This window comes from Erithacus rubecula (assembly GCF_903797595.1).
Source record: "Erithacus rubecula genome assembly, chromosome: 6".
In the NCBI taxonomy this organism is placed as follows: Eukaryota; Metazoa; Chordata; class Aves; order Passeriformes; family Muscicapidae; genus Erithacus; species Erithacus rubecula.
Genome location: NC_136688.1, coordinates 55,829,777 through 55,973,955, shown reverse-complemented (window position 1 = coordinate 55,973,955; position 144,179 = coordinate 55,829,777). Strand labels below are relative to the sequence as shown.

The window sequence follows — 144,179 nt, the reverse complement described above, 5'->3', positions numbered from 1 at the left end:
CTTCACTCACCTATTCCTGATGAGCACTTAAATATAATCACGAGTAGATCTGGCCAAAAAAAAGTCTAATTTGATGTATGTGAACTCTCAGCATAGCAGAATCTCATCTTGGTTAAGACCAAAGAAACACAAGTCACAAGTGAAATGACTTTTCAGTGGAAAAATACATCCCTTCTGTTTTGCTGCAGTAGGGAAAAGCACAGAAAGGGGGGAAAGGAACAGTCTAGGCAGGCTGGGAGATTGGAGAACAGAGAGACAATACCCAGGAAATAAAGCCAGACAAAGGGATGAAACTGGGCCCAGGATGTGAACACAGGACTCTGAACTCACTTCTGTGCAGGATTTCAATGTCAAGTGCTGCACTGCCTGTTTTTGTTCCCACTGAGACTCTGAAGTTGGGTAAATCTGTCGTATCCACTCCTGTGATCAAAGACAAAAAACATCAGATAAACTCAAAGTATAGATGTTTGGATATTCTCACAAGCTTTAATTTTATTTTTTTTATAAAGGACTTAACAGAAAAATCAGTATAAAAAAATGAAAAAAAACCCCTGAAATATGGAGAACAGAGGAAATGGCTCCCTTGGTAGAAACAGGTATGTGAGTAAGGCAGAGAAAGGTGATCTGAGTCTCATTTCTGTGAACTTCTTTGATATTTTGCATCACAGTGATGCTCCAAACAGAGAAGAATGAGCTTGATCTGACATGGTTCCTACAAAGGAATTTATTCCCCTCACACACATCACCTCCCTAACACAGCATGCAGACAGGCATTTTGCAAATTAAAATAGTGAAGGGCAAGTGCAAGAAATACTGAAAGCCCTGAAAGAAAAATGGAGGAGAAAAGGAAACAACTTCAGTTGTTTCATCAAAATAGGATGAAATAAAGCAAAATAAGAAAAGGTAAAAACGAAGGGAGTGTTACCAGTGTGTCACTGAGTGAAAATAAACATTTACAATTGCTTTTTATACCTAGTTCTGTTCAGGGAACAAAAGCAAGCAAAGTCCTCTGCTAACAATCTCGTCAGCACTATACTAGAAAAGGGGGAAGCTCTTTTAGAATGGATCATATTAAGGAAAAGACAGAGTAGGAAAATATCAAGGTATATTTGGCCACTCTTTTGTATGCTCTGCTTAGCTCAGCTGCCAGGAAGAGCATGAGAACAAACCCAGTACAGTGGTTTATCCTGCAGTGACAGCCTCAGCCCTGATTTTTGGGGAGGCTTGAGGAGTTACATGGCTCTCCTTTGTGATGTGGGAGCACAACCTCTCCTCCAGCAGAATGAGAACATCCCTCAAGGCCAGCTGTAAATCCATTTCTAAGGTCAGCCATGCAAAGAGGATATTTCCTGCACTCCTGGCATCTGATTTATCCTGTCTCAGATCAGCTGCTGACCAAGAATCAGACAATTTCCCTGGGGACAGAGCATCTGCTGTGGACCAAAGGAGCTCTTGGGATCTTTGAAAGCTGCACAGTTCATATTCAGCATTTCAGTGTCCTACTTTCTTTGGGAAAGAAGCTCCTCATTGTTCTAAGGAACAGTGACAGTCTAGCCTTGGGGGATGTCTTGACCACCATCACTCACTCCAACAGATTTACTACAATAATTCAGAGAAAACTTCAACCAGTGCCTAAAATGGGGAAGTGTTGACAGTGAAGGATGGGATGGCAGGCATGAAATATCATGGGGGCAGGAAGGAGTCTGGGTCTGGGCTAATGGAGGCAAGTGCAGGAAAATTAAAACAGAAAATAGGAATGTGGGTGATTGGGGTCATGACTGTGAATGTTGTAGAAGAGCAGGTGGAGTGGCCATGGGATGGGGAGAGTGGGGCAGAACTGGCATGGCCAGAGCCAGCATGGCAGAGTTTCAATGGCCCAGCCTCTTGTTTGATGTGTGGAGGAGAGGTTATGGACTGTCCTGGGTGGCAATATAGGATGTGACCAGCAATGTATGTTCTGTCCCCATCTGTTAAACCAGCTGGGGCAGTGCCCCTGATCTTCTGCCACATATTCTCTGCTAATGGGCCATCTTTAAACCAGCTGGGCAATCATCTTTATCTTCCCACAGCCCATCCTCCCTCCAGGAGATATCTCCTGTTCATGGCCAGTGAGTACCAGTGCATGGCTGATAAAATTCCATCATCCCACTGGGAGATTCTCCAGCCAGGGCAGGAGCTAAGCCTTTCCTACCCAGAGAAAAACTGAGATTTTGGACACCAAGGCACCTTCTTTCCACTGGATTCCAGAGGAAAGCCAGACCCTTCCACATCATCCCTGGAGCTTCAGAGGAAAACTGCCCCTTCTCCAGGAGCACTGCTCCAGCTGAGCCACATCTGCCCCTGCAGGAGGATGCAGCACCATGGAATGGGACTGTGCCACCACCCTGACTGACTGACTGTGCCAGTTTGGATTCTGACTCTGGCAGGGTTGGGATTGTTCTTTGTAATACTGTATTTCTATTTTAATGTTCCTAGTAAAGAACTATTATTCCTAATTCCCCTATCTGCCTGAGAGCCCCTTAATTTCAAAATTCTAATAATTTGGAGGGAGAGGGTTTACATTCTCCATTTCAAAGACAAGCTCCTGCCTTTCTTGGCAGACACCTGTCCTCCAAACCAGAACATGGACACAGCCAGCAGAGCCCCTGTAGACAGATGTGTGTAGAGCCCCCACTAGATTTAGATTTTCCCTCCACACAGTGAAAGTCAATACTAACATACAAAAAGCACAGAGCAAATCAGCCAGGATGACTCTGAGAACTGCACCCTCAGCTTTCCAGACCAGGAACCTGACCTCATCCTTGCTGACAAATCTCCCCACAATCCTCCCACATCCATCTGTCTGCCCCATGCTCTAGCTGCACTTTTAGTCCCTCCCAAATCAGCATCCTAACATCATCACCTTCCCTTCCATCCCAGCACACAAAACCTCTCCTTCAAGCTCATCAGAACCCTCAATGCCTCTCAAGTCTTTCAACATTAGCCCATGGCCTCAGTAGTAAATACTTTGAGACAGGATAAATGTAACTCTCTTATCTTTTCAGGTTCTTTATTTAAATCTTTCTTTTCCTGAGCAATTTTTGATTGCAAAAGCAGAAACTCAGAATCAAGCTGAATCTTAATAAACAAAACCAATGCAGATGTATTTAGGAGGTTGTAAAAAAAAAAAAAAACCACCAAAAACTAATGCATTCCAAATTTCAGGTGTCTCATGTGAATATAAGGTATGTCTACATGCTTTTGGGGTCTATTCCATTCCATCTTTATTCATTAATTCCCTCTGATATATTTGATGAGAATGAAACTGGCAAAGAAGGCAAGGACATACAGAAACAGTAGGATTTCTTAAATTCCAAGTCCAGGCAGGCTTGTGGGGAGAGGCAATATTTTCCATAGAAAAAGAGAAAACAGAAGCTTTCAGGTAGGTAAGTCCAACCTTGTGGTGTACAGGATAAAAGTCTGAGCACAGATTTTTATTTCTCTCTTGGGTGAATATTGTGCATTTATGTGTTTTACAGGATGCACTCAGAACAGGGGATAGTTGCTTCCTTTTTTAATTTCCTATACAAAACAGGAGTTGTGAAAGAAGCACGAGCCTACCCAAAGAAGTGTTTGAGGAAAGAAATCTGATACAGAGGAGGAGAGAATAAACCAAAGGGAAAAAAACAAGGAATAAGAAACCCCAGCACCCTTGCAAGTCTTATATCAAATAAATACAGAACTAGAAATCCATCTTGACTAGGCTTGGGGAGCATGTGGCAAAAAATGTGAAAGAAAAAATACATTGATGAAGTATTTTCTTTAGCTCAGCTCAACTGAGCAGCTGTAAAAATGCAGCACAAAGAAAAAAACAAATAAGAAAAAGAGAAAAAAACCCAACCAAACAAAAAAAGCAACAGAGAGACAATGCTTCTGTGAAATTCCTGCAGCTCTCTGGTCATAAAAAAAACTGCCTGGACCCTCAAAAGAACTTGGTCAACTTCCCCAGAAAAAATATTCCTACTGAAGTTAATACTCAGAAGAGTAAAGATGAGACATTTATATCTGCCTGCAAGATCAGGGGCCACGGTTGGATGCTGGCTGCAGCTCATTTTTTACAGTAATTACATTGTTAATTAATGGCAACATTCATTTCATGAGGACATTAATGAAATAGTTCTGCCACCAAGAAAAATAGCAGATTTCTGAGCAATGGTTTTACACAAGTTTCCAGGAACTCTTATTTTCTTCTCTGTAGGGGATTCTTAGCTCAGATTGTACAGGGAAGGGGGTTCAAAAGCAGGGCTGGGTTCACCAGGAACAGTCTCAGCTTTTCCCCCTTTACTTTTGTCCTACAAGCCTTCAAAAGGCAGATTAGGAGAGAAGCAATTAAAAAAAAAAAAAATTATTCTAGTGCTAAATTGAGGATCTGCACATTGAGCTCCACAGAAAACTCCACAGAATATTTTGATTATTCTGCCTTTTCACACCTTTTTTAATGCCTTGCAATTCAAGTGATATTCAGAAGAAGAAACCTCTCTGCCACAGATTCTCTTTTCTGAATGTCAAAATGTCTGTCTCTTTAAATTCCATTTTTCTGAGTTGCTTGGGCTTTTTTTTTTTTTTTTTATTTTTTCAGATTTGCTATGAGAATTAAATATAGCCTATAAAAATAAAACAGAATATGTCAAAACAAATGAAATTTCCCAAACAGCAGATAATGAATCCCTTTACTGCCACTGGTGGGGTTTTTTTAAAGTTTTCATAATATCTGCATGAGGATCTACTATTTTCTAGCCCCTCTGAGACTTCACAGTTAGAAATTTCAATAGTCTGCAAAGAAAGTCTACAAAAGGAGCAATGATTAAGGCTGTATTTTTTGCATTTAATTGTATTTAAAAAAACCCAAACAACAAACATAAAACAAAACCAATGCAGCTTTGTAAACTTTAAAATGTTTACCTGGGAAATCTACTATTGAGGGACCCTCATTGCAGGATTAACTCAGGTTTAAATTTTGAGGAGTACAGACTCTTTCATACTGTCTGAACAGTCTTCTTTTCTAAATTTCTTCCTATTTCACATCCTAGTTTGCACCCACTAAATATATGTTGATTTTAATTTCTCCTTTTCAGCTGGTCCTCCAAGCAGCTCCAGCAGGGGCATGGGAGGGACTGGGGTCCAAATCAGCCTCTCACTGACTCTTTTTAATATTCCTTATAAAAATATCCTATAAATTGACCAAAAGAATAACAAACTGCTCCATGAATCTGCTAAAAACAGATTTTTTTTGTGTTTTAGAAAGTGACTTTACAACCAAGTAATTAACAGTTGATAAGGTCAGACATCAAAAAACTCATTTTGTTCTTCAAAGATGGGGACAGCATTTCTCTATAAATGCCCCTCACTTTGGCCAATTATGAAATTGAATTTTGACCTTTGCAGTAATGAACCCAAAGAATTTTGTGTATAAGGTACCATTGAATTCAGATTTATCAAATGTTATAAGTCCAAAAATGTTATGCTTGGGTTTTCAAATTCAACCTTTTCCTTGGAAGATTTTCTTGGAAGATGAGCATTAATTTTATTTATTTATTTATTTATTTCTTCCATATTAAACATAATGCAATTAACTGAGCAATGTACTGTGCAATATTTAGCACTTTAAATTAAAACATCTGAAACCTTCCGAAATTAAACAAGCATAAAACTTAGACTGGAAGAAAATAATTTTATGCAAAAACCACAGCTATGTACCAGACCACAAAATTTTGTAAGATAAAGAAACTATGACTAATTAATATATCATGCAAATTAGGACCTGATCAAATTTCGTGTGATTTTATTCCAGTGTAGGAACCTGATTATACCAGATTTAGTAAAAAATCTAAATAATTTTTAATCTGGTAATCTGTCTTTATGTTATCATTCAGAAAGTATATCAAATATACACAATAGAAAATAGGACAGAACATAAAATTCAGTGAACCCTTGCTGGGAAATGCAGGTACCTTTATTTTAAGCAGTTTGCCTGGAGGGAGTGAATTCCAAGTATGTGTTTGTTTGTCTCACAGCCTGTAAAAAGCATCAGTACAGATGTGACATTTTGAGAGGTTCTGATACAGAAAAAAATTCACATTCTCTGTGTGTGAGTGCATATATTTATATATACCACACACACACAATCAAACCTGCCCATGTGCACCCAAGGGAGTCACTTTTCTGCCTGTGCCACTGTGGGAACAAGCCAGCTCCACATGAGAAGGCAAAATCCAACATCTGGAATAATTTCTAAGGTAATTTCATTTCTGGCACTATATAACTATCTGCAGAACTGGGAGTGGGTTTAAAGCCTTTACCTTTTTAGCACACTCACAGAAGCACAGAATGGTTTGGGTTGGAAGGGGTTTCCAAGATGATCTCATTCCAGGTTTCCCTGCCCATGGCAGGGACAAAATGAAGTGATTTCCAACCCAAAACATTCTGTGATTCCAAAATTCTGTGTTTGTTGAAATGAATCCCTGCTTTTTCATACATGAACAAAATTAATATACATACAAGAATACATTGCATGATCAATAGGTGTGGTAAGGCCATATAAAACTTTGTGTTCCAATGAAACAGATTCCAGTTACTTGTATCTTAATTTCTAGGAAATTTATGCTTTTTCTGATGCAGTTGTTTCCCACCAGTTTAATTTAAAATGGAAGGGCTGCTTGCAAGCACTGGAAGAACAAAGAAAACAGGGAGAGGCTTCCCCAAAGAAGGAGAATTGTGATTTATTTTTGAACAGCTCTAGCAGGGTGGCAGAAGGTGGCAGTGGCATGAAATCTGGCAAGGAGAAAACAAATATCTCCCAAGTCTCTGTTGGAGCATCTCTTGAAGAAGAAGATGGATCTCTGACACAGTTACTGATTCAAAATTATTCTTATCTGCTTTTTTTTTTTGTTGTTGAAAACTGTGATTTTTAATGAGGGAGCAGCCTGAAGTCGTGCCAGGGAAGGCTTAGAATGGATTTTGGGAAAAATGTTGTCACTGAAAGGGTGACCAGGGAAGTGCTGCAGTCACCATCCCTGGAGGGATTTAAAATATGTGTGCAAGTGGCATTTAGGGCTAGGTTTTAATGAAGGGCTTTAGCAGTGCTGAACTAATGGCTGGACTTGATCTTAGAGGGCTTTTCCATCCTTAATGATTCTGTTCTATGATTTTTGTCTGCAGTAGTTCTTGAACATTAATTGTTAAAAGCCCAGTTTTCCCTCAGCGAGCTCACCAGGGCAGGCAGCAGCAGGCAGGCTCTGCTGTTCCAGAAAAAGAGATCTTAAAAACCTCTTGCTGCTGCAGCAGAGAGTAGCTTAGGAACTCCCAGCAGTGAGCTGCAGGGTGAGGGCCAAGCACTGCTCACCCTGGTTTGAAAATATTTCTGTTCTCAATAATCCCACCAGTGCAATTTTCCACACGTGCCACGGTGCAGCATCCTCTCCTTCCAAAGGGTTTCTTTGCCTCTCACACAGGAATTTAATTCCATAAGCACAGCAAGCTGCAGCTGATGTGTCTGAGCAGCAACAAGGGCTAAAAAATAAATGCAAAACATGCAGAAGCCTCTTAGGTATAAAAAGCTATTTAGATATATAAGATAATGCATTAAGGGATAGATTTACAATCTTCAGTTCTCTACCATTGAAGCTGCCAGCTGGTAAAGGATAGCTGTGATTCTGACATCCAGAAATCACATATTTATTCCAGTAGTTTAGTCTTACCACATTTTCCCTGAGTCATCTGCATTTATCAACAAGAAGCCTGCTGTGTTCTCACAGTACAACTGCTCCTTTTTCATGCTGTTTATCTAAGAAACTCATAGACATACAGTGGACTGATAAAAATTACTCCTTTCCTCCCCAAAAAATCTTCTGCACAATGAGCTCTGGCAGCCAAGGATAAGGAGTAGGACCACCTGGTTGAAATTCAGTATTTTTCTCCCAGAAGAGCCACTGCTGTGTGAAAGGGAAGAGATGGAGCTCAAGGGATGAAGTTCCTCTGTGCAGGGGTGCTGTACTGCAGCATCTCTTCAGGTTTAGAGATAAGAGACACACCAAAAAAAAAAAAAAATCATTTAGGGAGTGCAGGATGGGAGCAAAAAGTACAAAGAACCTTCTGGCTGCAAAGCAGACACAGGCTGTGGGCAGAGAGAGGTGAGGCAAGGAACAAGCTATAAAAGGAAGTAAACAACACATCAAACAAAGCTGTGGGGGAGAAAAAAGAAAAAGAGAATAAAAGGAAAGGTCTGGTTGTTGTTTGATGAATTTAAAGCTGATCTAACTCAGTAGTAGTCAAAAAAAGCCAGTCCTGCTCTCCCTGGTCACTCTGTCACATTCCCATCCCTCCTCCTTTGCCACCAGAGCAGTCATGCAGCCTCATGGTTAGCTGGATAAAGAACTGCAAGCCCTTGCTTCTCCCAAGAAAAGGAAACCCTGATTTTCATCTCTATCAGCTCCCTGAACAATTTGTTTTGTGACCACAGCAAAGAGAAGGGCGGTAGCAGAATATGCCTTGGTCATCCTACAAGTCAAGCCATACCTTGGGAAAAAAAGAGAAATAGAGCTCAAACTTTATTTCATGTAAAATAAATGCAAATTGGAGCTGAGGCTTTACCCTCCTCTCAGAGCCAATGGAGAGAATGAGAAACTTCCAGCTCATGATGAGCTCCAGCTCCAGCCTGGAGAAAAGGAGCCTCAGAGGGAAAATTGTCACCTGCACCTCCCAGACAGGAGGGAGCAGCCAGGTGGGGTCAGGCTCTGCTGCCAGGGAACAATGGACAGGACAAGAGGAAATGGCCTCAAGTTGTGCCAGGGGAGGCTTAGGTTGGGTATTAGGGAAAATCTATTCACTGAAAGGGTTGCCAAGCTCTGGCACTGCCCAGGACAGTGCTGGAGCCACCACCCTTGGAGAGATTTGAGAAATGTGTGTGTGACACTTGGGGACAGGGGTCAGTGGTGACCTTGGCAGTGCTGGGGGAATGGTTGGGCTTGATGATCTTAGACGTGTTTTTCAACCCAAATGATTCTGTGATTCTCCTGAGTTGCTTTAAACATCTATTCCAGCATGCAGGATGTCTGAAAATGCCTCTTACTCTTGGCTGCCTGAAAGGGACAGGTGACAAGTGTTTGGACAGGTGAACCCCACCCAGAAACAGTGTCACATCTGGTTAAATATCATTATCCCTGCCTCACACAGAGGGGAGCTGCAGCACAGAGCTGGGACCAGAAGGAAATGCTGCAGTTCTCCAATCCTTCCTCTACTGCTTGTACAGGATTTTCAGTAAAAATGCTTCTCATTCAGACTCTTGTGTGAGATTAACCCTCACAGTATCACACATCAGCAAACACCCCTCTTCTTCCATTGACAACTTATTAATATTAATTAATTTTTAGAAGTAATATTTCTTTTATAGAACACTTCAAATTGTTTAAATGCATATAAAATTCAATTCTCTTGCTGGAGTTTTTTTTGGGGTGTTTTTTCAGGACTACCTGTCATTTCTGCAATAATCTCTCCTGGAAAATTCTGCATTCTGAAGCAAAGCTTGCTGCCATTTATAGTCTCTTCTAGACATTCAAGCAAATGCCTTCAAATTTCTTTCTGACAACTAAAAAAAATCCACAAGTGACAATGAAGTGATACAGCTGATAAAAAAGAACTTTTTCCTTACAACTTTTTTTTTTTAAAAATTTTTGATACTGGATATTTTTCATGTCTAGGTAAATCATTCTGCTTGCTCACCTTGTTCAACAGGTTTCCCAGAGAAACTGTGGCTGCCTCATCCCTGGCAGTGTCCAAGGCCAGGTTGGATGGGGCTTGGATCACCCTGGGATAGTGGAAGGTGTCCCTGCCCATGGCAGGGTAGTTGGAATTGGATGGATTTTAAGGCATCACAACTTATGCATAAATCCAATTCAATCTTCCTCCCTGAGTTTTTCTGGAAGTTACTGCTGAGGCACTATGGAAAGGAATTATATTGTTGAACTCAGCTGTCTGCAGAATCAGCTCTGCATACATAAATTACTCTCCTTTCCTTGGCAAGGTGAAATATTTGGAGGCGTAAAATAAATGTGTAAAAGGTTTTAATTTTCCTGTGAGTTACATCCTCAATTAGCTGAAGTGGTGAAAAAGAAAACAGCTTTATGATTTCAGCACCTTGCATAAAACACTCATCTGATAGACTAATGCAGAGCTGGCCTGAAGCAGATGATTTAGAGACCCACTGAAGGAGAAAGGGAAGTTTTGGAGGTTGTAAATACATTATGGAGATGATTTTAAAACACCTTCTGCTGAAGCCATTCTGGCTTTATTGGCCATACTTCACTGACCATAAGACCCTTGCTCTTCTTACTTTGAGAGAAGTGTAGGCACACACCTTTCAAAGGGTTAACTGCACCACTCAGTTAGTGGCTTGTCTTCATTTTCTTCTGTCTTCACTCAGATTCAGGGTTCAAAACATGAAGGAGATGAATTCTCTTGTGTTCAGGCTTGGTTGTTTATTAATCTCATCTAAAGTACAGGGAGTTCAGCAGCACTTCCAGCCACCAGCTAAAAGTGAGCAAAATGGAGGTAAATCAGTTAGTTACAAGGTTTTTTAAGCAATCCAATAGAGAATTTACACCCTTATTATTTATAATTTTGACCCAATAACCAAACTCCTGTGACCCTCAGTGCAGCACTGACTGTCCAACCAGAAACACTGCCTGAAACCATGAAGAAGAAGGAAGATGACAGAAAGAGGTAACACCCAAAATCCTCCATCTTGTCCCATACCTATTACTAGATTCCAAAACCTTCAAATTTAAAACCTTTCACCATGTGAAATTACACACTTCCATTTTAACTCTGTACATTTAACAGTGATTCCAACTCCATCACTCAAATTTGGAACTTTCTCCAAGGCCTCAGTCAAAAGCAGTGTTCTCCAGGGGGTCAGTGCCAGAAAGCACAGAAAGATCAAAACTCCCAGGTTCCTGGGATCCAACAAGATCAAGTTTCCCCAGCCCCTATAATGTATAAATGACACCTTTTACTCCCCATTAAAGCCCCTCCAGGCTTGGATCAGCTGTGTTTTATCAAATTGTTTTTTTCCTGTGACAGCCAAACCTCTGCAGGCAGCAAAGAGCAGGAAAGCTCCTCCCCATCACCCCAAAATGCCTCTCTGTTTCTCTCAATTCACACCAGAGAACACTTCTAATAGTACAACTGTGAAAGATTAATTCCATGGTTACCAACTAATTTATTCCCATAGGTTTGAGACTAAATATTAAATTTTCCTTACCAATTTCTTAATAGCAGCAATTGTACCTTCAAGACACTGCACAATTTCCCTGCTGAATGCCGAGCTTTCATTTTCCAAGCGTTTTCCTAAATGAAAAACACAATGAAATTAGAATGTATGGTTTCTAAGTGTCAAATATTGCTCTATTGTTCTGCAAGAATTACTCTGAAAGAGAAGGGTTTTTTTTTAAAATTATTTGCTGAAGCTGTTTTTCCTTGTTCTAAAGTAGGTCAGCATCTTTCACACTCCTCCTCCTCCTGGTGCACAGAAGAGGCAGATGCACAAGCAGCGTTTGAATTCCACAGGACCTGGTAAAATTTTCAGTGGAAAAAATGCTTCCAACTTCAATTCTCCAGAGTTAATATTTTAAAACAGTCATCCAGAGAAGTTTACAGAGGTTATTAAACTGAATTAAGAGCGGTGGATCAAAATAATTTCCCCTTAAGCAGGGTATAGCTAATCTTCAGAAATTTTGCAGGCCTTCATTACATCTTTTTCCAACCAAAAATATTAATCCAGATTTGTCAAAGCCTGAAGTGAGATTTACATTAGCCCAGAAACTACTCTTTGTGTTGTAAATTTTAATTTAGCTTGAGCTGTAATAATAACTGCAGGGATTTGAATTCATCCAAAATATTATTGTACCTGTTACGGTGGCATGAAATTTTTTGAATACCCTGATTTTGTAACAGAACCCAAATCCTCCTAGGAGTGGGAGTAAGAGAATTTGTAATCTGTGAATTTGTAGTGAAGATGAGGCACTTGGCCAGCTGAGAGCTGTGGTTTTAATTTGATCAACTAACTTTGGAAAAAGAGCAGCTGCCCCATGGCTGTGGGTTCTTCATCCAGAATGGGGGAACAGAGATCAGGAGAAGCTCCTGCCTCAGCCTTTCCTGCCCATCTTCATCTCATGGTGACCAGCTGCTGGCATGGCATTTCCTGTGAAATACCAGCAGGAGAAATGTTGGAAAACAAATCCATGCATGCAGCAAAAAGCAGAGTTGCAGTTCTGGAAGGGAAGGATTTACCCCAGCTTCACCAATTTGCAGCAATTCCAGGCAATTCTTTCTAACAGCAGTCTGAAATCATGAATTTTTTTGCCACCTTCAGGTCAATAGAGCTGTGAGTTATTTTCCCCAGAAACATCAGAAAATTTAAGGCATATTGTGAATAAATGAAGACACATGATGAAATCTAATTTAAGTGCTGCCCTCTGCCCACTGTCCCTGTGCTGTCCCTCCAGGCCCTGGTACACAACCCGTCTGCAGCCTCTTCCAGGGATTGAAAGGCACTCAAAGGTCTTGTTCACTTGATTTCTCAAAATATCTGTTTCCTAGATTAAACACCTCATCCAGGAAAAAAAAAAAAAAAAAAAAAAAAAAAAAAGATAAAGCATTTAGATATTTTCAATTTCCTTCCATGCCTATTTCTAAACCAAAAAAATAAATGCCAGCCATAAACTCACATTAAGGAAGTAAAGCTTTCTCATATATAGAGAGGTTTTATTAAGGAAGAAGATTCCTCTGGAAAGTCTTGCCAATTTTTCCTACGTGCTCCTCCAAAATCCAGCCTGCCTTTTATCCTCCCAGCCTCTTCACTGCTGAAGTTTTTCTCCTAATCAAACCTTTAAGCTTAAAAATTAGGGTAATATGTAAAAAAAAGTCAGCTGATCCTTTTCCATTCCTCCTGGACTCACTCATTGCCACAGGCACAAAATCCTGGCTACAGAGCAGCACCAGCTCATCTTCCCTGCACACCACATTCCCAAAAACCGTGGAATTATTTAGGTTAGAAAAGACCTTTAAGATCATCAAGCCCAGCAGTTCCCCCAGCACTGCCAAGGCCACCACTAAACCATGTCCCTGCCACATCCACGTGTCTTTCACACCCCTGCAGGGATTTTGGCTCCATCACTTCCCTGTTTTTTGGCAGAGCTGCTGGTCTGTCCCACTTGACATCCCTCCTCACCCCCCTGGCTCCTTTGGGCATGGGATGGGCAGGAGGGCAGAGACCATGGGCAGTCACTGCTAAAGTGTTCCCAGACCATCCCACAGCTCAGGAACCACCCCATGTCACCATTTGTCTGGTCTTGGAATGCCTTTTCCTGGTTAAAAGCTCTTTGAGGGACATTACAAATATGCAGCATTTGGAACCAAGCTGCCCTGAAACTCATCCCAAAGGCAACAGGGCAGCTCAGGCCCCCATCCCATTTATATTCTGACAGCTGAATATTCAAAATATTCCAGAAGTGAATATTTTGTGCTGTACATGTTATAAGAACAAGCTGTGCCAAATCCTCACTATTTATAATAAACCAGTTTTGTTGGACAGGAATAACTTTTCATTGCAGTTAAACAGATTTGACAACAAAGGGAAGTTTTGGACATTCTGAAATTGGATAATTTGGAGTGATAACCAGGGGCAGTGTGGAATCCATCCCTGGGGATTGCTCAGCCACATCTGCTCTTACATCTCAGAGGGGCACTTTAGAGAGAGATAAAACTTCTTTGAAATGTGTCTCCTGGTGCTTAGTTTATTTGGTGTTTTGTTTTTTTTTTTTTTTTTTTCTCTGGGCAACTTTATTACTCATAGTGCAATTTCCTTGCTTGCACTTGAAGTGATCCCTCTCCTGCATGATGATTAATCTTGCCTTCTGAAACAAATTTATTCTGTTTTTAGCCATTACTTCATCTCTTTCAGGAAGGCCTTCACACCGAGGTGCTGATTGCTGAATTGTTCCAGTTTTGCATCCCTGTAATCCATCCAGGTACCCTGACAGCAGGCTGTATTTCTCACAGCAGTCATCATGATAAATGGCATTCAATAGGTCACATTTATCTTCCAAGGAAGCCCAACAGCTCCATAACCAGGTCCTTGTCTGATACGGCACAGGGGGAAAAAAATTAACATTCAAGACAGTTCAAGAGCTTCTAACCTCTCAAGACCTGAAAAGAATGAATTTGTGCTCTGAGCATGTTTTAAATTTCCTTCTGCCTTCAGATCCCAGGCCACATGGCCACTTCAGAGGCTGAGGGGACAAGGAGCATCTGTCTCTCACCACCTGCCACTGAACCACCCTGCAAGGTGCAGTCACCTCCTTCATGCACCAGCAGGCTTGTCAGTGAAGGAGGATTTTCCCAGCACTGCCCTACAACATCAACACTGCTGACAGGGAGGTTTGTGTGACAGGTAGAGACTGCAGCTCTCTTTTTAAAATTTATTTAATTTTTTTTTTTTTTTTTTTTTGAGCAGGGTTTCCAGAAATAAGATGTAGTAGTAAAGGTTATAGAGGAAAAACCCTAGACATCTTCATGTACCTGCTTGCCAAAAAGTCTTGGGAGTCCCACAGAGGAACCAGATGGCCCCATATGTGAGAGTAAAACCAAAAAGACAAGGAGGAAATGCATTAACAACCATGGCAGCCATCTCATCATAAAACACATGGCCTTCATATGGCCCTTCCCACCAAACACTTGCTGTGACTCTCCCCTTTGGATTTTATGTGCTTTACATTACCCCAGAAAACTGGAAAAGACAACTCATGGTCAGTACAGCCACTGGGATAACTGTGTTTTCTTAGGCAGATCTTTAAATTAAAAAAAACCAAAACAAAAACAATTAAAAACAGTAATTTAAAATAAGACCCATTTTTCCTATTAATCCTTGGCTCCAAATATCCCCACATGAGAAATCATGTACAATACAAGGAGATGGTCATTCACAAAACACAGTGGATACAATATTTCCAGCAAAGAAATAATTTCTGGCCTTGGAGACTATGCTGGCATCCCAAACATTCAAAACATGTAAGTATAAAAAATATTAGTAATAAATATTACCTTACACTCTTTATTTTCTCTTCCAAGCCTGCACATTGCAGTTGAGTTGCATTTTGGGGCTTTCCCATGGATGTGTTTAAATGCAGCCATCTGTGTTTTACAGTTATCACAGGGGGGTCTAAGTACAAATATCTTCAACTCAAAACTGAACACAGTGATTATATGAGGGAATATCAGGTAGCACTGCTGATCATTCCTGTGAGAAACAGGCTTGGAGAAACAGCAGGATAGCCTCACCTCTTTTCAATTATCTAAAAAAGTCTGATAAAAAGTGCTGCAGCTTTCCTGAGACAATCAGCTTGATAGGAGATGGCTCCTTTCTCTCCATCATATTTACAGCTGCTGCCACTCTGCCAGGCTGCTCCTGGAGACCTTCCCCAGTCCAGGTCACCTCGATTTATGGCTCAGCAAGGGACCATCAGCAAGGCTGGGGCCATCCCTCACCCTCAGCACTCTGAGAAATTGCCTTGGAAATTGAGCTGTGCCAAGAACAGCCAGGTGTTAAATGATCTGTGTGTTGAGCACCTGCACTGGACCTGACCCCAAGAGAGGTGAGACTCTTCCCATTCCTCCTCCTGATGTTTGCAAGGGATGGAGGAATCAGTGCACCCTGCCTTGTGGGGTGGAACAATGCTCTTCTGTGGTCTGCATGTGCAAAGTGTCCCCAAAATAGATGGATCCATGTCTCCATTGTCCTGCAGGCAAAATACCATAGGCTGGATGAACACAGTTATCCCTGGAATAGCAGGAGACCTATTTTACCTGGCTTTATGGGGGAGGGGGGAAGTCACCAGTTCATTGCACGACAGCCAAAATAATAATTAACAATTAACTTTGCTAGGAAGAAAAGTAGGCCCTCTTTTTCTGAATATGTTTTCAAGTCTTAAACAGGACTCAGGACTGTCTAGGTTTGAAGGACAGGTGTCTGCCAAGAAAGGCAGAAACTTCTCTTTGAAATGGAGAATCCCTCCAAATTATTAGGATTTTGAAATTAAGTGGGTCTCAGGCAAAGATATGGGAATAGGAATAACGGTTCTTTACTAGGAACATTAAAATAGAAATACAGTATTACAAAGAACAATCCCAACCCTGCCAGAGTCAGAATCCAAGCTGGCACAGTCAGTCAGTCAGGGTGGTGGCACAGTCCCATTCCATGGTGCTGCATCCTCCTGCAGGGGCAGATGTGGTTCAGCTGGAGCAGTGCTCCTGGAGAAGGGGCAGTTTCCTCTGAAGCTCCAGGGATGATGTGGAAGGGTCTGGTTTTCCTCTGGGATCCAGTGGGAAAGGCTGCTCTCGTGTTCCAAATCTCAGTTTTTCTCTGGGTAGGAAAGGCTTGGCTCCTGCCCTGGCTGGAGCATCTCCCAGTGGGATGATGGAATTTTATCAGCCATGCCCTGGGACTCACTGGCCATGGACAGGAGATATCTCCTGGAGGGAGGATGGGCTGTGGGAAGATAAAGATGATTGCCCAGCTGGTTTAAAGATGGCCCATTAGCAGAGAATATGTGCCAGGAGATCAGGGGCACTGCCCACCCAGTTCAACAGATGGGGATAGAACAGACATTTTTGGTTACATCCTGCATTGCAACCCAAGACAAGGCCTCAGTGAACTTGCTAATTGCACTTTTGTACCTGACTGAGCCAAGTAAACAAATGCATTTAGAATCACAGAATTGCTGAGGGTGGAAAAGACCTCTAAGATCATCAAGTCCAATCATTAACCCAGCACTATAATACCAAAGTAGTCTGTTCTCCTGGTGAGTTTAGACTCTCAACTAGAAATTATTCTTAAAGATGAATTATAGGTTGGTTCCTTTTCAAGCAATAAAACGTTTCTAGGTAGAATATTTACCTATTCTTCACTTTTTTTTTTTTTGTTGGTATATTATGGTCCCACAGTTGTGGTATCACAGTTTTGTACAAATACATCAGTGGAATTACAGATTTTAATGGAAAAATAATAGTAATGTTCCTTTTTCTTTATGAACTGTATGACCTCTTTTTTTTTTTTTTTTTTTTTTTTTTTTTTTTTTCCTGTAAAACAACCTCAAAATCAGAACTTCTGATATGAAATAGTAACTTATTTTTTCCCAGCAGATATTTCAAGCCAGGGCTTCAATTCAAACAGCTCTGCAGAGAGCACAGGAATTTCAGTCCTTTAACACTTAAAATAAGATGTCTGGTGTCTCCTACACAGAAGGTCCTCTACAGGGTTTTCTCCTCTTCCAGAGAAATGCCTTTTCCATTGTCATCATGCTGCTTCTGCATGTCCAATAAAACCTTATCTGCAGGTCTTGCTTTCAATCTCCTGTCAAAGATGAGGGTGTTAAATAAGGTACAGACACATAAAGTGCAAAAGCAAAGGATAAGTCATGAACTGGGATGGTTTTACTGCTGCTGCAGGGCATTTAAGCTAAGAAATACTCTGATTTCTAGCCCCAGACTTCTAAGGATTTCTTGCTGCCCTGTATCTGAAATAAACCCAGCAGCTACTGCAATGATCATCAAATGGGGCAGAGAAATCCCTGCCCAGCCTGAAGGTGAGAGTAGCTGGGAAATGCAGCACCAGCCCAGGGTGCTGGGCCTGAGCTAGCAGAGGAGATTTTGTGTAGGAGGATCTGCTCCCTCCTTCCTTCACCCAGTCTGAGCAAATGTGTGTTCTCTCTGAATGGAAATTTCCACCTCTCATACATCACCTGCATCCTGACAAGTTTATTAAAAACTGAGAAGGGAATTCGAGTAGATTTTTTTCCCACTTCTATTTACTTATGCCAAACAGAAAAGCCCTGTGGGTTTGTTTGCACTCATTTCTATTAACCCATCCATCACAACTCAAATCTAATCCAAGGGTTACCCTTTCCCCCACCTCCAAAATTACACAGCAAGCCAGATTCACAGAGGAAGACAAGGACCAGTCTGCCTTTATAGCATCTTTCAGGAAACAAGAGGAGTCATGAAGCACCATCTGCATTTGGAAGGATTGACAAGACTCTACAATTTTGTCACAAGCCTAGTGATGGGTGCCTGGGAGAGTTCCTGCCTCTCTGAGGACCTCAGCTGAGCCTGGAACATCCTTCTTGGCATCACAGACATGGCCAGTTAATAATAAATGATAAGAGCAATCTTTTCTGGAGAACAGACCAAATTTTGAGTTCATGTGATCTCTGACTTCAGCAGATCTGACTGTTCATATCCACATCCATGTAATTTTCTTTTCCTGATAAATAAGAACAGGCATACTCTGATGGCTAAATGCACTGGTGCAGTAACTGCTGGGGGGAAAATGTGTGTGATTCTCTTCAGTCTTCTCTTGTAAACTCACTTTTTTTGGTAAATTCTCCTTTCACAATGGAGAGCTACATGGGGAATTGCCACCTGTGCATGTTATCAACAAGACACTGAATTTTACATAACCTATTTCCCACCTTGAATGACTCAGAGATTCACAGTGCTTATTCCTAACTCCTATTTGGGAGCCAGTGTTAATTTCCCTGAGCAATAATAAATTTGAAGGTACAGAAAAAAAACATGGAATGCAATTTTTTCCCCCCATGCCATCATTTAGCACCTTTATTAAGCACCAGCTTAGACAGATTTAAGTCTTCTGTGTTTATACACAATGTACATGTAAAGAGCAATTCTATTCTCCCTTCCCAGCCTCTGGTTTGCTATAAGTAACAAAGCTGAACTCTTCTGGACTCCAGTCCTGTAGTGGCCCCACATTCCCTGGTATAACCCTAACAGCATTTCTCTGCCCCACTGAGCATTTTCACACAGTGTTTAACCAGAATTTTTCATCAGTATTTCTTTCTACCCAGCAGCCCTCTAGCCACCAAGGTAATTTTGTGTTATCAATCCAGGACAGAGCTCTGAAATGCAAAATTCAATCAGATTTTTACTGCTCATGGGTGTCAAGATTACTCCCTCTCCTTCCCTGTGACATCCCCTTCTGATGGGGACTTCACCACTTCATATCTTCAGCAAAGCTCAGTAGCTTTTTTATTTTCATTTTGTGTTACCAATTCTCATCTGCTCCTGGAGATCTCCTTTAAAATCTTGCATTAATCAAGGTTTTTCCTGCTTCACTCATAATTTCTCTTTCCAAACATCAGCACCATACCCCTGACACCTTGATTGCAGGTACTCCAAGGGCTTCTCTGGCTGATTTTTTATTTGGAAAATATAGTTATGAACCTCAGTTCATCCACAGCAGAGACATTTCTCTGCAGAGGGCCAACTTACTCAAGTCTCTTGTGACTGGGGAGCTGTGGGAGTACCTCTGGCTGAATGGCAATAGGAAAAATGTTTTGTTTTAATTTGCACTCTTGGTGTAGTTTGTGAGTAATAGACGTGTGACTGCAGTGGGGAAAGTGGGCGGGAGAAAACACTTGAGATGAAGAAAGATGCTTGATTAAATGATGATGTCAGAATTAAAATTTAAACTGATTTCCTGAAAGTCTGGTGCTCAAAAGAGGCAGTAGTACTATCAGAATTTTACACTCCTTCAGGGTTTTTTTAAAACTGGCACATGAAAACTCAGAGTATAATTTTGGAGAGCTTTTCTCTCCACAGTTCATATTTCTATATTTCATCTGGAAAAAGTTGTAAATTGTATAGCTTTTGAGGGGAGAGAGGTGTGTAGAAGGTTTCCAGACCTTCAATATGTCCAGCTAGAAGGAATACAAGAGGTGCTTCCCCAGGCAGGTTCTTCTAAGAACCACCTCTTCCTAACTAAGCACCTCAACTTTGCTGAATGCTGAGAAATCAATGTTCTGCTCATCTGTTCAGTAATTATGTTTAACCTGTGACAAAAGTGATACTTTTTCACTCCCTCTGACAATTGTGTGGATGCTGGTTTCTCCAAGCAAGCATCTGTGGAATTAGGAGAAATTAAATTAAACTTCATGTCTAACTTGGTAAATGAAGAATATTTTATGTAGAGACATCTGCTATTGAAGCCACTCCACTGTCTGGATGTCACATACATTTTGCTGTTTTATCTATAAAATGCTGTAAGGGTTTTTGATGATACTGTAGATCACAGAGCTGTTGAGGTGAGTCCAGATGAGGTCACAAAGATGCTTTGAGCATTTCTGCTGTGAGGAAAGGCTGTTCAGCTTGGAGAAGGCTCCACACAGACCTTAGAGCCCCTTCCAGAATCTAAAAGGGCTGCAAGGGAGATGGAAAGGGACTTTGGGCAAGCACCTGGAGTGACAGGACAAGAGGGAATGGCTTCACACTGCCAGAGGGCAGGGTTAGGTGGGATATTGGGAAAGAATTCCTGGCTCTGAGGGTGGTGAGGACCCAGCACAGGGTGCCCAGAGAAGCTGTGTCTGCCCCTAGATCCCTGGAAGTGTCCAAGGCCAGGGTGGATGTGGCTTGGAGCAACCTGGATAGTGGAAGTTGTCCCTGCCCATGGCAGGGTGTTGAAATTAGATAAGCTTTAATGTTCCTTCCAACCCAAATCATTTGGAGATTCTATAATCCTGTGATTTTTAGACTGGTCTGGGGTACTTTTTATCACTGCACCTAAATTAGAAGGTTGTGTAAAAGAAGTAAAAACGTAACTAAATTCTCTTTACAGCTCCCCCATAATGTGAAATGGGTGCAGAGGGACTTCAGTGTAAATGACAATTAGCTACACTGGACTGAATTATTTTTTCAGCTAAAACAAAAAGACTCATGAGGAGGCATAAATTACAACCTTGAGGCTGAACCTCTTCAATATCCAATGAAGGAGGGAAACGAGTCTGACTTGGGGGCAGACAGGAGGGAAAGGAATTAAATCCTGCCAGCACAGGCAGCCTTGGTCTTTTGGTTTTCTTAGACAAACTCCTTCTGCAGCTCTGCCCATCCCCTCATGCTGACCAAGTGCTTTGGCTGGGGCAGAAGGAGTGAAGGGAGAGGAGAATGGGGCAGTGCAGAGATGAGCATGTCCCAGTTGTAGAGGGATTGCAGAATGCTGAACAGAGCAGTAACTGCACAGGTAACTTCCCTCTGCCTTCACACACCTGGTGGTGTGTGAAGATTATACCAGATTATAAATCTGGCATACTCATAGATTCAGAACACTTTCTGGGGGAACTGCAGAAGAGGCAGCCAACTTGGATCAGATGGTGACCAGAGGAGAGCTTGTAGCTCACAGTGATCTGAGCCTTCCCTTGTGAGCAGACACCAAAGACAAGAAAATTAGCAGCTCAGATAAATGAGAGAAGCAGACCAAACCCATTTACCTGCTTAGAATCCAGTCCCATTTCCCTGTGGAAAAGGGTCCCCCACTCTCAATGTCTTTCCCAGGTTATGTCAGAGAGCAGGGCTCTGCCACTCTCTCCTGGACAGGTGCTGAGCACCCAGGAAACCTGGCAGAAAGGAGCAGAGCCCACTCCTCCTCCTGCTTCAGGCACTGCAGCTTTTGACTCCTGTCAGTGGACACATCTCACCCTGACCCAAATACCACCTGTCCTGCAGTGCTGCCTGCACCAGCCAGGCTCAGTCATCCTGAAATCCCAGGAAACCCACACACAGGCTCCCTGATGGAGCATCTGCTAACCCTGTGCCTAAAAAATGAATATATTAAGAGGAGTCAGGAAGAAATGCATCACACCTGGTCTTCTGAAAGCTGCACTGGGCAAACACACAGGCTTGTCATATATTTCCCTGGGCCCATATGGAGAAGGAAAGGCTGGTAAGCTCACAGCTACTGACCTGTAACCCACCAGGACAGGGATGGGAGCCAGCTGCCATCTGAAAGCAAACAGAGAGAGAGCAAAAGCCATGGGGGAGCAGCCAGATTCTCTTTCAATGGATTAGCTGCTCACAGAATATTATAATATTCTTATTTCCTCCCAGTTGCAAGGCTTTCCTGACACTCATGTGCTTTATGATCCTGCTCTCAGTAGATAAATACTAAAGAGCAGAAGGAGAATAAAAGAGATCAGTAACAGAGGCAAATATAATAGAGGAGTAGAATGCTGCTGAAGCACCAAGAATCAGGGAATCAAAACCACTGACCTTGGAGAATATTCACATTTTGCATGAAATACCAATGCAGTAATCATTTCAAGGTGCAGGAACAGACATTTAAGTGACACAAAGCTCTGACAGAACTTTAAAGTAACCATTGAGCCTCTACTTAACAGGTAGCAGTTTAGGAGTAGGGTTATAAAGTTTCTGCAAGGTACAAGTGAAACCATGGAGAGAAGTTTTAAAGTCATAGAGGATGAGAAAAGACTCATGTGGATGTTCTGACAAAGTTTTCTCACCTGTCAGCATGGCACTCCTGATTTCATATCCCCAAGTCAGAGCTAAATTACTTTCAGTTCAAATTAGCACAGCCATTTGGGCTGGCTTTCAAAGCTCAGCTCAGCAGGTGGAGTTGTTACCTTCCTTGAAAAGCAGCACCATGTTGAGCAGATCAAAAGCTGCATTTACATTTCCCAGCCATGGAAAGGCCTGGTCTGTACCTGCCCCTGCATCTACACCAGCCTGTGCCATTGACCCTGGAGATCTCTCAGCTTCCTCTCCAGAAAGGGAACATCAGCACCACAAACTACCCAGAGGTGAGGAGGGAGGCACAGCCCAGGTGTTTGGCACACACCTGCCTCCAACCACCTGAACAACCTGCCCTGGTGAGGTGAGTCCCCAAAACACTCACCACTGGCTCCTCTCATTAAAGCAGCCTTTGCAGCAGGTGGAAAAGCTGGCCCCTGGATCACTGGGGATTCCATGTCCAGATTCCTCACCCAAGGGACATTTTGGAATGGTTTGAATGGTTTAACACCTTCCCCTGCATTTCACCCAGGCAGAGTGAGCTACCTCTCAGGTTTCACCTGCCTAGAAACACCCACAAATTTGCTGCTTTTACCAGTCAAGCTTTCCTACTGCTGCTTTTTACTTTGCAAATGAATATCAGAAACCAAAGGGCTTCACAGCCTGTGTATCTCAGAGCACAGCTCATGAATCTGTTATTCTGCCACCTTCAGCCCCCTACTGCAATCCCACTAAAATATTTTAACAAGTAGAGCTTGGTGTTGGTTATTTCCCCCCACATTTGTTTGAAACAGAATAAATGGATGTCCAGGGACACCAAGGGTGCCACAAACCTTCATTCCCCATATGCACAGGGACTCTCTTATTGCAAGGTGTGCAGCAGGACAAGGAATTAACAGAGATTGGCTTTCTCCAGGCTTCCATGGTCAAAGGTATCACAGAAGGTGCTGCTGTGTAAGGGGCTGGTGGCCATGAGCAGCATCAAATTCAACTCAAACCCTGCCAGAAACACTCTGCTTCTCCCACACCCCAGCCTGGTCTTCCCTGGTCCCACCACCAGGTTAAGCCACCCCAGCTGCTCAGCAGCACTTGCAGGGTGTTACAGCCAAATAAATGCAAAGCCAGAGAAGCTCTGAGGAAGTTGGGAAGTTTTCTTGGCAAGGTGGGATGTGAGGAAAGGATGTGGGTTTGAGAGGTGTGTGTGCAGGGGTACAGTCAGCATGGTTGAGGACTGGGATGGGGCTTGAGAGAGGATGATGCTGGAGGAAACAAATATGGGAATCTTGGTCTCTATTGATTTAGGCTCTTGAGGATAGTTGTACTCTTCCAAAAGGTTTATTTTGCTTTATTTCCAAATATGCAGGAGATGTAGCTTTTAAATTGTGCTTAGGGTTCAGCATTGCAAAAGGCCAATCTTGGATATTACTGCACTGGGGGTGTGAGGGAAGAACACATTTATGGGACCAGGGGGATGAGACACTAAATGGGCTCATTTGCAAAATTAACATGTTGAACTCACACACTCATCATGTAAATAAAAAGAGTTCTGGGGGTCAATCTTTATCCTCAAGGATGCTTTGTATGATCAGCACTCCCTTCCTCAGAGTCACAGGGCAGTTAAAGCTGGGGGTTCATGCTGAATTTTAACTCCTGGCTGCAAACTGCACATGCTAAAGCAGACAGACTTGGTTTGATCAAAACCAACACGTATTCTTTTAACACATTCAGCTTCTCATTCAGGAAAAATGTTCCCATCTAGCTGCAGGTGACATTTAAAAACCAAGCTACTATTTTGAACATTTTAAAAAAAAAAAAAACCTTAAATGAAAATAAGGGTATTTGAGACTTGTCACAAGAATTAACTAGGCCACAGCCACACCAATGTTTCTACTAACTCCTTATGTGCATTTGAGTTTCACATTTAGATACAAACAGAACTGCAGCCAGGCCTTGGACAGGTGTGACTGTGGCCATGTAGAACTGAGACAAAGGTGAATTAAGGCATGAGTCTAAGGAAAGACTTCAACTTTAAAAAGGTGAGATAAGTATTTAAAAATCTAGCTCTTCATATAAAAAATAAATTCTTCATAAAACCTTTGTGATTGAAAAAGAGAACACCAGCAATTTGGCTGAAAATATTTTGATGTTCACATTTGTACACAAAAAAAAAAAAAATCACAGGTGTGTTCCACAAATGAGCAAATCAAGCACTTAACCAAGTGTTTGTTTTGAAGCAGTTTGGGTAATGTTCAAGAGCTATTTCTCTCCTCTGCTGATTCTCAAACACCAAATTCCAATTTTTAAAAACCTTCACCTTTGAACCAGAGGAAATTTTTGTTTCAGCTCCCAATGCCTGGATTTGATATTGGTCCTGTTTAAAGCAGATTTCAGAGAACAGCTTTGGGTAAGAGAGCAATTGGTGATAAGGAAACTGAAAATCTCTTTGTACTGTGCTGACACCTCCACACTCTGCTCGTGGTTTGCACAGTGAGCAGACAGAGAAAGAGACACTTGCTCATGTACCTGATACTAAACTAACTGTGTGCAGAGATCTTCCTTTCATTCCAAGAGAGATCATCAACATGTAAAAATATTAGATTAGCTACTCTTAGTTAGGTACTACTCATTGGACTGCACCATGATGTAAGGGCAAAGTGTGTGCAGATGTCCAGAGGAGACAGAAAGAGGGAAAATGCTCCTTTTTGCACAGTATGTGTCCAGTTCCCAAATGTCAAGGTAATCCCAGTGATGAAAAGAAAGAGAACTTTTTACATTTAGTAACATTTATTTCTGCATTCGGTATCAAGTACATAAGTGCAAATATTCAGAGTCCATAATTAAGTCCATTAGGAACTACAGAGAATGTAATACAAATTGTAATAAATTGAACATGCTGGAACTTTCCAGTTACCATACATGTAAATCAGCCTGTCAATCCTTTACGACAAAAGTACTGGGTTTTGTGTTCTTTTTTTTTTTTTTTTTGAGTTATACAAAACTGATTACCATAAGTACCGATTACTGTTTTATTTTATTTGTGCTGGAAAACACTAAAACATCAGTCTACAATTCTATATAGTTAATAAAGATGAATCCAACCAGCAACCCAGTGACGTAGAAGCAATTTTAACTATTGCATCAAGTGCGCTAAGCAGGAAAGCCCCTAGCCACATGTAACATTAAAAGTTATAGAAGCAATGCCAATAGAAGAAGGAAAAACACTAAAAAAAAAAAAAAATTAAATAAAGAGGTCAATATTATTCAGGCTCTCACCATCATGCACTTTATAAGCAACACAAAAAACCACATCTAGTACACTTTTCTCTTTACTATACTTTAGTGCTTGACACAAGTGATTGCAAATATTCTAAGTGCAGAAGCAGCAGGGGAAAAGCACTGCTTCTCAGTTTTATGTTTCTAAGATTATGGTGTTGAGAAAAAAAAATGATAAATTTGCAGTAAAGTGTAAGAACAGAGCTGTTTTCACTCCAGATTTCCCCGTTATGCACTACTGTAGTCAATGAATTCTTGATGTCTGCTTTACTCTGCCTTTCTCTTAGCACCTGGGATTTTAGCTTGAATCCTAAAAAATAAAGAAGAAAAAGGATTATAGGGTGAGGCAGTTATTCCATTGCAGTGGGTTCCCACCTGGATTTTTATCCAGGGATAACTCCTAGTTCATGTGAAGTGTGTTGTCTCAATAGGGGAATTAAAGTGCCATAAGAAACAGGAGTGATGCCCATCTAGGTGTTCTTACAGGTTTTTTGGTGGTTCAGTGATATTCTCTCCTGACATTATTTCTCCATGGTCTATTGTCTATAGAAAGCAAGGAATGGAGTCTAAAACCAGAATTTTCAGGACAACATTTCAAAATTTCACCCAGGTCTTCTGCCTGGTCCATGGGGATTGGAAACACTAAAGATCATGGTGCTCTCAGGTATTTGTGTGACAGGGTGCTGTGCTAATTCCCACTTTGGTCATTAATGTTATCAACTCCCTGAATGCCAAAAAAACAGGCTTGGAGTGGTCAGTGGGGAAGAGAATTAACTCATTTCTTCCTGTTTGTCCTGGCCAGGTACCAATGTGGACACCAGTCCATGACTGGGCTGCTCTGTCCACAATTCCCCCAAATTATGGAAGGGGACAGAAGGACAGAGTGTCTCAGTCTGCATCAGCTGGGAGGGTCTGCATTTATCTAGGGATCTGCTCTCCCTCAACCTCTCCCATTCCAGGGTCTGGGGAGGACACCAGTGACAGGACAGTGTCCCCAGGACCACCCAGCTCCCAGCCACCCCCCAGGGCACCACTGAGCACACACTGAACTCACTTTGCCACGACCGTGTTTATGTGGGTCCGCACCAGCCCCAAGTATTGATCAATCTGTGCCTGCAGAGAGCAAGAGGAGACCCAGGCAATGAGACAACAGCCCAGCAGAGCCCCCCAGCCACCCCAAATGCACTCTGCAGAGAGACCTACCTGGTACTTGTCATATACAACAGGGAGAGTAAACATAGACACCACAGCTGAGGAGGAAAAGAGCACAGTGTTATGTTCCTGCAGATCAGATTCCTCCAGAGGAGAGACCTACTTTGGTGACAAGCACATCATCGTGCCACTTGGTCAGCTGATCCATCAGGGAGCCTTGTATTAAAAATGCACTTTGCTCAGACCTCCCAAATATGGAATCCCCCATTGCTCTGGGACTGGCAGCTGCAAAAGCATAAACTGCAAAGTAGCTCTAGCAGGAGGGACAGCTTAATAGTACAATGAATATTTACTGGGAAGGGAAATAAATGTTGGTAGTTTTACTGAGGAGAAGACATGCCAGGGATAGGCTGTTTTTTCTACACTGAAATCCAGAGGGAGTTCAAGTTAAAAGTATATTTTAAAAAGAAATGTTGGTTTTTACCCATTATCAGAAGAGTCAGGCCATTGAAGAGGGCTCCCACGTAAGTCAGCAGCCACATTAGTACTGCAAACTAAATTAAAGATGGATCATTACATCACCTCTACTGCCAGCATAAGAAGAAAGTAGTTTGCTTAACTAGCTAATATAACAGCACATTAGTCTTTTTTAATGTGGAACGGAGTGGTTATGGCACATTAGGAACTAGGTAGTTTTTTTACCTGTAAAAACCCCATTCTCTGTTCTGCTTCTCACCCTCTTAGCTCAGCTTTCATGTCTATTTAGGGCTTAAATTGCATCCATGTAGGACTCTGCATTGAGAATAGCATGGGCAGATATCTGCATCTCATTTTTATGATGGCAGGGGTCATCCCAAACAGGTTAAACAGAGCCATGAAGTGATAATCCCAAGGACTGATGGGTATATTTTCCTTAAATTCTTTTCAAATTTAGGAGCCTAACCTATGTCTGTTCTCTTAATGATTTTCCCTTTGCTCTAAAGGACACCTGCTTGAGTGTAAGGCTAAAAATCAATAGTTATTTCAGCAGAGAGTGAAAGAAGATTTTCTTTCATAGCAGAAAATGCCACCAGAAGAAATCCAGATTTAAAAAGGGGAACATTATTTAATAGCAAAGCAGTAGAAAGCATAATGCTGGGACACTTGTAGAACTGAGGAGGAGCTAAGCTGGTTCTGCAAATTTATACATTCTGTATTACCTATCAATACATTCAAATGCCAAACCTCTAAAGTGCTGGAAACAGTTTTTAATTCAAAAAGCAGAGCAACTTTCATATTTGGAGCTACACAAAACTAGGTTTCATTACAACTCTGTCAACATGGGAAGAAGCTCTTTGAAATGTAGATTGATCCTCCAGAGAGGGGTTAAAAATACTTAAAGAAATCTTACTTTTAAAGAATCCACAAGGTCCTGAACGAGAAAGAGTCTCCTCAGCTCTTTGACTGTGCTGTTGACATATAGCTGGAGACAATCTGTGTATTTCTGGATCTGGTCCTGTGAAAGATTCATCTCCATCTCCAAGTAGGCTCTGCCAGAAAACAGGTCCTGTTACAAACTGGGAAGTCTCCCCTGCTGTTCGTGCTCATACCCTCCCATCTCATCATTCCCTCCTTTCCAGACCTTTCCTTGTGCTGGAGCAACATGTTCCCCTCCCTGCAGGCACAGGGCCACCAGCACATCTTCACCCTGCAGGACCATCTCTGGGTGACCCAGCCTCGCCCTCTTCCCACACTGAGCCTGGTCTGGATGGGATTTCCCTCTTTTCCTCACCCAAAGGGGGATACAAATCTAATCTGGGAGTTTTTCCCACAATTTCCTGTGCTGTTCTCTGAGCTGTGTCCCCCATCCTGAGTCACTGACCCAAGAGAAGCAGAAGGAGCAGCACCCCAAAAAGATTCTTTTGTAGGATGTATGTGCTTTCAAGCCACACCAGTTCTACAACCTGGATTACCAACTGGTTGGCTCAGCAGAGGAGAAAGGATCACTGTTCTTGTGGAGCAGAAAACCCCCTGTGGAGAGTGGGGACTGGCACCATCACTTAGATATTGGGTTGCTGGAGAAAAGACTGATATTTTCCTTCTATGCCCAATAGACTGTGCTCAGAAACAATGCTCTCTTCTCTTTCAGGTATGCTGCATTATCACCAGCTCTAAAGAAACTCCTTTTCTCTGCTTGCTTAAAACTTCCTGTACCTTTCTTGATAAAAAACCCCATGTCTTAGAAGATGACAATTTTTGTGGCGTGTTGCTTTTCATTCTCTCTGCAGCATCTAAGCCAACAGTACCTTACAATTTTTGAGACACTGTGAAAACACTATCATTATGAGCAAGAAGATAATTTCATCCAGCACCAAAGCAGTTCTTGTCATCACTATGAAGCCACTCACTTGAAGGGGTGGCCCTCATCCGTCTTCTGCACAGCCTGTAGGACTGATTTGTAGATTCTGAAGCTGATGGTGGCTGAGAGACCAGCCAGGGCCAGGTAAGCCACCACACTGACCACACTGAACTGGGTCAGGGAGAAGAGCAGCAGCAGCAGGCTGCCAAACACGATCCCTGTCTGCTTGATGTCACGCCAGTACAACAGGTCGATAGCTGGGGGGAGAAAAGCAAATTGTTAAAGGCAGGAACTGGGATGGCATTGGTGACATTGCAGCTGGTCTGTGAGACAGAGAGTGTTAACTGATAGGGTTTACTTCTGAAAGGAATTTTACCAAGGCTGTTGGTATGGAGACCGAGAAGAGAAGAGAAGAAGGAGAAGATAAGCAAGAAGAAATCTCCAGCTGGGAAAAGTATTTTTAGAAAAGTTTTGTGAAAAGCAGTGGTGGAGACTGTTTTCCACCATTGAACGTTATGTTGATCTATTGCAACCAATAAATAAAATGTAAACTTTGCAGAGTGTATAAGAGAGTCTGAAAATTCCAATTTTTATTTATTTTTTTATTTTATTTCTTTTTACAAGTTCAAATGCCAAATGCTTGATCAAAGCGTTTTCCAGTTTGGGTTGACGATAAATGAATGAGGAAGTTTGGGGCTAGCCACAACAAACCACATTCCCATTCAAAGTTTTGACAATTTGATTTTGTTGTTTCTTAAGTTTTGAGAAAGGAAAAGGCTCCTGGTTTTACCACTGCTTAATAGTTCCATGAGTAGGAAACAATTTTTCAGATAAGGCATTCAACTACAGAAGAATGCTTGCTACTCAATCCAACCATCTCAGAAATACTAAAAAAAAATAAAAAAGCTTTCTGCTTGTTATATAACTTCCCTTGTCCATGGGAGGTGCTTGTTAGATCAAAACAAGTGCATCAGTCCATTTTCAACTACTGCATTTTTACATTTGTAAACCAGTTAACTCTTGCACTGTTTTCCACCCACTTGGTATATTTTATTTGAACCTCTTCAGCAAAAGAAATTTAGCATCAGAGACAGCCACTAAAATAGCAAAATTTTATTAAAGGATTGTGGAATATCCAGTCCACAGAGGTGAATTTAATCTGTTTATACCCACAACCTGTTTTTCAGAGGACATGGGATGGAGATCTAGCCAGAGAATGTGCTCATGACAACTTAAACAAAACAGCTTCAATTTCACACACTACACAAGTCCTCAAGAACAGCTTGAACACACTACCAGCCAAACAGATTTGAGAGATGCCACTTGTCAAATCATCCTGAACAAAGAGTAAATTCAGGAAAACTGCAATCTGTCAAGGAAAAAAAAAAAAAGTCACTGATACTAAAAGAGACAAAATTAATCCAGCCTCTTAGTCCTTATCCTCTAATCTCCAAAAATTGTGAGTCATCACAGTGTGTTTGCCTTGAGTCAATGAGTTATATTACTCATTACTATTACACATATTAGCCTTGCTTCACAGTGATGGCTTGAATGCAAAAATTGCTCTTGTATTACTGAGCTCTCCTCTTTTCATGCATCATTCACATCCAATTATATTCTCCATCATTGTACACTATATAATAATTTAAGGATTCATCCCTGGACCTGTGATCATGAGCACACATGACTGGATCCTGTGGGCTGCATGGAAGCCATGGGACCCTGGTGCCTGTTTTGGGATCCTGGCTGCTGACTCCCCAAAACTGGGACCAGTCTTTTACAGATATAAGCCCCACGCCTGCTTCCTGCAGGAACCCTGGGGCAGGGAGGATGGAACACTCCAAAATGCAGTTCCAGCACTGTCAGAGCACCTGGATGAGGAGGTTTAGCAGCAGACACAGCTGGATTGCAGGACACAGCTGGAGCTCCACAGTAATGAGGTGCTGGAGCATGCAACTCCATCCTCACAAACCATCCACACAAAATGGCATCTAGAACACAAACGTGCAGGTTTGGCCATTTTTCATATTCTTTTTCAGTAAAGGGACCTCAAAATCCTGCAGCACAACAGCTGAGTGAGCATTTGGACAGAAGTATTATATTTTCTGTGAGGGTGGTGAGGGCCTGGCACAGGGTGCCCACAGAAGCTGTGGCTGCCCCATCCCTGGAAGTGTTCAAGACCAGGCTGGATGAGGCTTGGAACAAGTGGAAGGTGTCTCTGCCATGGCAAGAGATGATTTGTAAGGTTTCTTCCAACTCAACCCATTCTAAAATTCTGTGATTATTCACAACCTGATATTTTTTATGTTCAAAAGTGACTCTCTCAGAGGAGAGTACTGGAAATTTATGAAAACCTGACTTTGAGATACTTAAGGTTTCCATCACACAAAACCTCAACATTAAATTAAATAAGCACAGGTGAACTGATGTATGTGGTACATCATCTGCTGATGGCAGAAAAAGGACACATGCCAGGAGAAACCACTCCCTGGGACATAAGCAGTAAAGAGGCAAACAAATGAGAACTGAGCCAAAAAATACAAACTGAACTCCAGTAGAGCTCCTTGAGTTAATCCCAATTAATTATAAGATCCAGAATGACCAACTAAGCCTTTTTATTCCAATGATCTTCCAACTCATACTCCTGCAGACTGGCAGTGGGCTGGATTCTCATGCAGAGAGATGCCAAACTGCATTTTCTCATTCCCTTCAAAAGAGAAGATGCTGAGTTACTCAAGACAGGCTTGACCAGGTATATATATATATCCTGAAAGTCACCTGTTCCTGCCATGGAAGGACTGGGATATTTCCTCAGCTGTCTCAGGTAAGGAAAGGATCAGAGATGGACAGAGGCCAAGTGACACAGTTCTGGGAACAAGTGCATGTGCTAGGGAGGAGATGAAAAAGCATCTGGCCTCTTTCTGCAGCCAAAGGAGACCTGGGAGAGAGGGATCCTGTGTCTTTTAGACCTGAGGCAAATATTCCCATGTGCATGGGGAAAAAAAAGTGCCAAACCCTAGCAGGAAAATCTCAGCACAGAAAAGGGAGATACGAGTTCAGTGATTTTTACATGGCTCTCCCAGTGCCCAGGTCCAGCCTGGGAGCACATTCCCCTCACCCACAGCCTGCCAGGTCTGTCAGGATTCTCAAGGGCAGGAAGAACATCTGCCTTCTCCTCATATCTCTTGAAGGGACAGGGAGCTGCAGCACTGCTGCCCTGTCCAGCTGTTTGGGTGGGATTTGATGCTCCTGTAGCCATTCCTCCTCCTCCTCTCCCTTGAGGAGAAAGGGCTGAGCCAAACCTCCTTGCAGAAGGTGATACAGGAAGGAGATGAACCTCACAGCTCCTTGGGCAGGGAAGGGGAAGAAGGAGGATCCAGAGCCAGAAATCCATGGAGACTTTGGCTGACAGGCCTCAGGGATTTGAGCTATATCAGCTCCCCCGGAATTTAGATGCTGCTAAAAACACCTGAGCTACACCTGTCAGAGCCATGTTTTCTTTTTCAGTTGCATCTTCTGTCACTTCAAAGGCTTTTTACTTTAATGGAATGGAATGGAATGGAATGGAATGGAATGGAATGGAATGGAATGGAATGGAATGGAATGGAATGGAATGGAATGGAATGGAATGGAATGGAATAGAATAGAATAGAATAGAATAGAATAGAATAGAATAGAATAGAATAGAATAGAACTGACTATTTCAGCTGGGAGGCACCTACAACCATCACCTACTCTGACAGCCTGACCAATTCAGGGCTGACCAAAAGCTAAAATATGTTTTTGAGGGCATTTTCCAAATACCTCTAAAATACTGTCACTTTTGGGACATGGACCCTCTCTGTAGAAGCCAGTTCCAGTTTGACCAGCCTCTTGGTAAAGAAATGCTTCCTTGCTGAGACAGCAGTCAAACACATTTTTCTCCTACATTTCCTTACCTAAGCAAATCTCCCTTAAAAATTGGGAGAGGTGCTGTGGGTACAGAATGCCCCAGCTGGGATCCTTTGCCTGGCTCCATCAGAGTCCCATTTTCTCCTGTAACCACTTACACCAGAGCCAAAGTACCTGTGACATCAGTGTCTGGTGCTGTTAATAGAGACCAACGGGCAAAGGAATGAGAAATTTTCTTATTGACCATCAGGTGAACTTAGATTTACATCAACCCTCCTCACACCCTTTCTTTTTTATTCTACACATGAATTAAAATTAAAGATGAAGTTGTCCACCACATTTATATGGTCAGGTCACTAAGCATAGCCAGTGTCTGAGCCTCTGCTGAGGGGCAGCTGCCTGTGCCCCTTCCTTGGCACACTGAAGAGACAGCCAGGCAGGCTCAGAGCAGCCTGCCCAGCACCTGGGGATGCAGAGGGGATGGGATGACAGGGCCAGGAGCTGAACTGGAGCTGCAGCTCTCACACACACACACTCTGGGCAGAGCCAGTTGCCAGCACATGCTGGCCCCAGGCTCAGCCAGGCTGGGACAGCTTCCAGCCCAGAAACAAGGGGGGCACAGCATTCCCCAGACACACTAAAGCACAGAGGATACCCCACAGCACCAATTAACCACACCATGAGTGCTTTGGGCAACCAGAAGGGGAAGGATAAAAGGTCCTAGTGTGGTGCAGGGTCTGGGAAGGGGTGTGTGTGTGTTGCACTGCCCAGACCCCACCACAATGGCACAATTCTGAGCGATGCACACTGAATATTCATGAGGCAGGAGGCTGGTGCCACGTGAGGCTGTGATGTGTGATGTGCATGCAGTTGGACAGGGGCTCAGCCTGTTTGGCTGAGCAAGATCCACTTCCAAGAGCCAAAACACCAACTTCAAACCACAGCAGGGATCTGCAAAAGGGGTTTGGGCATCCAAATCAGCCTTGGCTTCACTTGAGGGTTGGGCTCCTTCTGTTTTGCAGATCTCTACTGTAAAATCCTGGCCATGCCCATTAACATGCAGAGGCTGCTCTGCTGTAGCTTTCCATGATCTCCCTCCTGGAAGGAGGGAAGTAACATCACTCACTTTGCACTCTTAACAATACAACTCACCAGAGGTCTGAGTCATTTGTGGAGGTATAAAAGGACTCTGGGTTTTGCCAGAACTGCCTCAGACTCAATACTATTTGCATTTATTAAGGAAGACTTACCAGACATCCTTAAGAGATGCAGGTCACTGCCACTGCCTTTGAAGAATTTTTCTGGAGAAGTGTGTCTGATGAGCTGTTTATCTGCAAATATCACCTGCTTGTGCTCTTCAACTCACAGCAAAACTTGCAAAATGTTACTCAAGTAGCTTCCAGTTGCAGTATTTTTCAAGGGTGCCAAAACAGTGCTGTAAAGCCATACTTTATGGCAGAACCTTACCTGACTAAACTAACAGGATCCTGACTCGGGGCCAAGCCACAGACTAGCAGAGGGGAACTCTATGGTAAAAGAAACCACCTGTTAATAGGAACAGCTGGTAAATACCCATGTTTGTGGGGCAAGCTAAAATTAACCTCACAAATACAAGGAACAGCAGCAGCAGGCAGTGCTTTTGGCAGCAAGCAATGCCTAAAAGCTCTCACAGCTCTTAGCATGGCTTGGAGCAGAAAATGTTCCTGCTCCTCAGTACTTGGTACCAAAAAAGACAGAAGACAGATGTGGTTATGTTTTCCAAAAATACTTCTGTAGGAAAAATGGGGATCTTCCCATTCCATGTCTCAAAGAAAGCATTTTAGGATGAAAATTGATGATCAGCCAAGCAGAGATTGGACAATTCAAATCTTTCACAGCTTCTCCTCTGAAAATCTGCTCTCTCCTTCTGATTTTGCAAGTTCTTCCTCTACTGCAATGACTGTGTGAAAAATGATCATGCAAAAAGCAGCATTTCCATGGAATCTAGTACAAAAAGTGTGAGCAAACCCCTGGTACCCAGCCTTCAAATGAAGCCCATGGCCTTGATGATTATATAAAAGGTTGTATGCTCTGAAGTACACAACAACACCTTTGGAAGTGATCAGGCTGCCCTTCCCACCATGGAGGTACCACCAGTCCTGCTTAGGAGGTGAAATCAATGGGTTGTAGTGAGAAAACCCTCTCTGAACACAGCATTTACTTCTGCACACAGTGCAGCATTACAATTCATAAATATAAATGACTTCATAAGGCATTATCAGACCTTCTGGGAGTGAAGAAACCAAGAAACACAATTTATGAGAAATAATCTTGTTTGCAGCGCTGTCACAGAAGTATTTGACAACAAATAAGACAATGCTGTAGGTTTTGAGTAGAAATAAATACTGCTGACACTCAAAGCAAGCCAAATTTGCAGGTGTAACCACAGGCTGCAGCCTCTCCTCTCCAATGAAGGATCCAGTGTGGACACTGCTCCCTTCCCCACAGCAGATTTGATTCTAACATAATACAGATGGATACACAGTGTAATGAGCAGTCTGCTGCCTTCAGGAGACTGCTGTGATGAGCAGCAGAGCCAGGAGAGAATGTCTGTGCTCTTTCATCAGCCATATCTCCTGATCCTTCACCTCCAGCCTGGAGGAAACTCTCCATACCTCTACCTCTTGTTCACACTCCGACCATTGACTTCCTGTCCTCAGTTCAGCTTTATAACTTTATCATCCACCTGTTTCAAGGTTTAACTTGAAAGTTCAGACTTTCTTAGTCCCTAGAGTCTCATGAGAGGAGAGCTGGAACAAGAATAAGGAAAAAGGAAAGCCTTGGTACAGGATGCCCTCCATGTTATCTCCTACAACATCTTCAAGATGTAGATACGAGCACAAAAAATATTGAGGATTGCCTCATGTGAGGCACCAGACTAGGCTTGGGTAGACAAGAGAGGACTGGCAATAAAAGAGGATTGTCAGTAAAAAAAATCAACCCTACAACCACACCACACCCAGCCTATTGCAGCATTTTTGATTATTAATTATTATGTGATTGGTGCTTCTATTAACAATTACATTTGTTATTTTCAGGTTCATGTGAGAGCTGCTTTAAGACCAGGATTGGGCACAGCAGCAGGAGAAACACACAACTCCTGCTCATCAAACTCTATCACTGCTGCCTTGGCCAGTTTCTGTGGAGGAGGTTATGGATTTCACCTTAAGTGGGATAAACCAGAGACTAAGCAGAGTTCCTGAACGCAGGCTCTGAGTGCAATAATGTTATGGAAATATTAAAATTTTCCTGAGATTCTCCTGGACCAAAGGAATAGACCTAAACTCTTAGACTCTATCCAAGCATTTGAAAATCTGCAGATTTTCAAAATGAGTGGTTCAGACCTATGTTATTTAGAATTAAATATGATGTGGAGAAAGTATCCCCTTCTGATATTATAAAAGCCTCACCAGAACTCACTTCCCAGGGACCTAATGATAACAAAAAAAAGATGTCTTAAAAGATGTCTCTGAGCAATGTGGTCTGGTGGAATTGTCCCTGGCCATGGAAGGGAGGTTGGAACTGGATGGTCTTTAAGGTCACTTCCATCCCAAACCATTCTGTGATTCTGTGCTGGCAGCACATTTTCTCACTGATCTTTTTTTACCACCAACAGGAACATGCTGGAAGAAGAACTGATACAATTTCTGCATCAGTAACCAAAAAAAAAAAAAAAAAAAAAAAAAAAAAAAAGAAAGCAAGCAAATCTAAAAGTGGTAAATAATCTTGACATATTTCCTTCAAACTTCACAGGAAATCATCTGTGAAATTAGGAAATAAACTCCCCATAAATTGGTGTAGTTTTATGGAACTATGAGCTAAATTTTTTACAGCAGGAATTGAGTTGGTACCAAGGTTTTAGCCCTACCAAGATCCAACATAAGAACCAAACTGAGGCAGATCTTTATCAAGTGGATCCCAGCTGAGAGATCAGCCCACAATATTTTCAATCAAACACTGAAAGCACCAACTGGCTGAAGTTTTATTCTTATTATAAAGCTGTAATTAGTCAGACTTCACAAATGTCAATAAGATTACAGATTAACAGCATGCAACTGTATTGTTGCCATTGAAATTCTTTATCAGTCTTAAAGTGAGGAACATCACCATGAACAGTTGCTGCAGCTTCCCATCACACTTTGGAAACCATTGGATACATCAATCAGGTAAGGAAGCTGGCTCTCTGAAAGCAGCTGCCAAGAAAATGATAATCAATAACTGCAGTCCCAGCACACTGATGTCAACTAGATGGATTTGATGAAATCTGCAGTCCTTTTCCACGTTAAGTTATAATTATAATGTGGGTAATATTTGGGATAATTTCTATGAACACTTCACAGGCCTATATCTCTGGATCTTTTAATTTTTCTTTTTTAATAACTCTTGCTGAAGGTTGAAGTTGCAGGGGCAAGCCTGATGCTTGTGACCAGCCAAGAGCTGGCACGTAGAAGGAGGAGTGGAAAAGGGAATATTCATGAGCACCATTGTGCTGACACCAACCAACTCCAAGCTGGGGTGCAAACTTGGGCACTGATCTCCTGATCTCCTCTCTGTGGTACCTGAGGGAAGGGCTGGAGATGTGTCAGGGGAGGTTTAGGTTGGATATCAGGAAAAGGTTCTTCACTCAGAGGGTGTTTGGGCACTGAACAGTCTCCCCAGGGCAGTGCTCACAGCACCAAACCTACAGAGCCCAAGGAGGGTTTGGACAATGCTCTCAGGCACAGGGTGGGATTGTTGGGGTGTCCTGTCCAGAAACTGGACTTTGGACTCTGAGTCCCTCCCAGCTCAGGATGCTCTGTGGTTTTATGTCCTTCCTAACCCAGAGCACCTCTCTGGCAGGGTGTGAAGCCGTGTCCTGAGCTGAGCTCAGTCCCTGGGGAGGGCAGGGCTCCTTCCCTGGCTGTGCTGTGTCACTCCCGTGTCACACCCGGCTGGCACAGCTGCAGGCTGCTCCTCCAAGGCCCGCAGCCACCAGCACAGCCAGCAGGGACATTCCTCTGACACTCATGCATTATGCATGGCTCCATCCCAGCCTGCTGCCAATGCATCACCTTCCAGCGCAGGATGGCTTGGGCGTGGAAGCGGCGGCGATTCCTGGCAATGTTTTGGATGAAGCAGACGCCCAGCAGGGGCGAATTACTGTCCTGCTAAAGGGCTGGATCGTGACCCACCTTTGCTGTAATCATGCTGTACCTGCAGGATGGGCAGGTAAAAACCAGCATTTCCAAACGTGTGCAGCAGCAGCAGTTAATTCACTGCAAGGGAAATATCAGTACCTCGACTGAGTGGGGCAAAGTCAAAGCATCACCAAGAGTCTTTGGTGCTTCTCACAATCCCCACCCGATTTTATACCAATTATAAATACTATATCAATTCAGTGATACAGCTAGTTGCAGGCTTGGTTGTTGAGTAATCAAAACTTTTGTTAACCCTGTTGTTGAATCTCCATAATTTCCATAAAAATATGCTCTGTATTTACTGAGGTTTCTCTCTGCATCTGTTACACTCACAGACACATTCCAGACTTTTCAGGGAGGAACCATAATTCCATTGACAATCAAGCTGGCAAAATTATGCATCTCCAGATTTGCACAAAAACTGATATTCCTGGTTGAGACAGAGACAACATGAATAATAGATATTAAAGGAATCAATGAATCGTCTTTAGCCTTCGTTCCCCTGAATTTTAAATTTCCTCTATTTTATCAGGGACTGATCAAAGAATTTTGATGACAGAAATAATATTCTATGGCTATTTCATGCTTTGTGCAGGATCATTTTGGAATCATAAAGCACCACCCATGGAAAAGAAAAAAAAAATGCAAATGCTGGGGAAGTGAGGCAAGTGATTTATTTTAACTGCGTTGATTTTTTCAGACCTGGGATTTTTTTTTCAAATCAGCACGGGACATATTGTATCATTCAATTTTCATCAAATCTAACCCACTTTCAAAAAGGAAACAACTGAAGGCGAGAAACCCCACTGTTATTATTAGTTATTAATTTAAAAAACAGCATGCCCTTTGTTATTCCTCTTTTTTATGATTTTTTTTTTCTGATGAGAAGGAAAATACTCAGTTTGCTTCTAAAAACAGGTGGTTCAGCAATCTGACTCAGCAAGTCAATGTTTTTATAACAATCAGCACAATACTGAGCAATTTTGAAGAAAAACCCAAACCCCACCCTATGAGGAAGTGCATCTGCAAAGCTCAGAGGAAAAGACCCTGAAGTTTGGTTGTGACTCTCTTGCAAAAGCTTAATGAATCCCACAAAACACATGGAAACCCCTTCATTTCTGGGTGGAAAGCCAGAGCTGATGGAGCCTGGCATTTAATAGGTGCATCTGTTTACTTTCCAGCTCCTCATCCTCCTTAAAAAACCCTCAGTTCCTAAATACAATTAGATGCTGAAATGATTGCAAAAAAATCAAGATCCCTAGAGACAAGCGGCTGAAAGGTCTCTCCATCCCCCCAGAAAAAACAATTTAAGAAGGTTTTCCAGCTTCTGTTGCATCGAGCTGCATTTATGAAACTGTCTGCAAGCATCCTTGGACCCTTTAATGAGATGATGCTATGGAGTAATCGCTGTCCCAGGGACCCCGCTGTGAGCATCAGCACCAGGAACGGACTGTACAGGGTAAACACGCACCTTAAAATTACAAAAAACGCATCCAAACAAAGCCTGCCCGAAAGGATCAGCCGCTAGCTTTTCTCCCTCTAATCTGCCCACCGAGCAGCGTCACAGAGACTGTCTTTTATCAAAACAAAGGCTGGATGCTGGCTGGGAAGTGTGAAGCCGACTAAAAATGGCTGAAAATCTGTCCAAGGCACCCGGGAAGGTGGCCAGCCCCACCCAGCGCAGACACCGACCCGCTCAAAACCCGCTGAAATTCAGCCCCAAAAGGGAGATGCCATTGTTCCCTTCGCCTACGCGGCAGCGAGAAAACATCACCGCGGTATTTTACCCCCCAGAAAGAGTGCTCGGGTGCATAATGAAAGGATTAATGTGGGTTTTTAAAAAAAAAACAAAACAACAAAACAATTCTAGAGGACAGTAGGAATCGGGGGCCATCCCGATTGCCGGAGCTGCGTTTTCTTTGTGTGACACAAGGCTGAGCCCGGCTCTGGGTGTGTCCGTGGGCAGCCCAATGCCAGCACCCAGGGCACCAGCACAGCGGCATCCCGCTGCCCTAAAGCCGCGAGGAAGGGAATCGTGCCTGCGATATCCCGGCGGAGAGAGGCGAGCAGCAGGAATGACGCCCTAAGGGCAAGGGCGGATGCTGTAAGGTGGGAAGGGAGGACCTGTATCCTGGATGCTTTCAGGCTGAGACACCTGGCGATGGGAGAAATGCATTCCGAGGACAGAAACAGGGGGGCTTTTAACCTTTCTTCCTTAAATTACCCCCAAAGAACAAGCCTGGCAGGGAGGGAGACAGCGAAACAGCATGCAAAGGCCCACAGGTGAACAACGCAAAAAACCCAAAAAAATGGCTGGATCCTGCCTATACCTCCTCTTCCATGCACTCCTAGCATGCAACAGCAGAACAGATAGAATACCCTGACATTTCCAGTTGCTCCAGAGACAGTCCATCTTGGTGGAGTCGGCGCTGGCTTGCATGGCGGCGGGCGGCTCTAGCACTGGGGCATCCCCGAGCGGCGGCGGCTCCGCGGGCAGCGCCGCTCTCCGCGCCCGGCTCCGGACTGATGCTGCAAGCGGCACGGGCGGAGGGGGAGGGCATATTGTACGCGCTGCGGTCTCCGCTGCAGCAAATCAGCACTGTGATGTGGCTGCCCTAGGGAGCAGGCTCCTTTGAAAAGGGGGGATGCGGTCCCTTTTCAAATCAAAAGCTTGCGCTCGGGCGGCTTAGCCCGCTGAGAAAGATGTGGAAATGGTTAAGGCAACCTGATGGTAAAGGAATAAAAACAAATTGGGTGTGGGTGAAGCTGGGGGGGGGGGGGGGGGGGGGGTGAGCGGTGTTTCCTATGTGTCAGTATGGTTGTGGCTGTTCGTGTTCCAGAAATTTCTTGACAGTGATGGAATCTAATGTTTTCTTCCCCTTTCTTTTTCATTTATTTTTTTAATTTTTTGGTTTTTTTAATGAAGGCCAAATTTCACCCTCCAGGTTTTGATGCTTCCTTGTCTTCTACCCGGCTGGGTGGGGTCGGGGAGCAGGCAGGAAAACAAACAAGGTCAGGATCCAAGCTCTGCAGAGCAACCCCTATTTTCCTTTTCTTTCTTTTCTTTTTCTTTTTCTTTTTTTTTTTTTTAATCCTGCAAGCATGGGGTGACTCGTATGACCCCCCCCCCCCCCCCCCCCCCCCCCCCCGCCCCCGCCACACCAGGATGCTGAAGATTCCCAGTTACTCCAGGTTTGGGTGTGCTGCCTGCTCTCACTGCCCAAAATGCTACATAAATCAAGATTTGAGGTGTAAGGGTGCAGGAATAAGGAAAATAGTGAAAAGCCCACTAACAGCTGAATTTTGACTTGGGCCTCACCACTCCTTCCCTAGCAGGGAACAGTCTCTGCCTCAGTTTCCCCACCAATAAACTATCATGAATAGCCTTGCAGAGACATCATAACCATGCCATGTCATACTTGGCAAACACTGGGAAAGAAAATCCTTTACCACTCAACCTGTTCACTTTTTCAGATTTTGGGGTATTAAGAATCTTCCCAAAAAGTCACCCCATTTCACTGAAGAGTGATGAGTATATAGACTGTGTCCAGTCATTTTGGGCAGGATGACCCCAGCTGGGCACCTCTCAGCTCTGAGGCTCATTTAAACCTTTAGATCATGACAGTTCATGAAATAATTTCACTTTGTTGTGTTTTACTGAATTCTGCTTCTTCATGTGGAAATAGACACCAATACAGACACAGAGGTTGAGGTACCCATCAGCATGGGGAATAGAGCTTGAACCCCTCTGCTCTTTGGCTCCAAAAATAAAAGGTCTTTAATACCTGACTTGACAGGTATCTCCTCCAACTGGCAATAGTACTTCACTTATCCTTCCTTCAGGTAACTCATCTCACAGAAGAAAGCCAAAATTTAAGGAGATTAATCATAATATTATCTTACTCTTTACTAGGAAACTCTGCTGGGATTACAGAGACCAACAGCTATTGTTGATATATATAAACCATCCTCAAGATCCCAAAAATGCTTACTTAGCCTTGAACCCAGCATCTTCATTCCCCTAACAGGGAAATCCTTAACTAATTGGGGCAGAACTGGCTTCAGCTGTCATTGCATACAGTAAGATTAAACCATCTATAATATTACAAAACTGAATTTTGTGTCCTTCCTGGCTTTGTTAAAAGTAAAAGGAAAAAAGAGGTTGGCAAGGGACGATCTCTAAGCATGAGCTGATTGGTTTAAACCCTTTGCATGAGCAGAAAATATCCCTATTGATACATTTTGCCATGCAAACTCTTCAGCTCTGCAATAGGGCTCCCAGCACCAGGTCATAATATGAAATATTTACAAGAAGTGTGTGTAAAACAGAGACATCATTCACATAAAACTTGTATTCCCTGTCCTTGGAATAGCCCTAAACACCCCAAATACAGTGCATAGGTGGAATTCATGGCTACTGTGTGTGCACCACCAGCAACACAGCAGAGAGAAGGCAAGGGGAAAAAAGATTTCTGTTTGGCCTCACTATAACCCAAATTTCTCAGTCAAGTATGAAGGACAAATTCCTTTTGGACAGAAGTGTGGCCCATGCACATTTAACATCCCACTAATGATTTCTCCTTGCCTTCATTGTTTGTAGAAGTTTTTCTTGCCACAGACTTGATCTCTCCATTTCCTCTTCCAGGCTACCAAAACGAGCCACTTCCTGCTTAAATTCTTACTTCCCTTTGGAAAAGTGTCTCTCCAGACCTGGCCCATGTGATTGGACTCTCCCACACTACTTCCAGAACTATTTTAATCCACAGGCACCAGAGCCCATCACTTCACCAGCAGTAACAGGAACACTGCATTTGTGTCAGAAACAGAACTGAACCAGAAGGGTGAGATGAAGACACTTTAAAAATGCTCATGGGCTAAGAAGAGCTTCCAATGTGCACTGACATGTCCCAGGACCTGAGGCGGGGGGGGACAGAAGCAACCCTGTGTGTGACTATAGAAATTGCACACAATCCCCATCAGTGCTGGGTGGAAACAGGACTAAAATGGCATTGATAAAAAAGGCATTTCTGCAATGAGATTTTAAATTATGCATTCAGTAAGTAGTGAGACAGAATTAGGGCTAGGCATTTAGCCATCAATCCTGGGGTTAAGAACTGCTGCTTTGCTACAGACCTAAACCAGGAACAGGCTGGAAGGCACAAATAAACATTGCACTGCCTGGATCTTAAAAGGGTGACACATGCACAGAGATTTTGGCATCAGCTGCAGGAGAGTTCAGTGTTGGAGAACCTTCCTGTGATCATGAATATGAGCAGGATGAAAAGTAGTAAGTGGAATTTTCTTCCCTTCAGAGCACTGTCCATTGGAAACCTCCTTCTGCTATGGATGTTACAGAAATTATTACAGATCTTCAGATGTGTTAGTGAGGTCACATGAAGCTCAGTGTTAATGGCACAGCCACAAGCTGAGGGGGCTCATCAGCCCTTGCCTGTTAGATCTGCTGGAGATAATGACCTGTGTGGGGCAAGCACTCAGTAAAATAAAGTCACCCATAAGATCACTGCAGGGAGCCACTCACCAAGTGAGCACATGAGGAGGGTATTGCTGTCTGCCTCATTTATTTCCATCCCTCCAGCTCCAACAGACATCACAGAATCACAGAATCATAACCTTAAAATGCCTTAAAGGTCATCTAGTTCCAAACCCTTTGTCCATGGGCAGGGATGCCACCCACTAGACAAAGTTTCTTAAAGCCCTGTCCAATCCAACCTTGAACAATTCCAGACACAGAGCACCCACCTCTGGATGGCCAGATGAGCCTGTAGCTCTGCAGAGGCCAGGGACACTCTGCCATGGAGTGTGGCCACCAGGGTTGTGCTCCTTGCAGGGGCACAGGAAATCCCAGAGCTCCAGCCCTGCCTTGTGTCCCTTGTGTCACACAGTGACCCAACCCACCTGTGCACCTCTGATGAGCTCTAACAAGGTCAGAGCTAGCAACATTTAAGGTTTTTTAGGTAAATCTACTGGAATGGACCATATCAGTCCATAAGAGCTCAGAAGCACCCACTGTTCTACCAGGAACTGAACCTCAGGGCTGCTCCTCAACAACCCCGCTGGAGGCCAGGGGTGAAAGTCAGCTGGTTTCAAAGACGATTTGATGATTAAAAATCCAAAGACAGAGTTGAAATCACTGTTTGGAGTGCAGTGCCTTTGAAGGCATTTGGGCTGATTGCTTTTTCCTGCTCCACTCCACGTCAAGGCTCCGTGGGACACATTGAGGGCAGCGCCAGATCTGCAGCGTGGTGCTGAAAGATCCTGACACTTGGCACTTTAGCAGAACAATAGCATTAAGGGAGATCATTTGGGTTATTTTTCTAAGCCAATTTGTTCTTAACATTAGCAACAAAAATAGGGAGGATGCTATTTTAAAAGTGGCATTAATGTGTCTCGAAGCTCTAAAGAGCAATGGGGAATTTTTGCCTGAGCACTCCAATCAAGGGCAGCCAGCAATTACATTTTCGTGAGGAGGATGTCAATAGCAGAAGGATGGGCCAAATCCTGGCTCTGCTCTCATCCTTTCCACTGTCTTGTGCTTGTTCTTGCACATTTTCTGCTCTGCAGAGCTGCTCAAACAGCAAGGCCATGAGCTGGGAGATGCTGATGGCTGTTTCAGGTCCATCACTTCTGACAGTACAGGAAGCACATAGACAGCTCTGTCCTTGCTCTCTTTTGCCCCAGGTCTTTGCTACTTTCTCTTAGGAGATGTAATGCAGTGATGAATTAACTTTTTTCTTAGGTCTTCAGACCACAAAAGGAATCAATAGCTGGTAAAAAAAAAGACAATATGGTCTTAAACTTGCAGAATTAAAGTCAGAAGCTGAAGAATCACAACAAAAGAAGCTCCATGTCTTGGCATGTCACATAATGTTCCAGCTTCCCTGCATTTTCTTTTCTGCAATTTCTTTTTAAGTCTTGAAATGCCTGGATTTATAGGGGGTGTTTTTAATCATCAGTCAAAATATTTGGGTTTTTCACAAGGACAAGAACTGTGATTTTGAGACATGCTAAGCTTCTGCTCTGCTGCCTCTGTTTCACTTTCTGCTCAGCAAAACTGTTCTTCATACCCATCTTTGCTCAAAGGCTGAGATTATACATGTATATATCTATATATATAGATGTATATGGATATATCTAATTACAGAAGTGTTAATTGGAGTGGACCTTGAAGATCATCCAGTTCCCAACCCCTTCCACTATCCCAGGGTGCTCCAGCACCCAGCCTGGCCTTGAACACTTCAGGGATGGGGCAGCCACAGCTTCTCTGGGCATCCTGTGCCAGGACCTCAGCACCCTCACAGGGGAGAATTTCTACTTAACATCAGGTCTAAACCTGCCTTCTGTCAGATGAAGCCATTCCCCTTTCTCCTATGACTCCATGCCCTTGTCCAAAATTTCTCTCCAGCTCTCCTGTCAGCCCCCTTTATGCACTGGAAGGTGCTGAGGTCTCCCCTTCTCCAAGTTCAAGAGTCCTGACTGTATAAGAGGACTAAATAATAACTACATATAGCTGTAAAATAACCATATATAACTGTATAATTAAACCTTATTATCACCAGATTTTCAGCAGCAAGCCAGTGACAGGAGCCAAATGAGTTGGTGAAAGATCCAGGTGAGACAAGTTTGGTGCTTGCTTCCTTCCCTGGGGAGGTGGCCTTTCCTTGAATCCTAGTAAATTTGCATTCTGGGGGGGAACTCCTTATATTCAATGTTGTTATTAAGAAACAATTTTGGGTTTTGAGCCTCTGATGCACCTCAGTGAACACAGACCTTCTTCAGCAGCCATCCCAGAGATGGCTGGGACTCCTGTGGTGCCATTTAAGCTCTCTGATTACTGCAGCCAGCAGCACAACTAACATATAACAATCAGTTTTGATTTACTCCTGGTTCTTCAGAGGGAGATAATTTCTCTTAGTTCTTTAATGTTATTTTTGAACTGCAAGGTTCATAGAAATAAAAGCTCTATTCCTGCCATTGACCTAGAAAAGTCTTTTGATTCTTTCCAGTGGGACTACTTTTTTTCAGTTGCTGGGAACCTTAAAATCATTCTCTCCTCTGGGGGAGGTAGTTGCAACATCTTCATTACTCCTTTAAAATTTGATCAGTAAAGCTGAAGAGACCCTAAAACTCTCTCTGACCTCCTGCACTCCCCCATTACAAAGGGAAGTGCTTGCAGCTTATTCCCATTTTCAAGCCTTCTGTTTTTAAGCTTGTGCTGTGAAGTTTTTCTCTCCTACAGCACTGCTGGTGCTGCAGCTGGCATTATTAATTCCATTTCATTAACTGATCTTCTTAATGTACTGGAAGACAAAAGGGAAGACAGTCCTGAGACCACAGAGTGGCTGAGCCTCAGGAGATGTGTTCAGTGCCCACATCTGCCACAGGCTTCCTACACGACCTTGGGAATTCTCTGTCTCAGGTCCCTGGGTCTGCTCAGTCTATTTAAATTTGGGGCAGCACCCAGCACAACATCTGAGGCTCCAGCAAAGGAGCCTTGCTCATTTCTGCAGCACAACTTGCAAGGCTGGTGTTACTGGCTGCCATTCTTGGAGCAGGGAGATGAAGCAAGGTTGTAAAGATGAATTTGGATTGCACTGTTCCTGCAAATGGTGAAATCCTGCCTGGTGGTGTGTGAGGGGCACAGGGACTCTCCTCTTTGGCCAAGCATGCCCTGAAGAGATGATGATGATGCTTTTTGAGCAAATTCTTGAAGCAAAGTTTGTTGTCCAGTGCCTGAGCTGGTAAATGAGGCACAAACCACCAGGGAGAGACCCTGTCCTGCCCTTTGCTCCTCTGCACATCCAGGTCCTGAGCTCAGGCAGCTTTGCTGCACCCCCAGGAAAGATGTTCCCCCCAAAATGCCAAAGCTTTGCTTCCAGCTTGCAGGGCTGCCCTTTGCTCCTGCTCTGCTGGGATCAGACCCAAATTGTGAAGCTCCAGGTGCTGATTCAGAGGTTGGGATGCTCTGCCCAGGTGCAAAACGCAACTACAAATTCTGCAAATGTGACAGCAAATTAAACCAACAGCCTGCAGGCAGAGGCTCAGGAGACTGAGGCCACATTTGCAGCAGTGCCACAAGCCCTCAGTTTGGTTTGGGGTGCTCATGAGCAGCCAGGGGTGCCTGAGAATGACCTCTGGTTTGCAGTATTTCTGCTGGCTCCACTGCTCCTGTACCTGGCACTCCTGCTGCCAGCCCAATTCAGGCCAGGGGAGAAGGTGCAGAATAATTTAATGTAGATCAAGCCCCTTTCCCCAGCTTCTGATGCTCCCAAAAAATAATATTCTTTGGGGAAAGGTGCTCCCTTTTTGGGCCTGAGCTTCTCACCATGCTGGGGAGCTGCTTCAAGCCTCTCACCAAGGACATCTTTACATCCTCCACCTGCTCTGCAGGGAGGATAAAACACACTAGTGGTGGAGGTGTGTGGATACTGCAGCCCTGCACTGGCTGGCCAGCACACAATTGTCATGGCAACCCCAGCTTTCCCTGGAAAACAGAAGCAAATCACTGAAACACTGGATTGAACAGCCTGCTCCATGCATGAGAGACACCTGGGTACCAAGATGCTCTCTGCAGAGGGACAGCTCCAGTCATGCCCAGCCTGGGAATGCTGTTAATATGGGAAAATCCTGGCTGTGGTTACAGAGAAATGGAGCACAGGCTGGACAGGGGGAGGTGAAGAAGCAGCTGCTCCTGTCCTGGGCAAACTCAGCCTACATTGCTTACAGAAGTGATGGAGGAGGCAGTGTGGCTGCTTATTGCAGCAATGCCAGTGGTGGTGGTGGCACAAAGTGGGGGGGAAAAAGCCAAAGGGAGCAGTGAAGGGCAGAAAATACTGATGTGTAAGGCAGGAGTGCAGTGCAAGGCTGTGAGAAGGGGAAAACAAGGAGAGAACAGGGCAGGGTTCTGCTGAGAGTCTGTGTGGGCACTGGCTGGAGAAATGCTTCAGATGGCAAAGCAGCACTCTGAGTTTTAAATGTTATTATGGGCCTCTAGGGCAATTAGAAGAATTAGATCAGGAAATGATGTGCCAGAAGTGTTGGCTGAAAAGTGCTCAGAGTTGTGTTTGCTGGGGAAATGAACAGGAAAAATGGTTTTCTGTGGTATTTTAGGACATGGGTTGGAAGTGAAGTAATACAGAAAAGCAAAAGTGTTTTGAGTAGTGGGGGGCTGGCCCTGCTCCAGCACATCCCCTCACATGGGGCAGAGGGAAGAGGGCAGATCACATGTATATATCTTATGGAAGATACCATAAGCAAGGTCAAGCAAGCTTCCAGCATCTAATCAGCAGAATATGCCATGAAAATCCATGCCCTGGAGTCAGCTCATCAGGAACTTAAGATCAGTCATCCCTAAAACCAGTTATCATATGCAAACAGATGCAAAATGAGGAAAGAGAGAAGGAAAAAAAATGCAGAACTCAGTTGAACCCACCGAACTTGTGGAAATGGGCTTCTCTCTGAAGAACAGATCCTATCTCTGAGCACTTGGCTATCATATAACCTCACTCCCTCTCTGCACACAATGAGAAAGTCCTGATTTGGATGCTGACATCAAGTAGCTGAGAAAAGACAATTTAATTTCCCATTCTCAAGGCTAAAGGATTAAAGATAGAACAGCAAAACTACTTCACATTTAGAAAACCAAATGAAAAAGCCTGGGGAATTCAGATTTTCCCAATGATATTAAATACCACAAACCACATTTTCCTGACTGCTTCTGCAGAAGGACTGAGAGCTCTCTATCCTGGGGTGAGTGTGAGCAAAATACAAGGTATAGGGTGGATTTCAATATATACATGAAAAATTGAATTATTTTTCCATATTTATCAATTAATAAGTAGCTTGAAATTCCACTGGAAAGAACTGAACAAGGGGAGGTGTTTTTCTTATTGATAGCACATTTAACCACTCTGCTGTGATAACACCATGTGGATATGGAGAAGCATCAGGAATTTCAGGGTAACTGCACATTTGCAGGAATCCAGAAATAGCTGTATCCCAGAGCACTGCACATGAGCAGTGTGAGGTGGAAGGAACCATACTCCACATTCTGCATGGACAGTGAATTCCCCTGCAACAGGTTTGGCTTTTGCAGAAATGGGGAATTTCCAAAGAGAACAGTAAAATAGGTCTGGGCAAGATTCACAAAAGGTCTGCTGGGATTTCAGAACTGCTTTCCTTGAGTGTTTCCCTCCTTGCACACATTTAAGTACATGGGGCTTTGATGAAACTCCCTGACTGAGAGAGGTGCCACCAAAAACCTCATTGTGTTATATCAGTTAGTTCATTCTTAATAAATCCACCCAATGATCCAAAGCACCATATCCCTTGTCTCCCATGTGAGGTTCTTGAATTTCAAATGCCAGGTACTTAAAATTAATGTCTTGCAGATGAATCAGAGATAAACTGTAATGGCATGACATTAATTTCAAATTATCAATTCAAGAAAACCACAATTTTATTTTGGTTTGCAAACCAAAAAAAAAGCCCAAACTCAATTGTTGTATTATTTTTTTAAATGAACCTGCTTGTTCACAGGTGCAGTAGATGTGATCAGCCCTTGCTGAATTCTAAGCAGAACTCTAAGCCCAGCTGGTCCTCAGCACCTGTGGGGCTGGGCTTTGGAAAGCTCAGCCTCTGACTACCCCCAGTTTGAAACACCAGCCCACAAGATTAGGATGTTTTATACTGGGAAGAGAAGGATTTAGTTTTGGAAGCAGCAGCTCTTACCTTTTCCAAAACGCTTTCTTTTTAACTGTGCTTTCCCCCCACCTCATTCTTTTCCCAGTCTGCCTGACATTTAAAGTGATCAAAGTTCCCTGTGAACCACAGCTTCTAAATTTCAGATAAATATAGCCACGCTGCTCTGCATTTGTTTGTTTGTTTTTCTCAGGTTGCAAACCTGCAGCAGAGACCTACTTACTGTGGAGCAGGGGGAACTGCTGGTTTGTCACCCCGTGTCCAGCAGCCAGGAGGGAGCAGAGCCCTCTGTGCAGGATGGGGCTCACAGGGTCCAGTCCTGCTCTGGCAACTCAGAACAAACCCAGCAGCAGCCCCCTTGTTGGCTGGAGGAGCCAGAGCAGCCCTGGATTGGGCAGAAGGCACATGGAGACATGATGCAGGGAGGGAGGATGGAGATGGCTGTGGTTGAGCACTGTGACATGTTGGGGTGATGTGGCCAGAAATGTGAATTCTGTCCCCATCTGTTAAACCAGGTGGGGCAGTGCCCCTGATCTCCTGGCACATATTCTCTGCTCATGGGCCATCTTTAAACCAGCAATCATCTTTATCTTCCCACAGCCCATCCTCCCTCCAGGAGATATCTCCTGCTCATGGCCATTGAGTCCCAGTTCATGGCTGATAAAATTCCATCATCCCACTGGGAGATGCTCCAGCCAGGGCAGGAGCCAAGCCTTTCCTACCCAGAGAAAAAATGAGATTTGGACAGCAAGTTATCCTTCTTTTCACTGGATTCCAGAGGAAAGCCAAACCTTTCCACATCATCCCTGGAGCTTCAGAGGAAACTGCCCCTTCTCCAGGAGCACTGCTCCAGCTGAGCCACATCTGCCCCTGCAGGAGGATGCAGCACCATGGAATGGGACTGTGCCACCACCCTGACTGACTGACTGTGCCAGCTTGGATTCTGACTCTGGCAGGGTTTGGGATTGTTCTTTGTAATACTGTATTTCTATTTTAATGTTCCTAGTAAAGAACTATTATTCCTAATTCCCATATCTTTGCCTGAGAGCCACTTAATTTCAAAATTCCAGTATTAATTTAGAGGAAGGGGGTTTACATTCTCCATTTCAAAGACAAGCTCCTGCCTTTATTGGCAGACGCCTGTCCTCCAAACCAAGACACATGTCCAGCCCATGCTGACACACAGGGAGACAACCCTGAGCCCTCTGAGACATTGGGGAGCTCTGTGGGCTCTGGGGTATGGATGGAATCACATGCTAGAGCAGGAAGGTCCTGCCCCTGCCCACACACACTCAGCCAGGTACAATTTATTTTGCCCTCCCCATTAGCTGGGAGGCAAACGTGGCAATTACTTTGTACATCCGAAGTGTCAGAACCCTTTGGCACATTTCCCTGAAGGTGAATAATTAATGAAAGGCTCTGATTAGTGTGAATGTTGTGGAATCATCAGACAGCATGGAGTGACATTTATTTCTTGATGCCTGAGACAGGGCTTTGTGAGGAGGCTTCCATCCTTCCCTGCAGCTGAAAGGGTGTGGCCTGGGGTTTGTTCTGTAAAAAAGGTTTCTGCCCTGCTTTGTGCTTAGGCTGCCACAGGCATGAGCAGCCTTCAAAATATGAATGATGGAAGATAAAATGAGTGATGGAAGATAAAATACATTTATTTTCCATGCAGGAAAGACATCCTGCAAATGCAGCACCCAGCAACTCGTTTCTCTCAGTGCCTCATTAGAGCCACCACATCTAAAAGGGATTTTTTTCCCCTCTTACTGATAAACAGGAGTCAAGGAGAAGATACCAGGTGTACATCTGCCATGGGTGGGGCTCAGATCCTGTGAACTCAGCCCCCACAGCAGGATCTGGCTCCCAGGGCAGTGGGATTCCAGGTTGGCACTGGGTGGCAGAACCAGCTGGTGTTCCTGCAGGGTGAGCCCTTCCAATAAGAGGCTGCTGCATGGGAGGCACAGGAAGAGCTGGTGGCTGTCACTTTAAGTCCATTTTCTCCTACAATTTCTTTCTGAATCAATTCCCCACACAAAACACACCAGAGAGTTGTACTGAGCTATGACACCCAGCTCTGTGTGAGCTGCTGCCCTTTTCCCAGCCCTCCCTCATTTTATCATCAAACTGAAAAAAATCTGGTTTTTACCCTGAGGGAGAGAGGTTTTTACTAAGGAGGAGAGGGGCTGCCCAGAGAACACATGGAGCTATTACATGTGCAAATTTGGTATCTTTGGGGTCCTGCAGTGCAGAAGAAGGTACAATCTTCACCTCTCCAGTGAGGAGATGAAAGGAGAGCAAAGAGTTTACATAACAGCAGAACTCTTCTGATCCCAAATGCCACAGCCAGAATGACATCAGCTTCAAAATGCACTGTCTCATGCATTTCACCTCTGAGCAGCACATTCACATGCTCAGGGATTATACCTTAAAACCTGTGCATCAACACCTGTCAGACACCTCAAAAAATCTGCCTCTTCCTAGAGAGATTTCCTCCTCACACAGAGTTTTGTGAAAAGAGGAGGCAAAAAGACTCCTTGCAAGGAAAAGCAAATAGTTTGGAAATCATGTACTTTAAGTCTGTGCCTGGTTCTGCATCATCCAACATGTGTTTCCATGGAAGCAGAGGAGGAAATGGGCAGCCTGTGGCTGCAAATCACAGCAATCTCACTGCCTGCTCACGAGCCTGAAAAGACAAATGGATCATTAAAAATAAAAAACACCTGAAATTTTAAACAGCCCTTGTGATAGTAGATAGCTGGTATTTAGTGATGCAATGTTCTCTTCAGGGACAGGGTTTCAAGTGCATCACAGATGAGTGAAACCAAACTTGGGCTCATTCTCAGGGGAAACAGAGTATGTGCCAAATAAAATGATTTTTGCTCTTTTGGTGGTCACACTGGTGTGATTGTGTGAGCATAGGGAATGGCAGTGCAGCACACAAAGGCAGTTACATAAATGGAATAAAAACATGTTTTCAGCATGGTTTGGAGGAGTGAGAGAGACCTAACCAAGGATGGTTTAGGAAATACGGATTGTGTAGGAAAAGGATTTATCTGTTGATGAAACCTGATTTTGATCTCTCTCCTGAAGTCAACTTGTCAGTCTTATCAACATTTCCTTCGAGTATGAACTTGTTTATGACTATAACCACGAAATTTTCCTGGTCTTAAACAAGAATCTTGAGATCTGCATCCAAAGAAAACACACAGCTCCTACCAGCTCTCAATCCAGCTGCAAACACACCCTGCTGCTGAGCCAGGCACATTTCACTAGGAGCAATTACCATTTTTGCCCAGGTAAGAGCTGCTTCTTGGCCAAAATGTGGCACTGGGTGACTTGATGGAAGGTCCAGTGACTAAGCTGGATCTGTCTGTGGCTTTGTGCATCTCCCAGCAAGGCTGATCTCTGTGCAGCCATCACAGCACCACATGCAGAATGTCCTTCCTGCACTTACTCCCCTCAGAAAAATCATTTCTCTCTTTTACAGCATCCTGCCTTGTCCCAATAGGCTGCAGAATCTCTCACCAGTTTTGGGTTTCTTTTCTTTCTTGACTATCAGGCAAGGAAATTTAGGCATGCTTAGAAAAACTGCCAATTAGAAAACAGAGTTGCAGGCTCTAGTGAGTTTAAAATCCTGAGATTTTTTAGTGTTTGGGAGACTTTTCCCCCACAGCTCTGTGTGCAAAGGATTTGGAGCTGTTCTCTGTAGCTGCCTGAATGCTGAATTTCTGAATACTGTGGTCAATACTGTATTGAATAACAATACCTATGATCTAATGGCAGCTCTGTGTGCATCTAGGACTTAAGTTTAGTAGATTATTTTCAGGCAGAGAACAGCAAAAATTGAAAGAATGGGTGAAATCCATTTGAGTTTCTTAGAAACTACATCCAAACAGGGAAATATGAGAGATTAAAATAAATCTACTGGGTGAAATGAAGAGATTGAGCTTGTACCAGGACTGACCCTATTTCCAGAGCCTGCAAAGGTCCCAGAGAGCTCAACACCTGCAAATCCCAGTGAGCAGATGGGAGTATCACAGAATGTGTCCTTCCTTTAGAAGCCTGTGAACACATGGCTTAAAGGGAGGGTGCACTGGGTTGGTTTTCATCTCTGACTAGTGCTTAATATTCTTCATCTTACCAGTGGAAATTGCCTGCTGGTACTGACTGGTACCATGAACTGTGATAATCTGGGATTTTTCCTTTTATCTCAAAAATATGGATGTCAAGTCATTTTTTATTATTATTATTTGATCAAACTGGAATAGTGATTTGTGGGTTGTTTCTACCTACACTATTGATAAGTGAGCCACTGTGTATTCACTGGGCCCAAAAGCCCAGTAAAAGGCTCTTGTATCCTATTCCCAGCTCCAAACCTACCAGGACACCTGGGAGTGTTCAAGTCCAAGCTCAGTGGGGTTTTGAGCAACCTGGTCTAGTGGAAAATGTCCCTGGCCATGGCAGGGGGTAGGAACTGGGAGATCTTTAAGGTCCCTTCCAAACCTAACTATTCTGTGATTTGAGGATTCTATAAAATAAAAAAAAAAAAAAAAAAAAATTAAAAAAGCTCTGCAAATTTTGTAAACATGTAAAGAAAGGAAAACCACTAAATATAAATTCTTGGATTAGGTAGGAAGGAACTGAAAGGTTAGCAGAGAACTGGTGCAGATGTGCCTGCACTAGGAGAATATCAGAAAATCATTTGCTTCCAGACAGCCAGAGATATTGATCTGCAGTCACACAGCAGCACAGGCTGGGCAGGAAGCATCAGCAGAAATTGGCTGAGGGAGAGGGAGAAACATGTCAATAAAATCAAGGCATGTGTCAAAGGGAGGAGGAGGATGGAGGAGGCCAGCAGGGCAGCCCATGCTGGAGCCATGGGTGTTTACCTCATTCTGTGTATCAGTGACCTTGGGGGTGATGCCATTATCTAATGATGCCAAATTGTAGGAGGCACAGAACAAATTAATTACAAATGGGAGATTATGCTCACGGTCTGATAAGCAGCTCACGGAGTTCAATGGAGAGAAGTTTTAATGAGATTAAGTGACAAAGCCATCACTTAGAAGGAAGCATTAAAAAGAATACAGACAAGGAGAAAGAACTGGGGGCGAAGGCAGAGAACTATTAAAACCATCTGTGTTATTAAAAGAGGAGTAAACAAGGGCTGTGCCTCTCAGGGAGGAATGGGAATGGTAGAGAGGCTGGGAACTGCTCCTGTGAATTTATTGTATGAAACATCTGAGGCAGGCTCAGGGGGACATTGATGGGAAACCCAGCACAAATTTGGGATTATCACCAGCAGCAAAGCACTGCCTGGCTGGGTAGGAATAACTGCAAGCCTGGAGAGCAGGTCCAGGAGGTCTGGGTGAGTGGGAGGTGGCAAAGGGCTGGAGCTGGCTTGGTGGAGAAGAGCTCTGCTTCAGCCCAAGAGCAAAAAGAGCAGCATGGTAGCAATCAAGGAGAGAAACTGGCCAGCAGTTAATATGCCAGGCTCTTAAATAATAATAGCTCTTGCTAATGATGAATAATTAAACAGAGCCCTTGGTCCTCAGGCCCATGTGTAGTTCCACTCCTCTAATGCACAGCAGAAGAATCATTTATAGTATGTGGCAGGAGGAATCTTGTGATCACAGGGACTGGCTCTGCCTCATCTCCTACCAAACCCACTGCATCCTTCTCCCTGGGTTATATTTAAAGCTGAGTTCAAATAAAATTGGAATGGGAGCAGCTTTGAATCAGACTGATGAGAGACCTGGGGTGTGGGGGATTGGAAATAATGTCCTTTGTTTATGTTGCCTGCAGGCAATGGGCCAAAACAGCTCCTGGAAAGGAGGAGACATCTCTTAGTTCAGCATCAGTGGCAGAACTCTACGTGGCTGTGCTATAAAGCAAATGTTAGGCATGTTTCCTCACCCTTCAGTGATGGGACAGGAGCTGTTGGGGTACCCGGGGCTGGCTGGCATTGTCAGGCACCTAGTGACTCACTAACACATGGCTCTGCCAATTCTCACCTTTCAAATGCATCTAAGGAGGGAAAAGGTTGGAAAGAAAGCAGAGCAGACCCCTGGCTTTTCTCCTCTATTTTTCTCCCTTCTCCCTCACCTTCCCACCCACCATGTCACCATTGTAAGGGGACTGAAAAAAGGCACCAGGCAAAGCAGAGCTGACCCTCAGACAACACAAAAAAGTAGCAATTCCTGAATTTAATAATCCTCCTCACAATTAAATTCATCCTGCAAGCTCTCCAAGGAAAGGACCTTACTGCTTGTTCTCATCTTGGTTAACAAAAGATCAGGATCTTGGCTGGGTCTCCAGACACTACATCTAAAATAAGATCTAAAAACAATAATCAGCCCAGAGCTTTCTTTTTCCGGAGAAATCAGGGAGCAATTTGTGCATGTTAAGAAACACATCCAGCACTGCAGCCTTTCAAAGTCATCTGCTATTCCCTTGACTTCCCTTGCAATGCAGATTATCCAAATGCAGATCCCTGGATGCTCTCTGATACCAAATTCCAGTAAATATTTACAACCCCTCTCTTGCTATTTTGGGTCAAAATATGCTAAAAGGATGCATAGGGGATGCCTCAGCATTTTGCAGTTTCTTCACTTTGGTCAGCAAAAGTGAGATCCTGTGGGGGGTGACAGCTAAAAATGTGTTGCAATCTCACCTTTCTGGAAAAATTCAAACCCCTACAGTTAAACCTGGTTTTAAAAAAATGCAGGTAGAGCGTTATACATACAGGTATGATATGGGTCTATGATTAATTCAAATTCACAAATAGAATCTGCAGCTCTGAACTCCAGCCTTGCCCACAGGGCAGAAGCAAAGTTCTCATCTGAATAAATCCTGAAAACCTCCTCTGCCAGCATCTCCAAACCAGTGCAACAGCAACAGGAGCTGAAGCCAAGTGCTCCTTGCAGAATGCCCAGGAGAGCACAGCTATATGTAACAGAGATATTTCCACAGTGTTTGAAGCAACATTTCTATCTTAGCAGACACAGAGGTGCCAGGAAATGATTCTACTCCCCAGGCAGGATTCAAACCACAGCACAGGCAGGCCATGGCCATCACATTGATCTTTTTAACCCCCTCCATGGGGCATCAGGCATGAGCTGAGTGAGCACTGCTCACCCAGACACTCCTTTAGCTGTAGTGAAAGGCAATGCCCCTGCCCAGACTGCCAGATCCCTTCTAAGGAAAAGGCTTCAGCTCCCTGCCCTCCTTCACATGTAATGCAGAAGAGTTTGATGAGCCATTGCTCCCTTTCTGTGGGATTTGAAGTGCAGGGCAGAGGGGGAATAGCTGCAGACAGCTGCCCAGGTTGGTCAGGGGTCTCCTCACTGGAGAAGAAGCACTGGGGGGAGGCACTGATCTAACTTAACAAGGGGTGCAGGAGCAGAAGGAAGCAAGACTCCTTTAGGAGGGATAAGAGATGGCCTGTTCCCCTGACAGGTGTGTCTGACAAAGGTTCATTTCCATTCTGCCTGGCTCTACATGCTCCATGCACCAACCCCTCTGACCCTCAGCAGTGGCCTGCTGGCCATGGCCAGCTCTTTGCAAAGCCTCCCCTCAAAGGGAAGGTCTCACATCCCAAACTGAGCCAATCTGGGCCCACAAACATCACTGAAGTCACTGCTGTGTGCACAGCCAACACACCCACTGTCCCCTCTACAAAGGCTTTAGCTGACAGCCACTGGCACCCCAGGGTGGGATCCCTGCCCCATTCCCTGTGAGCTCTGGGACACTGGGACATTTGGCTCTGTGACACCAGGACATTTGGCCAACACATCCTTTAGCATTTGTCCTCCAGCACCCTCATGTATTTCCTTCTGCAATGTCAGTTTGCCCAGCCAGCCCAATGAATAATTCAGCAACATTAAACATGTGCTAAAGCTGTTTCAGCTCTTTGTAGGATCAGTTCTTTGGTCATTTTCTCCATTTAAACTTCATTCCAACATAATCTCCTCTTCATTGCTGCTGGGGGAGCAAGATCTACAAGTAAGAGCACGGTGCCATATTTATATGGAAATATAACAATATATATGGAAATTCCCTCTTTGATAGGAATGGTGTGCTGCTAATCATTCTGCTGGATGCCTTGCTGCTCCTGCTCACTGCTTTTGCTAATGGTGGAAAAAAAAATCAGCTATTTTTTTTACAGACATCTATTGGATATAAGTTCAATAACCACACCATAAGGATGATATCACAAACCAGAATTCAGAAAAAAACAGAGGCAATTTCCCAGATTTGTTGTGTGTTCCTGGTGTTACTGCAGTGAAAGCAATTCATCACACCCAACAAATCAATTACTCACACAAGAAATTAGCCAATATCATTCCTTTTTCAGCAGCTTTTCCAGACAAAAGGGGTGTGCACGTGGGTCAGTGTGTGACATCCAGCTGCAATAACTGTGCACTTGAAGGGTAAGGTGAGTGCTCATTTCAGAAGGCACAATTGCTACTGTGGCTTTTATTAAATCCCACTCATTTTATCACTCCCTGGATGGAGCAATAAGCCTTTCAGCTAAGGGTGAAACATGGCTTTGTTTAATTTTTGCAGCAGCAAAGCTCTAGTGCAGGAATCCCAGACAAACAGGGAAGACATCGTGTTCTCCCTCTTTGGGAAATAATTTCCAGTTATTTGGAGCATCTCTTGCAATTAACCTAAGCAGGTAAGCACAGCTGCTTGTGTTCCAGTGTTTCAATGCTACATTAGCTGATAAAGAAACCTTCAGAAATCCTGGCTGTTAATCTCTGCTGGCTTTTCTTCAGGCTCCCCTAGGCTGCTCGTTGCTCAGACACAGACCTTGTTTTGTTGATGCTATCAGCATTTCATGGGCATGTGTGCAAGGACCCCCTCACACTCCCCTGTAAGGAGCTGTCCCCATTCCTAAAAGAGAGCAGAAAAACCTCTCTGTGCAATGCCTGCCTCTGCCAACAGCACACACTGAGATCCTGGGCTGTTTTTATGGAGCTGCTCAGAGAACAGTGTCCCTGGGATAGCCAGGGGCTGGATTTTGATCCTACACCACTGTGGATCCCAAGCTAGGCAGAGAGCTTGTACCAGCCCATGGTGGTACCTTGGAAACCTGAATTTTATCCCTTTAATTTTGCAGTCTCATTGCAATTTCTATTCAAAAGATAAGAAGCTATTAAAAAAAAAAAATTGCATTTTGCTCATCTGTATGAAATGTGTTGCTCTCATCCCAGATGGATGATGTAGCAACATCAAAAGCTGTTTCCCTGGGGAATTATTCTTTAGGATCCAGTTTGAAAGAGGACAGTCTTTAGTGAGCTTCCTGCATTACCTGGCAGTCTGGATGGTCTAATGGCAAATCCTTAAGGCAAGCTCAATTTGCTGCCCTGGAAGCCTTATATCTCCCTTTCTGAGCCATGACTTTTTTCCAAAGGTAACACTGATTATCTGTGTCCTTTTAGTGCCTCTCAAGTTACCTGAGCTCAGAGGACTCCTGAGGTCACCTCTCACTGCAGCTTGCACTCTCATGAATTGAGTTGTGAATTATTTTGATATGAACTGGAAGAAATCTTGTACACCTTTCCCAGTGATGCTGGAGAGTTTCAGGAAAGGATTGGAGGGCTAATTCCATATCAAATCTCATGGCACCAGCTGGGAAAGGGTTTCTCTGAGCAGGTGATATCCAAGGGCTTTCAGTGCATAGATTCAAACGTGAGTCAAGTAGAAGCTGCAAGGAACATAAACCACAAAAGCAGAGGTTCTGGCACCAAAGCAACCCAATTAGCAGGGCTTTTCCCCCACCAAAAAAAAAAAAAAAAAAAAAATCACTGTTATGTAAGATAGCTGTAAATCTGTAATATTTTGTGTTTCTGAGCCCTGAACTCTCAGGAAACAATTGCTCAACCACGTTGAGTGGAGAAACATCTATTTCTGAAGCACAAGGAACATTGCATGCCAAATTTTCAGGAGTAAGGCACAGCTGGACCCTCCCAGACCCAGAGCAATTGTGAAATTGGTCACCACTGAAAAGACAAACCTTCACCTTAATTTCTACAGCTGATTTAAACACCCCTGGCATCCCCATACATCCCCAGCACAGGCAGGGTTGCATCTGGCAGACCTGTGGAGGGGGCAGGAGATTACTGGCAACAAAACCAACCTGTGTTCTGTGTGAATTAGGGTTTTTTTTTCCATACTTGTTGGTATTCCTCACACACAAATGAAATCCAGAACCAGAATATCAGAATGAGCTCTCACCAGCACAGCTCCCATGAAACCACAGAGCTACTCTCAGTGTCAGAGGGGAAAGAGGGTATTTGTGATATCCCCCTGGGAAAAAATAACAGACTAAATTCCCCAGATTGTGTAAAGGTCAAGAGAGTTTGAAAAAATATACTGCAAAAAAATAAAACAAAGGAATGTGGTAACTAAGGTAAGATTAAGAGCCAAAGTGACAAGGACACAAGATGCTTCCTTCAGGGGGGATTTCAAACCCTTCAGATTGAATGTGAGATCATTGCAAGGCCCTTAATTTCTATATTGTTCTGAACTGATATGAACTCAGCAGCTCTCCAAGGGAAAAAAAAAAAAAATAAAAAAAAAATTCCCTTTTCAGTCAATATGGCTATTATGTCCCAATCAGCAGTGTACCCTTGGAAACTAAGGAAAAACACCAGGAAAATCAATACCCACCTCCAGGTTTTATTCTCAGTGGAAATCTATCACATGCCCACCCTTCACTACAGTCAAATACATTAATTTTAACTTCATGGTATCTACCAGACATAAATAGCAATACCCAAGGAAGTCCTTATTCTGCTGAACATCAGAGGAATTAGAGCCAGCAGGTTCAGGAATTTGTATTCCACCTCTCATTGAGACCTAGAAGTACATTTTGTATTACTGGAGCTTAATCTTAAATTTAAATCTGACCTGAAATGAGTCCAAACTCTCCAAATGAATTAATCAATTAAACTGGTGAAAAAACATAATTCCCAGCTGAGAACATTGCAGAGGTTAAGCAGTAGCATTTCTAGATCAGAAAACAAAACATTCCTGGAGTTCTCTGCAAAACACTAAATTTATGAAAAAAAACCCTAAATTAATAAGAAAACTATTCTGTTAACAAAAAAATATATTTTGATTTTTCATTCAATTATCTGTATCCCACTGTATAAACTTCCCTAAACACCTTCTGAGCTAAAACCTTGAATTGGTATGGATGCCTCACCCTTGGAAGTGTTCAGGGACAGCTGGTCTAGTGAAAGGTGTCCCTGTCATGGCAGGGGGTTGGAACAAGATGATCTTTAAGATCCCTTCCAATCCAAACCATTCTGTGATTCTATGAAGAATTTTATAGCATAATTTGCAAAAAAACTTATAGGTTGTATAATTCACTCCATTATTAATGACTTAGGGTTTGTTTTTTTCCTGTTTCTGTGTGCCTCTCACTATGTATTGTGTCAGCCACAGAAAAGCTATCATTGCTATCTCATAGGTGCTGGATGTGTCTCTGCCCATGATATCTTTCAGATCTGCTGGGATATCCAGACAAAGCATCCCCACATCCAGGCATCTGCAAAATCTGGCCACCATCAGATTGTCAGTGCCACAGCCTTGCCTGAGAGCTGAGTCACTGAACCCTCACACAAAGAGACACCAAAAGGGACTCTATGCCAAAATTTTGGCTTTTGGTGTTTAAGCTATGGGTGATTCTGCACTTGAGGTGTGCCTGAATTAACAGAAAAAAAAAAAAAGAAAAAGAACATGGAAAGAACAGTTGTCTCCTTGCAGCCTTTCCCAGGAGCAGAACTGAGCCAACTTCAGGTGCTCAGTTTGGTGTGGCATGGACATGGATAAGGATATGGATAAGGATATGGATAAGGGTATGGGTATGGATGTGGATATGGATATGGATGTGTGTGGAAGGAGCAGAAACCCTGACAAAGCCTCCCTGGAAAACCATCCCTTAGATAAGAAATTGCTTACTTAGAATGACTAATACTAAAAACATTTCCCCCCCTTTGCAAACCCCCACTTCATTTCTTTGTGATTTAATTAGTTCATTTTTGATCCCCTAGGTAATTGGTCACTTTTTACCTAAAATCCCTAACAGTTGGTTAGTTTCACAATCCCCCCAGACCTTTGGTCCATTTTTAAGACACCCTGACCCTACAAAAGCCCCTTAGTACCTTCTACATTTGGATTGTTGCCTGGATGGAACCTCCATGCAGCTTTCTTGGTCTCTTTCTCTGCTGGCCAAGATGGTATTTTGCAAGCTGAGCAGAAATCACAATAAGAGCTGATGGCCTGAACTCTAGGCATTGCTTGCCTCCAAATACCTTGTGGATGAAATCTGCCTGAGACACCAGGAGAAGCTGTTCCCTATGGGACATTTTATCCAGGCTTGTTGTGGCAGCTTGGGGCAAAGCCCAAGCCCCAGCAGTCACAGATATAGATATAGATATAGATATAGATATAGATATAGATATAGATATAGATATAGATATAGATATAGATATAGATATAGATATAGATATATGGATAGATATATGGATAGATATATGGATAGATAGATATAGATATAGATATAGATATAGATATAGATATAGATATAGATATAGATATAGATATAGATATAGATATAGATGATATAGATATAGATATAGATATAGATATAGATATAGATATAGATATAGATATAGATATAGATATAGATATAGATATAGATATAGATATAGATATAGATATAGATATGGCTACAGCAAGCTGTGGACTCACAGAGACAAGTCTTTGCACATAGCACATCTTTTCTCTCCATTCCCCTTCTTAGCAGGTTCTTGTTTGTCTACAGATAACTCCCAGTTCTCTGTGCTTGGCCTGCACTTTGCTATTCATGGCCCTTAAACACTTGACACAGCCATCAGGTCCCTGCACACAGTTAAACCAGCAGATTTCTGGGGTGTGTCTGTTTGTTTTTCTGCTGGTCACTATGTAATCTTGATCTGGCAGGAAGATTTTGTAAATGCCATCTCGTGTCATATCTGTCAGAAAGGTACCCTTGTGTCTGAGTGCTGCAGCTCTTCAGAGGCTGTCCCTTGCTCTGAAAGGGAAGATATATAAAACAGGAAGGAAAAAGCCTGTAATTTTTTATAGCTCAGTACTTAACACTCACAGGCAGTGGGGTAGACAGCAGTCCCAGGAGGAGACATGTGATCCTCCCACATTAGAGCTATACCCAATTTTAAAAGCCCCTCTGAGCATCCAGTTGCTGTGTTTAAGATGCTTTGACACAAATGCATTAAAAGTTTGACCTTACCCAATAGATGGGGAATAATTTTCACAAGCAGAGACAAAAGTCAGGGGAGGAGAGAGATGCTAGAGGTGAAACAGGTGAAATACTCAGGCTATGGATAACACAGGTTGTGGAATGAAGGAGTGAGATTTACTGAGACATTTCTGAAGGTCATATAAAGGTCATGCCCTTGTGTATGTACATGGTGCTCACTGTGAGAGGGATTATTGCAGTAATCACCACTGATCCCAGCCACTGCCCAAGCAAACCAATATATCTAAGGAGAAAATCCCCCGTTCTTTGCTTTGTTCTGATATTTTCCAGGGTGCAGGCATCTCCTCTAAGTGCCCACTTCTCACACAGGAGACCCTGCTGTGCTCCCATCAAACCAGGACTCCAGGAAGAACTCCAAAGTCAGCACTTGACTATTTTTCAGCTCTCTGTGTCCCCTCTGCTGAGGGGACAGGTGACACTGCAAGCACTCTTGAGGCCAGAAGGGGCCAAACTCACTCCTTGCTTCCTGAAAAAGGAGTGCAGGACAGATCCTGTACAGCATAGAGCTGGTGTGCACGCTGCTCATTTCCAGCACCATGGCCTGCACATCCTCAGCTTTCTGCAGCTCAGCTCTGGCTGAGTTATCACAGCTTGGTGGGTGACAAGCTGTCAGGGGGCTGCTGAACTGCATGAAATGGGGAGGTGGGGCAGGAGGGTGTGTCTGTGATGTTCTCTCTCCTCCATGGGCACGGGAATAGTCAGTGCTGGAATGGGGAAACTCCTCCAGCCATGGTGGCTGGAGAGGATGTCTGGGACCAATGGTAGGAAAGAACAGAGGGAATGAGAGTTCAGGAAGCTCAAAAACATAACCAAAAAAAAGGAAGAAACCAGAATTGCTTAGCCTAAAGCAAAGAAGGATGGAAGAGTGATAACAGTTTTGGAGAGACACCTGGGAGCTGGTGGAGGATCTGCCAACAGAGGCCTTTCCAAATGAGTCACAAGCATCTGTCAAGAGTGTTCTACCAGGAATTGTGGCTGTGGGCCAAGAGATGGCTCCTGGGGCCTCGTGGAGCTCCTGCCAGCCCACTCTGCATTGGGTGGCATTTCTCCTTTACCCTGCTCTGCCTGCAGGCACAGGACTGACCCAGACCTGCAGGCTCCAGCTCTCAGCCCCCCAAGCCTCTGCCCTGGCTGAGAGGATGGACAGGAGTGGCAGAGGAAGGCAGAGGTTCTGCCAAGCTGCTTTGAGAGCAGGGTGTTGGACCAGCTGCTCCACAGGCCCCTTCCCACCTGAATTGTTCCATGTGGAGGAAAGTCCAGAGAGGCTCACCAAGCTACTCCAAGGTTTGATGGCAAGACCAGGACTAGGACAGGTTTTTATCCCACTCCTACAGCATCACAAGGTGCAGACACTCCTCCCCAGGCAGGACATCCCTCTCCCCTACACCTTTCCCAAGCAGGGGCTTTCCAAAGGATGCAAAGCTACCAGAGCCTCATAAAAAGCAAAGTGAAGCACAGAAAACAGATGGGCCAGAGTGTGGAGGCACTTACAGCAGATGGCACTAAAATATTAAACTAACATTACCGTATGCTTAAGCCTTGGCCTGGCTTGCTGCTGATTGCAGAGCCAGCCTGGTGAGAGCATGCAGATGAGAAACAAGCCTCAGATTGCTGAAGCACCCAACCAAACATCCCCTTCCCACAGAAAAATGCCTCACTGGCAGCTCCTCCAACAGCAGGGATGTGCTAACTCCACGCAGACCATGTTTAGCTGAACAAAATAGCATTCCCAACAAATTCAGGTTTTTCCCAGATCTCTGCTGGAAAACCATTTCCTGGAGAAACTCTGTCAAATCAGTTTGTGGCACCAAATGGGGGGAAAGCCCACACTGCTTAGTGTTTGTGGGACAGCCCAGGAGGCACCAGGAAGGAGGGAGAACACCTTCTGCAACCCAGGGCATTTGCCACTGTCACCCCACAGCCAGGAGTGATCAACCTGCACCACCTGCAGCTTGTGGCACTACCTGAGAGACACCAGGACACACACAGAGATGGTGGCCCCAAATCTTGGTGTCCCTCATGGATGCTTAGAGCCACAGCAGCCACCAAGGGTGTGATAAGGACAAATATTTGTACTGGAGCAGTGCTGTGAAAGCCTTTCAAGGCATCAAAATCAAGATGCTTCCTGGCAGGTTGGCACAGGACTGTGCTGAAGAATAATGCACTTGAAATTATTAATTTATTTGACTGTGTATTCAGCAGGATGCTGCCCATTGTGTCATCTAACCTGTGAGTGACAGCCCACAGCCCCAGGCCTGGACTTTCCTTTTATTAAGTGAAATTTTGCCATAAAGCAAAAAAAGAAAATTAAAATAACCATTACACTGAATGTCCACATCTCTTTTATATCCTGAGATCAGAAATCTGATCTGAAAGGTAACAGCAGCACAAGGTAAGCCAGGCCATCCTGGCAGAGGGGCCAAAAGGCTCCACAAGAGAAAGGAAAGAAATCAGCAAGGAGCTCCTTCTCAGCTTGCCTTGATCCAGGCTTCCTTTGGGCTTCTTGCAAAATGCCCTGAGCCAAAGGATTCATGTTTCCAGGTTTTTTTCTGAAATTTCCTGTATGCCCAAGCCATATGCAAGTCCAGCAGATAATAATTAAAAAAAAAAAAAAGGATAAAAAGGAAGAAGAAACTGAGCTGTCACCTGTTGGAACACTGGAAACTGAGAGTTTTAGACTTTCTGTGCTGACAGGTTCTGACTCCCAGAAAATCACTGCTTTTGACCTGAGGCCTTGGAAAAGGCTTCCAAAATTGAAGATAGAACTGAGATCTCTGGGGTGTAGTTTGAATATAAGTATGTAATATCACATAGTAGAAAACTTAGAATTTAAGGTTTTAAAATATAACAGAAGGCAAGATAGAGGTTTTAAAGTGGAAGTTTCTTCTTCACCTTCTTCTTTATGAGTCTAAGTGGTACTTTTGTAATTGAATAAATAATTCAGCATTGCAGGTCACAAGTATTTAGTTATTAGGTTAACAATAAAAATAAGTGTCCATTCTTAATTGAACAGTTAAATCTTAAAAGACCTTGTAAAGATATATCACCATTCTTAGCTTGTTAGCTAGAAGTACTGTAGAACTCACAGTAACATAAATAAGAGTTAATAAACATCTGAGTCCAAACAATAAATACCATCTCTCAAGCATTTAATCCTGACTCTAGCAAAAAAAAAAAAAAAAAAAAAAAAAAAAAAAAAAAAAAAAGAAGACAATAGTCACCCTCCCTTCACAGTGCCACAGTCAGATATACTCCAAGCCCTGTTGTGTAAGGGCTGTGCCCACCCCTGGGAGGAGATGCCAGGAGTGATGTGAGGGCTGCAGCTCTGCAGGAGGAGCTGGCAGCACTGACACAGGTGACAACTGCACATCCCTGGGCAAAGCCAAGCCTGGACTGCACCAAGCAAAGCCATCATTCCCAGCAGACTTGGTGATCAACAGTGAGGGAACAGCCCCACTCCATCAAACCCTGGCAGCTCCAGTGGAATGGAGGTGGGGAGTCTCTGCCCATTTTTGTTATTGCCACTGGATGGCAATAGATGTTAAGCAGAGATGATTGTGCACAGCACACATGCATGCTGTGCTCCACCTTGCTATTCAGGGATATGGTGCCAGCACACCCAGCAGACACACACAGGGGTCCAGAGCCCACAGGCTGCAGCAACACAACCAGCAAGACTTGCTGGGGTCAGGTTGAACATTGGGCTTTTCCTTTGCACAGCCTTTCCATGCCTTTCCGGCACTCAAAATAAATTTTTGTCTCACCAGCTCATAGCTCTTCTGATGAGCAAAATACATTAATGCCATGGATAGGGGTGAAAAAACACCTGGTGGGATTACAGCACCATGTGTGAAATAGTTATGCTTTACATTGAAACTGGTTGTTTTTAAATTACATATACCTGGCCATGAGCTGGTCAAAAGCCACAGAAAAATCTACAGAGGGGTGTCAAAAACATAGCCAGGTTTGCTGAACAGCTTAATTTGATCTTGTGCAACAAGTAAGTAACAGGAAAAAAATAAATGTTTTTCTGATTTCTCTATTTAACAAGTACATTGTTGTATCTTCTTAGTATTCTCTTAATGATAGATAACTATGACTAAGACAATTCTCCTGATTAGTGAATGGTGACTGTTCCTGCTTTGGTGACATCACTCTGCCCCTCTGCTGTGTGTCACTGCCACTCCTCCCCCTGCTCTCCTCACTCTGGCTGAGTGTGGCCAGTGCCAAATGCCTGCCAGGTGCCTCTGAGTTGGCACAAAGTGCTACAAATGTGATGCTGTGATGTCAAGCTCTGCCAAGACCTCAAGCTGGTGCCATGAAAGCAGTCCCTGTGCCAGTGGATGTGCTCTGCCACATCATTTCCCTGCCAGCCAATGTGTCTTGGGAAGACCCATGGGGATGCTCTGGTTCCACATCCCTCAGTTCACCTCTGATAACTGATAAAATTCTGGTTTTCATGTGGATTTCTTGTGGTTTCATGTGGATTTTCTCAGTGAGGAACCAGCTCTCCTTTCGCAGGGGAGAAGGAGAGCCTCACATACCACATATAGCAATTTTTAAATATTGCCCAGGTATAGCAACACACCTGTGACTGGAAGGCATTGTAAAAATCCTACATCATTCAAACTTTCTTGTCTTGAACCCACCTCCCCATATCTAGAAATCAGCTTTAAAAAAAGATACACAAGTTTTACCAACAATACTCTCAAGAGGCTCTATGTTTTTGTTTACCTTGCCTTAGGCACCAGCAAAAAAGCTGTATTGAGAGCAAAAAAGCACATACTGAATTAGTCCTCTTTGCAGCACCAAGCAATAGTTAGCTGTTCTTGTGAGGAAAAGTTCCTGCCCCTACTGTCCTAGGGGGATAAAGATAGGAAACATGGACACAGGGACAAAGTCTGCTCACGTACACAGGGATTTTCTCTGACCACCATGTGAGAACAAGTATGTTAACATCACTCTAGGCAATGACAGAAATAAAAAGTCATTAAACTTTAGCAAAAAAAAATCTGAACATGATTGAGGGGCATTAAAAATTGCAATAGATCCTGAAATCTGAAAATTGAGGGACAGAATACTAGCTGTCTATGTGATAATCCCCAACTACTTTCCCAAATCCAAGACCAAATTTTTAGTGTTCTGTCCAGAACAACACACACACACTGGGATTGCAAACACCCAATGCTAGACTGAAGGAGCAGTGTTTAAAAGCTACAAAATTAAAATTAATTTAATCAGACCTACAGCTTGTAGGATTTGGGCAGAGGCTTGTCTAGTCCTAAAAAATGGGAATTTGGTAAGTGGGAAAGAAAAGGTTTGAGCTCAGACTGTTTGTGATGGAGATGAGATGCACAGCATGACATTGGGAGTCTCTGAGAGTCTGCCAGGAAAACACACAAGCAACAATCATGTTTCTCCTTCAGACTGTTCATGTCATTAGTGCATTACCACTCAGAATCAGCATTAACATATTGTGTTTGTGCTGCAGATCCTGCAGCCCTCAGCACATCATGCAAGTTCAGGCTGTTTCCTGCACGCTTGGGCTCACAGCACACAGGAAATGGGTTTAAGTGTTCCACTCACATCCTGCCACATCTCCAGGCCTGCACAAACGTGGGCAGAGGGAAAAGATGCTCTTTAAGCAGGGTGGGGGGGGGGGGGGTTCTTGCTCTCCTCCAATCTCTATCCAGCTATTTGCAAGGAAGCAGCAGCTCTTTGAGTTCCCAAAACAGCTCATCTGACAAGAGATGTGGGCAGTCACTGCCCCCAGCCCAGCCAGGGGTGGCAGAGGAGCAGCAGGGCAGGTGTGGGGCAGTCCCAGTGTCCCTCCCTCCCACACCAGCCAACAAAGCCAGGGCACACAAAGTGCTCTTTAAAGCTGTCATACAGAATAAAGTGCCTTTTTTTCTCAGTGTTTGTGACCCAAGCCCCTTACAGGCTGCAGGGACCTCAGCAGTGTCAGCATGCAGTGACCACTTGCTTGGTCCTCAGGGTTCAGCTCAGACTAAAACCTGGAGTTGTCTCTAAAGGTTTGGTGGGTCCTGTTATACCACAGTGCCTGGCACAGCAAGCCTGGTCCTGGCTGTTCCTGCAGTGGCCTTGAAGTGACCCTATGGGCAGACAACTTGAGCTCAGCTGGAAGTGTCCTGCCCTTCCTCCTCACACTGCTGGATTCAGAAGGGGATCTCAGAAGAGCACACAGGATCTCCCCTAAGTCCTGCACAGCTGGGTTGAGCCACACACTTCCCTGCACTGGAAGTATCCTCATTATTAGGAATGGAAGGTATCAGTCACCATGAGAGATTTGTTTAAACTGCACCAGCTTCAGTATCTGAATGGTTTGGGTTGGAAGAGACCTTAAATATTATACAATTCCAATGCCACTTTCACAGGCAGGGACACCTTCCACTGGACCTGACTGCTCAAAGCTCCATCCAACCTGGTCTTGAATACTTCCAGAAACACCCAGACTCCCCGAACCCAACTCCTCTCCTTCTCCAATTTTTTTTTTATTTTTTAATTTTTTTTTATGAATGTGTCCTGAAAATCTGTATCCTTATACTTCAGAGAGATGCAGGATGACATCTCTGATTGCACCCCTTCCCTGGGACAAGGCAAGTAGTATTTAAAGGTAAGATGATAATTTGTTCCTCTTCATCCTCCAGATGCCTGGTGTACAAATCAGGTATGGTACTGAGGTTACTGCACCATCCTGTATCTATGCTTAAGCCAAAAATGTGGATACTGGTGAGGATTCAGGGAAAGATGCAGCTTGCCTTTTCCAAAGCTGCTTAAAGAAAACAGAAGCAGTGACAGAGATAGGCACCTGGTGATGATCACAGAGCAGTGCATGAGCTACATGATGTTTTGGTAAAAGCATGTTTCCAAGAGGTGCTGCCTTACTTGGACCAACGAGCTTTTTCTATTCTGTATTGCACGATCTAACCTATACAAATTGCTTTTTAATAAACCACTTTTTTTCTGCTTCAGAAGGAAGTGTGTTTGTTGCTATATTATTTGCCATTCCTAGTCTGATAGCGACATAAAAATTATTGTTGCTGGTATTTATTTTTTTCCCTAAGAGGATGGGCAGGTGATGTATGAATTGCCACAGGCACACCCAGCTCCCACCTGAGGGTATCCTGTGCCAGCAGCTCTGCACTTTGAACATTTCCCCCACAAGGAACTTCTCCCTCCCCCTTCTCTCAACAGCACCACAAAAACCAACGTAACATCTGCATTTACCTTTCTGCTTATTTAAAAACGGCAGTAGGAACGAAGCCAAAGGACTTTTTTTGCCAAAGTCCTTGGAAGACACTTTGCTTTGGTTAACAACAGTTTCTTCAATGGGTTTCTTCAGTTTTACTCTTTCCTTCAGCTCCTCGGTGCTGACGGCAGAGGTCGGGGGCTCGGCGCCTGGTTTTGGCGCAACAAAGGAGCTTTTCAGGTAGGACGAGGACTCTGCCAGGTTCTCCCTGTTCATCCTGCTCTCTGCCTTTTTACCGGCCTCGTAGTCCGAGGCGTCAGTGCGCGAGTTGTTCTCTTCCTTGATGATGTCCATGACCTTGGGCTTCATCAGCGGGGAGTCCTGCTCCCTCTTGGGGCTCTCCTCCGAGGCCGACGAGGCGTCGCAGGACTCGATGATGAGCTCGCTGTCGAGCTCTGCCTCCCGCTCCTCCCGCAGGATGCTGTACTGGATGGAGGGCGAGGCGGGCGATGGAGGCGGTCCCCCGATGTGGCCGAAGGTCATGTAGTTGGAGTGCAGCACCTCCTCGGCGGCCAGCGGGTCCTCCGAGACCAGCTCGATCTCCGAGTCGCCGGACTCGGCGCTGCTGGCGTCGTGCTCGCCGTGCGGGGCTGCGGGGGCGCGGCCGGCTCTGCTGCGCTGCTGCCGCTTCTCCGCCGCTGCGGCTGGCGGCCGCTGGGCCTCCGCGGGCTCGAAGGAAAAGCTCTTGGCTTCCTTGATGGCACTCATGAGCTCGTCCTCAGACAGGCTGCCTTTGCCCTGCGACTCTGAGCCGGATGGTTCTGCCGTGCACGAGGAAAAAAAAAAAGGGGGAAAATTAAATAATCTTATTTTCTAGCAATTTACGGACCAAACATAAGAGATTTCATTGTAGCATGTATTCCTCTAGCTGGGCTGGGAGCACGGTGTCCCAGTCTGGGATGACAACAGTAATAACAGCCTGACCTTATACAGCATCTCCCATGCAGGTACTCCTTATCACAGAATCATCACTTACTAAAGAAAAAGCTGAGGTTCAAGGCAATGCCGGTCACTGCTTGACCAGTGGCTCAACAACGTGGTTTTCACCAGGAAAATCATCAGTCAGGAGGAATGTAGGCTCAGGACACAACAGCATCAGACTGCCACCACTAGATACTCATCTATTCTGAGGGACAAATACACACCTGGGGCTGGTAGGTTCTGTTGATCCTAACAACCCATGGGTGGTTACCTGCAGTTTTGCCAAACTTTAATTTTCAGACTTTAATTTAAGATCAGAAACTTTTCTCTCTCTCTCTCTCTCTTTTTCTTTTTTTTTTTAATTGTTTTTTTTTAATTAGTTGACTAGTTGGCATTTTTTTTATTTATTTTTAATCGGGGGTTTTGGTTTTTTCTCAGGGTATGGATAGTGAATTCTCTCTGTTTGCTTTTAGCTCAGTTGGGTCCAAGAATGAAACCAAATTTTTTCTACTGCAATTCTTAATATCATTTTGAATTATATTCACAAAAATAATTACTATCTCATCACCTAAAACTTGAAACAAAACAAAACAAAAATATTAAAAACCTAGTCTGCGTTTTCTGACTTCAATTCCCCAGTCACATTGATAAGCCATCAAGTGCACATGGAAATTTGTCCTCTGGAATCCTGAGTGTTCATTCCCTAATTTAAAGTCATTATTAATGTGATGGGGTCACTAAGTGACATTTCAGGTTGTGAGGAGTCAAGAAAGCCACTGGGATAATAAATCCCCAAGTTTTCTCCAGTGGATACATGAGAGGACAGTGCCTGCAGGTATCCACAGGGCTGGGTACCACAGTGGAGTGCAGGACGGTTTCCAGTGGATGCAGATGACACAAGAAAGTCCTTCTGCACCCAAACTGTGGCCACAGACAGGATTAAGGTGCTAGCACTGTTACAACACACCCCAGTCTGGATGCTGGGAATTTTCTGCTGCACTGGGAGCTCGTGCATCCTTCCCTGGCTGCAGGAAGCGGCGCTGCTCTCCTGCATCACCACATGTGAGCATTTTCTCCCTGAACCACGACTGGATCTGGCCCAAATCCAAACAGGCATGTGACTTCCAGCCCTCCCTGGGCTTCACCCCACTCCTCCCTGAGCTGGCACTGTGTAACTCCCAGCCCTGCCATTCACCTTGGGAATAGAACAGTCCTTTGTGGCCAGCAGCAGGGTGTCACATTTACTGCTGGCACTGGGATGTGGATAAATACCCACGGCCTTTCAGCACAGCACAGAGACAGACCATGTCTTCCTTCCCCAGAAAGATGAGGGACAGAGATTAAAAGCAAAATATTTTCAAAAGTCTTTATCCAAGGGGGAGCGACTGGCAGCTTTGCCAGAATGCTTGAGGGGTATCTTTGTTAGGTCACTACACAGGAATAGCAAGGGCAGGTTTTAAATTTCTTCATCACTTGTGAATGTGGGGTCTGGGCATGCAACATTCCCAGCTGCAGGAAAGGGGGAAAATCCAGAGGAAACACCCCTTGGGAGTCAATCTCTAGGAGAAGATGTTGCCTTCTCTCCTTAACATGATGGATAAGCAGTTTTGGTGGGATACAGGCACCAAGCATCCCCAAGGCAGCGTTGAACAATCACCAGGACTGAGTAACTAACAGTGTCTGAAGCCCTTAATTACCTTGTAGCAAAAAGTGTAAATCGATGAACAGAGGCACGTCTCAGGAGCAGTGTGTGATTTCACTCAGTCAAATAAAAGAAGAAAAATGTGGCTCTAAAGTCTATTTATTAAAGTTTCTGGCTGATGCAGGCAGAATAAATTCACAGCTGTGGTGGACTCTGTCTTCTTTTCCTATGTGGAAATGCACAAATGCTCTCTCACTTTTTTGTAGGGACTAAATATTTCTCCAAGGGGAGATATTTGTGGGTGCCAGACTGCCATTTTAAGAAAATTGTAGTTGATTGTTTTTAATGCTTCTAAATGAAATTGAAGCAATGGAAGCTTCAGCTTGGGGATGTTCTTTGTCAAATGTTCATTGTTCAAGGACTATGAAATTTGATTTTCAGTTTAAAAATTTTGTTTCCTGTCACAAAACTTTGGTCCTTTTTAAAGGACTATACTAATTTTATATTTTAGCAGTGTATAAGAGGGAAAATGAGGAATAGATATTATGCACTACTGCAGTAATCAGACAGTAGGGAAATGTATAAACATGGGGTTCTGGTGACCCCCAACAGCAATCAGGAGTCTTTTAAAGAGACTGGCCCTTTGTCCCTCCAGTCTCCTTTGTAAATGAGGTAAGAGCATTTTCCTCCTCAGCACTTTATAAAAGCAGCACTTTGATATGAAAACAGCACTGATTTTTAACAATTTAACCTTAATTTCTGCAGGGGCAAAGAGATGTTAAGCCAGCCATTAAAATTTTAATAATATGAACCCAGTCAGCTGCATTGCCCTGATCCCACACACCTCATTTCCCTTGGGGAGTCTGGCCAGGGTGACCAAGAGACCCACAAACACCAGGATCCAGCTCAAACCATGAGCTAGATGAGGATACCCCAGTGATGCCACTGCTTCCCCTCGAGGAGAGATCCCTGAGGACTGGGCTCAGCAAGGCTGGATCCCTTTCCATACAGCAAGGGCAGCCCATCCTGATGGGGAGCACAGTTTGCCTCTCCCTTCACTTTGGCTACACAAACTGGTGCCAGAGCAGAGCACAATCACCTCCAGCATGGAGACTCACCAATGTCCTGTCACACCCCAAAAATCCACGTTAATTCTCCAACATGCAGGGTACAATTGCAACCACTCCTGGAACAGCAAAACCCTCAGTGCCCTGCAGCAGCACCAGCATTACCTGTGCCAGAGGAGGGTGGTGTGACAGATCCTGGGCTCTCATCCTCTGGCTCTGACACTGTCACTGTTGGCACCACCTCTCGGCTGGGCTTCAGACCGGTGTCCGGCTGACTCGGGCTCGGCTCTTTGCTGGCAGCTTCCTTGGTGCTGTCTGTCTCAGTGAGGGTGATCTTGACAGGGCTTGTAGCCGCAGAGGGACTGTGCTGAGCCCCAGATTTTCTGTCTTCCAGCAGGTCTTGCTCCTTGGCTGCCTCTGTGCTCTCCGAAGGCGCCCGTGGAGGTTCGGCGGCGTGGCTGGACCCTGCGGGTGCTCCCCGGTACTTGTCACTAAGGCCTGGGATCTCATCTTCTGAGTCAGAGTCATATTTTTCTTGGTACTTTATTTCTTCTGATCTACTCATGTCCATGTATTTGTAAGCTTCTACTTTCATGGGATCTGCTAAGGTTTTGTCAACTTCAGTAGACTCGGCAGGAGTCATCTCTATTCCCGAGTCTGAGCTAAACAAGCCACGGGACTCAAACCCAGTCACGTCTTGAACAGGATGCCCCAGAGCATTAAACCCCTCTGTGCTGCCTGAGCAGGGAATGGGGGTGTTTTCCTGCTGATAGATGCCTGTGAAATAGGTGGAGTCCCGTGGGGTGGTGTAGTGGACATCAGAGATCAGAGAGGTGTAGAAGGAGTTGTCCCCTCCGTTGGCGGTGGAGCCAAAGTCAAAGAGATGTGAGGAGCCTGTGACACCTGAAGCAAACATACAAAAACGAGGCACAGTAAGACACAAATGCCTGCATACTTTCTGCATCAAGCTTTCTGCATCAAGCTTTCTGCAAAGCCACACTCACCCCCTGCTGATTCTAGCTTTGGTTTGTGAACCAGACTTGACTTTGCTTGCAAGCTCTTAGGGCTGTCTCTTTCTATACCTTTGGGCAATATAGTGGCACATCTGTCACACAAGGCTTCCAGCTGCTGCTCCATCTCAAAACAGCTCTAAGGATCCTGATAGTAACCAAGCATTCCTGGCCAATGTTTGCCCAGGCTGTAAATATAACCTTCCTGTGATTGCAGCCTCACAACATCACTCACAATCCAACCCAGGGGCTCAGCTTAAATGAAATCTAATGTCCAATGTTAAATCAATATTTCTTTTTAAATACATAGAACTGGAGGAATTTTATCCTAAGGAAACTTTCCATTATGAAAAAAAATTCTGCTGGGGAGAAATTGAGAGGGAAATTTGGCAAGCAGATTTAGATTACATTTCATCTTAAATTTGTGAAACACCAGGGCATCAACATCCTCATTCAGTGATTTCCACACATGTTCAGAAAGCTGTAGCCCACGTGCATCATCTAGAAATCATGCTGGCATGAAGGTGGTTAAACCCATGCATCATTTTCATGCACTGCCTCTAATTCCCTCTGCCAGGCTCTCAGCTCCTGGGGATGATGCTAATTAAATTAGAAGCAGCAGCCACTGTCCCTCTGCAGCATTCATACAGCACAGCTGGACCACAGGAGCAGGGAGAGGTGGGAGAGATGGATTTCTGTGGGGGCTGAGGGGATGGGGTGAGAGGAACAAAGCCAATGTCTGCAGGAGCTGGTGCCTATGGGAGGGAGCAGCCTGTTAACCCCTCGTGTGCTGAAGCATCTCAGTGGCTGGCTGGCTTTCTCTGACCTCTGCTCATCACCTGCAGGGGATGTGAGGCTTCTGACCTGCTCCACACATGCCTGGGCTACCACACACAGTGCAGAGTTCATCATAACACTAAAGGGACATTGCTGCAGCTGCAAAGCCAGAAGCTGGAAAATGCCCATGTGAAAGCTCTTGCATTTTGTTACTTGAATTTGAGTATTTCCTTCCTCCTTGCACACACAGAGAATGATACCATCTCTAAACACCACTACAACTGCTTTTCCCCTTCCTGCATCAGGGATGTGCAGCTCATTTAGCAAGCCCTCAAGCAGTATTTTCCACCCTGTAATACTTCAGAGTTGTAGCTGAAGGCTTTATTTTACTGCTCAGCCTCACTGGATTTGACACACACGCCCCCCAAGCCCTGCACAAAGGCAGAGTGATCATTTCCCTCATCACATTTCTGCACTGTTCAGTGCTGTGATGTCTTACAAGCAATTCCTTTTCCCTGGATTGCCTCTAGGCTGGGAACAACATGCCCCTCCTATTACAAGGGGAAACTTGGTAGCATAGGGGAAAAGCAACCCAGAAGTGCCACTCCTTGCTTTTCAGCCTACCTGTGCCACCTGCTCCTGTGTCCCCAATCCTCCCTGGCTTTGGGTGCTGCTGCTCCCCACCAGTTCTCCCTGCTGATCTGCTCCTGCACACGATGCTGGCAGCTGCTCCATCCCCTCAGCCAAGGATTTGCAGCAGCCTTTGCCATAAGAGAGCACAGAGCAGGGGGTGCTGCAGCCAGCAGGTGGAAAACCATCCATTCCCAGTCATTCCCAGCCTTCAGCTGGGTGTTCTCACTGCTGTGTAGCACTGCATAGAACTTTTCATAGCAACATTTATCATCAAGACAAGCTCTTGCCTCAGAGTGGTGAGGGTCACTGGGGAAATGTGAACTTGGGGCTTATTTTCCCCTGTCTATGCACCTTTACATCTATCTACTCCAAATTTCACCTTTTATTTTCCTGCCAGCTCACTCAGGGCTGCAAGATGCTTCTGTAACTTGCTGCAGGCAGCTCCCATCCTCACTGCTCCAAATAACCCAGTCCCAACAGCCAAGCTAAGTGAGAATGAAGCCTAAGGGAAAGCCACAGTGGAACCAAAGCAGAATAAGGGATAAACTGAGCTGCCCAGCACCCAGGTTCGACCTGAGGTCATCCAGTGCCTCCCAAGGACAGCTCATACCCAGAACACATTTCTAAAAGAGCAGTAAGCAAAAGGGGAAAGGTTCTATTCCTTGCAAGTGCTCTTCTTGCTGAACTTGCCTTTTAGAAAATTATCCATGAACAGGCTTGGATTTTCACAAATGTGTTGGTTAGCTGGAATTATCTGATGCATTGTTTACGCCAGCATATTCCAGACTGTGAGTTGCTGACTACAGACTATTCATGCCTGTTGCTGCCAGTATCTGCTATTTGTAATTTACTGTTTGTGCTGGGTGAGTGGCTGTCTAAATCACGGGGTTTCAGGGCTGCTCTTTCATTAAATGCTTCCTCAGTGCCTCCTGGAGCTGACCCAAAGCCCACTGAATTCTCCAGAAAAGTCCCACTGACTCTGAGTGGCCGTGGACCAGCTCAAGATGTCTGTGGGATTCTTTCTGCTCCCTGTCACAACACCATCAGAGGGCAGAAATCCAATCCTACAAACATCCCAGCACTGCAAGGAGAAAGGGAGCACAAACAGAGTCAAAGAAGACTGAAGCCACTGCCAAAGCAATATTCACAGATGCTGCTCACAGCTTTCACTTGTGCTTTGTCCACACTACATGGGAGCCAGATGCACAAGCATTTGCAGCTCTTAGCAATGCTGGTCTATAGGGCAGTGAAAGGGTTTCTGATGCATTTGTGTCAGGTGCTCCATAGCAGGAGTTATAGCCAGAGCAGCTCACAGGAGAGCCACGGTGATAAAGAGAGGCTGAGGAAATACCAGCCTATTCCTCAGGTTATTCCTCAGAATGAAAAATAACCCTGAAATAGTCATTGACACAAACATCACATTAACAAATAGTACAAACCCAACACTGTAGCAGATGTTAACACAGGAGCTGATTTAGAATGGAATCACTGTCAATCATAAACCTTTTTTTTTTTTTTTTTCCTACAGCAGTTTTACAAATAAAAATGAAACCAGAAAATGCATTTCCTACTGGGGTTGAGGAGAAAGAGTTACAGGGTATGTGAGCAAAGGGAGGTTCACATTAGCAGGACATATGGGGATCCCAACTCTCAAGGCGACAGCAGAGTCAAAAGCACTAAAGACAGCTGAAATTGCCTAATTAATAGGATTTAATGTAACTCCCTATTTCCACTGGGATTGATTTAAAGCCATTGCTAAAGCTGCCTCTCATTTGGGAAGCGTGAGTCTCTCAGCTATTAGACTGGCCATTAAAGACATGGAAACTGATAACAGCTGAGCAGACATTTGCTGAAGAATAGTGTGCTCAGCCTGGTGATGAAGCAATGCCCTCTCTGACTTTAGGTTTATTTGGTTCAATATCCGTGGGAAGGAGAAGCCTTGAATAGCACTGGTAACAAATAACAGTATCAGGTCTGAATTTACCCTTGTTACAAAGGTTGGGGTTTTTAAAAATCTGGATTTTACTCAAAACTGCCCAAAAACTTGCCTGCCAATTCAGGTGAAGGAAAGCTATTCAGCTCCTGAGAGCTGCAGTTGTGCTTTCTTGTAACATGAGCCCTGGGGAAATAATTTCACTTCCTGCAACCAGCTAAGAAGCAATGGATGTGATTCAATCACTCCAGCCCAGCTGAGTTGCTCAGCAAGTTACATGTGCTTTCATCAACTGCAAAGGAAAAAAAAAAAATTGGAAAATGACTGTTTTGTTTGCTCAGAATAAGTGAATGCTCCAGAAATCCTCTGCTATGGAACAGGATTTAGAGCTATTTAGCCATTGACACAGGAAATAATTTAGAAATCATCAGTTCCATGCAGAGTAGCTCTTAATTTAAGAAAGGCAGCTGAAGACCAGTTTGGATCAAGGCAAGCTGCTGCAGCACACTGGAACAGGGAACAAAAAGTTAGCTGAGGATCAGAGTCAAGAAAAAAAGCTGATTTAAATAAAACTGATTCTTTTTTTTCCTCAACCAGACTATTTGTGGCCTTATTAAAATTGATCATTTCAGAATACTGTGCTCAACTTTCAATAAAACAGCCTTATTTCATATTAACCTCTCAAGCTCCACATGCAGCTCTGGTGATCCTCACTGCCACAGACAGACTGACATTTGAGGGACCTGGTCTAGTGGAAAGTGTCCCTGGCCACAGCAGGAGGGTTGGAACAAGATGATCTTTAAGGTCCCTTTCCACTCAAACCATTCCATGATTCTGTGACATGAAATTTCAGTTCCCCAAAACACCTGGCAACCCCTCAAAGCAAGGTTCTGTATTTATTGAGCGTCACTGATTTGCTCAAAATTAATAATTTTTCAGAAAAAGAGAGAGGAGAAGTAATCTTTAATTAGGTGATGCAGTTTTTCCAGCCTGGAGCTGTGCAGAGAAGACAAAATCTTTTTGGTTGCAATGAGAGGAATCAAGGTTTCAATGACCTTTTCAGACTAAAGCAGAATAGTGGGAGCAAGCAGCTTCCAGCAAATTCCTGTAAGTCTTTTAAATGGTTGGCTCTGACTTTTTGCTTTGGGTATTGAGCTTCAGGAGGCATTTCTGGCTGCCCCAGGGAAGGGATGGAAGCTCCAGAGCAGAGTCTTCCCAGCTCTCTCCTATGTGAACCCAGGTCCACCCTGTCCCATCTCAAAAATCCCTGACCTGCAGTAATTAAGCAACTAGAGATATCATTTCATTTTTATCACTTAGCCATGACCATTAGGAAAATGTATCTTCCTGCTTTCTTCCAAATGCATGACAAAAGTTGTTATTAAATAGTCCTGCCTCTTTTTTTTTGGACCAAATTTACAACTTTGTCATCAGCCACTAGTAAAACACCTTTGCTTGACCTTGGCTTCTTTTTATTCCTCACTTATGCTTTAAAAAGGAGAGGAGAAAAGGGAAGGATTTTTTCCTGTTTTTTGACCCTGATACATGATGTCTCATTGTCCTTTTAGTTCCTCAACTCAGTTACTTTCTTTTTCAAGGCTCATAATATCTTACTGCATTCTCATCTGTATCCATGCACATCTTTATGCAGGTGTTCAGTCTTACATCACTTTTCCACTCCTCTTTACCATACCCAGACAGACCAGCAGTCCCAAGTGTGTCTCCAAATTCAAAGCACACCCTTTTCTTGGATCCAGACCAAGCTGTTTTTCCCTTTCTGCTTGATTTCATATTCAACCCAAACCTCAGGAAAGCTCCAGATTTCTGAATGTCCTTGACTAGAACCTTCCTGCCAGTGTCAAGGGCAGCTTGCACCAGTGGCAGAAGCATCTCTTACCTTCAACCCAAGTCATACACTGCTTCAAAATAATCTCACCCTCAGGGATATTTGAGTGTACCACTTGGGAGTCATGCTCTCAGTTCTGCAAGACCCTCCTGCTTGAATTTTCTAACCCTAAACACTTTGATATCGAAACAAAACTCAAAAGTGCTTTAGCAATTGTGTGTCAACAGCTTGAAACCCAAAAGAGAGAGCTCTCATGCCAAGCAGAGGCATCGGTGTGCTGTGGATAGCACTGTGGATCAGCTCTCAGTGGCTCCTGGGTTAGCCCTTCTCAGTGCCATGTCAGCCCTGAGCTAGCCCACCTCCAGATGCTCTGGGCTGGACAGAGAGAGCAGCAAGCTCTGCAGCAGAACTGCAATGGAGAGTGCATCCCTGGAAGCAGTGCCAGCCATCCCCAGCTGCCAGGAGATGGTGCTCTTTGTTTTAGCTCGGGATTCCCAAACCCACTTCACAGGTTGGCAACTTCCTTTCCTCCAGAACTCTCCTAATCCTGTCTGCAACAAAGCTACATCCCCACAAATGGCATTGGCAGGCATGAACAGCCACACTCTGAGAATCTTTTGGGAACTCATTTGCTCAGTAGATGCCACAGGAAAGAAGCTACAGGAAAGGATGTGTCTGGAGGGTCCATGATCCCATTCTGTTATTCCTCCCTGTGGTTCTCTGCATGGTCCTGGATGTGCTGGGGAAACACAGAGCAGCAGGAAGGCTGCTCCCTGCTGTCCCCAGCAGCTGACAGCCAGTGCCTCACTCCTGGGGACAGCAGTGAGTCAGTGTCTCAGCTGTGCAAGTTATTCATCCTTCCCCAGACCCCACAGCAACCAGAGGAAACATTGCCATGGCAGGTGCTGTCCCCTGCACAGGTAGGAGGACAGCGTGGAAAAAACAGACTTAATCCTATTGACACACTGATTATGCAATTGATTTCTTTGCAGTGGCTTCTGATTCATCCCCCCTGAGATGGAAGTGAGTTCTAAATTCAAACAAGTAAATGATAAGCTTTGATGCATGTAAAACCTCTCCTCCAGGTCATTTTGCAGAGGATATGAGTTACTACAGCCTCTCAGCTGGAGCTGCATCACTTTTCCACAGTCTATTGTAAATAGGCATTGCAGCTTCCAGATCCAGGGATACCCAATCTCAGCCCTCCACATGATAAATAAATGGGGGAATGGGGATCAGCTGGGATCCCAGCCCACAAAAACCTGGGCTGCTGAGGATTTATCAACTCCTCATCTTCTTGTAAGCACAGAGAATGGAGCAGGGGACAAATCCCTTTCAGGATCCAACCCTTAGAAGCCCTAGCATGTTTGGGAGCATCACTTTGCCTGGCTGAGAAACCCCTCAGCAGCTGGTGGCAGGTCACCACCACGTTGTGGCTCTCCCCAAGGCTCTGCTTTGGGGCTTTTCCAGCTTCTGGTTTCTTCCAACATCTGGGCAGGCATGGAGCAGGTCCTGGCTCTGCTGTGGAGTGCTACAGCCTCAGCTGTGGGAGGGATGTGTAGGAAACACTGCTGAGCTTTTAATAAGATTAAGGAAGTTCACTCCATCCCAGCAGGATATTAACAGCATCATTTTTTTGGCTGCAGGTGCTGCACCACAGCAGCTATTATTTCCCTTACAGTGACACCAGGTTCCTCTTTTTGCTGCTGCTGAGCAGCCACTGTGGGTGCCAGGGTGCACCCCAGACCAAGCCAAGCCACAGAGGGGAGCAGAGCTTGGTTTGGTGATGCTGAGCATCCTCTGCCCCCACGGGACTCCAGGGCTCACAGCATCTGGCAGGGGATGCTGAGCAGGTGCCCAAAGTGAGCCCATCCTAAATGATTCAGCACTTCCCACCCCCACCTGCCCTCGGGGCTTTCTGCTTCAATAAATGGTCTCAGAGAGCTCCAGTTTGACCTGGCAGTAAAACCCTCACATAAGGTCTGTGACAGCCCTCCACAGTGCTCTGGGCAGCATGAAAAATACAGAGCATTTTAAAAGGAGGTCTGAGAAAACACAAGAATGGTTCCTTTTGCAAATGCTGCTAGACATGCAGCATTATTTTTAAAAAAGTAAATATCATTTAGTGAGTTAACAAAAATCTGGTTCTTGTAAAGAGGTTTTCACTCTGGTGATAGTAACATGACTGGTTGATAGGTTTCAATGACACCATGATGCTGCCTAAAACACCTTCAAATGCAATTTCCTGAGATAATTAAAGCCCACTTATAAGATTAATTCTTTCTTATTTTGCTGCAGTCACATTTTCCCTGGAATGATAAAACTTCACTGAGCTCCATGACAAAAATACTCCAAGCACTAAGTGAATTAGCACCTAAATCATGTTTTTCCATTACCTGAAATGAGACTCAACTCCCTTTAGAGCAATAGACTCTCAAGTATCTCACAAAATCTGGATGTGTTTAGCTAAGTGTCATTTGTCTTTTAAAATACCAAAATCCCATTTCCAGCGTGATTCAGGAAATTCAGCTGCTCACTGCTCTTACCCCTAGAGCAGAGCAGGTTGTCCTCCAATCTCCCTTGCAGAACCACCTTCTCTCCTGGCCAGATTCCATCCCTGGAATGCCCCATCCCAGGCACCTTCAGCCCACCTTTGCTGGGTCCCAGTTCCTTGTAAATTCAGCTTTTCATGACTGCTCCAAGTCAATCTCCAGTCACAGAGCTACAGATTCCCACTCAGCCTGGAAAAGGGAGAGATTCTAATGCCAGCTGCTTTTGATGCTGAGATAAACTTGGGACAGAAATCCCTGCCCTGCAGCTTTAGGCTCTTCCACAGGGAGGGAAAACCTAGAGTTGGAGAAGAGCTTTGCTGGAATATAAGGTTTTTTGTAAGATTCTGATACATATCTGGAGGGATTGCTGAGTTCTCTCTATGCCACTCATACCTGACCACAACAAATCCTAGAAATCTCAGGGAAAGCCGTGTATAAAAAATGAGAGAAAGTCAAAAAGGGTTGTCTTGCACTTGGATTTGTCTCCCCATCCCCCAGGGCTGAAGCCACTCCAGCTGCATGAATCTTCCAGGGAGACAGAGTGACAACTGCAGAGAGCTTCAGCTGAAATCACTGAGGGCTCTCGAGAGGAAAATTAATTTTGTGACAATGCCTAACACCTACAGTGATGTGCCAGGCACAGTAATTCAGGGAGAAAACCAGCTGTCAGGCTAGGGTAAATCAGAAGTGACTCCACCAAAGGTACAAGAGTTACACCTGCATAAAACTGTCACCAGGGAAGGAAGCACGAGACCCTGGGAGCCAAAAAATAGAGTCTGAAGACAAGACATTACTGGCCATAAATCAGCATAAATCTAATGCCCAGGGGACAGCAGGGAAATCTAGGTCAGAGAGGACATGGCAGTGCCAGGCTGATACAGCCAGACACAGAAAAATATCAAAAAATCATCATCAAGCTGTCTTTCCACTCAAGGTTTTCCCACCTCAGCATGACCTGCTCCAGAAAGGCCAGAGGAGCAGGTGTGCTGATGTCTACAGGCAGCAACAGAAACATTAGGACAAAGGACCCTGTAGAGTATTGAGAAGGATACAGGATATATAATATCAGAAATTATTGAAAGAAAGAGAAATGGGGAGGTTCTGCAGGTGAGGGAGCAGACTCTGATCCAAGCCCTAATGGGGTTTCCTTGAACATTAAGTGATTTCTCTCTGTTTCTAGAAGGTGGTGCTGCCAAGGATGCACCTGAAAGTCAATCAAAAAAGTTTTCAAAACTACATTAGAAGTTCAACCTCTCAAAGTAGTGCAGAATTTGGGGCAGAGCCACTGCAGTCATAAATCAGCATTAACCTGCTGGCTCCAGCTCCTGCTCGAGGAGGATTGGGCCATGTTGCTATAACTAATGCTAGAAATGCCTTTGCCTTCAAGGTCTCTCCATTCTTTACCTGCCACTGTCCCTCTTCTGTGACAGATGAGTTCACTCCAAGCAAAGACAGGAAAATCCTCCCCAGACATCTCACTCCCCTGGAGGATATTTTTTAGACCTATCCCACCCCTCACTCTATATTACAGAATAACCAATACAAGTCCTTCCCTCTCTTTTCTGTGAATTCATGACACCAAAACTATTCACCCACCCAGGAGGGCAGCCAGAAAGCTTGAACTCTGTGCTCTGAGTGAAGGCATAACTAAAATTTCAAGGAGGACAGGTTAGTTTGGCTGCGAGAGCCCAGGAGATGCTCCTGCTCCTTCCTCCCTTGCAGGGGGACCCTGCTCCCCACAGCTCAGGTTGATGTCTGAATCAGCCTTAACAACAGCACAACTGCACTCCTGAAAGATTTCCAGCTCCTTGCAGAGCCAGCTCGATGCAAACCAACCATTTTCTGGGGTTGTGGGGTGTTATTAAAGCAGGAGGGGGGCAGCAGTGCCAGGACCAACCTCCCTGCCAGGAGATTCTTCTGGTGCTCAGCAGCACAGCTGGGGTTTGGCTCCACCAGGGAAGGGCTGGGGATAATTACACAGCTCCTGATACCTCCTGCAGCTCTACCAGAGCCCCAACAGGTGCCAGCTGCCTGTGGAAGCTGCAGGGAAAGGCAGCAGCAGGGAGTTCTCCTATTGCTCTGCTGTCATTGCTGCTGCCTCATCCACACCTGCTGCAGGATTTCTAGGAAAAGCTGCAATGAAAACTTAGATTTTCCCTCACAGGGAGGTCTGCTTTCTTCCAAAGAGTGTCTCTTGGAACCCTGAAGTCTGGAAGTTCTGAACTTTCTGTGCTTTCTGACACTGACTCTCAAAAGAACACTGCTTTTGACTTGAGGCCTTGGAGAAGCTTCCAAATTTGAGTGATGGAGTTAAAATCACTGGTGTGGAGTTTGAATAGAAGTGTGTAATATCACAGGGTGAAGAGTTTGGAATTTTGGGTTTTAAAATATAGTAATAGGTATGAGACAAAATGGAGGTTCTTGGGTGTTATCTCTTCTTCCTTCTTGTTCCTTCTTCATAGTTTTAAGTAGTGGTTTTTGGTTGGATAGAAAATCCTGCAGTGTGAGTCACAGGTGTTTAGTTATTGGGTCAAAAGTATAAATAATAAAGATGTTAATTTTTAATTAGGCTTTAGAAGACCTTGTAACTAGCAAGAACTGATGACATTTTCTCACTTTTGGCTTATTAGCTAAAAGTGCTAAAGAACTCTCTGTACTACAGATAAGAGTTAATAAACAACTGAGTCCAAACACGAAAATCCATCTCTTGTATTCAATCCTAACTTTAAGTAAAAGCAAAACTAAATAAATAAATAATAAATAAATAAATAAACTAGCCATTAATATGTAGCCCCACTAATATTCCCCCAGTGGGACACCCAAGACTCCCAACCTGATGCCACCCTGGCCCCAGAGGAGGCAGAAGGCACTGGAATAGTCTCCTGTGCAGCCCAGGAAAGTTTCAGATCCTGAGCAACTGAAAGTTTTTGGGATTAGTTGCAGAAGGAACTCTCAGATGCAATCAGTGGAGCTGCTCCTGTTTGAAGTGACAGGGTAAATACATGACCTCCAGGGCAGTTCTGCCTTAGCATGAGCTGCTTTTGGAAAACAGCTACACAAGAGCCAGAATTGCATCTGTGATGAGCAACAAGGACCTTTCCATCCCAGCAGATTCAGCACTTCAGCTGAGGAGAGAGCAGCTTCTAGAACAAGAATTGGGCAGGACATCTCTGCAGATACTGCTGATTCACCTACAGGTTTGTACCATAATGATAAAAATGTCCAAAGAGAATATAAAAAATATGGCAAGCACTTTTTTTGCACTGTTTTCAAAGAGATAGGAGATCCAGAAAACTTCAGGGCAAGTGAAGCAGTCTTTCCTCTGGGAAAAGCCCATTTTTAGAGTCTACCACTGTCAGTGAGCCAGAGGGCATTTGGAAAAGCATCACTATAGATAAGTTTAAGCATTAGAATCATAGAATGGGTTGAAGAGACGTTATAGATCATCCAGTTCCACACCTCTGCCATGGCAGGGACATCTTCCACTATCCCAAATTGCTCCAAACCCCTCCAGCCTGGCCTGGAACATTCCCAGGGATGGGGCAGCTCATCTGGGCACCCTGTACCAGGGCCTCAGCACCTCACAGGGAAGAATTTCTTCCTAATCTCCAGCCTAACCTCACCCTCTGGCAGCTAGAAGCCATTTCCCCCAGGTCTTCTCAGTCCATGCCCCAGTAAACAGCCCCTCTCCAGGTCTCTTTTACTCTTTTAGGCACTGAAGAGCTCCAGTGAGGTCACCCCAGAACCTTCTCTCCCCAGACTGAACATCCACATCCCTCTCAGCCTGTCTCCAGAGCAGAGCAGCTCCAGCCCTGGGAGCATCTTGGTGGCCTCCTCTGGACTCACTCCAGCACTCCAGTGTCCTCCTGTGCTGAGGATTCCACAGCTGGATGCAGCTTTCCTCAGCAGGGCAGAGCAGAGGGGTAGAATCCCCTCCCTCACCCCAGTGCCCACACTGCTTTTGCTGTAGCCCAGGACACAGCTGATTTTTTGTGCTGCCAGCACATATTGCTCAGTCATGTCCAGCCTCTGGCTTGTGCTTCAAAAAAAAAAAAAAAAAAAGTGTTTAAAAATTAAATCTAATAGCCTTCTTGGCTATAATGCTGGCTTTAGGCAGCGTAGGAAAAATACTGAGTGTGGGAAACTTCATTTTCTCTTGTAATTTTGACATTTGGTTCCCTCTGGTAATCGACTCATAACAGGATATCAGTCAGATGGATAAAGTGGTAACAAGGGAATTAAGACACTAGGATGTCCTGGAGTGAGATCTTTACATGCAGAATCAGATACTGGTAATCATTCATTGCTTTAAAAACCTCAGCCAGGGTGGTGTAAATGCACCAGAGGATGATCTGTGCTCAGGGACAGAAATATTATAAATAAGAGCTCAGCACTAACCCTGCAAAGTAAAACAGAAAGTCCCTGACAGGTGTGGACAGGGCAGGGAGAAGAGACCCCCATTATCTGTTTGTACCTTGTCCTTTAGCACAGGAAACCCAGGAGCTGGGCATTTCTGTGGTTTTCTTTCCCTGTTCAGGGGGACAAGACAGGAAGGTGCAGAGAAGCTACAGAAGATGCTGATGGCACAAGCACTGGAGGGAATAACATAAATTTATATTGCACAGTAGAGAGCAGGATCATAGTCTATAAATATTCTCAAGGTAGAAGTGAATGGAGGGAATTAGTCACAGTCTTAGAGGATGGGAGAAAAAGTGGCTTGAAGTTAATATATAAAATTAGGCTGCATGTCCAGGTATATTTCTTGATGGAAAAGAGCAGGGCAGTGGATTAGGGAGCCCAGGGGTGCCCATAGAGCATCTCCCCATCACAGCACATCTGGATGAGGGAATGAATTCCAGTCCTGCCCTTTGACAGGGTTCCAGATGTCTTTTTCTGGCACCACCATAAACAACCCAATTTTGCCTCTTGTAAACTTAGCACTGCAGATGAAAACTGGGCAAGTAAGAGACTCTTCAATTTGGCAAGAGGGAAAATTAAAGGGAGGTAATTCTGCTTGGAACTGAGCTGTAGCAGATTTTCTTTTTTCTTTTTTTTTTTTTTTTTTTAAACGATTTTTTTAACGTGAAACAAAAACAAACCAATAAAAATCATTCTAGGTCAAATCAATTTAATTTGACCTGAAGCTAAATGTCAGATCTAGTTTACAGCAAACTTCTAATACCAAAAGGGAGCTGCTGTGCATCAGGGTCCCTCCTGGCTGCAAATGCAAATTGGTGCACAGGGAGGATTCTGGAGTGTCCTCAATTTTCACTCCCACCCCAGCTGCACCTAACAGGGTCTAGCCCCCTTCAGAGCCAGAGAAGCATCGTTTATCTTCTACCCTAACTTTTCCCCAAGTCCAATCATTCCAGCACAGCACCCACATGACCAAAATCCTAAATCACACTCAGACCCATCTTAGCTCCCAGCATTTTGGATCTAAGCCCATGAAATTATTCACCACATCATATAGTTGCTATAGCAACATCCTATTGAGTATTAATATAAATTGCTGTTCCAAAATCCCAGCTATTGGAAGGAGTTGTGCAGCAGGGGTAAGAGACATCTTTTTCTGAGTGGCTTCCATTTCCCCTTGCTCCCAAAAGCAGCTGATCCAGGCACAGGATTAACCATATCTTGTCCTTCCTCAGTGCTGTCAGTTGTGGAACCCCAATTCCAAAGGCCCAGCTTGTCCAGAGCTGCCTCTTCACAGCAAAGTTTGCACAAGTGAACAAAATATGACCTAATTTAAGTGCAGGCAATGAGTATTTTTGGTAGCCCAAGCAAATATGTTAAAACTCAGATCTTTCCCCCTCCTTTTTTGGTAAGAATTTAGAGTATGATGTTGCAGAGGTTTAATTTTTCAGTAGAACTTTCTGAACACTTCCTTTTCACTTAGAAGGACAGCAAACACTTTTTTTATTTCCTGATGTTGAATGTTGGAACAGTGCACATTCCTCATCACACATGAAATTAGGTTGGTACAGAGCTGAGGATGGACAGAGAGCACTGGATGGAGGAAGAATGAGGCTGCCCATGCTCTGAAACAGAACTTTCCACTAAATTCCTTTTCCAAGAGGAAAAGTGGCTTGGAGGGGTTAAATACAACTAATTTGTTAGACAATGGCTTTCCACAATAAGTTAGAGATTTCAAGAAGTTTTAAATAGCACTTGATGCTTTCTTCTCCAAATGCAGGATGGCTCAGACTCTTTCCTTACAGCCCATGAGCCTGGCAGATATTCAAATCAGCCATGGGATTTTAACACAAAAAGAGCTGCTGAGACTCACACAGCCCCCAGACTGACCTGAAATATCCCAAACCCCAACATTTTTCTCCTTTATAAACTGGAAATGGGAGAGATGAGGGAAGTTGAGGACAGGAGACAGTATGAAGAGCATTTCCAGCAGGCTATTTATAACCTCTCTGGCTCAAATCCACTTACCCTGAAGGCATTTAACACTGTTTGGTGGTGTGAAAGGGTCTTCATGTGGATAAACATTCAGGTCTGTCACTGTAAGACACTCACAACATATAGACAGACTCTTCATTTCTAATGTTTTCCTCTGTTTAAATACATCAGATACAGGCTTAGGGGTTTTGTGTCTGATTCTGAGCAAGATGACAAGTGTAAACAGCCATTTCAGTGAGGTATTCCTGTCTGCACATCCAGGATGCAATGAAACACCTCCCTTTGGCTGCCAGCCCTGCTCCTGAGCCAAAGGACAGGCCAGGGCTGTCTTTGGAACCAAGAGTCCCCAGAGAGAAAAGGAGACAAAGGCAGCACTGGCTAAGAGCAGGGAGAAGTATTGGGAAAGAAGAAAAAGATGAGGTGTGGAGGAGAAGGATGGAAAGCAGAGGAAGGGAAGGATACTGATGGGAAGGGAGAAAAATAGGCAGAGCAGAGTGAGAGTTAAATGAAAAAAAGAATGATGCAGGGGAATTAAAACAAAGCCATGGGAACAAAGGACAAAGAAAGGTAGAGAAGAAAGCAAAGCCTGGAGTATGAAATGGGTGAGAAAAGAAATTTTAGAAGCTCTAGGATAGATACATATACCTGTCCATTTGTAGACTCTGAAGGTTACTACATTTGTTCTTCCCTCATTCATATTTATCCAACATACAGTTCTGGGAGGCTATTTTTAACCATGCACAAAAAACACACAGGGAGCTTTTCTCACTCCCATTTTGGAGGAAGGACCAGGCACTTCCCAGGCAGAAGGCAGATCTCTTTTTAGAATAAATTCAGAAAGACTATCAGAGCAAACCCAACGCCTAAGAATAAATAACAGTGTTCTGCAGAGGAGGCTGTGGCAGGGAGCTATTCTCAGACAGCACACAGCCCCAAAGAGGAGCATGTTTGGGAGTGAATGATGAGCTGGTGGCCTCCCTGTATGGAATTTTATCTGCCTCTTCAGGTATTTTACCTGTCTTCCTGCAGGGAATGAGCTCTTCCAGTCTGGAGCATGAGGAATAACCTGTGCACAAAGGCAGAGGAACATGGTGAACATGTGAGCTGCTGTGCAGGCAGCAGCTTCTGCACCATGGCCATGCTGGAGGACAGCCTGAAACAGGATGAGAACACCATCCTGATGCTGGTTTTGTTCCATATCAGGTGTGGGGACCTTGGCTGGAGCAGAGGTGCTGCTGGAGGGATGCTCTGTGCATTCTCAGCAGCAGAGTTGGATATTGCTGCAGTGGGAAATGCTGGGCAGGGAGGGGATTAGTTTAAGGCAGAAATGTGCTGATTTAAGGCTGAACTTTCCCCCAGGGTCATCTATGTGCTTGAATTAGTCAAATAAGCTGCTGTGTCCTGTTCCCTGCACATTACAGCTGCTCTGCCCCTCTCTGTAAGCATCAGCTAGGGATGATTTGACCTGTTACAGGAGGAAGAGCCCAGAATTTATAAAAGAAACACCCATCCCTTCTTGGGTAGGAGACCAAGGAAGGCAGGGATTGAGTCTGAGGAAGCATCACCTCCTGTTCATTCCTCTTAGGGCTGCTGGAGGCTGGTTTAGCCCTGTCTCAAGGCTGCTCTAACTCCAGTTGGAGCCACTCTCATTACCCCACATGAAGTGGAAGCACATGGAGATGCACAAAGCCATTTCCATCCACCTTTCCCCCAGCCCCTTGCCATTTGACCATAAGGTACATTTAGTCTGCTTTGAAAAGAATGTCCCTCTCCTGGGAGGTGGCTGGGGACACCCATGAGGGATCCAGGAGCTAAACACTGCTTGACAGGACTCAGACAACAATCTTCCTGCTATTTTTTTTTTTTTTTAAGTTTCCTTCTTGGCTGCTAGATTTTACTGACTATCTAAATTGTGCAGTCTTATCCATCTGGAAGTTTATGAAGTAGGACATTGGTGAATCTTGTAAGATGGCACTGGAGACATCACTTTTTTGAGAGGTAAAAACAAAAGACTTTTTGACCATCTGCAATTTGACTTTACTCAGCTGCCTCTTAGAGCAACTGGGCTGACAGAGATGCATCCTCCTGAGAGTCCAGGCACTAAAAATGTCAGTAATGTGCATCAGAGTCTGAGTGCCTGCACAATTTATCCTCATTAAACTGATGTGCAACTTGAAGATACCTATCCTTGCTTAAAAATTCATATGTTTCCCAATCCTGGTCCATTCCCAAAGTCTCCAGGATTGGAGGTGCAGGAGGCCTGGCTACAGCAGAGATGGCTTTCATGAAATTAGCTGGTTGGGCTGTGTCCTGTGGCCAGAGCAATGAGCCAGGGATGCAGGGAGATGGCAGGAAGGTAAAGCTGGCTGGAAATGGAGCAGCAGTGCTGAACTCCTGGCAGGGCTGTGGCTCAGCTGTGAAGATGCAGAAGTGCTGCTTGATGGTTGGAGACACATTTTCCTGGTGAATTCAATTGCTAATGCACATGCAGAAGGTGGAGAATGCACAAATGTCCAGATGGGATTCAGCCTCTCCTGTGATAGTTCCCTGTCATCCATGCAGAGCACAGACAGTGCAGAACAAAACCCTCAGAGGGTTTGAGACGTGGCAGAGGCTGCAAGAGTTTCAGGCACAGCCTGTCTTGATGCCACACTTCAAGGAGATGGGTATCTCAGATCTGAGGCTTGCTGCCAGCCTTGGGTGTGGCTGAAAGCCCTTTCTGCTAATCAGCACTTCAGCCCTCAAAATTAAATCTATTTCCTATCAGTCCTTGGCAGGAGGTGCTGCTGGAGGGAATGGCAGCCTGTTCATAGGGCAGAATGGAAGCAGGGAAATGCCCTCCACTTGTGCAAGGCAAGGGCTGGTACACGAGGTGATGCAATTGGAGTTCCTGCCCTTTCCATCCCCACAATACCTGGCATCTCCGTGACTTTCTTCCCAACTCCCTTTTTGGGGTGTTCAGATGAGACAAGGCCATCCTATGTATCTCCAGCTACCACACCTTTAAACCAAGGAGTCAGAATTCTGTAAGCAAGCTGCTCCCTGCTGTGTTCCAACACATTTTAAGGACACTCCATCGGCAAAGGAACCAGATTTCCACAAAATTCCAAGTTAAAAGTGAGGAACACTTGGATCACTAGGCAAAGCCATCCCCCTGCCAAATGCCAAACTCTGTCACAGGGCCCTTTTCAGGACATCAACCTCTGTGTTAAAAAGCAATTTGGCTCTTGATTCCTTACACTCCTTAGAAAGTTTATTACAAACCTGTCTGATCTTTAGGAGTCTCCTAAATTTCCAGCCCAAATTTATTCCTCACCAACCCACGTCCATTAGTTATTCTGTCAGCATCAGCTCTTGGCCCTTGAAAATATTCATAGGAAGCAATCACTCCCTTGGAGCTCTCATTTTGCTAGACTGAACAAATTACTGCCACCAGTCTCCTAAGGAAAGCTCTCCACTCTTGGACACTAAATCTCTTGGAGACTCTAGTATGCCTGGTGCTACACTCTAGAAAGTTTCTTTTATTTTTTTTATCCTAAATTCTTCTTTAATGCTGTGTATTTTGAGCCACTCTTTAATGAAGTTTCTACACGTGGAAATGCATTTTAGTGCAGTGCAGGCAGCTCACACCATTATTTCAGTTGGCTGGAGCAGCACAAAAATCCACTGATAGCAGTAGGATGGTTTCTGAAGCATTATTCTTTCTGGTCCAACTGTAATAATTTCTGCTCTGGTATCATGAAAGGAAGAGAAATGCTGATAAGGATCAGAAATGGTGCTGAAATTGGAAGCACACAGCATTATCAGAGTCAAGAAAGTAGTTATTACAGTTTTCCTGGCAAGCATGGTTCTGCCACACCAAAGAATCAAAAGCCAACTATTCCAAAACACATCCATGTGTGCACACACACCTACATGCACATCCCATTCTCTCCCAAGCACAGGAATTAAGTTCCCAAGCACCCTCAGCCACTGAGATTGCTGGAATCACATTTCAGGGTGACCATACACCCAGTGCCTTTTCCAGTCCCTGCATCACTGTGCTTGGGAAGGGAAGCTCTGTGCAAGCCAGCAGGCTCACACTGAGTGTTAGCCAGAGTATCCTGGCCCATCTGTTGAGATTAAAACCACAATGGAGCAGAGCATTAATAAATGATCTGCAATTCCTGCCCTCCTCCACTTTAAGACATTGGGGGGGAAAAATATTCCCAACGCCCAAATGCACTTTTCAGCAACAAATAATGATTTGGCTGAGCATTAAGCACAAGAGAAAAAAGGCTCATGCAGAACCTGAGCACCATCTCACAGGGCCTTTGTTTCAGCATGAAGAATTATGTAGAGCTGAATGTTTTTATTAGATTAATTCAATTCTTTGGCTGCTTAGACTGCTCCTGTACATTCTTTCTAAATTAAATTTGTTTTTCTATACCTGCAGCTATGGTTATCCTGTGCATTTTCCTGTGTATTCCACTGTGAAAATCATGATTAAGTTCACTTGTCATAAAACAAACATGATGCCATGAATGATAAATAAGCAGAGCGTGCTGCAGAGACTGGCACTGCAGCTTGGCCTCCTCAGTGCCTGGGGAGTGGGGAGGGTTTCTGTGCCACTCATGCCTGAGATTAGAAAGCTTCCTAATGAAGAAATCTGTCTAACAAATGATGTCATTTCTGGCAAAGCCACGAGCTAATTTGCAAGGAAGGGCCCAGCGACCCCAGCATCACCTCCCCAGTGTGTGGAGGAGAAGATTTCTATCCTGGCTCTCAAGAAAGCAGGATATGCAAGGAAGGGAGCACTGGGGGGCTGCATGAGCTCCATAGCCCCACACACCTCCTCAGGAGCTGGGGGGACATCCACCCCAAGGGGACACAGCCTCCTGTCACCCTGACTGCATCCCTGGAGACCCCAGGAGCTCACCCACTGCTGCACCCCCCAGACCCCTGCTCCCTTTAATCCCCTTCCAGAGGACAGAGGGGAGCAGTGCAACAGTCACAGCCATATTTTGTTGAATAATCTCAGGATGAGCCATTGGGCCTGGCAGTGTTTCAGCAGCACCCACGAGGAGCCATCCACCCCAGCCCAAACCCAGCTGTGAGCCTGAGGTGCCTGGGGAGCACAGAACCATGAGCAGGGGGCTGTGGGCTGTGTTTTCACCATCCCTCACATCCCAGGTTTCAGGAGGTTCCAAAGCAGCCTCACCCACATCCAGGAGAGCCACTTCAGCCCCCTGATGAGATCCAGAGCACAGGAATCAGCCCCTCAGCTCTGCCGGGCACCACAAGCTCCCTGACCCACCACCCTCATCCCTGTTTATTCTATCACCATCCCTGGATTTCAACACTTCATGGAATAGAAGCCATTTTCCCTGTTATGATTATTTAACTCAGATCAAATGTTAAACTTTCAGTGTTTTGTGGCACCCCTGGCTGGAAGGGGAGGTGGGTGAGTGCTGCAGTTCTCAGCCTGTGCTGCTCTGCTCTTGCTTCCAATCTTTCTGCTGGAGTTTCTCCCTCTGTTGACTTGATTTGCACCAACTTGCTTCCTTCTGCAGAGCCCACAGGTTCTTACTCAGACCTCTTAATTACATGTTTAACATAAAACACAGGAATAGACAGAATACAAGCCCATGCTTTGCTAAGTCATAGCAAATGCAAAAAGCTGCAACTCATGAGTTATAAAGACATCTTCACTGTCTATAATTCAATCCTACTCAGACTCTTTCTTCTCCAGCTCCCAGCCCACCCAGAGAATTTTCTTGCTCTTAAGTTCTGTCTTCCTCTGCTAATTCTTCATCTAGCAAGCCTCAATAAAAACTTTTTTTTTTTTGCCATTTTCTCTGCCCCCTTGTTCCAAATCCACTGACATATTTTCCACTAACCTCATGCTCTAAGGTATCCATAGGTCTTTGTGCTGGAAGACACCTCAGGAGCTGGAGTTCTAAACAAAGTCCTAAACAAAAGGCTTGCAAAGGCAGCCAGCCAAATACTGACCTGCCCAATGCAGCAGCTCAAACACAGCAAACACAGTTACTGGGATGTGGACCCAGGAGAGCTGCCTCCAGAACAGAGGCAGCTTTTCTTTCTTCACAGGACAATGGACTAGATGGAGATAGGAATCACCTGCAAAAATTCAGAGCAAATTTGTGACCTCTCCCCATGGATTTTCAGAGCATTCACTCCACTCAGCTGTAAGTCAATCCTTTTTCATTTACTTTGTTTACAAGAACCACAACTGCGTTTGCTTAATTCCCCAGTCCTTTCTGTCTTCTGCTTTTCAGAGTGGATTCAATTACAGCTTTCCCCAGTCCCAGAAATCTCTTTGTCCAATTCTCTTCCTAACTCAGTTTAAAAAGCTTCAGTTAGTGGCAGTTCAATACCTTCCCATTAATGCAGCATTTTCTCTTCCATACATAATGAAGGCAAGATGCAAATGCACTCTGCTCTCCAAGAGCCTCATCTCCTCTTTCTGGAGCCCATCAGACATGTACTTTCTCACCTTTCTGACATGCTTTCCAACAAGGTTGTCCCCTCTTCCCTTAATTGCTCTCATTACATGCTGTCTGCTGTGCTGGGAGCAGCTGTAAATAAAAAGCTGCTCTCAGTATCACCTGAATCTATTCTGTCCCCAAAGCAGCCTGTCAGTCCCCGTGGTGCAGACAGACTGGGATGTATTTTGTGCTATTTTGAACTACCTGACCAGCAGGTCTCTAGCATGGAAAGGCAAATGCCACAGGCTTGGGTGTGTGTGCAGAGACCCAGCACAATATTTAGCTGATAACAGATAATTTTCCATGTACTCAAACTGCTCTCCACATTCAGCTGCATGATCACAACAAACTGAGTCCAGGTCTGCTACTAAGCATATTTTTACCTGTAGAGTTTTCAGAAATGGATATCCCAGTTTTGCAGCTATCCACATATTTCACCTAGCTGAGAACTCAATAAAGCCAGTCAGAATTGTTTCTACTTACATAAAGCTTTCAGTCAGGTCACCTCCATCCCCTATAGGAACCAACCAGGGGAGGAATTAATAAGTTTCCACAGAACTTAGCCCAGACACATTCTAGCTACAAGACCCTTTGGGATGATCTGAACAGCACACAGGCAGACAGGAAGACTGTGCCAAGTGCTGGGAATTTTCCTATAGACATTATTAAACAAGGAGAGGAGCTGCTCTTGAGAGCACAGCCTCACTGCTTTTTAAATTCACTCTCAGAAAGACCTGCACTGAATCGATGCTGCATCTGTAAGTGCAGGGCAGGAGCTTCCCCAGTCAACCAATAATGGGGTTTGTCAGAACAATTACATTGGAAAATGCATTTTCAGGTGTCACCTAGTGACTGGCAATGCTAGCAGAAAAGACAGTTGAAAAAAAAAAACAAAATGAGCAACCTGCTGCTCAGTGAGGCAGCTATAGACAGCAAAGCTCTCCATCAGCCTGCTCACTGCACAGAACAGAGAGTGGAATTTCACAGCTCTGCAGGGCACTGCTGCAGGTTTGTATCCCACTTTCCTGAGCCATGGAGCACTGCAGGCATGGCAGAGCAGGGACAGTCTCCATCCTGCTCCTTGCCAGGGCTGCAGTTCCTGGGCAGAGCATCCCTGCTGGAGAGAGCCACCCTGACAGGGCTGGTCCAGGAGAGCAGCATCCCTTCCCCACCCTCAGTGAGAGATTGTGAGATTGAACACCTGAATAATGTGCCCAAAACCACAATGGGGGGTCAAGGAGGTGAATGGCCACCTCAGGTCATGCTCACCCCAAAATGGGTGTGTGCCCTGTGTCCCCTCACTCCTGTGTGCTCAGCAGGTGATTCCTCACAGCCACAGCAAACACCACAGCCCCACTGCAGCATCATGATTAGAACGCACACAAAGTATGTTTTCAAATTTAAAAACCTCTTTTGGGGCATTACTCTGGCATTCAGACAAAGCAGCTGCAATAGAGAGGCATTTATTGAGCTCAGTCAAAGACAGATCATAATAGATTTTGCTCCCAAAAGGAGAGCTCCATCATCAGAGCATGAAAGTGGAGGCAAATGGGTTCATGCATACAATCCAAGGCAGCAAGCTCCTCACTGTGGCACAGACTTTGTAACCCACTAACCTGACATGTGATGGCAGAATAATACCAGGCTCGTACAGAGCCCTTTTCATCAACAGATCTGAGAAAACTTTTGAAATGCTGGCTGTGCTGGTGTGTGTGAGCACCTGGAGAACAGGCAGAGCCCAGGGAGGTGTTTCTGGGAGAGCTTTGGAGCTCCAGGTTTGATCAGTGCCACTCTACAATGGGAAAACCAACTCAAAGGCTGCCAGGATTCAGTGGAGCAATTGTTGCAGACTTCAAGGGGCTTTGAAGCAGAGCACCAGGGATTAGAGTAACTTTTACTACAATTGCTTTTACAATAAAACCACAAGATGACAACACCTTCTGCCTCATACATCCTCAAATATCCAAGAGCTTAAAATTATCTGTCTTTTTCTGTTCCTAAAGGCACATCCACGGTTTTTCTATGTGTCATGTGTCCAGCTGCCAGTGATGTTAAAGAGGCTAAAGAGACTCTAGAATGCCAATTTACAAACAGTTTTTTTCTAAAATTCAGGACTTTTGAGTGCATTGCACAGCATATTCAAGCTTTAAAGAAATGCCATTTGTCATGATGTATTTCTTGAACTTACACCAAGAAGGATGGGATAGTTGAAAGCACCATCAGTCCAGCTCAAGAGGTCACACCTCAATATCTGTGCAACAACAGACCTCAGCAAATAACTCAGGTGAATCACGATGCCCACGAAGTGCTTTGAAGGGTTTTTGTTTGTTTGTTTCATTTTTAAGGTGTCCTTGCTACAAAATCATGCATTTGTGTAAAATAGATTACTGCCACAGAAGAACAAGTGCACTCATCAGATGCAGCAGGGTCTCTTTCCACATTTTTCCTTTAATTGCATTAGCAGAACAATGATAAAGAACTTCATTTTCAGGATGCCATAAAAGCAAGCAGATTCTGAGCAGAAAAATAATTTTAGAGCAGAGGAATAGATATTAGGAAAAAAATTCTTGTCTGTGAGGGTGATGGAGAGCAGGCTGCCCAGAGAAGCTGTGGATGCCCCAGCCCTGGCAGTGATCCTGTCCAGGCTGGACAGGGCTCTGAAACACCAGGTCTAGTGGAATGTGTCCCTGCCTATGGCAGGGAGGTGGAACAAGGTGTTTTTTTTAATGTCCCTTCTATCCCAAACCATGCTATCAATGTACATCTAATGCTGAAATTACTGCTCTTATGCAAGTAAGAGCTCAACCAAAAGCACTTTTAAATCAGTGAGTGCTGCTTGCCCATAAAACTGGCAGAGAAGATGGAGCCATGTCCAATCAGCAGGAATTCAACCACAAGTAATTCTGCTGGGAAGTGTCATGGGAAACACCCTGCACAGAAGGGCTGCTGTTTTACCAGGATGGGTCCATACCCTGCAAATGCTCAATTTTTATTCCAGTTGAGAAACAGCAGTGTCCAGTATGGGAGAATCTAACACCAAAAAAAGAACATGAGAAAATAGGCAGGAGTCTGCAGCCAGTCAATCAGACCATGCACTTGGAAGCAGAGAGGCACAGGCTCCACTGCCTGCTCCAAAAAATCACTTTATACATCTTTAACAGCTTATAAATAAACCAGCACAAGAACAGGGAGTGAAATTGGGTCCTTTGCCTTGGAGGCCTGCCTGTGGCACTGGTACTTTCCATCTCCAGTTGGCTGCACAGAGGCTCCTGCACTCACCCTGCTGGGGTGCAGCTTGTGCCCAGCCCTTCTGAACACCAGAATAAGGCACCAACATCCTGGGAAAGGGCAGATTCCCTCCCCACCCCTGTTCCTCAACCCAAATCAGCTGCTTTATCAGCTATATGGGCTTCCCAACCTCTGAACCAATGGCCTGGGTGTCAAAAACCAAACCTGCAGATGGTGAGTTCAGCCCCTCCAGACTCACCTGTTGTGCAGAGCCAGCTGGAGATGCAAGTGACTCCCCAAAAAACAGCTGGGTGAGGAAAGCAAGGCAACAGCTCTTTGCTGAAATGGCTTTGTTCCCCATCATATTTATTACAATCTCATTTGTCCAACTTTAAGGACAGGGCAAAGATTTAAGTGCTTTTACTAGCCCAGTGCCAAGACTAAATTAATGATGTATATTAATAATATACAGCATTTTAAATGAAGCTGAGGCCATTTTCTGATGCATAAAACAGTAAGCTAAAAACGACTGATTTTAAAATCAATACAAAATTCACTCTCTGGTACTACTGCATAAGCTGTAACTTTCATGCTGTGTCTTAAATATTAGATGGAAGCAGCTGGAAAACCCTGACAGAGTAAGTTCTGCTCCTCTCCAATCTCAGAGGTGAGAGTTACAGGTTTGCAAGTGGTTTTGGACATTCCTGGAGAAGAAAAACTGGAGAGCCACTGAATGCAGTGAGAGACCCTTCAGAAACCAGACTGTTACCTGGTAATTCACAGACAGCACATAGACCCACCAACTATCCAGCCCTGAGAATCAAAGAGCCTTTTAACCAAAACAGAAGCACTTCAGGGAAAGCCACCCAAAACCATGGAGCAGTTTATGTCAGGTTTACCAAGCAGCTCCTCACCTTTGAGTTAAAAGGTCACATTTATTTACCCCTGTCCCTCTTTTCACTCAGGCCAAAACACTAAAAAAAGTAATTCAGGGAGACAACAAAACACTTGTCCTGGCATTCCTCTTGGTCATCTCTGGACATAGAGGTTTTTTGGGATTATTGGAAGGCTTTTATTTTGTTTGTTTGTTTTGGTTGGTCAGTTTGGGGTCTGACTTGAGGGTTGTTTTTTTTTGTTTTGTTTTGGGGTTTTTTTTGTTGTTGTTGTTTTTTGTTTTTTGGTTTTTTTTAATCTGTGAGCACAATCCCATGGCATGCAGCACACTGGTTTCTGTGCACACCCAGAGCTGTGGCAGGAGAGCACCCAGGGGTTTCTGAGGGTGTAAAATCTCCCAGGATGGGGCCAATGCACACAGAGGATACAGTCAGAGCCTGGACTCCCATATGGAAATGGCTCTGAGCCAAATTATTACCTAAAATGGGATTTAGCTAAAACCATGCTATCCAACTCACTGAATAAATACATATGAGACACAACAAAGCAGTCAGGATGAAAATGATCAATGTTTGAGCTGGAGAGTTGTGGACTAGGAGAGCACAGGTGTAAACATAAGATGTGAAACATTAAGAAAGGCACCTGCTTCCAAATTTTGAATTTCAGCTATGTGGAAACATTCTTGTGCTTTTCTGACAAACAGAGGTTCTGTCTGCCTGTTTTAATTTTGGAAGAAATTGCTGTAACCCCCAGATACTTTAATCTGGGCAGACAACAAAAATTAAAAGGTTTCCATAACAAAATCTCTACTGGCTTCCCTAAGACCAAACATGTCAGAGCAGGACTAACACAAAGTAAAATAATATTATTCCTAATTAAATACAAATAATACAAATATTATTCTTTGTAAATACAAACAAAACAATTTACTTTATGGGTGTGTCTCACTCTTCATCATCTGTAAATAGATCCTATTCCATTGAGATAACCCAGAAAGCCAGTTTTTAAAACACTAAAGCCAGGGAAATGAGTACTATCCCTAAGAGCATAATATCCTGAGCTAGAAACACATTTCACAGTTACAGGCTCCTAGAAATATCCAGTATTTCCCCTTATAACATGAAACCACTGCTCCTTCCAGCCATGTCCCCAGCTGGTAGCAGGCAATAGAGCTGAGTCTTAAAATAGATACAGATGTAGGACACACTCTATTTCCCAAGGCAAACTACAGGCAAAACACCATGACCATTATGAAAAAGAAGGAAAAAAACCCACACAGGAAACTCTCAGGCAAGAAACAGGTTGGTAGCTAAAGGAGAATTTAGTGCAGGTACATCCTGCAGGGACCAGCAGGTAACACCAGTGCAGGGACACACTCACACACCTCCCCAGTGCACAGAGGTGAGGACACACCATGCAAACCCTCAAAAAACATCCCTCCCCACATAAATCCCCAGCTCTGGGCTCTTTGCAAGTGAGAGGCAGCTGAGGGAGGCACTCCTGTTTGGGTGCTAATTAGATAAAGCAGAGCTAATTAGCAAACGCTGCTGTTCAAGTCAAGGTGGAGAGCAGGGGGCTGTAGGAGAGGAAATTCTGGTGTGTGTGAGAGGCTGGATGAGCTCTGCTGGCTGCTGAGCAGCTCTGTCCCCTGTCTGTGTGTGTTTAGCATTAGCAGCCACTGCTGATGTGATCCTGGGGATGGGAGAGGGCAGGAGGTGGGATTGAGGAATTCCCTGTGGCTTTGCTCCAGCTGCACACACCAGCACCAGCCCATGCAGCCCTAACAGCACTGGGAGTTTGCACAACCTAATTAGTGGTTTGTCTCAGTCTTTTCTGTCTTCACTCAGAGCCAGGATTAACAAATACACAATGGAGATGAATTTTCTTGTGTTCAGGCTTGGTTGTTTATTAAATCTTATCTAAAGTAGAGAGCATCCAGCAGCACTTCTAGCTACCTGCTAGAAGCAAGGAAAATGGAGGAAGGTCCATCTGCTAAGGTCTCTTAAACCTAAACAGTCCAATAGAGAATTAACACCTATATTACTTATCTTTGTAACCCAAGATCTAAATTCTTGTGACTCTCAGTGTGACACTGACTGATCAACCAGAAACTACTGCCTGAAACCATGAGGAATATGAAAACCAAAAAAGACACCACCCAAAATCCTCCATCTTGTCCCATATCTATTGCTATATTATAAAACCCTCAAATTCAAAACCCTTCACCACGTGAAATCACACATTTCTATTTAACTACACACCCATGATTTTATCTCCATCACTCAAATTTGGAAGCTTCTCCAAGGCCTCAGGTCCAAAATGCTTTCTGACACTGACCCTCAAAGAGCACTGCTTTTGATTTGAGAAGGTTTCCAAATTTGGGTGATGGAGTCACTGGTGTGTAGTTTGGGTAGAAGTGTGTAATTTCACATGCTGAAGGGTTTGGAATTTGGGGTTTTACAATACAGTAATAGGTGTGGGATAAGATGGATGTTCTTGGGCATTGTCTTTTTCTTCCTTCTTATTCCTTCCTCTTCTTGATTTTATGTAGTAGTTTTTGATTGAATAGAAAGTCCCACAGTGTGGGTCACAGGTGTTTGGTCATTGGATCAAAAGTATAAATAATATAAATGTTAGTTTTTTATTAAATAGTTAGGCCTTAAAAGACCTTGTAGTGAGCAAAACACAGGTCCATTTTGTCATTTTAGCTTGTAAGCTAGAAGTGCTGTAGCTCTCACTGTACTACAGATAAGAATTAATAAACAACTAAGTCCAAACCAAAATCCATCTCTTGTGCTTCAATCCTGACTCTAACTGAAGGAAAAGGAAAAAGGAAGTAGCCACTAATACCCCAGCTTTGGGTCTTCTGCACATCTTATCCTGAGATGGTTTTATTCAAGCATCACACTGCCAGTCTGCATTAATGCCAGAATGTTAATATCTAGGGAAGCCAATCTGACTAAATACATGCTGCTCTAATGAGCAATTTTTCTGTATTCACCAGCAGCAGGGCTCTGTTGTGAATGTGGCTCTCCATAATTAGCACCCACTCGTTGCACTGCTGGGAGCAGAAATAAGGAGGGAAGCCCATAAAGTTGGAAACACTCCTTCAGTGGGATTTTATTAGGGACAAAGATGTTCTACAGCCCTTTTTAGCACAGAGAAAGGAGAGTGATTGGAGAAAAAAGCAGTGTTATCTTCCAAAGGATAAGGAGCATCCCAACAAAGCAAATACAGGGCTGAAAAAACCCCACAGCCTTGAAAGCTGTGCCTGTAGATACCTGTAATAGGGCACAGCCTCTGTTTTCAGCTCACAGGAAAGTTTCCCCTCTGAGCCAAGCAAGCTCAGTGACTTTTCCTCCCCTTGTTATCAGGGTGTTGGTGGGAGACAGCAGCAAGTGAAGAGCCCACACATTGCACAACTCACCCACACACCTTGAACCAGTCAAAGGTTTTACAGAGCTTGTTAGAAACCAGCAGCTTTGAAAGGCTCTGGCTGACTCAGCAGGATGCTGCATGGCTCAGAGGAAGGTGTTAACAACCTGGAAGGCTTTGATCTTGGGCACTGAATGAAGCAGATCTCACACTCCTCAGCTCTGAGCAACTTTAGAGCCACGCTGGGGGTTACAGAAGTGTTTTGTCTGAGAGGCACACTGAGGAAACCAGCATTTTGAGAAAGAGAAGTACCTGAATCCCCTTTGGCTGGGTGGAAGAATCTCTGCATAACCTGTTGGTACTAGCACTGATGTTCTCCCTGCTGCTAGCTTTCCATCCTCCTTACCTGTGGTCACTTAATACAGATACATCAAATGAAAGCAAAAAAAAATTCCAATTTTTAAAAAAATTTATTTTTTAGGCATTTAGAACAGCAGCTGCAACAAAATAGGGCTTAATTGTGAACCAGCAAGCAAATATTCAACCATTTCAGATATGTTTTCCCCTCAAATCCCTGACTAATTAATTGCTAAAAAGCTCAGGCTGAGGGAAATCATTACATCACCACATGTGGTAATCCTCAACACCACTTAATAAAGGGGAGGGGGGGTAAAGGATCTAAGATGCTTTTTTTGTTTCCAGATTTTAGCTTTGAAACACCTGTGCTCTGTAATTGTTGGGGGGAAGGAGTGAGATTTGTAGTCAGTAATTTCAGGCTTCTCCTAGTAAGTGCAGAAGGCAGAATGGTTTTTTGGTGCTTGGATCAGCCCAGTGCCCAGTTCTTGCTGTTGGGCATGGAATCCACCCTCCAAATGCAGCACGAGTGGGAATGCTAATGCAAATCTCAAATTTCAAATTCACTGGCTGAAAATTCCATGTTTTAAGACATAAAGATGTTAGTTAATAATGAAAATACCACTAAAATAAGTGCAGTAAGGGGGGATGTGTGGGGCAGAGCCACTCAAGGCAGGTGAACTCCCTCTGCTTTGGCTCAACAAGAAATTAAATGGATCATTACATCTGCTAAAGTATTTGGCTGTCAGCAGCTCCATTCACAAGTAATGCACTGAAAACCTCATCTCCCCTTTTTTTTTTCATGTGTTCAGCATTTGTCCTGTAATAAATCTTCGCCCAAACCCACAGTGCCTCAACAGCATCCCCCACCTGCAAACCAGCAGTGCAGTGACACATGAGATGTGAATTCCCTGCTCAGTGGCTTTGCTAAGTTGTGAGCTCATGGAAGCCATGGGTACCAGCTGAAACAGCAGGTCATGCTAAACCAAATCCCTTTTGAGCCCCTGATCTTCCACGAGCATGAGACCAGCTGAGTCACTGCCTGTGCAGGGAAGAAAACACTGGCCTCTAGTAGTGACATTGAGAATTTTCCTAATAAAATCTCCCTGCATTACAGGTCAAACTATCTCCCCTTGATACAGTCCTGGTACTGGACATTGCAGTCATCCTGGTTTCCTCCTACAGGGACTCCTCTCCTGCAGATTGAGGTTATAAAGTAGACAAAAAGGTGAAAGAGCATCAAAAATTAAATTACTTCTATTTTCCCATCTCCACCCACCTCTGGGAAAAAAGACAGCAAAATGCCAAGCTTCAGTAGATGATTTCTCTCCTTCCAGAAGAAAGGGAGAGAGGAGATAGAGGGTGCAAGTGAGGCAGGGGACCTGCTGGTGGCATGGCCAGCCCCTTGGCTAGGGCCAGGGCAGGAGAAGCACAGGAGGGTCAGAGATGCCCCACTGGCACTGCTGGAACCAGGGGGCACCCAGGGTGTGCCATGGAGTGTTTCCATCCACAGGGCAGGCTGTTCAAAAGCCTTTTCCCATTCCATGACTGGATCACCCTGGAAGGTGCCTGTGGTTGCATGCAGCCAAAAATCTTGTAATAGGGAATTTTTTCCCTCTCTCTCTCCTTCTCTGCAGATGTCTCATGTATGAAACCATGTCCTTGAGTGCAACCCTCTCCTGGATGGATCTTCTCCTTATTCATGTCTCTCATTCAGCAGGCATTAATGCTGGTACATTCATGAACATGTATTTATAACCTTCTTCAAGGATACATCAGACTACACACAATGCCAACACTCAGCTGGCTTCCTTTTATAATGCTGCTGTTTTTACTGTTTTGCTAGACCTTCCCCTCTTCTGTAATAACTTTCTTCAGTCCTCCAGGATGACTCACTAGTGGGGTTAGGGAAAATACAGTTCCTGCACACCTCACCTAGAAGGATTAGTAAAAGCCTAAAGATTGTTAAACCCTCTCTCCTTTCCTTTACTGTGGGAAAACAGGGGAAAAGAGGCAGCTTGTGACTCTGCTCCCAAAAGCCATCTGAACCTGATTAGTGTTTGGGAAATTTGGTAAATTATGTGAGAAAAAAAAAAAAAAAAAAAAAAAAAAAAAAAAAAAAAAAAAAAAAAAAAAGTGTTTCTACCCAGGGATGCAAAGAGAAATATAGAATTGCTCACTTATAACAATCACCCTCTGTCTGTGCTGAGCTTGAGGAGCTGATCTTTTATCCTGGTCAGCAGGAACTTTGTGCCCTGGAGATGCAAATCCTCATTCTGAATGTCCACAATGCTGGAGACAGCCCCTGGCAAACAGGAGGAGACATGAGGGAGCACTTTGTGCCTGGGAGCTGTCTGTTTTCCCTACCAATATTAGCTGGTCCATTAGAAGTTGTTATCTCTCCTTACCAGTTGTGTCTGGTGTGTCCCCAGGCCATCACAGCTGCAGTGATGCTCTGCCTCTGAAAAACAGCTCTGAAGGCCAAGTCTGAGGTGTTACAGCACCACAGAGATTGGGCTCAAGGGGGATGGGGAGGAAACACATGAATCCTTCTCCAGACCACACTGAACTTGCAGCAGCACATCACAGGATGATGTCCTGATCACTGCACGCACTGGAAACTCCACCAGGCTTCAGGGTGACTGGGATTTACTCCTCATTTCTTCACCAGCAAGAGGGGTTTGACCCCTTTGTTCATTCAAATTGCTCCTTCCTTTGCTAAAAAAATAAATGAGCTGAATGTCTTCTCTCCCTTTCTCCCCCATTTCAACTAGCGAAAAAATAAAATCCTTCTCTCTTTCATCTCCCAAAAGCCAGCAAATACCTGCACAATCAAAGAGCACTCAGCTGATGGAGGCAGAGTTGGCTGTGGGGGAAAAGTGCTCCTAGCACAGTCCTATCCATGGGGACCTGATGGAATCAAGAGAATGGAATTGAAACTTGGTTTTTGGAAGATAAACACCTTTCCCTCCCAATAAACATCCTCACCACAATTTCTGCAATGAGGATCAGGGTTTCAGTGCAGAAGCAAAAACACCCAGTGCATGCAACGAGGGGCTGAGAAACCTAGAGATAAATGCAGAATCTGAGGGTAAGACATCTGGATTCTCTGAGAGCTGTGAGCAGTGTTTACTGCAGAGCAATAGTGGCGCTTGCAAATGCAAATGTGTGTGTGAGTCCCAAAAAGCAACAGACTGCAGGAGCAACACGAGCGCGTGGGATGCGACACAGCATCGGCTCTATCTGCCTGCTTTCTGTTTTTTATAAGGGTAGGGAAAGAAAGAGTTTGTAATGCCAAGGGAATTCAGCACACTAAACCTTGTCACTATAAGGATTGATTTCTGGCTGGGGTGTTTAAAAGAAAGAAAGAAATCTATCACCCAACTAATTCATTTATCCTTCTGCTCAAGTGGCTGTCATTGCCATCAAGGGTGGCAAATGTCCTTTGATCACCGTGTGAGGGGTCAATGAAACTCTAATAATCTAGATTTAACAGACAATTACAATGAAATACCCTTTTAAAAAGCCAGCCTGGAAAGCCTTGCCTGTCTCTTAAGAAGCAAGGTGGGAATTTCAAGAGTTCTTCAAAGGCTCTGCTGGGGCTGCTCTGTGTGAGGAGATACAACTGCTCCCCAATCATGCTCTGTCACTCTGCAGTGCAGGTGGGTTTATTGTCTCCTACAGTGTCTCCACACAGCACTGTTCTTAGAATACATAAATGCAGGGTGCCCAAAATAGGTCCAAACCAGGTTCAAACCTGACTTTCAAGCCATACTTTCCAAATAGAAATGCTCTTAAAAAAGTCACCTGCCTCTCTGGTGCACATCTGATGCACTGGTACCTCAGGGCTGAAAAAACCTGTGCTCTTGATCACAAGGACAAAATCCATTACTGCTGTGCACGTACTATTACTATCAATTATTTGAATTTCAGTAAATTTAAATAGGAGCCCCAGTAATGATTTATACTCCTATGTGCTGAAAGCTGAGAAAAGAAGATAGTGTTGTCCCAAATGGCTACAGCCTGAAAAGCCAGAGGCAGAAAGTGAAGGAGAAAGGGGAACAGAAAAAATGTCATGTCAGTGGAACTGGGACCATTTACTATTTTAGTTCTGTGCAGCTCTGAGGGAGGATCTCTCTTATTACATATCCATAGAGTACCAATCTCAATAGTGCCTTGACCTTGATTGATATTATAAAATGGATGTGATAATAAGAAATGGCATTTTCTGAGTGTGCTCACACAAGGTCCATGGTTTTCTGAGGGCTGGAAGGAAGAACCAAGCAATTTGCTGAAAACAGGTTGGCAAGAAATTGTCTTAGGAGGGAACTGTATTACCAGTGCCAGACAAAAAGGTTGGATTGCTTTTAACAAACACTGAACAGCCACATCTTTCACTAATGTCCTCCCACTGCTTTCAATAAGATCTGTAAAAGGCTTGAACTTTTAAAAAGCTAAGAATTACATCTGAGTTCCCAAATGGCATATCTGGGTTTTTAATCTGCACCTCCTTTACTATCACATTGTTTGTTTTGAATAAATGATCCATAAACCTGGGCCCTTTTATTGTCCCTCAGTTCTGCTTTCTATAAATACATTCATTATTTGCATGTTGTCACTGAACACTTAATACTCTCTCCCATGGAGGTGTGGAAAATTGTTATATTGGAATATACACACTGCTCATTAGACACTGTGGAACTAAACAATTAACTCACTTTATGTTGTCTCCTTCAGCTGATGATGAGAGTAACCAGCAGCAGATTGTGAATAACAAATTTCCACATTATCAAGGAACAGCCCTGTGGAAATGGAGAGGAGCATTGCTGGATGAGCCACCTTGCACTGGATCAGAACTGGAGCAAACACTTGTGAGTGCTGCTTTATTCCACTGTCATAACCCCTTTGTTAAAAAAAAAAAATGTCAAAGAAGATTAAAAGATGTGCTGTGAAATAATTTCCAGTTTTGAGCAAAAGAGGAATTGATAAAAAAGTCTCTGTGTGTTTCCACACTCGTGGATGGTACAGGAGAGAGATGGGTCAGGCAGCCTGCACACAGCACAGGGCTGCAAACTCTCATGCTGTGCCTCATCCAGGGAGAGGTGTGTGCCTTGGGCACTCACTTCATTTCCCCATCTGTTGACTCACTTGGCCTTGATATTTCCACTCCCACTATGGGAAGAGGCAGCACATGTGAATTAGAATCCATTAAAAGTGTTGAAGAACCACACAACATAAGGGAATTCATTTATTTCAAATAAAGCTAGGAAGAATGAAAAGGCTTCTTGTGTTTCTCATCCCTTTCACACATGGACATGCACAGAAACACACTCTGACTTCCAAGCTAATTACTGACAGAGTGAGTTTGACCTTGCCACAGCACTATAAGATAAAATAAGATAAAATCTTTAAGCATGATTTCTGCAGGATGTCAGATTAAATGATGCAATTTTAAACTCTGATTTAAATCCAAGGAGGACCATTTCCTTCCACCAGTAACCCTCCATCCATGAAATGTAACTGATCTTCAGCTTCGCTTTCTTTTTTTTTTTTTTTCCTTTTTTCACATTAAACTGTTCCAGTGAATGGAGAAGGCCACGTGCTCCTCCTCCTGCAATTCCATCTCAGTTCTGCTCTATCCCAAATGCCCACACTCATGCACCACAACTCCCTGTGTATTTTTAGCCCTCCAGGATGGTAACTACAATTTCAAGTTGTGCAGCCTCCTGAGCCAAGGAGCAATGCACTGATGCATTAGGGAGCCTCTGAAAGAGACCCAGCACAGCATATTGCTTATTGCCTTTTCAATAATAGATGGATTCAAATCTACTCATGGTTTTTAAGAAGGAGCACTTTTGACTTCAATATATTGCTTTATCATAACATCAGCAGCCATTAAGACTGCAAACTTCAGCGTGTCATGGTCCATCTGTAACACAGCACAGGGCTTGATTTTCAGCAGATTATTGCCACTCACAGTGTCTGCCCCACCCCAAGAGCCCCAAATAAGCTGTGGTGTGTCCCTGTGGGCACCACCTTTGCATCTTGCTGCTCTGTGGAACCTGGCTGGCATCAGATGTGGCAGAAGTGTCCCAAGGAGGAGCCCTAAAAGTGCCCTGGGAAACAGCAGGGTGCTGATGGCCTGTGTGACTCACACAGCTCCTGTCAGCAGAACCACAAGCTAAAGATGCATCAGACATCTTGGACATCAAAAGGCTATTTTTGATTTTCACCTTGAACTTTCAGGGGTGTCAGAGATGTTTGTGGTTTACAGGATTTGCCTCTGTTCCTTTGACTCTGCAGAAGGGACAAGTCACTACTGCACATCACACTGAGGGCAGAATGCTGATGCCACATTGCAGGAGGAAGGACTGAAGGCAAAGGACTAATTCCAACATCCATGAGCACAGAGAATCTAGCAAAGGAGATATCAGCTCTGGGCAGGGCAGTCAGGCATGTTTTGATGACATAAGAAAGGAAAATTTCACCCAGGTATCCTACTGAAATTCTCTTTGGTTCTACCTGGTCACATATCCCACTTCAGACTTACAAACGGTCCCAGAGCTCTCCCCTCCTCCCAAAATTCCCTCCACAAAAAAAAAAAAAAAAAAAAAAAAAAAAAAAAAAAAAAAAAAGGAAAGGGAGGAAAGGGAAAGGGAAAAGGAAAGGGAAAGGGAAAGTCAGCTTAATGGGGAAGTAAATCCTGACCCAGCTCTCTTGAAAATTGTGCTGAGGTACATCCATGTGAAAGACAGCGCATGAAACAGCCCTTAACTAGTTAATCATGGGCAGTGCAGTGGTATTTTGCACATGAGAAGAAGAGTCTTGTGCTGTTTCCATAGCAGGACACTGCATTTTGGTTTGTTTGGGAGCTCTCCTGTTGCTTGAATGAAATGTGTTATTCATCTGAAGTGTGCAGTCAGCAGCAGCCACACTGTATTGTTCCTCAGGCTGCTAACACTGCACACCATGAGCAATGGCATGAGAAAAATTATGTCTTTTTGGTTTTCCTGCTTACTTTAGTGTTCCAGCCTGTGCCAGTGGAAGCTCTGGATGCCCAGGGCAGCAGGTGTTTACCTGAATATGCACCACACTCACATCTGGTATTTCTGGATACCCAGGGGCAGAGCTGTTGCTGTAACCTGCTGGGATGCCAGACCTGTAAAAGTGTGTCACACCCCCTAATTCTCTCTGGACAACATTTCCAGGTGGTAAAGGAAGCTCAGCTCTATATATAGAAGAGCTCTGCCCTCTGTGCAAGCCCTGCTCCAGCAGCCTCCATCCCCTGGGATCTTGCCCTAATTCTGCCCTAATTACTGAGAGCTGAGTGGTGCCTGGGGTCAGGCAGAGAAAACAGGCTGGGGGGAACCAGCTGGGTTGCTCTGCCCTACATGGCAAAGGGCTCCTGGGAATGAGGAACTCTGGTTTCTATTCCTGGCTCTAGAAAGCAGTGTAGCCTCTGGGTGATGAGCAGCCTGGTGGGGATGGGCAGATGTCCCCTGCTCACTTCACAGGCCAGCTCCCATGACATTTTATCTAGTGGTTTTTAAACAAGGTATTTTGTGGGAAGAACATCTTAAGCCAGGGTTTTATCCTTCTTCCTCAGGCACAAATCTTACACTTAAAATAATGAGTTAATCTTTAAAAGAGCTGCAGTAGGAGGCTTTAAAATGACTCAATGCTGTATTTTGAAAAGAACTCGTGGATCGCCTGTGTCTCAGAGCTATTTATACACTACCTGCCAGGGAAATTCACAGATGAACGAGCTAGCAAGAAACATGCTATACAAGAGAGACATTCTTAGGAACTGGAGTCAAAAAAACACACACATAATTGCATAAGGGTTCTGGTTCAGAGGGTTCTACTTGCTGGAGAGAAGCTCTCAGACATCATTTCTCCATGTGCTGCTAAAAAAGGGGCTCTCCCCTCTGCCAGAGAAGTCACCACCAAGCAGGTTTGGAGTCCAATACATTCCAACAAATGGATATTGCAGCAATGTTTTCTGTGCTATAGCTGTCTGTGAAACCAGGCTGCAATAAATGGGAGAATGCCTATGCACAAAACTGGCTCATGACCTTTAGTTCCACGGGTGAATAGTAATAAACACAAGTGAAAATCCAGCAAGCTTCCTTGCCTTCCCTTCAAATGCACTGTTAAATGTGACATTTGGAGGGCCATGGTCTCTGTGTGTCACTTTGCTCATCACTCAGTAACCCCAAGAGTTTCTCCAGGGGTGAAAGCTGGATTTGGAGGTGCTGGTGCAGCCTGCAAGATGCCAGAGAGGGAAATCTGTGAAGAGAGGGAGAGGCAGCCCTGAGACACCCAGCCCCAGGATTAGGATGCACACAGAAATCATGGCTTGGAGACAAGCTTCTGTCCTGCTTGTCATACTTTCCTCTTTCCTCAGGTGTTTTCCAGGCTTTAGGGAAGGTCTGACACTTCTCACTATGATCTCCCTCTCCTTGGTGCCTAAACAGACTCACTGCACAGTTTCAATAAAAACTTTTGTCTTTGCCCCACAGGTTTTAAGAGGCCTGAACACTGTTAACCTGCAAATCCCAAAACTGCATTTATTCATGTGTGAGCTGTCTGCAACCTAATTCATCTGCTTAAGGCTGTGGAAATGATGCTTCACAAGCTCTTTTTAGGCAGCCACAGAGCTCTCTGGAGGGTCCCTGGTGGCTGGGACAGCTGAGGGGTCACTCAGGCACCTACCAAAGAGTAAAACCCATGCCATTCACCAGAGCAGCTGCATAAATATTGCATGAGCTGGAGATGCAGAGGCCATCCCTGGGTGCCACAGAGGCCATCCCTGGGTGCCACAGAGGCAGGCAAGCCTGCAGGGCTGACCCCTCCTGATGGGCAAAGGGAGGTTTCACCTCCCTGCACCACTGCCCATGGAGGATGCTCTCCCAACAGCAGAAATGTTTCCATGAGGCACAACCCAAAAAACCCCTTTGTGCTCATGCCTGCCACTGCCCACTCTGCATCTCTGAACAGTCCAGCAATTTCCCTGTCCCCTCAGACCTGGGCTGGGTGGTGGTGGGTCAGATTTGACCCCCTGAGCCTTCTCTGCCCATCCTGTGGGAGAGCAGCTGAGGGTGTTTGCCAGTGGGAAAGTGATTGAAGTGCTCGGCTGCTGGGAAGAAGCTGCTGGTTGGGAATGTCAGACACCCCTGGGAACCCCCAGCCCACAGACAGTGTGGGGAGGATGGAGGAGGGCAGCAGCACTGGGACACAAAGCCCAGCCCTGCTGGGCAGTCCCTGAGCTGCACTGCAACTCCCACCTCAACAAGAGTGGCTGCCCAAAGGCACCACGAGGGCAAAACCACAACAAAAGTACAGGCTGTACTTCCACTGTTCTCTTTTTTATTACATCTGCTCAGCTCCTTGCAGGCTGCAGGGGATCTGGCAGAACTGCTGCTGGAAAAGGCACCTTTATACTGAAAACAGTGAGAAAAAAACTCCTCCCTGTGCTTCATGATCATCTGACTTTGTGAATGATGGAGCCCTTTTTTCACATAACTCCTCCCAACCCTAGCAAACCCTATCATGGGCATGTTTTAGAGTCAGCAATATATGTATGTATATGTATATGTATATGTATATGTATATGTATATGTATATGTATATGCATATGTTTGTAAATGTGTATATATGTTTTAAAATCAGGATTATAACCCATGAGGACAAGTCCCTTCCTATTTACACTTCTTTACACTGAATGTCAGGAAGCCAGCCCAAAAGACAAATGAAAAATATTTGATTTAAAATTAACTCCTTTTAAAAAGGTATTTAAAATTTTCCTTTAGGGGTTCCCATTAACCTCAACAGGAGCAGTGCACAGGGAATAAATGTCAGAGGCCACTGCAGGCAGATTCCAATGGCAATCCCTGTCTGTGCTCTGAGATCCATTCTCACAGAGAGCTGCAGCTCTGGACTGTGTTAGTCCTTGCAAGATTTTCATCATCAACACCACTCAAGGCTGCAGGGGTCAGCCTGATCTCAGGCTCATCAGCATTTTTGTCCTTTCAAAGGTGAACTGCAAAGCAAATGCTTCAAATCCAGAGGACTGGGAAAACAGCAGCATCCCAGCAGGGTCTCCCTGTCTGCATTAAGGTGCCTGTTTATAAAGGGACACAAGCAGAAGGGTTTCCATGGGGTTTCCACAGGCTGCTAGAACCATTTGGCTGGTTCTGCAGAGCAGGGTGGGGCAATAAGGGCTGGACCCCAGCAGAGCTGTGAGGTCTGGTTGCTGCAGTTTCCATCCCAGTGATGGAGAAGCAGCTGGACATGCAATGGGCAGACAGACATGCAGTGGCTGTTCTCAGGGGCTCACAGTCGTACAGGGACAGAATCAGTGAATCACAGAATTGTTAAGGCTGGAAAAGACCTCTAAGATGATTGACTCACACATTTAACCCAACAGCACCATGATCTCCACTGAGCCAGGTCCCAAAGGGCCACATCCACATCTCATCTGAACACTTACAGGAATGGCATTTACAACAGTTCCCTGGGCAACCTATTCCAATTCCTGACCACCCCAAGGCATTGAGTGGTCTTTTTTTCCTATTATCCAATCCACACTGCCCATGGTATAACTTGAGGCCATTTCTTCCCATCCTGTTGTTTGTTCCTTGGGAGCAGAGCCTGACCTCACCTGGCTGCTCCACCCTCGTGTCAGGGAGTTGTAGAGGGTGAGAAGGTTCCCCCTGAGCCTCCTCTTCTCCAATCTCAGCCCCTCCAGCTCCCTCAGCTGCTCCTCATCTGACCTGTGCTCCACAATCTTCCCCTGCTCCACTGCCCTTCTCTGGACACACAAATGGAGACAAGAACCTATTAACACAGAAAATAAAATAAACTATTCCAGGCCAGACTCTGAGTTTTTTTCTAAGGTCAAAGCCCTTTGTTTTTCATTCCAAGCATGAAAATGTTGCTATCTGATGACATGGAAATTGTTCCGGGAAGACTGACCCTATTCTTGACCCTCCTCCTTCTCTCTGTCCTGCCCTGTGTCTCTGTTGCTTTGAACAGCCCTAGATCAAAGAATTTCAGTTTTTTAGTAGCAACAACTACCTGGAGATTTTGGCTTCTGGTTGCAAACAACGTGAAAAATGTTCTGGAAAATGTCAAAACAAAGTTATAGAAATATACCACATTCTTCAAACACCTCCAGGAGTTTCCCTACTATGGACAGGGAAAACATTCCCTTGCTGTATTTACTGGGGTGATTTTTGATGCCCTCAAAGATTGCCATGTCAGTGACCCCTTGCACATTGTAAGGTACTGCCATGTGCCATCCTGGGACTCTCCCTGGCTTCACTAAAAATGGGGGCAGGGGAGAAAAATCAGGAAAAATGATCTGTCTCCAGAACTTTGGGTCTACCTGTAGGAATTTTGCAGTGTTGGGATTTCACCCTCAATTTCAGCATCCCAGTGTGAGCCACCTTTCACAGCTCAGTATCTTCTGAAGGATGCCCCTTTTCACAGTTTATTTCCAAACACACAAACAGCAACTAATTCCTCTTTGGAACAGATCAAAGAAAAAAGCACAAATATTTCTGAAACTTGCTCATAGCCCTTGAGACCCATTTATTTTTTCTAGTTTATTCTGAAGATGTATTTCATGTTTCTTGAGCCCCAGGTGTCTGCCTGGATGGGCCAGAAGGGCCACACAAACCATGTTCACAGCTGCAGAGCAAATCCTCACATCCCACCCAACAGCACATGTATTCAGCTGGAGTCACTCCCATAAGGGAAATGCCATCACACAGGATTATCTGGAGGGGTTTTATCTTTCAGTAGAGACAGCAGTAAATATTATGCCTACAACAATGTCCCTGAGCTCCTGCATGGGAGTTTTACCAGATTTTAACAGCCAAAAGTCAAACATGTGCACAGTGGTACCTTTCCATGCCTGGCACATGTGTTCTGCCCAAAGCACTGGCTGGTCCAGATTTATTCAGCACATCTCCCTGTCCATCCCAATTGGCCCCATCTGCTTTCCAGGAGGAGCTCTCCTCTTCATAGCCCTGCCTGTCAGAGCAGATAAGGCTGCTCCTTGTGCTTTTCCCCATGAGACAGATGGGAAGGAGGGAGGCAGGAGGCACCTCAGACACACTGTCAGCAGGGGCTGGCTGTGATGGGCTGGTGGAGAGGGGACCTGTCTGACACCAGGGCTGTGCTAGCCAGCAGGAGCCACAGGGGCCAGCAGGGACCAACAGGAGCCACAGGGGCCAGCAAGGACCAGCAGGAGCCACAGGGGCAAGCAGGGACCAACAGGAGCCACAGGGACCAGCAAGGACCAGCAGGAGCCACAGGGACCAACAGAGACCAACAGGTGCCACAGGGACCCTGTGACTCAGCTCTTATGTGGGGGGTTACAGGAGCAAATAAAGGGATGTGCAGCTGGTGCTCAGGAGAGAAAGGGAGGCAAAACCAAGCAGGATGAAGCTACATTCCCCAGCAGGAGCAGAACTGCTTGGTTGCTTGCAAGTAGGACGAGCTTGGATACTGGGGATGACCTGCAAACATCACATCTCCTTGGAAATGGCCTGGATACCAGACCACATATTAACTCCTGCTGTAACAGAGCACAGTGCCAAGGGCTTCATTTCCCAGCTCAGAACTTAAACAAAGGACATCCTGGCTTAAGTGCAGCATTTAAAAGAGGTGTGTACACTCCTCAGCAATGCACTCACCCAGCTGGTTTTATAGTAGGGGGATATTCCTGCTCCCAGCTAGAGAGAAGCTCAACTAGATGGCTTTCAGATTTTATCCATGCTGGAATAATCCCAGTTTCATAACTAAGGGATATAGCTGACAAATTTCTCAATTTGCAGATTAGAGGAAGTTCAACCCCAGCTTAATCAGCTGCTGTGAGGGGTCAGGAGACAGAGTAACTCATAAACAGTGTGAAATTCATGCAAGTATTTATCATATTGTGCATGCAGTTTTCCATGCCTGCAATCCAAAGAAAACAGAAAGGGGAGTCCAAAAGCCCTCCAAGCAATTTCCAAATATGTTCTTGGAAAAATCAAGATGGGAATGTAGCAGGGAATATTCAACCAAGTGCAAACTATGAGGGATTAGATTCACCCTTCCCAAGGACAGTCCTGGGGCAGAGAAGGGTTTTGGAATGGACCTGTGCAAATCCATAGCCCAACTGAACTCAAAAAAAAAAAGCAACAAACCTCCCCCCCCAAAAAAAAACCAAAAAACAAAACCCAAAAAGAAACAAAAAATAAACCAAAAACAACAACAACAACAACAAAAAACCAACAGTGGAGCTCCAGTGGAGCTCTGCTGGCTTTCAGTGGCTGAGTCCAGGTTTGCCATCCCACAGGTCACTCTTGGCACTCACAGCAGGACACAGCCCATGCAGGGGTGGCAGAGATGTGGGTGACACTGGTTTTACTGGAGGGACTCCAGCATCTCAGGTTTTTCAAAGGAACAACAGAGAGGCAGAATTCTGCAGAAAAGAGGTAGTAAATACCTGTGGTAAATATTTCTTCTTTGTTTAAACCATCTTTCAAAACACATTTAGGGTTTAACAATAGGCTTCATATTTTTTCAGGATTCAAATACGTGTTTTCATCCACTCCACCCAGTTAAGGGTGCTGGAGTTTCTGCCGTGAGAAAAAACTGTATTTTGTGCAGATAAATTGTGAGAATCTTTGTATCAGGATGGAGGTTTTCCGGGACAAACTCAGCTGTGTATCAGCCTGTGTTACAATTGCAGTTTATTGTGAGGGAGTGGGTAGGGACAGTCCTGCCAAGGGCAGCCAGCACAGCCCTGAGCTGGATGGAGAGAGTGGGGGAAAGAGAAAGAGAAGAGCAAGAGAGGTGAAAAGCAAGAGTGAGATTTCCTGTTTACAATACAATGAATCTTCTTCTATGATGAATATTCTAATTTCCACTAACCAATCTAACACGAGATAGAAATTCTATAGCATTTACATACAGCCTATCAGAATCATTACATTACCATAGTGTGTTATACTTTAAACTCTAAAAACTATTCTTTGGACCCTAGCAGGGTCTTCTCTGACCTTTGGACCTGCTCTCCAGCAGAAGACACTGTTCTATTAAGAGGGGATTACTTTCAGCTGGCTATCCTATTGTCTTCTAGTTGTTTAGTAACTGAGGTTTGGAATTTCAATCTCGCTTATAGTTTCTATATTTTCAGAATCCAAGCAATCATATTTGTAAGGTTTTCCTGGTTCATCCTTCTAACAATAAATGGCACAGCAGATTATATTGGGGGCAGACTGTGTTAGAGTACTTAGGCATGAAGGTTTAGCAGCACAGTTTGATTTCTGTAAAACTACACTTAGGAAATAAACATTATTCAGCAGGGCTGCACACCTCAGCTTCTATAAACCAAAAGCAAGGCACAGCAGAGCTTTCTGTCAATACCTTCACCCCTCTATCCTACAAACCTCTGTGTGCCATTCCCATCCTCCACTTGACCACAATCTCTGTGCAATCCCCTATCACTGGACCTCCTGATGGGTGTCCTCTGATTTCCCCAGCCTTCTGTACACCAGTCACCATCACAAGCTGCAGACTGACTGCTCCCATTCACAAACCCACTCACCTTCTGCAGTCTGGATGGTGGCAAATGTCCACCTTTGTCCTTGGGCACAGCTGCTCAGTGCTGTGAGAGCCTATTTTGTGCGGGCAGGCAGAGCACTGCAGCTCACCAGGATGGAATGGCACCTCCACAGAGCATGGCACTGCCCAGGGTGCTTGGAGAGGCTCATCCTCATCCCTAGTGAGCTGCTGGCCACAGCCTGCTTCCAGCAGCATCTCTCTCAGCAATTTCCCATTCTCTCTCTGTCTGAATATCCTGCTTTGCCTCCACATCAGCAGCAGCTCTCACATCCCCTCTGTGCTCTTTCTTCTGGTTTCTCTGGGCATTCCCACCCCAATTCACTCTTCATCCTCACACTAGAGCATTAGACAGAGGGAATTTCTCCTGAGAAATTCAAGGCCTGAGGAATGCAACGTGAGCACCACTTTTGGGTCCAGCACGCCCTCAATGCCAACAGCTACTGACTGAAACAGATAATGGTGCTTCATTTTTCCTTTTCTGCCTTGCTCAAGAGTGGTTACAATCTCAGAGTGAGCAGAACAGCAGGAGAAGTGCACACTGCCCATGGAGATGAGGCCAGAAAATAAACAAGCCAACCCACAGCAGGAGAGATGTGGCCAGACCCTTCTCTCATCCCTTTGCCTTGGCCCAAACCAAGCTGGGTCCCACCCCTGTGCAACTGGAGCAGCAGATTCATGGCCAAACACTTTTTCCCCTGAAGAAATCAAGACTTGAAATGTTAATCAGGTTTTCCACCCATGAGCTGATGGCACAGCACATGAGCAAACATCAGCACTTTTGTCACTACCTTGCCCTTATTCTGTTATCACCACCCCTCTGCACAAAATGCTGCTGGCAAAGAGTGCCAGCTCCAAGAGGAAACCATTCCTCATCTCTGAGGATGGGGAAAAAGGGACAAAGACAGAAGAATGGGCACAGAATAGGTGGCTGTCCCCATTACACTGCCCAGTCAAATCACCTCACAGAAAACCCATCCCTTCACCTTTGTTTCAGCCCAGATTTTCACTCCATAAGACGAAAACCACTCCATTGCCAGATTATTTCTCCTTGGAACCAGCAGTGCAAATCTCTGCTTTAGACTGCTATAAATTGGTCTTTGTAGCATAAATTAGGGATACAGGAATTCCCTGGTGCTCTGCCAGAATTGAAGATGGCAGAGATTTGAGGTGTTGGTAGGTGATTGGGTGAAAAGCTCACACTTGATTAACCTCAACATTTGAAAGTTTCTGCCAAATTCAGCCAACTATTGTAGCTAAATAATTAGCCAAATAATTATTAAATTTATTAAAATATTTTTAAATGTTAATTAATTTTAATTATTTATTAATTTTAGCTTTAAAAGTATTTATTCCTAATAAAGGAAGAAAGCTTTTGTTGCACAGTGGTTGTGGCAGACTGTACTGCAATTTATGTGCAGTGTCTTTTCCCAAGCTGACTTTTCATGAAAGTAATAAGTAGTTTCCAAAGTGAAGTGAAAAGAACTGGCAGGGAGAAAATTGAACACCTGGGATTTAATAAAAACATTTTTTTATTTGGTTTGTTTGTTTGTTTTCCTGAGGACAGTGAAAATTCCTAGTCTCAGGCAGAAATGCATATATTTTATTTCATTAATTCAGTCTGTGAGATAGTTAAGAGACTGACACAGCAGAACAACAAGACCTACAGCTGAATTTGAGAAGGAACCCAAGCCCTTTGTTGGTGCAAAAGTGCCTTGAGGGCCAGCAGCCAGCTTTTAAAATAGCCCTAATTACCTTTATATTTGTAATGGGAAAACAGGTGGAAGTGGTCAGGAATGGAAGGTAGAAGAAGAGCCGAGAGAAAGGTGATAAAACTGAGTCTGAAAAGTCAGAATTACAGGAAAAGTTAGGCTGGAGGAGACATCTGGAGACCTCCAGACCAAACCCTGCTCAAAGCAGAATCATTTCAAAGCCAACTCAGATAGCTCAATTTCCCTTCTATCCACCCCTGGATGAATAGAAGGAATAACCTCTTCCCTGAACTCCCTGCCTGAGCCCACACTGCTCATTCCAGCTCAGCTTCCTGACCACCAGAACCTCTGCACATCATTCAGGCACAACAATTGCACCATGTGTTTGCAGCATGCCCAATACGTTTGGAGAATAAATGTGTTATTCAGACTATGCTAGCAAAGTTCTGATGAATTTTAAATCACTGAAATCCAATTAAAGCCAAAGAAACACCCTAAAAAAGATTCCAATGCTATTCACTCCCTGAGTAGGAAATGTTTTGCTTTCAGTGCCCTGTAATGTAGAGTTTTGATTTTGTTTCAGTGACCCACGAGGCACCAGGGACACGGAGCAGGACCAGGTATGTGACAGGAGGGGGACTCAGGGCTGGAACACTACAGCAGAGCTTGGAGCCCTCCCAGGTGTGTTCACAACACCCACAGCTGTGCCATGTCCTCTCCTCAGATCCCCAAAATATCCCCCAAGATATCCCCCAAAATATCCTCTCAGCAGGTGGTGTTGCACCTGGGGAGCCCTAAAATGTGGGAGCATCTTGTATTGCAAAGATGATGTGCAGCTGGATAGGAAAATTCTCAAGATACCCTCAGGAAACTCCCAGGTGGAAAAAGGCAAAAAAACTTCTCTAGAATACTCATAAATCATGTTTTTGCCCCATGGGATAATGATGTTCACTATAGCCCACTCAAATCCCAGCATTTGAATTTCAGCCTGTATGGAAGTTTGTCTCAGCATTGCACACAATGAAATGAAAAGACACCCACAATTCAACACCACTTTAACATCAGGTTTTATAAGTTTAAGTCAATTGGTCTGTGAAAGAAAACACAAATATTCTGTAGAAAACATAATAATGTGCTGTTATAGCTACTCAAGGTTACATTCAATGCACATGTTCCCTTCTAAGTGGGGAAACAATGATACCTCAAAGCCATAAAACAAAAGGGATCTGTTTAAAAAATGGATTTTGTCCTTGGCTTTTCATGGTGGTTGATGGGGGAAGGTGCATGTCTGCAGCTGAAAACATCTTTGAGATGTTTTGTCTCAAGCAAAGAACTGCACCACCAGCACAAACAGCAATTAAGGAAAATTATTCTAATCAATGCCACCTTTCTACCAGCTCAACAAGATTTTGCTGTGGTGGGAACATAAGCTAAAATCTTCTAATCATGAAGTGGCCAGAGTTCACCTCTCTAAAAAAAATCCTTTCTGCAATAGGGTTGTAACATTTCCATTCCAGCAAGTGGTAAAAGATTTGGCATTCCCAGAACTGCAAAATCTCAGGCCAGTTAGGCTGAGTCAGCAAAGCAGAGAATATCAAGATTATTTTAAGCATGCACAGACACTTGAGACCTTATTTTCCTTCTTACATACAGACTAAGATCTGTAAATATTGAAAAAAAACCCATGAAAATTTGGTCTTCATATTTTATGAGAAAAATATTGGTCCAATCAAAAAGGAAACAACCATCTGGCACCACTCCTTCCAGATGTTTTCCTAACCATTTTCCATTTTTTCTTCCCAAATGTGTGTTTTCTGCATACCCATGAACTGCCATGATCCCCTCTTGTTAATCCATGCCTAGCTTCAGATTTCAAAGCTTGTTATTTCCTTCTCTTTTTTTCTTCCTTAATCTGTCATTCCTTTGGTCAGTGAATCTATTAAAAAAAACAATGTTGTGTTTTGGAAAGAATTTTATTTTGATTATGTTTGTTGTTCAAAGGGTTGTGGCTGGCTTGGCAGAGTGTTTGAAAAGACAGTTTGTTAATAATTTAAACCAACACATAGACCAAGGAATTTTGGAAATCACCATGCCACCACAATGAATTTGCAACATTCACTTGAGCTTTGAAACAATAATCAGTTTTTGGAATGGTGGAATCATAGGTGGAACAGAAAATTACTCTATTGTATCTGTGGAGTCACTTTCCAAAGAGATAATCTCATTTTTGTACTCTATTAAAAAATCTGTAACTTCAGCAATCAAGTAGGTCAGGTATCCTGGACTGGTGTGAAAAAAAATGAAGATTATTTTTCAATCCAGGCAGGTCATTGACTGTTTTGCATCAGCCTTTGCTGCTAGGCAGAGGGAAGATCACATGTCATGTTTTATATCCATGGAACACATCTATAAATCCAATGAAAAGGTACTTCAGAGAAGGCTCTGCTGAAATCTGGTGTAGCTGTGTGCTTTCATAGAGTTCTCAGGAAACACAAGGGTTTTTTTCACCAAACTTAATAAACAAACTTGCATGAGAAAATTGTGGCACAAGCAGTGTACCACAAATGGTAAAAAATGCCTGTCTCATCCAGCTGGAACTGGATGCCTTTGAAGCCCCTTCCAAGCCAAACCTTTCTGTGATTTTTGGAGAACTTTTGAGGATCTTGTGCTTCCCCATTAATGCTGGAGTCAGGATGAGACCCAGAGATGGGCAGATGTGGCACTGGAGCAGCTCAACTGGAGCTGCAACACCCACTCTTGTTCTGAGGTGAGAATTACAGCCACCCTCCTGCCCAGGAGAAACATAAACATACCAGAAACACAAAAAAAACAAACAAACAAACAAAAAACCAAAAACCAAGATCCCAACTTACAGCAGAGCTAGAAAGCAAACAGGCCAGCCTTTCCTGAAGAGGATTCTGACTTCACCTAATTCCCACAGCTGGACATGTGCTGCTGCCACACTAATGTATCTCACAAGTGAATCCTAATGTTATTTTCTTAATTTTGTTACAGGGGAAGTGCTGAAGGGAGGGATTTAAAAGAAATGTGGGTGTGGCACTTGGGGACAGGGTGGCCTTGGCAGTGCTGGGGGAACAGCTGGGCTCAATGAGCTCAAAAGTCTTTTCCAACCTTAATGATTCTGTGATCCTGTGATTCTATTGTTCTATTACACACTTTGTATTAGCTAAATCCGTGTATCATCTCTTGTTGACACTTGAGAAATGATTTTTTTCTGGCAAAGAAATGTTTGCCAAGGCAAATGACAAATGTGTTGTGCATCAGCACAGAGAGAAAATGAGCCCTGAAATTGGCACAATCAAGAGTGTGTGAGAGATGTATTTGCTCCTGCCTCCAATCAAGGATCCTCGTTAAATAATCATGTGACTCATACAAGAAGCTACAATTAAGCAGCACAGCTCACACTTCTAATATTCATGAGCAGTCCACAGAGCTCAAGTGTAAAGGGAATCATTTCCAAATTTGGCTCACAAGTTGCTCTGAGGAAATGTTTTCTCACCAATATTAGCATGGCTGGGAAGAGGTGCTAAATTTCTCCAAACAATGTTCATTGATTATTTCCTCACCCTTTCAGAAGCATGGAAAATTTTTACTTAAAATAATTGGCTAGAAACATTAATTTCTATAAAACTGGACTTTATTGTTTGTTTGTTTGGGTTTTTTTTAATTGAATTAAAACTGTTTCAAAGCAGATCAAAAACATGGGAACCAAGTGTTAGGTATTAAATATTTCAACTCTTTTTCTTGGATGTTGCTCTTACTGTTTTCACTGCTTGATCCCAGCTACATAAGGGACACTTTTCACTGTTCCAGTTTGCTCCAATCCCAATCCATCCTGTCCAGCTTCTCTGGACAACCTGTGCAGGGTCTCATCACTTTCAGAGTGAAGAATTTCTTCTTAGTATCTAGTCTGAATCTCCTCTCTTTTAGTTTACACCCATTCCCCCCTGTCCTATCACTACCTGCCCACATAAAAAGTCACTGACCCTGGATACAGGCTGGATTTACACTTCCCATTGAGTACTGGAAGGTCACAAAGAGGTTTCCCTGGAGTCTTCTCCAGAATGAGCAGCCCCAGGTCTCTCAGCCTGTCTCCCCAGCAGAAGTGCTCCAAGCAGTGCTGGGATTTACACTTCACTGAAACCCTGTCAGAAAACAATCAATCTCTTACTGAAGTAAGCTATCAATTTTGTCTTCACAGTCCCCATTTATAAATCAATGATGCACTTTTCCCATTTCCCCTTTACATTTGCAACAAAGCTAATTAAATCAGTTTAATAAGACTGTAGTTGCTGTATCCTTTTCCATTTCCTCCTTTCTTGGATGCAGGCACTATGCTCTTAGTACCCAACTGTCACTGCTCACTTCATCTTCTGTAATGTATCTCTGCCAAGCCTGCATTTATAAAAAATCCTTGTTTTTATTTTGTGCTGAAGTTTGCTGTTTGTACAACTTGTTGAATGCTAAGTTGAGATTTGTCTGCAGGAGTCCATCCACCCACTCCCCCTAAGGAAAGCCAGGTTTTCCCTGCAAAACACATATAAAGCTATTTTTCTTTTTAAAAAAATATAATTACCATTAAAAGACACTGAAACACAAAAATATCAGCCACTCCTACTTTTCTGTGACTTGTGGTTGAACCCTTTGAAAGATTTCCTCCTTTCAAAGAGGAAGGGAAGCTGCTGGTTTGTACCAAGGAGAACCAAACCAAGATTGGAAAACAATAATTAAGTGTATTTCCAGCTGCCATCCCTCACCTCAGCTTACAGATTCACCAAAACCAGGGCCAGAAACACCTGAAGGATCTGATTCCATTGCTGCCCCAGGCAGCAGCATCACTTTTTTTGCCATCTGGGTGATGTCCCTCTGCTCTGCCCATTCCAGCACCTGAGCTGCAGCCACCACCCACACAGCAGCCTGTGTTACTCTGTCCCACAGGCTCACATTCTCCAAAAGTTTTTCCCAAATGTTTAATCTGACTTTTCATCTGAAACCACACCCATTCCTGGACACCAGGTTGGGCTTTCATGAGCTCAAAGCACTCACAGGCTGCTGCTGCTCTGCACCCCAGCAACTCTCACTTTTAGCTTAAACATGCCTGGTTCTTTCAATCTTCCCTCCTATGTTGTATTTCCATGACATCTGATCACTCTGATCCCTCTCATCTGGATTTTCTCCATTGCTCCTGTGGGGTTGTGCTCCATTCTGGACACCACACTCACCCCCAAGCCATTTATTGCATCTTGCACATAAAAACCACATCACCACATCTCAGCCTGGCATTTGCTGTTTAGCAACAGCACAAGATTTGCAGCCTAGGGTGGTTTGGGTTTGGTTTGTGACCCTCAACCACCCCATCCTTCTCTGATGGATTCATCTGGAGTTTCCCATCCCATGGTTGGGAAGCTGGCTCTTCCTGCTGAGGTGCCCTGTCCCTGCATAACCTCCTCCTGTTTATTCTGAATGTTTATACAGGTGGTCAAGCTCATTCTGCTTTTTCATGGTCTTCCTTGTAGTTTCTCAGTGCTGATGTAGAAGCTGGGAGAGCACAAGGAGTGAACCCAGCACGACTGACACAGTGAAAGGCTCAACAGATCTGTCTCTGCTTTGAAGAATGGGGATTTCAGGCCTTTTCAATTGACTGAAAGAAATAATTGAGAAATAAAAATGTATTCAAAAGCTTTTTTTTTTTTAAATGCAATTATGTTAATTGCTCTAGCTGAACAAAGGGTGGAGGGAGGTGGTTTTACAGGCAAACTTTGCCTCCAGATTTTGTGAGCTCAGGAGATGTGGACCAAAAGGCATCTGCTGAATTCATAAGCTTAATTCCCATCACTACATCCCTTCATAAACTGGTGAGAAATCCATTGCTTGAGAAATCCAAACTCTTTAGAGTAGTTGGGATTTCATTTCTTGCTATCCATTTTCCCTCCATGCTGACTACTTCCTCTCCTCCCTGGACTGACACTCCTGTATAAAATTTTCACAACTTTTACCCATTTTACATTGATTTTTAATGTAGCTCGTTTCTCCTGCCAGTTTCACCAAGCACCAGGAGCAAACACCATTTTCCCTCTCAAATTTATGTTGGACAAGGTTAGAAATCAGCTTCTTTAATTAATCTTCTCAGAAGCTGGCTTGTGCCTGGCACAGCAGAGCAGTTGTAAGCAGAAACCTGAGTGAGCAATTCTGCAGATCCTTTGCTCAACATGTTGTTTTTTTCCTCATATCTGGCTCTTTGTTTCTCAAAGCTACAAAAGCCTGGGACACCTGGTGCTGGAAGGAGGCAGGAGCAGAAGACTCCTGGTAAGATTTGCTCTAGCAGTTGCTGCCATCCAGCTGAACAGGACTGAAATTGGTTGAAAACTTCTGGAACAGACCTTTTTACTTTTTTCTTTTTTTCATTTTTTTTTTCCTGTAAAGTTAAAACAAGCACACAGCAAATCTGAGGTACCAGTTGTCATTGCAGCTCCAAGTTCAGGGTGAGGAAAGGGAACCTGATGGTTCCTAAAGGTTTCACTTCCCACTCATAGGGAGCTGCTTTTCTGCTCACACAGCATGACAAGGCTTTTCCCAAAGGAAAGTCTTGTATAGAGAATAAGAAGAAAGAGTTTCATTTGCTGTCTTCCCTCTCTTTCCTTCCCTTGCTTGGCATCAACAGGCAAGTCACATTTTTAAGTGAGTAAAGGAGCACTATATAATGATGTTGACCTGTTGGAATGAGTCCAGCAGAGAGCAGCCACAGGTCTGGAATACATCTTTAAAGACAGGCTGAGACAACTGGGGCTGCTCAGACTGGAGAAAAGAAGGTTCCAGGGAGATCCCAGAGTCCCTTCCAGTGCCTGAAGGGACTCCAAGAGAGCTGGAGAGGGATTTTTGGACAAGCATATGCAGTGACAGAATGTGGGAGAATGGCCTTCACCTGAAGGAAGGTAGGTTTGGGTTAGATAATAGGAAGAATTTCTTTGCTGTAAGGATGGTGAGGCCTGGCTCAGGGTGCCCAGAGCAGCTGTGGCTGCCCCAACCCTGGCAGTGTCCCAGACCAGTTTGGAAACAACTTGGAGAAACCTGGGACAGTGGAAGGTGTCCCTGCCCATGGCAGGGGGTGGAACTGGATGGTCTTTAAGACCCATTCCAACCCAACCCATTCTATGATTTGTGATTCTATGACAATTATTTCAATCTAAGGACCTGGGCTGGCTTGGGGAACACCTCATGCCTTCTTCACCACAGTGCTGGCAAAGCCATTTCCCATAAAGGGAAAATAACCTGCTTGGTGTTACAGCTTGCCAAGGATGAGATGGGCTGGGCCAGGAGGAAATTTCATTTCCAGTGACAGAGAACCAAGGTCACAACCCTGCTGACTGCATTAAATAGATGCTCACAAACCCTACTTGCTGCTGCAGTAGCTCTCAGTTGTAATGGGTATTCTCAAGCTGAGAGCAAAGTGTGTTTATGTCATTATTCTTCAGACAGAAATGTCAAGGAGTAAGTCATAAATGCAGCGTTGAAATTAAGCACACTGATCACAGTGGTTTGTGTTATTCCTGACATTACCTAGAAGCCAAGCTATTGCAAAAGAAATTCTGTCCTGTGGGAAAATTTCATATTATTTTCAATTTTCTTTTCATCTCAAATCAAGGGGAAACAGAAAACCATTCTATGGAAGAGAAAGCTCCACAGGAAAAATGACTGGAAATGTTGCTTCAACAAATCTACCAAAGTCAGTAGAGCTGGCAAATAGCACATGGTATTTCCTCAATTTTGTTGAGCTGGAAGGGTGAATGCCTTTGTAAAACATAACTAAGGATCCTCAATATTAATTTAAAAGTGATACCACGCAGGGAAAAAATAACTGTCTTCAGGAGCTAAGTAAAAATAACTGCCCTACATTATTTTTCAGGGGAGAGGAGTGACTTTTTGGAGTCTCAGCCTGAGAATCCCTGTAGCCAAAATCTCTTTGGAGAAGCCTGGCCTCATCAGACCCAGACTGAGCTCAAAATGCAGCTCCTGGGGGCTGTTTGTAAGACCCTCCACCCTCCTGTGGATCAGGAAAATAATAATAAAGGTATCTTACACCTCCCCAGAAGCCAACCTGAGCAACAACAGCTTTGTTTTGCATTCTGTGCCTTTCACCATCTCTTGGAAAGAAAAGCAAAGGGAGATGTTGGAAGAGAGCTGGCCAAGGGAAAGCAAATAGAAACACAGACCTTATACAGCAAACTCCAAGTACAAATCATGCCAAACCCATAATTCCAGTCAATGCCAAAGACCCAAGTTGGTTATGGGCAGGGAAGGTGAAAACTAACTACTCAGAAAGTGCTGGAAGATGTGGCACTTCCATTCCCAAGGTGTTGCTGATATGCTGAAAACTGCCCTTGCTGCTCATTTAGCGCAGCTGGAACTTTGCAAAAACCAAACCTTCCCTGTGAAATTTTGGTTTTTTTGTTTGGTTTTTTCTTTTTTTTCTTTTTTAAATCAGCAGATTCTGCAGCAGAGTTTTCTTTCCCTGGGCGTGGAGGGAGGTGTCAGGAGTTACCATCCTGCTGTGATGGCACCTCGTAAGAACCAGTCAAAAGAAAATCCTGAAATCTTTATTGCTGAAGCTCAGACTTTGGCCAGTGTCTCAGAGGGACTGTGTCCACCCAGTTCTCTGCAGCCTGGGGTGGGAAACATGCTCCAGATCCCATGCAGATGTCAGACTAAGGGAACAAGTAGTAGAAAAGGGAGAGACTGAAGTTGCACTTCTGGGATCAATTCACAGAACTGTGTGGAAAATTGTTCACCCAGAGCAGATCACATCAGAAATTATCTTGATGACAAAGGGGTAAAAAATAAGCTATTCTGTGCATCTTCTTAGTCTTTAGGGTGCAATCAGGGCACATCTTCAGCACTGCTATTAGCATTCCTCCACCAAAGAAATCCCAGCAAAGCACTGAGCTCTCGTTTTCAAAGATGATGCTGGAAAGCTTCCCAGATTATATATTTTCCTCTTTAATTTATACCTCTGAGGATAATGCTAATCAAGGATGCAGCAAAAGTGGTGAGACATCCCCAAACCCAGGCTGATTTATTAACAGTGGTTGCATTATTCTCACTTGGAGAAGGATGTTAGCATCCCAAGCTTCCATTAAGAGATCCTGCTTGCTGGTAGGTTATCAAATACAAGCTGACAATGTACTTGCACAGCAGATATGCATAAGTGCATTGCACAGTATGATTCATCTGCAAAACATCCAGCATGCTAGAATCTCAATTTAAAGTAGGCTAGAAGAACGATTCATTAAAAAGCAACAGCAGAAAAAGGGGGAAATAAAGAAACCCAAACTAAAAAAAAACTCCTTCTGGGAGTGCTACATTTATTTCTCAGTCATTGTTCAGCCCTTTTAATCTCACTTTTGAATAGAGTTTGGATGGCACAGGGAGGGACAAGGATGTGAAAATACATGTAGCTAGACAAATATTACAAATGCCATCTTCAAGGCCTGGCAGATCTACCAAATATTCCAGGGATTATGCATGGTCTGCTTAGCACGTTCAAAGTGGAAGGAGATTGCATATATTTCACACAGCATTAATCCCCAGGCCTTGTCTCCTCAGCTCTGACCTGAACTTCTACTGCACCAAATTATAAAGGCTAATGTCAAAAGGACTTTGAGAAAAAAAATATATTCCCAAAATGGCAACTGGCTTTTACTGTGATAACTGCTCAGATAATCCTCTGTAATCTCCAGCAGTAGTTTTTAGGGTAAGGAAAAAAAGAAAAAAAAAAAAAAATCACAACAGAAAAAAATGCACATGACATGACAATTCTAAAATAGAATCAAGAACTTTGCAGGCTGGAATTAGTGCTTTTGAATTGGAATTAATGTATGTTTGGAATAAATGTCTTCCTATAAAAGCAAAGGCACTTTTCTGAACCGCTGCCAGACAAATAAGGTGAAACATTAATTGATCTGAGAATAATTTGAAAATACTTGCACTAATTTATAAGATTTCAATATTTTTATTAATACTATTTTTATCTTTGTATCTCTTCTGGAAAGGGATTTTTTTGGTCTGATGACAAATTTCTAAAAAAAAATTAAATTTCAGGAAATTTAGTCCTTTCTCCTGGCAGGAGAGGTAGGTATGCATTTTCACAGGCAGAGTTCCTATTTCAACCATGTAAAAGTAATCCAGGTTTTACTTAATTACTCCACATCTGTTCATGCAATCAATTAATTGCTTGTTTGACTTTTCACTCCTGTGTGCAATGTACCCTCATTAAACACTCATGAAACTTTTTATTAAAAAATAGATACCACCTAAAACACTAAGAACCTACAAAAAATCCTCTCTTGCAAGCAACAAAAATGCCATTTAACAGCCAATTTGCTATAAGGATTTCTTGATTAAAGTGATAAACAGAGCTACTGCACAGAGGTTCCAAACCTATTTTATTTTATTTTGTTTTATTTTTATTTTTCCCATTAACAATGTATTCAGAGGAGGTGACTCCTCTGGGACTTTAACTCTCACACATCATTTTGGAGTTTCACCTTTGGGCCCAACACCTTTCCTACAAACTAATCACACTCTGAGAATCACAAATTATAAACAGAGACTTTCAGGATAACCAGGAAATTCTGAGGAATCAATTCTACATTCCAATTCAGTGATAATTTGCTAGAACAGTGGAGAAATCAGCAACTACATAAATGCTGCATTATGTCTTTTTTTGAAGAACTGCAAAAGCTGCAAAACAGAGGAATCAGCCTCAGCTTTAGGTTAGCCCTACATCAAAGGCAGCTGTCTCAATTAAAATTTACTGCACAGTAATATTGCAGTTTAGAGCATTTGCTCAACGATGTTTACCAAAGCTACAAACCTTTATAATAAAAGCAAAAAACCCCTCAAAAAATAAAAAAATAAATTAAAAAGTGAGCTGACAGACATGCTACATCCTTAGAGATGAGCACTAAAGAGAAGATGAAAAAACTGTGATACACATTTTTGTAACTTTTATAAGGAACAGGAGAAGACGTTTCCCGTTCTACTGAAATCAGTTTACTGAAATCAAATAACAAATGCCTGCTGCTGCTATCACACAGCTCCACCTGCACAGAGCAGCTCAGCTTCCAGTTCAGCTGAAGTGCACATTTCATTTCCAGTGTGTTGCATCGTGCTGAAGTCAACAGGAATGGGAATTTGTGGTGAAATGCAAAACATCTCCAGTGCACGTGAGCAGCGAGTGCATCTCGTTAGCCCCTGCGTTAAGGACACCAGGGAAAAGACCCAATTAAGGCTGATTGGAATTCAGACCCTTCCATGCTCCAGCAGAGAGCTGGTACCTGTGAAACCTCATTCCCCCTGCCACCAAGCACATGGAATGCTGCTGCACAGATCAGAGCAGAGATGAGACACTGATCCCCAGCTCTGCTGGCTGCAGGTCTTCACCTCCCAGCCTCCCCCAGGGAGAGGGATGCAGCTGACCTGGATACAGGTGAACACTTGAATTTAGAGATTTACAGCAGCCTTTGGGCTGTGCTCAGGATCCAGCCCTTTGGCCTGGCATGGGGTGAGGGAGTCCCCACCTCCCTGAGATGCAAAATGATGTTTGTGGGGGTAGGCTGCTACTTAGGGGATGGGTTAGCCTGTGAATAGCAGAACTCTCTGGCTGATCACAGCCCTTAAATGCAGATTTTGCCTCCAGCAGTTCTGTCCCAGGTGTCCCTGAGTGTTTTGGGGGCCGAGGCTCAGCAGCAGAACATCAGCCCGAGCTCAGATGGCTCAGGCTGTCTGCAGCCCTTCTCTGCACAGCTGTGCTGCAGAGCCTGCCCAGGGTGAGCATTTCTGTCTGATCATGCAGCCTGTGACTAATGCAGTGCAGGGAAAGCTGGGCATGACATTTGGAGCTGTAACTCCTGCTTTTGTGGCTTTGAAATGTCTGTGGGGGCTCTGATGGGGTGAGGGATGGCAAATGATGAGGTTTGGGATACAACCTGGTGTTTCCTCCTTCTCAGCCACGGGGCTCACCCACATGTGCACCCAAGACATGGACTGATAATCTGGACATAAAAAAGCCCCTCAGAGATGAGAAGCACAAGATCCTGAGGGACTGGAAGCAGGAAAATTTCCAGGCTGCCCCATGCAATTGCTTTTTACTGGCCACAGTTAAGAAGTCCCTTCAGCCTTTAAAGCTACTGGCAATAAATCAGCTGCAGTTCATAAATTCAGCACTGCTGGAAAATAAGACATAACTCATGTCCTGAATGGCACAGAAAAGACTCTGCAGAGTCACCCCAGTGCAGAATTCTCCATCCCTGCCCCCAATCTAACACCCCCTGCAGCACTGCATCCAGGATGGGTGTGTGAGGGAGATTTGGGAATGCTGCAGCTGTTGATAGCAATTCTTGAAATCACCCCTGAAGAATCAGCTCCCTTTTCCCATACAAGATCTCGTGGTAGCAGGAGGCTGTACCAAGGGCAGGCAACTCATAAGAGCAGTGAAAGAAATATGCAAATAACTCTTTTATCAGCTGTAATTTAAATAAAGATGGGAAAGCTCACTCTTAAGGAATATTAAAGTACAAAGCTGATGCTTATGAGGTAACACCTCAATATTTGAAAGTGACAGGCCTATGAAGGATGTAGTAATTTCTAACAATTTTTATTCTCACCTACACACACATGATAGATCAAAATAAACAACAGCAGGATGATTATGATTTTCATTCTATGTTTCCCATCTCTTTAAAGGTTAATTTTCACAGTGCTGTAATGAGATGGGCAAGTACTGGTACTTCCATTTTGCATGCAAGTGTCCTGAAGCACTCTGGTCTAATGGGTAATAAAGCCAATTTATACATGATATATCTTCTACCTCATTTATCTTTAAATTAAACAAAACATGCTCACCTTTATGCATATGCTTAAGACCATCCTAATTTTAATAGCAGTTAAGAATGCATTTATGTTCCATAAAATCAGAATCTTTAATACTTCATTGGAATAAGGAGGACTGAAATGGGTGATTAAGGTCCTCTCTATTTCAAACCTTTTCTTACAAGTAAGTGCCAAGAATTTATTCTCACTGTTGAAGGTACAAGGTTTCTTGGAGGAATAGACTGACCATAAATCAGAAATGTCTTAATAAACAAGAACACTAAATGTGAGGTGTGCTCCTGAGTGCTGAATCATGCCAACTCTACAGATTCTCCTAAATTAGAAAACAAATTGCAAACAATTCTTCATTATTTGAAACATGGTTTGCTATGTGGAGGCCACCTTCTCTTTTGGAAAAAAAAAAGCAAACAACAAGCAACTCAAGAAAAACAAGAACCCCCAGAATTTTGTGAGCAGTCCTGATTTAGAAGTAAGAGAACAGCACATGAAGAACAGACATAAATGCTACATTAAAAATGAAAAATCTCAGTACATACTTGGCCCATTTTTCAGGTGCCAAGCAAGGAGGGAGGGTGAGGGAAATTCCCAAGAAGACACCCATTTAAAAAACTCCATTCCCTGCTGATGATGTGGACCTGCAGCACAACTCCTTGGTTGTTTCAGGAACTTTGAGCTAAAACTCTTAAATAAAAAGAGTTTTTATTTAGGACTGACAGCAGAGCCTAACTCTAATCCTGAGCATGCAGGGCCAATCCAGCCATGCAGTTGGGCCAGGATCCCTTCATGGCATGGTCTGTGAGGACATGATAAACAGACCTGTGGGATCTGCCCAAACTTTGCTGGGAGGACTCAAACATGCAGACATTTTCTGGGGTTGCTGTCCCCAGACAGACTGAAACCTGCACAACTCAGGTGTTTTGGTAAAAATAAGGCATAAGACATGTCATTGAGTGGCCTTTCCAGAGCTGAAGGAAAAAGGAGACAGATGTGCCTCCAGAGACCCTTGTAGCAGTGAGAGATAATGAGGCACCCAGCCCAGGGGAGATTCACAGCCCAGAAAATACTGCAGCTCACAAACCCCAACACTTGCAGTAACTGGGACATCCAAAGCCTCTGCCCACCACACCATTCTCCTCCTACCCAAACTCTCCCCCTCAGTTCCTCACCTATGAATAAAACATTTCATTACTGAGTGATGAAGATTAAAGTGAGGCAGGTGAGTCACCCTCCCTGGTACTACTTTGCTCTTTCATCTGCCTCATCCTCTTCCTCAACCCAGCCCTGGAGCCTGAAGAAAATTCATCAGTGTGGCAGTAAAAGCAGACAGAACTATCTACATCCCTGTGAGGAACAGGGAAAACCCAGCTGCATTTTGATCTGTATGGAACTGAGAACTGCATTGCTGCATGGATTTTAAACCAGGAGTTGTAGGCACCTCTGAGAGCACTCCAAATGCAGAGCATTTCCATTGCTCTGACTTTACCCAAGTGAGAATGAAGCATGATACTTCAACAGGACTTTTGTTATTATTTTTTATGGCTAACTGTGGGCTTAGGCTACTTTTTCAAGCCTCGTGAGGATTACAAGAACAGAAAGATCTGAGAAGAAATCCGCTTTGTTTCTGGCCCTATGCAAAATCTGCTTGCACTAACAAAACTCCAGGGAATGGGGAGAACCTCCACCAAATATCCCTGTCCCCTTCAGTCACAGCAATAGATCAGAAGTTTTAAGTGGCTAATCCAGACAGCAGAGAAAAACTGAATTCAGTTCTCTAAATCAGAAAGGACTAAAATGCACATAGTAGAATTGGCATGAATATGTACTCCTCCAAAGTGAGACTAAATCTGGCCTCAGGTGGTTTAATCTGAGCAGGATTGCCTGGCAGCTCAGGACATATTTCCAAACACCTGCTGAGGCTCCCCTGTGTCATGCTTAGGTCAGTGAATCCACCATACCAAGACTTTTCTACAGCAACTTGAAAAATTAGAGTTTGGATCTTGGCCTTTCCAGTGTGGGGGATTTGAGCAGAACATTGCTATGGATGCTTGGGGAGAGGGAGATCTTCCTAGACAACACCTGGGAAGGGTGGAAATGCCACAGAGCCACCTGTCTTGGGGAATCTGCTGCATTTATCCATGACCTGACATCCCAAAAAGTGTCAGTGCCAAGCCCAAGCAGTGCAGACATTCATGTCCATGCCTATTTCTCTCCACCCAGGTGAACCCCAGGGCTCTCATCCTGCCTGAAAACTATCAGAAATCTCTTTCATGCTGAGGTTCAAAGCTGCCAGTAACTGGAGAGAAACCATAAACTGAGATTCACTGGTGCAGCACTGTCAATACAAAGTCAGGTTTATGGCAGGGGCACCTCACTGCAGTCCCCTGCAGGCAGAGGGGTGGGTTGGTGGGTTAGATGATGGTGAGAACAGATGGGGTCACAGCACATAGATTCAAACCCAGACACTACAAATCATTTTAGGAAGGTCTTTACTTAGAGCACTGACTTTAGAGATTATCCTCATCACAGAGCAGTGGGAGCCAACACCCCTCACAGTCTTCTGTGTCATATCTGCACCTATCAGAGCATGAAACACTCCTGAGATTTGGCCTCCCCTTGCTCCTCCACTCATCTGCCTCATCCAAGCAGCTTTGAGCCCCTGCATCCCTCACTGGCACACACCAAATGGATGCTGTTATTCCCACAAGCACAGGGCTCCCACTCCATTGAGGCATCCCAGGGGATCCCAACCAACCCCCAGATGCTGTTCAGAAGGGTTTCCACAGGCCACATTCACCATCCCATTGTGTCCCCATGGACATGTCCCAGTTATTAATGCCATCCTCTGTGCCCTTTGGGCAGCTGGACCCCACGTGTGACCTGGCTTTGGAGGCATCTGGAATTGGGCCAGGATTGCCAGGGATGTCCTGACTGCTGTGGCCTGTCTGAAAGCCTGCAGTGAGCATCAGCTGGCAGCTCTGTCAATCTCAGCTGCATGGACATAGGGGAATAATCCCACTGACTGCATCACCCTACAGACACCCACCCATGCACCAGCCTGCACAAAATCTCCCAGATCCTTATACAGGAATCACCATTTGTATCAGTTCCTACCCTTTCCCTGCAATTTTTCCCCTGGAAAACACATCCAGCATGGGAGTACAGTCCATTCTTCCATTTTGCCATTTCTGGAGGAAACCATATGTATTTATCCTGGGGAATGCCTGTTAGCCTGTGTAATATTTTTGGAAATAATTCCTGTCAAGGGATTTTAATGACTGTTGGTGCATAAAAATAAAATAACACAATCTGTGACCAGATGGTGTGTTGGGTGACATGGGGTTCTCTTCACCAACATGTAACTGCTCACCAGCCCTTCAGAACCAGTCCTTGCAAGAGCTGCCTGCAAGGTCCTCTCACCCTGAACCAAACTCTTTTTTGGGAAGGAGGAAAAGTCTGCATTTGAGGAAGAGAGACATTTTCAGCAAAATTCAGGATAGAAGCAAGATAAACAGCTTTATCCCTGCCCAGAAGCTACTGGAGTTTATCTTCATTGGAGCCCTGCAAGAAGAGAGGCTGATGTGGGATCTGCAGCTCCCTTGCTTGAGAAATCTCTGAGCTTTCCACTCCTCGTGGGAATTTTCTTCTGCAGTCTCAATCACTGCTGATTTTGGTTGATCCAAAGAATGGGGAGTGAAATCCATTGCTTTTCATCATTCAGAAACCACTCACCAGGTTTTGACACAAAGCCAGCTTGGCTCAAAGCCGGGCCCACGGCCAGCTTGAAAATATTCCTGAACCTTTCAACAATCCCTGGCTGGTTTTCAAACTTAAAACAAAAGCCAAGATCAGGGAAAGTTTGCAAATTTTTAGGTTGTATAAGAAAATATCTGCACAACCTGTGATGAATTCCCACCATTTGTTTTCAGTTCTTTTCATGCTGAGAGAATCTCCCAGACTCCAAACCTGCTCTTGCCTCGGAAAGCCTAACTATGGTTTTCACAAAAAAAAAAAAAAAAAAAAAAAAAAAGACCGGTCTGACAGGTGTGGAGGAAGATACAGGATGAGCTGGGAAGCTACCTGAAAATTATTCTGTCCAGTTCACTCCTGTTTGGATGGATTGCTCCTTGTCTAAACTGTCCCCACATGGCCCATTGTGTCAGGAGTGTTTGAGTTTGCAGCAGACTATGGCAGAGTTTTAAAAAAGCTGGAGCTGTGCATCTCCTGCTGGGTCCATTCCTATGGCTCAGGAACAGGCAGGAATCTCTCTCCAAGCAGGAGAAAGAGTTTTCAGAAAAGCTTGACAGTTTCAGATATTCAACAATATGACAGCCTTCTTATTCAGAAACTTATGAATACTTAGTCACACAGAGAGAACAAGGGAATTATTTACTTCCCCCGGTGAAGGGGGCGGGAGTCGTGGCTCTCTAGGTAGTGTGGAACAGCAATCCAGCTGCTGCAGCCACAGACAGAGCAGGGCTGAGCTGCTCAGGATGCTGCTCTGCCTGCCGTGGTCACAGACACGCACACGGCCACACAACGCTCTTTATTGAGCAGGGAAAACAACATGGGAAATGTTTAGAGCACGTTGCTACTCTTATGGTACTGCTGGCTTGACAGGTTGACAGTCCACAGCCAGAAAACACCTAAGAAATGTCCCTATCACTCACTTTGCCTCCACCTTGGCACAGTTTGACACAAGCAAACAAACATGTCAAAAGTCCCTTTGCAGAGGATTCCAAAAGCTTAACATTTTTTTTGCATCTTTTTTTCTTTCTTCTTCCTTTCCCTTTTTTCTCTTTTCTTTCTTCTTTTTCTTTTCTTTCCATCTGTCTATCCTGCATTCTCTAAGTGTAAATCTACAGATATCTCAAGCCTGAAGAAGCCTTCCTCAAATGTAAGCAGTTCCACAGTGATTCCATGTAATGGTGATTTACACAGTTTAAGAGACCACCCCTCTTTGTTCTGTACACTAAGATTCAGCATGGCCGTATTTTTATCCAACAGTGAACAAAAAAATCTCACATGATTCTTTTCCCCCCTTGTTTGTGTCATTATATGGTTGAGGCAGCCCCACCTGGAGACCCCAGTCCTGCCCCCTTCACACTCTCAAGCAGCCTGACATTCCCAGCCCTCTGCCTGTGCCTCCAGTGGAAAGTCACGTTTCACAACCCAGCACTCAGCTCAGCGAATGAGCAGCACATCAGCAGATGAGCTGCCTGCCCAGAGCTAAAGCATTTCCCACATCAGCCAAGGGGTGTTAGGTCCTGTTTTACCCCTGGACTCACATCAGGCAGACAGACAGATAGACAGACAGGCACCAGGGAACATCCAAGGGGAAACACACACCCAGACCCTGAACCCTGCGTGTGGGTATGAGCAGAACAGCACACACAGCCACAGACTGTGCTGTTCCTGGCCAGCCACTCTTTGTGCTGATTGACTGGAGGGGATTAGAAGGGACTCAGCCCAAAAACGCAGCTCCTAATGCTCCTGCAGCTATTGCATAACAGAGATCGATCCCTGTCCCGAGCCCTGACCCTCAACTTACTCAAGACAAGTTTAATGCTTCAGGCTCTGTAATGGAAACATCTACTTCCCAGTGAGATGGGATGCATCAGCTCCCCCAGGGCTGGGGTTTCTGGCTGTTTGGGTTCTCTGACAAACCACATGGAAGAAAGTAGGGAATTGTCACCAAGAAGGAAAGAGTCATTTTCCCTCAAACATTTCTACCAGAAGCTATGGGGAGCTGAAGCCTCCTGGAGTTCATGAACAGATTAACACCAGCTATTGATGCACTTACTAAAAGAAAGCGACCCTAAACCAAGGGAAATTGAACACATCCCAAAAATAAACTGAAAATCAATGAACCTGCAGACCCTAAACTGAATGCACCTGAAGACGAAAACACCTCAGAGTTCAAAAGGTGGAAAACACAGCAAGCAAGAAGTCCACAAATAAATGAACAAGCCCCAAAAGCATGCACAACATGTACAAACACTTCAGAAGAGGCACTCCATTAAAAGCTGGGTGTTGAAATAACACGAGGGGCCATGCAGAAATTCCAGGTGCACGGGGAATAGCTGAAGTAACTCTGTTGAGATCTGTCACTCTAGATGTGAACAGGTGTATGACAAATGAGGACAGATCCACATGAAGTCAGTGAAATCAAATGCCTTTCAAAATTTGCCTGAAATCTGGTTGTCTTGTGCCTAACAAACTGCAAAGAGCTTTAGGGAACTTGGCTGGCTCCCGCGTCCCCCCTCCCCCACATCGGCAAAAAATAACTATTTGCAAAGGCCGCAATTCCTCCTTATTTTCTGTTTCCCTACATGCGCTCACTAACTCGTTAGCAATGTTTCCAAGCAGCCAGGCTGGGAGAAAAACAGAGCAAGCGTCGGGAACGAGACAATCGGGAGATGCTGCCGGCAGGGCCCCTTTTGCTGAGCATCCCTGGGTACCCCTCGCCTTTTACCTGGGGATGCAGTCGCCATGGTAACGGGCGGGTGTTCCCTGGCGGAGCCGAACCCCAGCTGCTCCCGCTGCTGAGCCCCATCTCCATCCCGCATCTCCGCCCCGTCCGCAGCCCAGTGCGCCCCAGCGCCCGCCAGCAGCAGCTCCTGCGGGTCCGGCGGGGCTGACATGCTGCCTGCGAGGCGGCCGCTGATCTCCGGCTCTGGGGATGCAGCGGGGGCCACCAGAAGGGCTGCGGTGGCCGCCGGGCTGGCTGGTGCTGCGGTCTGGCCGGCTGCGGGGACCGGGAGCCGCCGCCGCTGTATCTCTCCACTGGCGCTTATTACGCAGGTGAAAATGGCTTGTTAGTTGGAGCCTTCCAGCCCTTGCGTCACCCTGTGGCTGGCATATCACAGGGCAGGAATCAGCCAGCCGGGCTGCTGCTGCTCTCCGCCGTTTAACTGCTTCAGCAGGGTAGGCATCGGCTTGTGCGGGGAAGGGAAGAAATGCCCCCTTGCAGGCGGGCACATCCCTCCGTGTCCCCTCCCGCAGCCCCCCTCCTCCTCCTCCGCATCCCTGCGCTCCGGAGCATCCCGCAGGCGCCGCAGCCGCGCACGGCAGCGCCCGCCGGGAGAGCCGCGGCTCCGCCCGCACCGCCGGGAGAGCCGGGGCGCAGAGCTCCCAGCGAGACCCCGAAAACCGCCCCGTTCCTCCCCGACCCGGGCCGCAGAGCTCCCAGCGAGACCCCGAAAACCGCCCCGTTCCTCCCCGGCCGGGGGCGCAGAGCTCCCAGCGAGACCCCGAAAACCGCCCCGTTCCTCCCCGACCCGGGGCGCAGAGCTCCCAGAGACACCCCGAAAACTGCCCCGTTCCTCCTCGGCCGGGGGCGCAGAGCTCCCAGCGAGACCCCGAAAACCGCCCCGTTCCTCCCCGGCCGGGGGCGCAGAGCTCCCAGCGAGACCCCGAAAACCGCCCCGTTCCTCCCCGGCCGGGGGCGCAGAGCTCCCAGCGAGACCCCGAAAACCGCCCCGCTCCTCCTCGGCCCAGGGCGCAGAGCTCCCAGAGACACCCCAAAATCGCCCCGTTCCTCCTCGGCCGGGGGCGCAGAGCTCCCAGAGACACCCCAAAATCGCCCCGTTCCTCCTCGGCCGGGGGCGCAGAGCTCCCAGTGAGCCCACCCCAAAATTGCTCCGTTCCTCCTCGGCCGGGGGCGCAGAGCTCCCAGCGAGACCCCGAAAACCGCCCCGTTCCTCCCCGGCCGGGGGCGCAGAGCTCCCAGAGACACCCCAAAATCGCCCCGTTCCTCCCTCTCCCCGCCAGCCCCTAACCCAGCGAGAGGAGCCGCGCTCTGCCCCGGGTTTTGTTTGTTTAGTTGGCTCCTCTCTGTTTGGAGACATGATCGCAGCTCATTGACACTTATCAAAATAAACTCACAGCAGGTGTTTGTGGGGTTTTTTTTCTTCGTTTTTTTTTTCTTTTGTGCCATTATATTTTCTTGCATACTGCCTCGCAGAAATTGTGTGTATACCGAGGCGATGAGAAGTGTCAGGAATTTTTGCTGTCAGTGTGAGCAGCAGCAGCATGAGATACAGCAAAGGTGAAAGCACAGGGCAGGATCTGTGCTTTCACAGAATCTGTGCTGCTTCTGAGGTGAGCTAGGAATAAGTTTCCTTGCTGTCCTTTTACAGATGAGGTATGGACTCAGGGGAAAGGTATGGGATCATTCCTGCATTGCAGAGTTCTGGCACTGATGGGTCAAGGAAACAAATTCCCTGCCTTGTAGAAGGGCCTCTCTCTTGTCATGTGACAGGTCAAGCTATAAAGTGGAGCATAATTGTCCTAGCCAGAAGATTTCATGCCCAGCTGGCTCTCTGCCTGTTGCAGCCCTGGATCTGTATGTCACAGCATCCCTAGGTGGGCTTCAGACCCTCTCCAGATACAGCAAGCTTATGCTTGGGTTTGAAAATTGAACCTGTTTCCACTTTTTCCAGACAAGGGGGAAGGAAATCCAGAGTAAGACCACAGTACAAGATGAAAAGCCTCCAAAGTAGCCTTGAGGATTTCCATTTACCACCTTTATCCTCAATCTGTCTTCTGCTGTCTGAAAATCACAGAATGATTTGGGATGAAAGGGACCTGAAAGACCATAAATCATCTAGTTCCAGCACACTGCCATGGGCAGTGACACCTTCCACTATCCCAGGATGCTCCAAGCCAAATCCAACCTGGTCTGAAGCACTTCCAGGGATGGGGCACCCACAGCTTCTGTGGGGAACCTGTGCCAGGGCCTCACCAGCCTCACATGCCCAGGCTAATTAGATTTTTATTTCTTTATTTCAAGGTGGGACATGTTTGCTGTAGATCAGCAGCAATGATTTTAGTCATGGTTGTAATGCCAAATCCCATCCCATACCATCAGGGTCTACCTCATGAGCAAAGGAGATTAATTTTTCTGAATTCATGTTTCCCTCTTTGACATAAATAATTTCTGATTATGGTTTCAGCAAGATTCTGATGATGTCAACACTGATATTAATGAAATTAATTATATACAGTATGTTTTATTTTTAAAAATATGTCTTCCTGTAGTTCTTCATGTACATCCTCATTTGGGTTTCCTGGTTTTCTCTTGCATCCACCACTCCCTGGGGTGCCCCATGAGTCTCTTTGTGTGAGTGTGCAATGGGCTGAAGCTCTCAGGAGGTCTGTAAGAGCACTGAGCCCCTGGCAGCTCTGCTGTGTGAGCAATGGGCCATCACAAAGGTCTTGTGATAACGCAGCATCATCAGAATGTGTGCACACTGCTGCTAGGAATGATTAATTTCCACAGACCAAAGGGGTTATCATGGTCTGAGGCTGCTGCCATGAGCAGTGCTACTACAGAAAAAGACTCAGAAGAAAGAGTGTGGACTGTGTGCTCTGCTTATTGAATCGAAATGGGGACAAGCAGGAGTCAGAGTGTGCCCAGGTGGTCAAGAAGGCCAATGGCATCCTGGCCTGTATCAAAAACAGTGGGGCAGCAGGACAGGGAAGTGATTGTCCCTCTGTGCTGGGCACTGGTGAGGCTGCATCTCAAATCCTGTGATGATTTTTGGGCCACTCATGACCAGAAAGACATTGAGGGGCTGGAGTGTGTGCAGAGAAGGGAACAGAGCTGGGGAACAGAATGGAAAACAAGTCTGCTGAGGAGCAGCTGTGAGAGCTGGAGGGGCTCAGCCTGGAGAAAAGGAGGCTCAGGGGGAACCTTCTGGCTCTGCACAACTCTCTGACAGGAGGGGACAGCCAGGTGGGCTCAGGCTCTGCTCCAGGGAGCAAGGGACAGGACAAGAGGAAATGGCAGCAAGTTGTACCAGGAGAGGATCAGGTTGGACATCAGGAACAACTTCTCCAAGGAAAGGATTGTCAGGTGTTGGAAGGGGCTGCCCAGGGAGGTGGTGGAGTCACCACACCTGGAGAGGTTCAAGAAATGTCTGTAAGTGGCACCCAGTGCCATGGGATCAATTGGTCAAAGGTTGGACTTGAAGATCTTGGAGGTCTTTTCCAACCTTAATGAGTTTAGAGTTGTACATAAACAAAACACAAAAAGGTTTGTTGGGGTTTTTTTTATTTTTTTATTTTTTCTTCAGGGATCCCAATTTCAGTGCAACCCAGGACTTTATTTCACCATTTACTGTATAGTTCTCAGGTGACCTGCAACAGTCTCATGCAATACAATCAGCTCTGCTCATCACCATGTAATATTGCAAGGGAAAACTACAGGTCTGACTTCAAACCTTGGATACAAACCCTGAGCTCCTACTGACCACCACAGATGTGGGACATACATTTCTGATAGCAAAGCTTTGGTTTGCCAGGATGAGTGAAAAAAAAAATCAACAGGAGCAACAAGACAATACTTAAAAACCTTGATTAGTCCATTTTTCATGCTGTAGAGAAAACTTTGAACTTGGCCCAACCTGGACTGTCCTGCATAAAGTTAATTTGGAGGGTTTTTTTAAGGCTCCTACAGGAAGATCAGGCTGGATGAAGATTTAATCAAATACCTGTTTAAGAGAGGTATGAGTTTAAGTGACACAAAGAACAAAAATGAATTCTTTCTATTTTTAATGCATTTACAAAAGCTCCTGGTACTTGTATTGTATTTTGTAGCAAACTGACCTGCATGGGGCTCATCTATCTCTGCTTATAGGTATTTAATTATCTTGATCTACCCTTTGGACATTATAAACCTCTGAATGTATGAAGTCTGAAAACACAGGCACACAAATTGCTTCTCTTTCCATTATAGCCCTTTGTGCTCTGGGGATGCTGGGACAAAGTGACTTTGAACCTCGAGGGGATTTGTGGTTTCAGATGTAACATTACCAGCAAAGAGCACAGGACCTGGAAGAGTATATCAAGGGATTCAGCAATGGAAAAAAAAAATCATCTCCTCTTCCTTGAGGATTTTTCTTGAGGTTTTAGAATAAATGAATTGCAATAGGAAAAATGAAAGAGGAAAAAAGAAAAAAAAAAAAAAGGCTTTTGACATAAATAGGAAAATGAAGATAAGTAAAACAACCTCCCCTACCCCAGAGAAAATATTTCAACACTGAAGCAGCTACAGTCACTTTTTCAGTTCAGCACATTTGCACTGCAGCCCACCTGCTTTCCACGTGTCTCACATCCTCAGCCTCACACAGGCAGAGTGTGGCAGCTCTGGGCTGGCCAGCAGGCAAGAATCCCCTTCTGCATCCTGCCATCAGATCCCACCTGGACACACA

The 144,179-nt window shown here is 44.5% G+C and overlaps 1 protein-coding gene across 3 annotated transcripts; it reads right to left on the bottom strand.

The window, feature by feature from the left end:
• Positions 1-25,362: 25,362 nt before the first annotated feature.
• RTN1 (reticulon 1) lies at positions 25,363-139,994 on the bottom strand (the record flags this gene model as incomplete). Of its 3 annotated transcripts, XM_079309317.1 has the most annotated exons (9): positions 25,363-25,987; positions 26,732-26,790; positions 26,881-26,927; positions 27,314-27,383; positions 28,220-28,358; positions 29,217-29,424; positions 70,577-71,359; positions 74,394-75,131; positions 139,439-139,994. In XM_079309317.1, the coding sequence occupies 9 exons, from the start codon at positions 139,605-139,607 to the stop codon at positions 25,945-25,947; spliced, it is 2,256 nt and encodes a 751-aa protein (XP_079165443.1). In that variant the 3' UTR covers positions 25,363-25,944. The 3 variants fall into 3 exon arrangements, with proteins under 3 accessions (XP_079165443.1, XP_079165444.1, XP_079165445.1); XM_079309318.1 differs by lacking the exon at positions 27,314-27,383 and having other exon boundaries at positions 139,439-139,945; XM_079309319.1 differs by lacking the exons at positions 70,577-71,359; positions 74,394-75,131; positions 139,439-139,994 and adding an exon at positions 40,654-40,714.
• Between the last annotated feature and the right edge of the window lie 4,185 nt (positions 139,995-144,179).